Genomic DNA, 142,113 nt, shown 5'->3' on the forward strand with positions numbered 1-142,113 from the left:
ATTTATTCGTTCATCAGGCAGATGCTGACCCCATTCCTAGATCCCTGAGCCAACAGTGCTGGCCAGTGGGGCTGTGGAGATGACCGTTCCTGCCACCGAGGAGTTCGGTGTGGAAAGAGTGGTCAGGGGGGTTGTGGCCACAGGGGTATGGAAAGTAGGTGGAGCTGAGTCAGGGAGCAAGGGGTGGGGTGGCAATCCAAGAAGGCTTCCCAGAGGTGGCAACACTCAGATCGGATGGGCAGGAGTGTCCATAAGCCCAGGGCTGCCGACCTTTAAATGCTCCAAGCGCAAACCTGCCCCAGGACCTTTATGCATGCTCTGTCCTCTGCCTGATCTCAAATACACCCCCTCTCACTAACACACCACCCTATTTTTTTCCCTTCGGGACCTCACTGCCCCAATTTATGTTCACTTGTTTAGTATATGTTTCCCCTTGGATGACATGTGAGCTCCATGAAGGCGGGGACTTTGTCCTGTGCGGTACTCCTAGCACCTCACACAGTAGGGCATCAATTAGGGTGTAAAATGAATGAATTAATGGGTCTCCAGGAAGCAGGGGTGGTTAGAGCATTTCCCCAAAGAGGGACCAGGATGACAAACGTCCTCTGTGAAGGGTACAGAGAAGAGAGGACAGTGAGGGGGTCTCTCCTGGCCTCCTGGGGGCTGGTGATGGGAGGAGGCAGAAAGTCTGGGGAGGAAATGAGTAGAGGTTTCGGGAGAGCCCGGGGCCACAGGCTGTTATCTCCTTCCACTCAGGGTTTACCTTGTCAAGCCTGTGAACAAAGCAGGAATGTGAACAGATTTCATTTTTCCGATCTGAGGATCCGAGGGACTTGTTTGAAGTCCCACAGGTTGGAAGCAGCAACGCTGGGGAGACAACCCAGGTCTCCTGGCTCCCAGCCCCTGTCGCCTGCACCACCAGTTCATGGAGGGGGACACTCGGAAGCTCTCTATCAGTCGTGTCCTCCCTCCCTCTGTACACCCAGCCCCACCCAGCTGGCCCTGCAACCCCCACCTCTCAGCCCCCTGCGAAGGCCCAGCTCTCTTCCCACTGGGGCTGCATCCCCTGCGTCTCCTCGAAGACCCTGCCACCTTGCACAGTCCCCCAGCTGGCCACCCACAGCCAGGACCTTCCCAGCTACTTGATGTGCACCAGCCGCCAGACCTCTTTCCACCGCTCAGGTCTGATCCCCTCACTCTTCCTGCAGAAACTCCTCTGAGACACAGCAACGCATCCGTGGGATTTAATTAAACCCTGGGTTTGAAGTAATTTTATTTTCTTCTTTCTACGTCTCTTTATCTGCCAACCCTTCGACAATGAGCATTTGATAGGCAAGCAGTCGGAGAAAGACAACCCCAAATTTCTTTGAATCCTCCAATCTTTCCAAGATAATATCCAAACACCGCCCACAGTTCAGACAAGGTTCTGCCTATTTAACCACATCTCTGGCTACTTTCACTCTTTCCCCACGCTTTCCCCAAACCCTCTATAATCTCCAAAATACGCTTTATTCTTTAGCAACATGGAGACACTCAACTACTAATAGTCCTCTGGATGTTCTGTGCCTTTATGCGCCTCTGGATTTTCTAATACGCTGTTTTCATCTTCCTCTTGTCTACCCGGAGAACTCCTATGCATCCTTCAAAACTTCAGATGTCGCCGCCACTGTAAAGCCCTCCCTGGTCGCCACCTCCCACAACAGCGTGAACACCTTCGCACAGCTTTGTGTATGTGCCCAGTGGTCATCTGTGTGATTTCCCCACCGGCACAAGGACAGGGCCTGTTACATCCTGTTGCGTGGCTCGTGTTCTGGGGATGTACACAAAGCAGCACTGGAAGAGATCTTGCTTGTTGGTTGTCGTTGGTGCCTTTGGATAACGACGTTTATGTTGGTTTGCTCCCGAAGCAGAACCTGAAACAAATTGAGTTCAAGTTGTTGATTCAGGAGGCGGCCCCTGGCAGCCCTGGTGGTTGGGTGGGGAGGTTTGGCGGGAAAGAGGAGAAAATCAGAAGAGGGGGCGTTAAGGGGCGGTTCTAGCTGTGGGCAGCCGATGTTCAGCCTTCCTGGGGACCTCTGGGAGACAACGTAAACCGGGCCTCAGTTGTCTCATTGCTGGACAAGAAAGCTGGAGTGTTTAATCCTTAGGCCTGCTCCCAGGGTGCCTACCTGCCTGCATTTCCAGCCTGCCTGGAGGTGGGCCCAGCGCACTACCATCACCAACAAGGGCTCCCAGCAGAGGGACTGGCCGGAGGAAGCTGATGGGGCCCGGTCTTCACTGGCAGGAATAGTGGACGACAATGACGGGGGGTGTGGGCAGAACACAGGGATGGAGGAGGTGACCCCCACCCCAGGACACACATCAGGGGGCCAATCGCAGGTCCTCAGAGTCCCACCTCATCGCTTCAGAGACTCCAGGTGGGGGCCAGCAGTGAGGACGCCCAGCTGGGGTGGAGCTCAGAGGAAGGCACCCTTCTCCACTTCTGGTCCGAGAGCCGTGGGGCCATGTGGCTTCTCTCCATGCCCTGCACCCTGCCCCTCCAGGTGGCCTGAGGGGAAGCGGGTGGGCAGGCGGCTGGAGCATTAGCCGAGCTAATGTGATCCCTGGGGCGGCGTCACTTCCACTTACCATGGCACGTGGTGACACAGCCCATGGGCACAAGGCCATGGCTGGTGCTCTCTGTCCAGCTCTGGCCCTTTCTCTGCAGATGCCAAGGCCCCAGCACATAAAGAACAAGCTGAGGCACATTCGGAACCCGAGGGGCTGTGTCTGGAAGTGTCCTGAGGGTATCCCGGAGCCCGCACTGGCAGGGGCTCTATGGCCAGAGAGGAGGAGAGGTTTGCTTGTAATTTGTTTTCTTCCTTTCTCTCCTTTCTTTTTCTAGTTTTCATTTGTTTGTTTGTCTGTTTTTTGGATCAGGGGACAATAGGCCTCTGTATCCCTGTAGCTGACCTGCCCTGGGGGTCACCGATCATCGTTATAAATTATACCACATTTACAAACAGCACAAAAGTCTCCTCTGTAAAAGACCCCCATAAGCTGAAATTAGTCTCCTTGGGCCACATCCCACTAGAGCTCTCTGGCCTTCCAACTCACTCAGATGCCACCCTGCCCTTTGACCTCCTCCACTGAGCTCCTGCCCCAACTGACTGCCGTCCCCTGAGGTCCCCAGGCTGGGCTGGGCTTGTGTTGCATTTACTCCTTCATCCCTATCAGCCATGGAAGGACTTTGGGTTTAATTCTGAATGAGGCGGGGGCATTCAATAGGCATGAACTTGGTGCCAAAAGGTCAGACACTGGCCTTAAAAAGCTTCTGTCCATCATTGATGTTCACATTCACATCCGCTGCCTGGATCCGGCTACAGACTGGACACCTCTCCCTGGCTCATAGAAGGCACCTGGGGCTCATCAAGTCCCAAGTAGATTTCTTGACCTTCCCTTCTGATCTGCCCCCACGCCTCCTGCCCCTCCTCCTTCCTTCCAGGTAATGGCGTCCCCCCTCCAGCTCCTCAGGACAAAAACCTTGCAGTCGACCTGGATTCCTCTGTCTCACAAAAGGAGCAAAGGCGTCCCTTTGAGATCGAGTCAGTGCAGGCCCGGCCAAGCCCTGCGGGCCCCGTGAGGTGGAGGACCAGGCAGGGACTGGGGAGAATAGAACAGGGGTGGCGGGTGGGGTGGCAGGAAGGGCACTGGGCTGGGAGTCAGTACCCCAGGTCCAGACTCCTTTCCACTGCTTCCAGGCTTTGGGGCGAGGACCACGTCTGTCCGTGGGATGCGAGTGGACCACAGGAAGCAGAAAGGCAGGTGGAAGGTGTGTCCAGAGAGGAGCTGGCGGAGGAGAAAGGAGGCAAAGGGCCTCAGGCTGCTGGAAGGGAAGGCAGACACTCTCCCCTCTCTGTGTGGCCTCCAAATACATCCTGTGGCCTTCAGGGGGTCACGTGAGTTATGGTGACAGGGACTGACACCTGGTTCACATCCCTCTTTGGGAAAGAGGCTCGAGTATCTGAGCACAACCGGACCCCAGGAAGCTCCATGCCCCGGTGCACTCTGGGAGGGGACCAGGCATTCCTTAGAGAATTGGATGACACCTGGACCCTCCCAGAAATGTGTGCATACTCCCAGCACTTTTAAATTCCATGCAAAATTTACCATACAGAAGAAAGACTATATACAACATGTACAGTTTTCATACCATAAAGACATACAAGAACCCCTTCTCCAGAATAGGAGATACATCATTTCCAGTCCCTCCGAAGACCCATATGCCCTCCCTCAGCATGTCCCTTCACCCCTCCCCCACTGCACAGCAACCATTGTCGAGTTCAGTGGTCGTTCATCGTGTGGCTTCCTTTTACCGCCGCAGCACCCGTGACTGGGTTCCTAACAACAGATGGTTCGGTTTTGCCCTTTGAACTGTCTGCGAGAGGAATACACTGTTGGTGTTGTCCTGTGACTCCTTCGGCTCAGTGTAACATTTTGGGGGTCCGTCCACGATGATGGCGGGAGCTGTAGTTCAAGTCTCCTTGTGCGGCTGGTTTGCTGCCCAGCTCTCCCGTCTGCTCCACCTGCCTGCCTGGGCCTGAGCAGTCTCGCATTGTCTCCATGGACATTACTGTCTAGGCACAAACTTGGCTGTGAGAAGAGTACGTTCTGGGGTCGAAGGTACAGCCTGGCGACTATGATCGACAGTCCTGTACCGGACGTTCGGAAGCTGCTGAGTAGATCTTAACTGTCACCGCCCATGCACAGGGAGGTGACTATGTGAGGTGATAGACGGGTTAAACTCAATTATGGTCACCATATCACAATGTATATAGTCACAATGTATGCAGAATATGATGTATCAAATCATCACATTGTATGCCTTAAACATACACATTTTTATCAGTCAGTTATATCTCGCTAACGCTAGGAAAGCAAGTGAACATGGCTTTTGAATGTGTTTTCCTAGCTGATAGGGCAAGACACTGTAGCGCTCTTTCTTTGGAAATGTCTTGGTGATGTTCTTTCCTACACGTTTCAGAGTCAGCTCGCTGAGATCCATGAAAAAATCCCTCTGGGATGCCAACTGCAATTGCTTTGAATCTATAGATCAATTTGGGCAGAACTGACGTTTTTACAGTCTTCAGCCCTCCGCCCACCCGGGAACCCAGTACGTATCTCCATGAAGATATGTACTGGTCTCCTTAACTGTGCACAGCCTTTTAAATATAGTGTTAGGGGATTGCCAGAGTCTTGCCTGGAATCCACCCCAGAATCGCTCAAAAGGCCTGCCCGATAGTCCTTGAGCTCCCTTCTCTTCTTCCTCAAGAAACATTTCCCAGTGGCTTCGCCAGTGATGCGCATGAGCCCCAGGGACTCTTCCCAGTACCTTCCCACCCCCTTCCCACGATCTCTCTTTCCCGCTGGTACCTCTTCCCAGGAAACTGACTGTGGCCAGCTTTTTCTGCAGCCCTGGGAGGCAGACTGGGGTCGGGGCCAAACCCAAGGCCTTGGGTGCCACTTTGCTGGAATTTGAATTCTGCTCCCACCCCCGCCTAGCTGTGAAATCTCGGCCACGTGCTCCTGCTTGGTTTCCTCATCTGTAAAACGGGAGGGGCAATGACGCTAACAGTGCCTACGTCAGAGACTCGTTGTGGAGATTCAGTGAATAAACGCATGTGAACCTTCCAGGACAGCGCAGCACGTGTGCTGTTGCTTCTTGAGGTTTCCAGACATTGAATTTCCTTATGTCTGTGGAGGCAGGAACTTCTCCAGAGTTTTCACTGAGCGTTATCTGACTTCAAATTCCAAGCCCAGGTGAAACAACCGGTATTGGTTGGCATGACAATTACGCGTATCGCCTGAGGAGTTTAAACAACAACGAAAGGTGTTTTTGAAGCTTGACTTCACCATTTGCCCGCCAGGTGGCCTTCGGCTCCTAAGCCTCGGTGTTCCCACCTGTAAAATGGGTGTGATATACAAGTGTAGCTAATTGGTGGGGACCACTTTGGTAACAGTGGGAAGGGTCCCATTTATCAAGGCTCCGTGATGACAGTTAACGTTGCGTCCTCCAAGGTTGCTGCTTCTTCCTAGAGACCCTTTGCCTCCTCGCCTTTCCCACGCTAACACCGTTCTAGCACACTGTGCAAGTTCAGCTTCCTGGGCCCCACCGCAGAAATGTGGATTCCGCCACGAGAACCAGGAATCTGCGCATTTGTGGCAGGTTTGATTCCTGCTTAGAGAAAACAATCCCAGTGGCTTGACGTTGCCCAACTACAGCCTCAGGGGAGCACAGCCCGGGAGAGGGCTTCGTTTCCCCGACCCCAGCGCCTTCTTTTCTCCCTGGGCCGCTACTTCTTTCCTTTGCTGCACCGACCACCCTTAGCAAACACAGGGAAAAGAGCAGGGCCACTGGCGGCCCCGCAGTCCGTTCCCTGGGAGGCGTGAACGGGAGCCCCCTAGAGCACGGAAAGGGGAACAGCAGCTCGGTGCTCACTGTCCAGGGGCAAGTGCTAGAGGTACCAGGAGCAGCCACAGACCCCGCAGAGCAGGTGCCCCGGATGAGGAGGGGAGGGCGAGGGGGGCTGCACCCCCATCAGAGCGATCCTCGGGAGGCCTCAGGCCCGACCCATCCACAACAACGCTGGAAGATGCTGCGCGCCCCCGACCCGGGTCCCCAGGAACCCGAGTCTGATCAGCTGCTTCGTGATGGAAGTACAGGCAGTAGTCCACCGGCAGGGGACCTGCCTGAGGCGTGTCCGCGCCAAGCCTTCCTCCTTCCGCTCCTGTATTCTGGGCCCCCAAGATGCAAAGCTGAGTGTCTTAGGGCCCTGGCGGCGGCGGCGAGAAACTAGAGAGCAGGACGCAGGGCAGGGGTCTTCCGCCCTGTCAGTGGTAAGCACCATGACCCTCCCCTTCTCATTTCTTAGGCGACCTGACCCCTCGGCCTCCCCAAGGGGACTTGCAGGCAGAGTGGCACTCAGCTTTCATACGGACTGCTCTGGGCTTCATCTCCTGGTTCTGTCCCTTACCAGCTGTGTCGTCTTGGGCTGATGGGTGCCTCGATTTTTGCTTCTGTACAATGGGGCTCAGCATAGCTCCACCCCCTGGGGCCGCTGTAAGGCCCCAATGCGCCTGACTGTGAAGGGCTTTGGCGGTGCTTGGCATACACTACTAAACACGCCATAGACAGCAGATGTCCCCTTGGCAGTCCTTCCATCCATCCAGCATTTACTGGTTCCAGGAACCACGCTAAATGTCATGCCATTCAATACTCACTCTTGTTATCGCCATTTTTCAGACTGAAGAATTAACGCTGAACTGATTCAGTGTCTCTGAGGTCACATGGCTAGGGTGGGACAGAGGGTAGGATCTGAACCCAGACCTAGGCTGCTCCAGGGCATACACCCTTAACCACTGCTCTGCCCCAGTGGCTTGGTGGCTCCCCGTTTGGTCCCCGCCCTCTTCATCCTCGATTCCTCAGCTTTTCGCTGGCACTCTAGCTCCCCATTCCCAGCAAGGCCCCTCACTTTTGGGCGCTGGGATCCTGGAGGTCATGGCTGATGCATTTCTGAAACTCAGCATTGTCTGCTTCTAGCCACCGTCTGCTCTGGCCCTTTCTCCCCAGAGCTGGAGTCCTGCCCTTCTCCCAGGCTCTTCTCCTCCCAATCTACCCACCAGGCTTTCCAAATTATGCTAACAATTGCTGACAGGTTTGCTAGTAACAATCCCTCCCGCTTTTTTTGTCTCTCTGTCACACACCCCACTCTGCATAAGACCTCTCCCTACCCTCCAAGCCACCTGGAAGCCCAAACGGCCAGAGCATAGAGGGACCTCGCCTTCCTTTCCTGAAGTGGAGCCAGACAGCAGGTCCATGAGATGGCTGGTCATTGAAGACCACACAAGCCCTGATTTAAATGGCTTTGAGTCATATAGGGAGGAAGTAGGACCCCATTTCCATGTCCTCCCTGATTATTGGGGGAGCAAGTCTCGGTCTGGTCCAACCTGCCTGCGGTGCCTCTCCGTCGCTGGCTGATGCTGTTTCAACAGAGGGAAGCTGTGCTCGGGGGCAGAGTCTTCAGCCCACGGTCCAAGCACATTTGAATAACAGCATTTTCTTCTCCTTGCATCAATTTTTACACTTGCCGTCCATTTACGGCATGTGGGATTGGTTTTCAATGTACGGTAGTGACAGAAAGGCTTTTTCACGATTGATTACTTTTAACTTTCTGATTTAAACATTATGAAATATTGCAGACACATAGAAATATGGACAAATCACATTGCAAGCAACTGGCTGGCTTAAGACACAAAAACACTAGAAATACGTTTAATGTCCCTGGGTGCCTCTCCTCCGTTATATTTCTCGCCCTCGTACCTGCCCTGGCCGGGCACTGTCCTGTCGATTATTCCCAAACATGTACTTATGTTGTATTCCTAAAATTATCTTCTTTGTGTGTTGGTGGGTGCCTCTGAGGTGTAACACACACACACACACACACACACGTGTGCACTGACTCTTAGTGCACTTTTAGCCTAGTAAATACAATATAATCACCATCAAGACCATTCAGAAATGACCAGGCCCCCAGAAATCTCCCTCATAGCCCCTCCCAGTCAACTGCCCCCCACCCCCCACCACCCCGAAAGAAACCATTGCCTTGACCCCTGTGGCATAGACCCGTCTGGCCTGTCTGAACAATAGAAAGTATCATTTTGTGCCTATTTCAAAGTTTATACAAAGGGTATCGCTCGGCATGGATTGTTCTGCAAATGTTCCTGAGATTTTTCCATGTTGATACTGGGGCTTCCTTTCTAAAACAAATGTCTTTAACTAAGAAGCGTGCGCGGACTTAAAGGAAACCTCGAGAGCATACCAAGGCAAGAAGCGATTAGGAAACAGCGGCTCTACCTCACTGCCTTCCTTTGTCGCAGGTGTGAAACCGGAGGCCGGAGAGAAGAAGGCCACATCCCCAGGCCACTTTGCACGTGGGTGGCATGGTTGGGACCACAGCCGCAGCCCCAAATGCCTGAGGCCAGAGACTTGTCCCACTGTTCGTGTTGGCAAGAGAAGGGCCCTCCACCCCTGCTCAGAGCAACAGATGTCCGCGCTACTTCCTAGCCAGGGCGAGGCCCTAATCTGGCATCGCAGAAAGTAAACTGTTCTTGCGGAGTCGATTGTTTGAGAACGAAGCCTGGGATCGGGGCCGTGTGCTGCTGGGGGCATGAGACAGCTGTCCAGCCTTCAAAGTTATGACAAGCCTTCTACTTGGCAGCCCACCTCGGTGACCTATATTTTAATATGTGCTATTAGATTAGTGCTAATGAGACATCTTAGGGATAAAAGAATTATGCTTGCTGCCCAGGCTGTGTAAAAGTACAATCGAATTAAGGGCTGAAACCGTTTAGGACTCAGCTAGACAACCTGGCCCCCAGGCTGGGCCCGAATGGAGATATTAAGCTTTGGAAATTACCCAGGGAAAAAAAAAGTATAATTGATCTAAGGTAACTTCACTCGTCTAAATTAAATAATGTGATTGTTCCAGGCAGAAAAGATCGGGACGAGGAGCCGGACGGAAAAGGCTTGCTATCTGCAAACAAAGTTATAAGTTAAAGCCCCCGGGAGCTGACTTTCCCCAGCAAGCTGAGCCGCCCTGATGGCTTTGAGGCCGCTTGAACGTTGGCAGGAAATGGATGTCGTCTGGGCATCACAGAACCCGAGGTTGGGTAGGGACCCCCGGCCTCCGTTCCCTAGCCAACACCAGAGCTCCCCCAGTGTGGGGAGCCCCCTGAAGTAGGCTGTCGCATTCCTCCATGCTTGGTTAGAAGAGGTTTCTCGGCGGGTGGCCGTGTCTATCCGCAGGAGGGTGGCCCTCCGGAACACCGAGGGCAGCGCGATCCCACGTCCCTGGAACCAGCCTCCACCCCTCCCATGCCCACCATTTATCATCACACACTTGTGTGCCAAGAGCCACCCTCAGGCTGCTTCTCGAGTCAGGGTGTTGCAGGGAACTCCGGGGGTGAAGAAGAGACATGCCATCCCCTTCTCTGGCCTAAATGTTTGCCTGCCGCCAACGCTCTGACGGTGTCTAGATCTCCTGGGGACAATGACAGTGCTGGTGCCTCTCGTAAAGGGCCAGCAGCTGCCATCTGAGCCTCCCAGGGCTGCTCCCGGACCTGAGGCTCTCACCTCCTCCACCTGCATCATCAACCCACAGGCGGCTCCCCGACCTCACCTCCAGCTCCCATCTGCCCTACCCCTAGGTGACGTAGCGGCTGCATGGAAGGTGACACTTGGGGGCTCACCAACCCCCCCCCCGCCCCCAGTATTGCTGCTTCTGTTGTCTTAAAACCCATAGTTAACCATTTTGTTTTCATGGTTGCCGTCTTCCGGCTAAAAACCAGCAAGAATGTGTAGATACAAGAGGCTTCATCCCTCCATCCTTTTTGTTCTTATTTTCTTTCCTCCCTCCCTCCCTTCCTTCTTTCCTTCCTTCCTTCCTACAAGGATTCCCTAAGCGACTCTTATATGTCAGGAATAGTTCTATGAGCCAGGACTACAGTGGTAAACAAGACAGATGAAGTCCTTACCTAAACACAAGCAGGAGGAAAAGTCTAGACACGAATAAGCAAATAAAGAAGATATTGATGGGTGTGGACAAATGCTTGAAGTCACTACTGGGGTGTGGGTCAACTTAGAAAGTCCCCAAGGGCCCCTGGTTGGAAGCTGGCTGAGAGGTCTCCCAAGGTGAGGGGCAGCCACGCAGAGGGTGCGATGTTTGTGGTGGGGGAGTGAAGAAATGAGATGTGGTCTGATTGTCAGGCACCTTCCGACCACACTGAGGAGGACAGTGTCACTCCTGATGCCATGGGATAGTCTTGAGGGCCTTAGGGTTGTGTTTCAAGGGTCTGTCCAGTCAGGGTGCAGCGTGGAGGGCAGGGGTGGAGCAAGGACCTGGTCAGGAGGCTCTGGGGGCACCGGGGTGGCGGGGGGCGCGCTGAGAAGCGATGGAGACTTTCCTCCCAGCCTGGAAGAGAAGGGTTGGCAGGGAAGCAAGGGCTGGTTGTGACAATGACTCCGAAAGAGCCGTCTGGGACACTTTCTGAGTTCGGAACTGTATTAAGAAAACTTAAAGAGTACATGGACGCACTCTCTCGAGTCCCTTACACATACAAATGCCTCCTGCCTGGCGCAGCCCTGCCACTGCGGGCCCCCCCCCTCTGCCCTTGGACGTCAGACACACGGGACATGCTCCCAGGGCTGCTGGGCTCAGAGCACCCCCCAAGCTGACCATTCTCTGGATGGGTCTTCGCACAGGGCAGAACACGGATTTTGGTTGTTCTTAAGGACATGCCTGGATCTCACCCTGTGGACAAAAAGATGACCTTTGGTATGCAGGGCAGGAGAAATCTCCATTCCTTCAGCGCCAGTTCCAGACATGAAACTCCTGTCTTCAAGCCCAGAGAAGGTGAGTCTAAAGCAGAGCCCTGGCTTATTTGGCACGCGGACATTCCCTGCTAGCTCAAGGGAGAACTCTGACACCCCTCAGCCCGCCCCGTTTCACTCCGCGTGGGAACCTCCGCTCTTGAGGCCTCGGCTTTCCCTTCTGTGCAATGGGCAGACGGATTCCCGATGTTCACTTCTATTCTGAGATTCTCTGTCCTGACTCAGAGGGAGTGATGGGTGGTGGGCTTATTGGCGCTGGAACGGGGACTGCGGGAGACGGCTCTGAGCAAACCCTCCGCCTGTCTCATTGTGCCCTGGACTTGGGCTGCCAACTGCCCAGGCAAGGGGTCCAGTGGGAGGGGGAGGCCNGGATGGAGACTTTCCTCCCTGCCTGGAAGAGAAGGGTTGGCAGGGAAGCAAGGGCTGGTTGTGACAATGACTCCGAAAGAGCCGTCTGGGACACTTTCTGAGTTCGGAGCTGTATAAAGAAAACTTAAAGAGTACATGGACGCACTCTCTCGAGTCCCTTACACATACAAGTGCCTCCTGCCTGGCGCAGCCCTGCCACTGCGGGCCCCCCTCTCTCTGCCCTTGGACGTCAGACACACGGGACATGCTCCCAGGGCTGCTGGGCTCAGAACACCCCCCAAGCTGACCATTCTCTGGATGGGTCTGCGCACAGGGCAGAACACGGATTTTGGTTGTTCTTAAGGACATGCCTGGATCTCACCCTGTGGACAAAAAGATGACCTTTGGTATGCAGGGCAGGAGAAATCTCCATTCCTTCAGCGCCAGTTCCAGACATGAAACTACTGTCTTCAAGCCCAGAGAAGTTGAGTCTAAAGCAGAGCCCTGGCTTATTTGGCACGCGGACATTCCCTGCTAGCTCAAGGGAGAACTCTGACACCCCTCAGCCCGCCCCGTTTCACTCCGCGTGGGAACCTCCGCTCTTGAGGCCTCGGCTTTCCCTTCTGTGCAATGGGCAGACGGATTCCCGATGTTCACTTCTATTCTGAGATTCTCTGTCCTGACTCAGAGGGAGTGATGGGTGGTGGGCTTATTGGCGCTGGAACGGGGACTGCGGGAGACGGCTCTGAGCAAACCCTCCGCCTGTCTCATTGCGCCCTGGACTTGGGCTGCCAACTGCCCAGGCAAGGGGTCCAGTGGGAGGGGGAGGCCAGGGAAGACTCACATATCAGTGAGTCATCACATTTTCCCGACTTCTCCTGTTGTTTTGGTCACCTGGGGTCTTTGCAAAGCCTTCATTACCTTCCAATTATCTGGAAAGTTTTTTTCCCCTTTTTTCTCCTTTCCTCTTACCTTCAGACTTTGAAATTAGCTCAGTGACTCAGCCATTTGACTTTTTATTAATTCCAGGCTCCCGTGTCCTATCTGCCCATTCACCTTCCTGTTTCTCAGAAGCCTGGCTTGCACTTGAACTCTTCCAGGCAGCCACAAATTAAGCCACTGCCAAGGACTCCCTGCTACCTTCACCGCCGAAGTGCCAGGATTTGGGGGCTACCTTCCGCTCGTCATAGTTCCTGTGCTGAGAACTCTGAGTCTCATTTCATGAGTACAACGAGAATGCTGAAGTTTCTGCATATTTTCTAATAGAAAACGCACAAAAACAAGACTCCTAATAAAGCAGGCCAATAGGACATCGTGAGCTGTGGCTAATAAGGTAAATCACAAAATTTCTAGGGCAGAGGAGACTCCGTATTCATCCAAAGCAACCCTGCTCTCCACCCTGTCACCCCCAAACAGAATCCATCTACTGTATTTTTCGGACTGTAAGACACAGGTTCCCCCCTCAGCCCAAATTTGGGAGGAGTAATGATCGTTAATGCTGCTGTTAAGTTCTGTTTGCATTTACATTGATGAAACATTATGTTATTTGTGTTATTAAATATTTTACCACATTTTTTGCTTCAAAAATTTTTTTCTTATTTTCTCCTCTAAAACCTGGGTGCATCTTATGGTCCGAAAAACACAGTAATATGTGCTTGAATGCCCCCCATGATGGAGAGCTTACTTCTTTGAAAGACAACCGACTCCACAGGCAGGCCTCTCTGATGTCGGGGAAGCCCCCTTCCCTCCAGGTCCATCTGTCTTTCTACCCCTTGGAGCCAGACAAAAGAAGTTGCTCCCTCCTTCTGCGAAGCAACCCTGTGTCTCTCTGAGCCCAGGAGTAGCAAGACCAAGTAGCGTTGGTCTCCCGGCCAACGCTACCCCACTCTCATTGGCTCTTCTCTTCTCTGGGCCAAGTACCCAGCCCCACTGCTTTTAACTTGTCTTCAGGGACTGATTCCAAATCACTCCTGGAACTGCCTTTGGAACCCTACGGCTGCCAGGGGGTGAAAGCTAATTGCTTAAGAGGCCATCGGGACCCATTTCTCTCCCCTCCTTGGCCACTTTCTTAGGTTTCCTTGATCCGGTTTGTGTCGATCGCATCCTTGTGAAAAGTAAACGTCTGCGAGGCTCCACCACCCTCCCCCGCGAGAACTGCGTGTATTCCTTCGCACCAGGGACACGCCATAGCCCGTCTCGATCGCTCAGGGAGGTGCCACAAAGCAGCGGTGACATCGCTCAGCCTGATGTCGCGGTGGCCGATGGAAGGGGTTGCCTGTTCCAGAAGGTCACCGACCAACGCCTTGGGGACCAGCTCTGGGCCCCCGTGTTTTATCTGGCTCACCTGCTGCTTTGCAAACCGAGAAACGTCATGTAAAACTCTCTTAAAGCATTGGGAGGTCTCTCCAGCCCCTCCGAGTCTGGGAGAGCGCAGAGCTCTCCGGCGGACCCCAGACTCCTTACTCGCTCACCTTTCTGCCGACCTCTGTGACGCCGGACAGTTTGCAACCCCTGCCCCTGGCACTTCGACCTCCTTGGCTCCAGCATGATCCCCTGTTGTGGTGGCACTGGCTGGGGAAGCCTTATTGCCTCGCCCCTCCGCGAGCACCTCGGGCTTTCCACACACACCCACGTCCCCGGCCATGGCTGGCCCTGTGCCTGAACTCCTACCTGTGTGAGTGTTGCCAGGTGTTTCCCCCGCTCGCCAAGTGCCTTTGGCCTTCCTGCTGTTTGCGCACACTGTGGCTTGGCCACAGGCACCCTCCCCGCCTACCCCACCCCAGGTCTGCTAAACACACGTGCACCCTGCCATCGGCTTTAGCGGGTGTCCCTTTATCTGAGGCAGGTGGCCTGTAGACCTTCTCCCCGGGCACCCTCAGCATCCTCCAAAGGTGGGTTTGTTTTCGTAGTTTTCCCACCGGGGAAGCGAGAAAAGTGCACTCAGCGGAACTTACCACCGACTTAGTGACCTCGGAGCCAACGAGGTGGCGGGGACGTTGGTGGGGGGTGAGTGGGGGGACGAGGAGTAAGTATAGTCTGGTCAAGTCCTCACTACTGTTGCCCCTTAAAGGCCTTGAGAGTTTCAATGTGTGTTCAGTCCCTGACGTCCTTCACTATCATCCAAATGTGAGCCAGAGAGCAAATGACGGGAAGTGGGCCAGGCTGGATGAACCAGAGCAGGGTTCCGGTGGGACCTCCTCGGGGAGGGGTATTGGGTATGCCCGCGTGCACCTGGTATTCGGGGATGGTGAAGCCAGACCGGGTTGACCCAGCTCAGCACCCCCTGATTCCTGAAAATCCTGGCCCCAGTGGCCCCCACACGTGGCACATTGTCTCGGGGACCTGGCCCAGGATCAGGGGCCGCTGCGCTTTGGGGCCCAGGGTGACCTGGGAAACAGCCACTCCCAGGGCACCCAGACCAAACCCTGCGGGTTCTGTGGCATAACAGGCGATGCGTCCAATTTTACACGTGAGACCTGAGCCTGGGACTGCAGACTCACTCCGGTCCGTGAGCGGCGTGTCTGTGCTAGAGGAGGAGAGACGTAGGCCATCCACGTGTGGCCTCTACTGCTGGGGGCCAGGAGCCGTTTCTGGGAGCCGAGGCTGCAGCGGCCTCTTCTTTCTGGGCCCGACATCCTCTTCCCTCAGAAAAGGGGCACTTGGCCATTCTTCCTCTTACAGCTGGGAAGCAAGTCCCCACCCTCTGCTTTTGGGCTGAACTGGTGAAGAAGCCCAAACACAGATGCTCAAGGCTGAGCAGTGATCACAGGAATGGTGTCTCTCCACAAACCCCTGCCCTTAGGGACTGTTCCCCCCGCCCCGCCCCAAATATGGAAGAAAAAAAAAGGAGTCCTTGTCTCTTCCGCTTTTAGGGATTTGCTCACAACAAAATACAAGGTGAGAAGGCTTCCCCACCCAGCAGCCCCTTCCCCAACACACACAGAGGGGAAACAGCTCCCCTCCGCTGTCCCCGGTGTGCAGCAGGACCAGGACTCAGCTTGGAGCAGCGCCCCCGGCGTTACTGGAATGGAAGGGCCAGGTGCCAGGGGTGTGTGGGGACTTGCTGACATCTTGCCCAGGTCATGGGGGGCAACGAAGGGCGCAGCAGCCCTGGAGGAAGTGGCTGCTCCAATCGCCGCCCAGGGAGAGGAACAAGGTGGCTCTCACCTGGGCGGGGAAGCCCCTCCACTCCCCCATGTCTCCTGAGGGCGGCAGGAGAGTTGCAGGGCCTCCAGTCTGAGGGACAGAGGCCACCCTGCTGCCGTGTGGTGGCCACCAACCCCTGTGGTTGGACAGATGGTCAGTGAGTGTGAGGCTCGAGCACCTGTTTTGAGTGTTTGTTTTCTGCACTCAAACCCCCCTCAGGGCCCCTAGGCCTGTGTCTGGGCGTGAGCCCTGCAGAAGAACCAGGGAATCCCAGTCCCGACTCCTGGGCAAAGAGGCCTTGAGAGGAAGAAGCTGGGGTTCAGAGGGAAAGGCGACAGGTGACAGATTTGTTGGATGTGTAGGAAACACTGTGTCCCCCAGCCTTCTCACAGATGTGATTTTTACTAATTCCAGAAGATATAGTCTTACCCTGACATCCTGACTTACTTGTGAGCCCGTGATGAGAACTTGGACACAGGTGGTTTTCCTGGGGAGGTGACCCCGGGGACAGGAGTGAAGCAAAAGGGAGAGTGAGCCAGGGAACGGGGTGTCACCAGGGTCGTGCCTACATCTGCCAGTTCCGCCGAGAGGCCCCTGTGCGCAGTGCCTCCCAGCATCGCCCCCTGATGGACAGAAGGCCCCAGGCCCAAGCGGGTGAGGGGGGCTCCCTCCGAGGTCAGCAGCCTGCCTGCGTTGTTGTCAGTCTGTCCACATGCCAGGAGGCCGGAGTGAGAGCAGAAGGACGTGCTGCGCCCTCTTGAGGTCGTGCACGGCCTGCCAAGGTGAGTCTCAGCCCACCAAGAACGTTCCCTGGCAGCTGAGGCTGACATCAGAGGTGGGCCCCCTGATGGCCGAGCTGCCAGGTTCCAAAGGTGTCTCTCTAGAATTCAGCATAATACCCAGGAGGGCAGCTTGTGAATGGCCAGTCTTTCTCCGTCTCTCTCTCCCTCTCTCTGACACACACGTGTGGTCTGAACTGACTCAGAAAATCTCGGGGACCGTCTGTAGATAAAGAGACATCCCCATTTTGCAGATGAGAAGACTGAGTCCCAGGGAGGGCAAGGCATGTGACAATATGTCGTCAGTGGATGGAAGTAGGGACTGGAACCGGAGTACCCTGACCCTGGCGTTCTTTTCTCTGCGTAACGGACCTCCTCAGAGGAAGGTAAGCTGAGGCAAAAACGGGGGGAAGGGGGGCAGGATGGGAGAGTCTCGAGCATTAGGAGGGGTGCCTCTGGGTTCTTTCCAGTACTGCTCCCCTCTGCAGGTTCTTCGGCAAAGTGCAGAAATCCTCCCTCTGCGCCCCCTCCCAACCACCAAATGTGCACTGAAGCCCTGGCCCCTGCCCGGCTATCAAGCCCTCCAGGAATAAACAAGGCTTTTCCTTCCATCGCCAGAACACTGCGGCTCCCCTCCCCGAGCCAGGCGTCACCGCTGCCATGGTGCTGGGGCTGGGCGGCCCCGGCAGGAACACACCCATAAACGCACAGACAATGGCTGAGGAAATGTGTGTGGGCTGTGGATGTGGCTCAGGGGCTGCCATGGGAGGGATCAGAGCGAAGAGGGTCTCTGTTCACAGTCACCTCACCACTTGGACCCTCTGTGAGTCCTGAGCTCTGTCCCAAGGCCCGTGCGGTAGACCAGTGGGCGTGCTTACCCAGCGCTGCGGGGAACCGAAATCCGTACAGGGACTTGGGGGAAGACGTTTGGCAGTTTCTTACGAAACTGAACCCACAGCTTCTCAATGGCCTAGCAATTCAGCCTCTGGGCATTTGGTCGAGAGAAGTGAAGGCATGTCAACGGTGCCTCCTTACCTGGCAAAGGGAACAAAGGCTGCAGGTGGAACGGAGGCTGTTAATTAACTGCCCTTCGAATGAAGAGGTGAGGCCGGACTGCCCTGCGCACCCTTTTAAGTGGAAAAGGGAGGCAGAAAAGGTCAGAAGGATGTGCAATGTGAAAAAAAAATCCTGTTTTCGCTGGTTTTGATGTGGCTCAGTCTCTCTGGTGGGGATAAGGGGTCGGGAGCCCTAGACTGTTGACAACCTGGAGAAGCTGCCAAGGGTAAGAAAGCGGGTCCCCACCAAAGCCTATAGAAGGAGAAAATGCAGCCGAGCTGACTCCTTGACTAGAGTCCAGTGAGTCTCCCGGGGCCTCCGGGATAAACCGACACATTTGAATTGTTTAAGCCGCTACGTTTGTGGTAATCTGTTACAGATGCAACAAGAAATGAATGCAGAAGGAATTCAATTACACACAAAAATATTTTCTAATATTAAACCATCCTTACATTCCTGGGATAATAAAATCCATGTGATCATGAGTTTTTTAATGCATGGTTGGGTTAGATTTGACCATTGAATCTATATTTATAAATGAAGCAGAGTAATTACTGCTCATTCTCATATTTCCCTTACTTGATTTTGGTATCAAGGTTACTTTGCCCTGTGAAGAGTGTATGATCTTGGGATTATCTATTTCTTGAATGTTTAAAATTTACCTGTAACTCCATCTGGGGGGTTTTACAGGGGGGGTGGGGTGGATTTAAAATGACTAATTCAAATGGAGCTACTCAGGATTTCTCTTTCTTCTGAAATTAGACTTATCAATTCTTCTTTAAAATATTCATTTGATTTAAATTTTCAAATATATTTACAGAACATATTTCAGAGCCTTCTCTTGGGATTTTAAAATCCTTTCTCAATATATGATTGTGCCACTCTCAGATTCCCCAAATTGTCTTTCTCTTACCGTCTCTAGAGTATTTTTCCTAGAGGTGGAAAAACTGTCATACAAGGTCACCACCGGACAGAAAGGCGGACCACCCTCCTCCGTCCTCCATGCCCATCATTTGTCGTTTTGAGCACGTCATCACATAAATGAAATCGGACGGTAGGTCACGTTTGGGGGATCAGGTCTTTTCTCACTCAGCCTCTTTCTCTGGAGAGGCACACACGTGGGTGTCCGGGTTATTTTTTGTTCTTTATCCTGATGAGGAAAGTTGCTACCGGCCCTTGTGTGGATGAGGCTGTCGTGTCTCTGGGACACGTGCCCAGGAGGGTGACTGCTGGGTCCCTGGGTGCTGCGTGTTTCTTTTTGTGAGAAGCTGTCGAACTATTCCCGTGGTGGCTGTACCGCTTTCCGGTTGCGCCAGCAACGCGGGAGTGGTCTCGTTTCTCCGCGTGCTTGCCCTTCCAATAGGTGCCTCGTAGTATCTGTCTCACTGCGGGGTTTTGAGTTCACTGGGGTGCCGTTTGTTTGCAAAACCATACAGGTTTCAAGAGGACAATTCAACACAACACTATCTGCACGCTGCACCATGCGCCCATCGCTCAAATAAAGTCTCTTTCTATCCCTGTTTATCCCCCCTTTGACCTCTTCCCCCTCTCCCCCTGGCTATCACCATATTGTTGTCTATGCATTTTATGTGTATTGCTTAATCCCATCACCTTTTCTTTTTAAATATATTTCATTGATTATGCTATTGCAGTTGTCCCCTTTATTCCTCTCCACCCTTCACACTGCCTTCCACCCACATTCCCCCCTTTAGTTCACGTCCAAGGGTCATACTTATAAGTTCTGTGGCTTCTCCATTTCCCATACTATTCTTACCCTCCCCCTGTCTATTTTCTACCTACCATCTATGCTACTTATTCTCTGTACCTTTTCCTCCCCTCTCCCCTCCAACACCCCCGCTGATAACCCTCCAAGTGATCTCCATTTCTGTGGTTCTGTTCCTGTTCTAGTTGTTTGCTTAGTTTGTTATTGTTTTTGTTTTAGGTGTGGTTGCTAATAACTGAGTTCTTTGTCATTTTATTGTTCATATTTTTTATCTTCTTTTTCTTAGATAAGTCCCTTTAACATTTCATACATATAATAAGGGCTGGGTGATGATAAACTCCTTTAACTTGACCTTGTCTGGGAAGCACTTGATCTGCCCTTCCATTCTAAACAAAAGCTTTGCTGGATGGAGCAATCTTGGGTGTAGATCCTTGCCTTTAATGTCTTCGAATATTTCTTTCCAGTCCCTTCTTGCCTGCAAGGTTTCTTTCGAGAAATCAGCCGACAGTCTTAGGGGCACTCCTTTGTAGGTAACTGTATCCTTTTCTCTTGCTGCTTTTAAGATTCTCTCCTTATCTTTAATCTTGGGTAGTGTAATTATAATGTGCTTTGGTGTGTTCCTCCTTGGGCCCAACTTCTCTGGGACTCTCTGAGCTTCCTGGACTTCCTGGAAGTCTATTTCCTTTGCCAGACAGAGGAAGTTCTCCTTCATTATTTGTTCAATAAGTTTTCCATTTCTTGTTCTTTCTCTTCTCCTTCTGGTACCCCTATGATTTGGACATTGGAATACTTAAAAGTGTCCTGGAGGTTCCTAAGCCTCTCCTCATTTTTTTGAATTCTTGTTTCTTTATTCTTTTCAGGTCAAATGTTTCTTCCTTCTTGTCCACACCATTGATTGAGTCCTAGTTTCCTTCCCCATCACTGTTGGTTCCCTGTACATTTTCCTTTATTTCACTTTTCATAGCCTTCATTTTTTCATCTAATTTGCAACCAAATTCAGCCAATTCTGTGAGCATCCTAGTCACCAGTTTTTTGAACTGTGCATCTGATAGGTTGGCTATCTCTTCATTGCTTAGTTGTATTTTTTCTGGAGTTTTTTAAAATATATTTTATTGATTATACCATTACAGTTGTTCTATTTCCCCCCCTTCATTCCCCTCCACCCGCAAACTCCTTCCCCCACCATTCTCCCCACCTTACTTTATGACCACGTGTCTCAAGTTCTTTAGATTCTACATTTCCCCTACTATTCTTGCCCTCCCCCCTATCTATTTTCTATCTACTGTCTATGCTATTTTCTGTGCCTTCTGCCCCCTTCTCCTCCTCCCACTCCCCTGTTGCTAACCCTCCATGTGATCTTCATTTCTATGGTTCCACTCCTGATCTAGCTGTCCTCTTGGTTTGCTTTTGTTTTAGGTGTGGTTGTTAATAACTGTGAGTTTGCTGTCCTTTCACTGTTCATATTTTTTATCTTCTTTTTCTTAGATAAGTCCCTTTAGCATTTCATATAATAAGGGCTTGGTGATGATGAACTCCTTGAACTTGACCTTATCTGAGAAGCACTTTATCTGTCCTTCCATTCTAAATGAAAGTTTTGCTGGATAAAGCAATCTTGGCTGTAGGTCTTTGGATTTCATGACTTGGAATACTTCTTTCCAGCCCCTTCTTGCCTGTAAGGTCTCTTTTGAGAAATCCGCTGACAGTCTGATGGGTACTCCTTTGTAGGTGACTGTCCCCTTATCCCTTGCTGCTTCTAGGATTCTCTCCTTCATTTTAGTCTTGGCTAATGTAATTATGATGTGCCTTGGTGTGTTCCTTCTTGGGTCCAACTTCTTTGGGACTCTCTGAGCTTCCTGGATTTCCTGGAAGTCTATTTCCTTTGCCAGACTGGGGAAGTTCTCCTTTATTATTTGTTCAAATAAGTTTTCCACTCGTGGCTGTTTCTTTCCCCCTTCTGGTACCCCTATAATCCGGATGTTGGAACGTTTAAAGATGTCCTGGAGGTTCCTAAGCCTCTCCTCATTTTTTTGAATTCTCATTTCTTCATTCCTTTCTGGTGGGATGTTTTGTTCTTCCTTCTGGTCCATTCCATTGATTTGAGTCCCAGTTTCCTTTCCATCACTATTGGTTTCCTGGACATCTCTCTTCATTTCAATTAGTTTAGCCTTCATATGTTCCTCTAATTTGTGACTATAATCAACCAGTTCTGTGAGCATCCTGATGACCAGTATTTTGAACTGTGCATCTGAGAGGCTGGCAATCTCTTGGTCGCTTAGAGTTATGGGCTCTGGGGCTTTGAGTTCTTCTTGAACCATCTTTTGGCCTGTTCGTGCCTGTTACATATCAGGATCGGAGCCCTAGGTGTTCACTTTTTCTAGAGTTTTGATCTGTTCTTCCATTTGGGCCATTTTTTTTTGTCTTGACCTCCTGTTATGTAGTAAGGGGCAGAGCCTTAGGTATTCACCGGGGCCGGGGGGGGCAACCCAAGTCGCTGGGTTGTGAGGCTGTATGTGGGGCAGGGGTCCCAGAGGGAACAATGGCCCTTGCTGTGCTCTCTGCCAGTTTTCAGTCACTTCCCCCACTACCCATAAGCAAACTGGGCCCTTCTGGTGCTGGTTCCCAGGTGAGTGGGTTTGTGCACATTTGAGGATCCTGTGGGTCTCTTCAGTTAACTCTCCTGTGAGGCTGGGAGTTTCTCGTGCTAGCGCAACCCCCACAGGTGTTTTCAGTCAGAGGTTTGAGGCTTTATTTCCCTGCACTGGAGCCCTGGGTGGTGGGTTTGTCTCGCTCCCCTGTTGTTCCTCCTGGTTTATCCATGCGTGAATGTGGGACCCCCGGTGCGCCAGCCACCGCCTTGCTGTGAGTCCTCTCCGCCCAGCTGCCCATCTCCGCCCCTCCTACGGGTCTGGGTGAGTGTTTCTTCTTCAACTCCTTGGTTGTCAGACTTCCATACAGTTGGATTTTCTGTCAGTTCTGGTTGGGTTTTGTTTTTAAATTTGTTGTCGTCCTGCTTTTGGTTGTGCGAGGAGACGCAATGTATCTACCTACACCTCCATCCTGGCTGGAAGCCCCCATCACCTTTTCTTTTTCCCCAGCCTCCCAACCCCCTCCCCTCTGTCAGCTGTCAGTCTGTTCTCTGTACCTATGCTTCTGTTTCTATTTTGCTTGTTAAATTTTTCATTCATTAGATTCCACACATAAGCGGCATAGTATGGTATTTGTCTTTTTCTGGCTGGTTTATGTCCCTTAACATAATATTCTCCAGGTCCATCCATGCTGTCACAAAGGGTAAGATTTCCTTTTCCTTTTTAACGGCTGAGTAGTATGCCATTTGCATTTCCACAATGAGTTAAAATGTGGAACATCTTTTCACGCGCTTATTCACCATCTGTATATCCGCTGCAGTAAAAAGTCTGTTCACATCTTCTGACCATATTCTAATTGGATTGGTTTTACTTTTACCATTGGATTGGGGGAGTTTTTCATATATCCTGGGCACTGTGTTGTTAGGTATGTGATTGGCAAGCATGTTTTTCCAATGTGCGGCCTGCTTTCTCACCTGCGGAGTTCAAGACCCGTAGAAGACGCAGACAGACGGCAGCCCCGGTGCTGACATAGGGTCGAATGAAAGTGCAGTGAGGGGTCTCCTGTGCTGGGCGAAGAATGCGCCATTATTTGAAAGTAGATGATATTAAATGGAAGGTGTGTATCGCAAGCTCTAAAGCAACCATTGACGGTAAATAAATGAAGTGCAGCTAGCTACTAGGCCAAGAGAAAATATAAAATAACAAGAAATTGATTATTCCAACGAAGTCAGGAGAGGAGGAAACAGGATCAAAGCACAGATGGAAGAAACAGCAGACAAAAGGCAAGACAGCGGACCCCAGTCCACTCACATCAATAGCCACAGTAAATGGGAGGGGACGAAACGCTCCAGGGAAAACACATGAACCGTCAGAGAAGGTAAACATGCGAGACCCAAACGGGCCATAAAACACTCATGTGAGTGACGCATGTGGAATACAAAGACACAGATGGCTAAAGGAAAGAAGATGAAAAAGATAAACCATGCAAGCCAGCGCTGATCATGAGGAAGTTGGGTGGCGAGAGCGGTGACGTCACTAACAGGACAGGGAGTGTCGCCAGAACAAGAAAGGACTATTCCTAACGACGGAAGGGCCAGTTCACTGAGATGAAATAACAATCAAAAGTGATTAGGAACCTTATGGCAGAGCTTCAGACAGAATGACAGCCGATAAAAATCACAAGTGTAGCTGGAGATTTCAACATCCCTCTCTCAATAATTAACAGGCCCAGTAAACAAAAAATCGGCAAGGATAAAGAAGGATGCCGTCCTGTCCACTAACCTCATCTGACTGGTATCTATAGAGCACTACACCCAGCCATTGCAGAATGCATTCTTTTCAAGGAGACCTGGGACATTCACGGAGATCTACCATAGGCTGGGACAGAAAGTGAGTCTTAAAACATTTCAAGGAGTTGAACTTTTAAAAATGACCACAGGAAAATATTCCACCTCCGTCTAGGCCAAGACAGAAAAATGTCCTCATTGTCTTCCTTTTCCAAAAGTGGAATTTTTCTAGTGCATGCTTTTACTGAGGGTGGTCCTTCAAATGTGTGTGTTTTTCCTGCCAAGATCTCAGTTCCAAAGTCCCTTGTCTTAGGTCTCTCGCCACCACAAGATGCTAAGTGACTTTTGTTACTGAGACCGACCAATGTCTGAAGGTCAACCGTCACTTCTGTGCCTTCACGCTGTTCTGGTTCTCGGCTCCCTTTCCGGTTTTTGGCCTGTGCACACACACTCAGCCATGCTTTTCAAACAAGAATGTGATGCTCTGTTCAGCATTCTAGGGGTTTTGTGGCCAGGGGGTTCTCAGATTATCCGGTTTCCATGTTTCTGGAACCTGAAGCCTGTCATGTAATTCTTGAGTTATTATAGGGGTTCACGTTGCCTTGGCCTAGTCACAAGTGCCCACATATGCAGCCAGACCGCCTTGGGTTTGCACCCCAGCCTGCTACTCACCAGTGACCTGGCTCAGAGTAAGGGGGGAACCTCTATGATTCCTTGCGTTGGGAGTTTCAGGGATTGTACACTCGGGTTTCTGGTTTGTCGTCAAGATGATCTCTATTCTAACACAACGCAAGACACAGGAAATAAAAGGTGACGTTATCATTATTCATTCATTCTTCAAATATGGAGCATTTCTTATGTATCAGGCCCACCTAAGTGCTAGGGACAATGGACAATAAACTGATACACCAATAATTTCACAGAGGTTTAAATGCAGTAACAAAAAAGGTCACAGGGTTGAAATGTCTGTAGAGACAACGTGGGCTTTTAAAATTGGGCGATGGGGGGTTCGTACTGAACGACGTGCCCTTTGATTTAAAATCTGAAGGAAATGAAAAATTAAAACATCAGATATGGAGGTCGCACAACCCTCTGAAGATGGTAAGAGATCACCAAATTGTACCCTTGAAATGGGTGCACCACACAGTGCGCAAATCACATCTCCAGGAAGCTTTTATTTTAAGTCTGAATGAAGAAGGAAAAGCCAGGTGAAGATCTTAGGGAAAGACTATTCCAGAGGGAATAGCAGTACCAAGACCCTGAGGCTGGGAGGGGCCTTAGTCAGTTTCAGGGAAAGAAAGGCCGGGTGCTGGAGTTTCCTGAGGGAGATGAGGGGGCTGGGATCGAGGTCGCAGGCAGGGGTGGGGCCGCCAGGGGCCTTGCAGGATAATCGGGACTCCATCCAAACTGCAGTGGGCAGCCTTTGAAAACAGGAGCAGTGCTCTCCGGTTTATGCTGTGAAATGGGTGCTGTGCTTTCTGTACGGCAAGAGAAGTTATAGGAGGGCAAAAGCATAAGACGGGAAAGGTCAAGGCTGTGCTCTGTGATAGGTGGAAATTTGATGTCCAGAACCCCCATGTTGGAACATATGTGGCACATGCTAGACCTGTGAGTTCTATGGACCAAGTGGCCGCGTTGCTTTCTATAAATGATTAGAAGTGTGGCCCTTGGAATTGGACAAAATTAGGTTTCATTATAAGCTGTGCCACTTGAGTGACGTCAGGACAGTTTTAAACAATACCCGTGCTTGGGCGTGTAAATGAATTCAGGTCTGTAGAGCCCATAACATGACATCTGATACACGGTAAGCACAACAGGTTAGTAGCTCTTATTACTACTATTATTGTTCCTGATTGGACTAATTGGGAAGCCTGTTGCTTTTACAAAGGGGAAACTGTTTTTAAAGACGTAAGTTTACTTACCTTTAAGAAACATTGGCCATTAATCACTAAGAAGTAGAAATTACTAAACTGTATGTAATCTAAGATAATATCGATTTTTTCCAGTAATTAAATGAGTTTGACACAAATTTTAGGGATTATAAAATCGTCAGTGAGTTTTTCATTTTGGAATTTAGAAAGTATAAATAAGTCCCTTAGCAAGCTATTTGTAATTATGAACTCTTATGGAGTATTGAGTTGGGTATTTTTAATAGTCCCAAAATAAAAATGAAACTCCCATGTTCATTATTAGAATGATTACACATTTTACATTATAGCTCCCTGGAGGGAAAGTAGGTACACTTTTTAAAATTTACATTTACAGAGAACATTAATGACACTGGAAAATGTTATAGTGTAAGTGAAAGAATAGGATATAAACTATCATAAATATTGTTCTCTTGAGAGTGTAAGAATATCTAAAAAGAAGAGTAAAATGAAATATGTCAAAAATTAGTCATACTGCATTTGGGGTAGTGAAAATACACATGATTTTCTTTTTTGTCATTCTTTTCTCTGCTTTTCAGCTTCTCTAATACTGAAGTCTATAAAATATAGACAATTTTATAAGAGTGATAAGAAAATGGTAAGGCTAACGTGAGAAAAAAGTGTAACAAAATATAATGGAGACAATTGGTTAGAACTTGCTGGCCCTTCAATACACTTGAGAAGTTTGTTGGGAGAGAGTAATTACGTAGAAAGAAGAGGTAATCAAATGGGGCGAAAGAGCAGAAGTTCTTCAGGTTATTGTCCTTTTGGGGGAGTCTGGAAACCCCTCCCAGCTGGGTGGGGTTTACCAAACTGGGCGACGTGTGTATCAGAAATACACCGACAGCTGGGTGAGGGCCTCCACCTCCATCCTACCACAACATACCACTTATTTAATGCTCTGCTATAATAATTCCTCCCCAAATTAAGACGTTCATCCGAGTGAACCAAAAAGAAGAAAAGACTGCACACGTGTTTGCTTTCCTAGAGGATTGCTCACTGGCCTGTTTTATCCTCTGTAGTGAGGGCCGAGAAAAGGCAAACACACCGGGGCCTCTGTGGGAAGGGGCTCGCCTGTCCCGGGTCACTGGACACCGGCTCTCGGGGTGTCAATCAGCAGTAGTCAGGGAGGCACGGTGCTCCAGCGCTGGTCCCAAGGGGCGAGTTCCGGGCCTGGGGACCGGGTATCTGCACTGCGCGTGCCCCCCGCAGAGAGCAGACCGCAGGGCTTCTGAAGGGCAGGCGGCCTCTGCGAAACACCCATTGTGGGCACCTGTGCCAGCCGTCACGCTCAATGCCTGCAGAACCGTAAACGGGTGAAAACTGAAATACATTACAGGACGGAGGCCACTCGGGCTGTGGCCCTCAGGAAGTCCTTACCCCTCCGCGGGACTCTTCTGATGGTCCTTTTAAGGTTTATAGGTCTCAGGATCTAGTATTTCTCCTTTTGAAGAGCAACTTATTTTTTCCCCAATGATTATATAAAACCACAGTGCATGTAACTGATTTAATGAGATGCCGTTCCTTACTTTCCATCCTAGGAGGAGAAAAGCCCCTTTGAAAGATCTTGGTTAAGTGAAGGCCTGTCTGTAGTAACGCTGAGGTTCATGGCTTGTGTTGTCGGCACCCCCTCATCCCCCGCACCCCACTCCATCAAGTCAACTTAAAAAAAGATTTTTTATTTTTTAGAGAGGGGAAGGGAGGGAGAAAGAGAGAGAGAGAAACATCAATGTGTGGTTGCCTCTCACAAGGCCCCCACTGGAGACCTGGCCCACAACCCAGGCATGTGCCCTGCCTGGGAATCGAACCTGCGACCGTTTGGTTCACAGTCCGAGCTCAATCGACTGAGCTACACCGGCCAGGGCCAAAAGTCAACTTCTTTATACTAAACACTAACTATTGCTGCTTTGGCTAAAAGTTGAGTTTTCATTAGTGTAAAATCATGCCTGATAAAGCTTAAATGCAATAAAAAATGATTAATCCCACTCCTTAAACAGGCAAACAAATGCAAACCCCAACACCAAAAAGATGTATCGCATTTGAGGCGAAATGACAAAACCAGAATTTTTTAATGACCAAGATTGTACGTAGCAATTCTGTTTGTTCAGTAACACGACAAAATAGGAACATCACGTTGGCAGGAGTGGAATTCAAGAGCATAAAATATTATTTGAAGACAGGAGCCTAATAGAAAGCTTTTCATTTTCAATGCTACTCTGTCGTGGCTCATACAGTTTACTATATGGCTTTTCTGTCAAAAAAATAACCATGGTACCTGAGTATTAATACATTCAATAGCGGATGCCGGGAACTGTTGTAAACACGTGTTTTCCTAGTTAAGCAATTGTTTTCAGCTCATTCAATGCTTTGTGTAAATAGCTTTAAGACATATGAAAAAGCAAACAATTATCTATACTTTCATAAGGCTTTTAGTAAGCAATTATCCAAATACGTATTTACTCATTCATTACCTTGCAACACTAAGTGCTTAGCGTGGAGAACTAGTTTGAAGTCACTATTCCAAGCCCTCTCACGAGACTTACGACATTGAAAAATGGCCTTAAAAAGCTAGCTTGGGGGTGAATCGCCATTATATTCAGAAACACGACCAAAACAAAGAGTTTAAATCCAAAGACTAAACTCAGAATTTTTCTTATATTAAAAAAATTGGTCCTTTGTTCCAAATTTCAAACATAAATGACATTGACAACACACACACACACGTGTGACATCCCATAAAAAACGGAACCAGCAGGAAATGACCGATTGGCCTCAGGATGGTGCCATGGCCCGATTCCTGCCGGGGTCCCATGGGCGGATTGTTAGGATTTTGGATTCCCTGGCTTTGGTATCTTTTGTGTGTTCCCTGCAGATATTTCAGACAAGTTCTGAATTTTCATGTTATATCAGTGGAGCAGATCTGATCCATTTACTGGGCAAGAGCTACATTCTGAACTATCCAACTCAGATGAAACCAAACTCTGTGGCTGACAATTCATTTTCTCGTTAGACAATCAGCATCACCTTCAATAAGGCAAGCCCTCCTTAGCCTTTGGCCATAGCTGTTGTCTGTTAAAAAAAAAAGAGTTCTAAATGGGTAGATCATTCAGAAGGCCATGCGTTCCCTTGACGGGTGGTGGAGGAAATGTACAATAGGGGTGCACGCTGGAGAGAAGAGGGGTTTTTGAGTCTCATCTAATTAACGGAGCTCTCCTTTCCAATCCAACCATAGTCAGTGATCCAAGAAACTGATGTGGAAATGGAAAACAATGAATCTGTAAAGGTAAAGGAGTAAATTTCTGCAACATTCCTTAGACTCTTCATTCTTATTTCCAGCAGTGAAAGGAATTAGACAGAAAAAAATACTTCTTTTTCTCCCCCTTAGAAAACTCTTGAGCGTTTTGATGAATGCCCATCAGTACATGGGAGCATTTCATTCACTTGGATGTGCAAATTAAACTGGAAGATTCTATAAAAATATATTTATCACCAGTAAACCAATCAGTACAGCATCATATAATAGAAAAGAGGAATATTAAAATCCTTGATCCACACATGTGAATAAAAGCATCTTAATAAAAATCTACCATTTTTATAAAAAAGCTTTCCATTTTGTACATCATCATTACTCAATAAATCCCATTTACAATGTTATCGACAAATGCCTTCGCTCTGTCAAGTGAAAGCCACTCCGTGTTCCTTTCTGGGGACACCGGCTTTCAGTCATCTTTCTTGTCCGAGGGGCTCTCGTCATGGTTTTCCGGACTGACTTTGTTCGTGGCGATGGGGGGAGGTGGCTGGTCTTCCTCAGGTAATGAAAACACGTGGCTCGTCTGGAGGTCTAAGTACGTTGTAAATATCTTCGCGTATTCCGGATGCTTTAGGGCAAACCTTTTAAATTCCTCTGGAAGAAGGGATGAAACAAAATCCAGTGAATCTCCATCTGACACGATACAGATTAACATGTGACTTTAATAATATCATTATTGCAAAATCCTATTACTCAACCCTCGTAAATTTGTACAACTACTTGGGAAGACAGTTGTTCCATGATCTCGTCAAATTGAAAACATGCATGTTCTGTGATCCAGAAATTTTATGCCAAAGTGTCGAACCTAGAGAAATGGGTGCGTACTGTGTCTGGGGAGAATGCAGGAGACCGTCCACAGTAACATTATTCACGATTGGAAAAACAGGGAAACAGCTCTCAGGTGTGTCAACAGTAGAAATGGAAAAACACATTTGGACATATCGGTGGGACGTAATGCTATAGGTAACGAAAATGAAGGCACAGCTGTGTTGCCACAAGGCGGATGAATCTTAAAGCCACCACATTGTGTAAAAACACCCAGATCCACGTGAACACCTATTATATGAGTCTATGACACAAACTCCAAAAACCTAGGAAACCGAAAGGCAATTTAGAAAATGTGTCCTTCTCTGGTGAGATGCTAAAGTAAAGGAGGCGGAGACCCCTTTCCGAGTCAGCTCAGCAGCCCCTCCTTTAAGAGAGAAGAGGCTGCAGCTGGGAGGGGTGTCCAGACCCCCCCAAAAGCCCTGTTTCCTGACCCAGGAAGTAGTTACACAAGCGTTCACTTTATAAAACTTCATTATGCTCCGTGTTTATGTTCCGTTCCGTTTCCTGTATTTTTGTTATTTTGGGGAATTAAAGAAGTTTTAAACATTCCATCACCCTCGGGACTTTCCATATTATGGTCTAGAAAAGCTGGGCACTGACTTTCGATCCATAAAAAACAAGTAAGAGTGCATAGCACATAATAGCCACATCATAAGCCCTTTGAGTAGCTGACCTCTCTTTATCCCCAGTGTCGAGGCAGAGGTGTGGGAGGCCGAGTACGTTAACCCACATAGTTTGAACCACAAGCCTCCAAGAACCTGGAGTTTCTGAAACACGATGCTGCCCTTGATTCTGAAAATTTCTGTCTTCTGTCTGTACGGAGAAAAGTTCACGGAGCTCATACGGCCCAGGGAACCTGGCCTTTGAATCAGCTTGCTACGTGGATCTGTAATAACAGGATTTTTAATCCAATGTCCTATTTCTATCCATGTGTTTTTTTAAAACCCTCTGATGACCAGGAGCCTGCTTCACTGCAGGCAGCCTCATAACTCGCGATGACAAAACAGGTCTTTGGTGCAGAGTAAGTCACCGGGTTGGGCCCAGGTGGGACTTGGCGACTGCAACGTCATTTTGCACTCACGGTCCTCGCTACAGTTTCAGATCAGGTAAGCCGTGACTCGTTACTTCTCAACATCCCAGAGAAAGCCACATCCCCGTGAGTCTGTTTCAGTGACAGAGGCACAGAGAACCCAGGTGACGTCTACGATGAGGGAGTGTGAGGCTTGATCTGCTGAAACCAAGGGCTTTCATTGCAAGGCTTGTGGTCTGTTCAGAAGTCCCAGGTCTCTCTCCTCTTTGGGGACGCCAGTGGCATTAAACAGTAACTCATTCCTAGATGAAGCGCTGTGAACTAACTTTACGTGGAATTTGGGTGTTAATGTGGCTAATGGAAAACCAGGAATGAAAACAATTCAAATGATCACATTTCAACAATTTAAAAGGTCACATGTATGGTATATTTCAATACCTATTCTTTCATAAATAATATTTAAATGTCCCAAACATTTCTTGTAAAAGCAATCAAACAAGCAAGCAGTGGACTGGTATCTGACTGAAAAAAGGGGGACGTTCTGTGTATTTCTGGAAAGAAAAAGGTTGAACTCTCCCAAGCAACATAGGTTTCCCTAGAAATTTATTAAAATTGACAGGCAAAATTAGGACTACCTACAAATAATTTTTAGTATGAGCTTGCATTCAAATTGTTATTTCAAATAGTTTCTCAAAATTTGGTGGTTCAGAAAAATAGTCTTATTTATAAAAGCAAAATGGTCAGAGAATGTGTATACATGGGGTTTACGAATCAAAAGTTTTATCTCAGTATATACTTCCCCATTTCCTCCCTCCCTTCCTTCCTCCACTCTATCTTGTTTTCTTAAATGAACTCAGTAGAGTAAGTGCCCATGGCACTTAAATTACCTAAAAGAGAGTAAAGAGCAGCCAAAGTAACAGTAATTAAAAACAGAGAGCAGGAGAAGTATGTGATCTAATTTCCCCGTCCCATAAAAGTTAAGCTGAAACTCTTTGAACACCACAAGGAAAGCCCTTCAAGGGGACCCTTCTGCCAGTCCAAGGGAAGAGGCTGGGGAACATAAGCCGCCCTGACTCTGGGACCACACGAAAGCTCAGACAGGGAAACAGGTCGCGCCGGTCTCTCTGAGGCGGTGTGTTTCTCTCCCCGGCTGCACCGTGAAACACGTGGAAACCGAGGCACCACCCTCCTGCCCCAGGGGACGTGTTCTGCTGTGTGGTCTTGAAGTCATTGGGAAACAGGTCAGTCGCTGATGGATGAACCTGCCACTTGGCCATAAGGTCTTCTTCCCCTATAGTCACTCCCCAACAGGGGTACCATCGACATGACATGGGACAATGAGTGTGAAAGCTGACTTCTGCTGCTAACAGTAAACATCACAGATGGCTGGGCTGCTCCTGTTACGGTTGGTCCCTCAGCCCACATCTCTCTACAGGGGTCACCACCCAGCTGGGTGAACGTGCTCAGTGCTGCTTGGCCAGGCTGACAGCCAAAAGGACAAGCCCTCAAGGAGGGACAGCAGGTCTGAGAGATGCGAAAGGCACTAAGGCGCGGAGGCCAATGGGCCGGGCTCTGAAGCCGGACGGGCTTGGTTCTGGAATCCTGGTTCCAATATGTTCTAGCTAGATGACCTCAGGTCACTTACTGACATTCTTTGCACCTCAGTAAAATAAGAGTAATAAATAGTACTGATTAAGGCTTGCTGTAAAGAATAAAGGAGTTAACAGCCATCAAATGTTTAGAAGCATCCTTAGCAGGAGGTGAATCCTCGGGAATTAGCCACTACCATGATACCACCACAGCCATTTCACTATCGTCATCATCACCATTGCTATTTCCGTTGTTCACATAATTAGCAGAGGGCAACAACATTCTTATATGACAGCCAGCCCATGGTCTGGACACTCTCTCCTTGGCAAACTGGGCCAGGAGCCAAACTGCCCACTCACCGTAGGACACTGAGTCCCCCTGGGCTATTTCCTTGAAGAGACCGGAGACATTCAGGTCGGGCACTCCCAGGGAAGCCTGAAGAATAGTGGAAAACTCTTCCTCCGTTATGTAGCCGTCCTCGTCAACGTCAAAGAGCTGCAGGAAACGAAACAAAAGGTGAGACTTGGCCTCCTCGGAGCAGCCCTGACTAATCCTGGGCAACAAACCCTTTGATCACCGGAACATTCACGGCGCAGGGCCAGGGACAGTTGGCGAAGAAAGCAGGGTGTCCGCTGCCCTCACAGCCCTTCAGGGTTAGTGGTGGAAAGAGACAGAGTCAAAATAGGGGTACCACAGTGCAAGGGACAAAGGACACGGGAGTCCTGTGGAGGAGAAACGATGACTCCTACGGGGAGAGGTCAGGGAAGCGCAGGAAGTGGCCCGTGAGCTGCTCTCCGAACCTAAAGGGAGAGATCCCCGGAGCGCACAAGGACTGGCTGGTGGCTGCTCGGGGCTCAGGACAGGAGGCCGAGGGACAAGCAGGCATGAGACCATGATGGAAACAGAATGCCTCACTGGCCCTGTGGGAGTATTACGGCTGGGGAGCTGGTGTGATCACACGGGAACTGAGGGAGCTCTTCGTGGCGGAGCGTGGAGGAAGGGTTGGGGCAGAAGGTTAATAAATAAAAGTAGAGACAGGAAAAGCAGCTGAGGGTCTGGGGTGGAGAAGCAGAGGGGCGCAGGAAGAGAAGACTTCATAAGGAAGCAAAGACAGGACGTGTATCAGGTGGAGATCAGGGGTGACAGAGTGGAAGGATTTTTTAAGTTCAGCAGCAGAACAGAATAGCTGATGAATACGTAATATCTCATATTCAAAATCCTCTCCCGGGCATTAAAATTTTTTAATGCTAGAAGCACCTACTCTGTGCAAGCATTGGTCGAAAGTATTCAAGTCACCGTACATGCATGAACTCGAGTAGCCCTTACAACAGTCCCAGGTACGGTTGGTACCATTCTTCGCCCTGCCTTCCAGGTGAGAAAGCTGAGGCTCAGAAGTCAGGTAACTTTCCCAACGCCACGCCCCTTGTGAGCGGCATTGCTGGGACCGTACCCAGGCAGACTGTATCTAGAGGTCCTGCTGTTGAGGTACCTACTTATGACCAGACACATGATCGAAAACAAGAAAAAGCCCCAGACACTGGGTATGGTGTGGTAATCGTGAAATGAGCAACAAAGCACATAGAGCGTAGTGCTGTAACTGTCCATTAGGGTGGGAGAGAGAAACGTCACCTGCAGTGGCGGTTTGCTGCCCGCAGCTGAGAAAGCACCGACTTCTATTCCCCTCCACTCAGTGCCCACTGCGGCTGAGACAGCAGGAGAACAAAAAGGGGACGGGCATTTGTCCTCTCCAACTGCAGCCCCAGGGCTCCCTCTGGCCCAGAGGCTTGGATCCCGTCCTCTGCCCTCCCTCGAGCTCTGAACTCCCTCCAAAGGCCTTCCACCCTAACCAGCTCTCACCCCCTCCACTCAGTCTAAATTGTCACCACATTTGGTCTTGGGTGGCTCTCACTTCCATATTAAGTTCCCTTCATGCGTCCATAGGTCCCTATTGGGGACTTCTACTTCTTCTCCATCTGTCCTTTGTCACACTACCCAGACCGCTCCCTTCACTAAAACACCCGATTTCCCCTCAATTACTCATCATTCCTGACGGTCCTCCTGCTGCACAGCCTCCAGATCTAACAGAAATCCCAGGCTCTGGTGGAGAGTTTAACACCCAAGTTCCCTCTGGGGCGTGCAGCCTCCCCATGACACAGAACACCGTCAAACACTGAATCAAAACGTCCTGTCTTTCCCAAGCCATGGCCTAAGACCATCTGGGCCCGCCCTGCCATGGGAGTGAGGGACAGAGTGGCCCAGCTCCTTCTCACTGGAGGCCCCAGGGCGGGTGCAGAGTCACTCCCGGAGCCCGCCGCTTGCCCTCACAACTGGCTCCTTGGCCGGAGCCCATGCCCACAGCCATGGCCGCAGATCTCTGACCAGTATTCTACCTCCAGGGGCCTCCGTGAGGATGGAATGAGGTCAGAGATGGGGCATGAACTGTGACACGCTGCCCAATGAAAGAACATGAATGGATCGCACACACATACATGTATACACACATATATGCACACATATACATACATACACAAATGTAAAGTATGCCAAAATATTTTCAAACACATCCGAGAAGGTCCAAAAATAACCCATATAAAGCATGACCCTTGCCTTCCAGAAAGAAGAGCTAATTACAGTTTCAGGCCCTCCTTTCCTCGCTCTGTCCCCAAACCAAGGCCCAGGCTGGACAGACTCTCAGGGCATCTTTAAAAACAGTCATTACTGGGACTGAGGGCCGCAGTTCCGAGCCGGTCTTTCATCAGCCAACCCACAGTGCACATTTGCCCAGCTCAGCTCATCATTATGCACATATGATCCCCAAACCAACAGAAGTAGCTGGGTCAGAATGAGTTAGCCACGGGTCTAATTTTAGGTTTTATGATGAATAAGACTGTGAAAGCCAAAAGTTTTCGACTTGGAGGAAGTTCTGGGCCTTGTCTTCTCACCATCTGCTAACCATCGACCACGTGGGTGCTTCCCAGGCCTCGCAGTTAACTCGGTTTAAACCGGCCCGGCATCCAAAATTAAACTCGGGGACTCCTGGGCCAAGGCTAGAAGGTGCAGACATTCCTGTGGCTGTCCCTGCTGGTGCCTACGGTGTGAGAAAGGGCTCCAGGAAGAAGAGTCTGTCTAGATAATAGAGGGAAGAACTGGTTAGGGTGCTGGGGGCGGGGGGTCGTCTTCTCAGAGAAAAGCAGGAAGAAATCAGAGGAGGAGACGGAATGAGAAGGTCCTCCAGCTTCTCTCCGGGGGACGGAGCCCAGCACAGGCTGAATGAGCAGATCCACGGCCGCCGTGTGACAAGACGGGAGGGCGACGGGGGTTTTGTTTCACCCGAGAGCAGACCGTGCAAGATTAGGATCCGGAAGCGAGCACCCCATCCCAGTACTAATTAGAAGAAGCACCTGTCAACTCAGAAGAACCGGAAGCACACTTTGGGAGTGTATTCTCCACCCTCTTTTTGCACGTGTGAGAGATCCATGGAGTCGGGCTCCTCGTACGTAACCCAGCCCTCTATCCAGCTCTGCTGGGGCCTGGGGCCACGGTCTCATTCATCTGTCCCCCCGATACTGCAGTGAAAATAGATGGCATTTTCCTGTGGTATCCCACAGGGAAACATAGAGGGTGGGCACTGGGAGCATTTTGGATGGAATTCATCTGCAACCACCACCACAAAATAAACTCCGCCAGGAAAATACCTCCAAGACGACCTCAGACACACACAGCACAGATGGATGGACAGATCAGAACTTTTCCCGTGACGACTCAGGATGCCTAGTGGCAGGGGACATGTATTTACAAACCTCACCTCAGGGCTTGGAACTAGGGAGGCAGGAAAGAGAGAATTTTTTTTAAGGCGACTTATGAAATCACCTGCTCTTGGATCTCGGCACGGTGGCCTGGGCAGACGCCTTTGCCCTTAAACTGGTGCCTGTGTTTCCTTTCTTAGCAGCAACTGTCTTAACCTCATTACCCTCGAGCTCCTGTCACAGCAGATCTATAAACCCCCGAGGCGCTCCACGCGGGCCGACGGTACCTTAAATGCCACCTGGATGATCTCCTCCGTGTTGGCGGGGTTGCACAGGACGGCCAGGCCGATCACGTACTCCCGGAAGTCGATGCTGCCATCGTTGTTCTGAGAAGGGAGGGGAGACATGGATTAGCAGGGGCACGAGTGGAACTGCTGCTGACCCCAGCCCGCAGGGGTGACGTTTGGCGATGCCACGCAGCTCCACACTGTCGTGAGCTGAGCCTATCTGGAAAAACAGGCGGGACAGCAAGCAGGTGGCCCACCTACTCCCAGTTCAAAAGGAAGAAAATGGTATTTCTGTTTAGTGACAAATGCAAACATCTTGTCTCTGAGGCTCTCAGTGATAAGTGATTTAGAGGGGTCCTATGGTGCCCTGAGACCCTCTGGGAGGCAGGATCTAAGACTTACATCCCAGGTGGGGACGAAGTGTTCCCTCCACCATTGACAGTGGCCCTGCCATGGTGGCCGACACCAAGGAGTCACTAAGGGGTCACCAAGCAACCCTCTACCTGCAGGAAATGGGAGAGGACAAGGGCAAGTGGAGGCAGTAAGCTCAGGGGCGTTCCTTCTTCCTTCCAGACTTAATCTGCGATAAACCAGCAGCAAGGGGGCAAACCCGAGCAGCGTCAGTAGCCCCTTGGTGATTGACCCCAGGCTCCAGAAGATCCGGTGTGTCTCAGCCTTCAGAAGCTAAGCCTAACCAGGATGACACCAGGACCTGTACAGCCAGGAGGCATTCCATCATTCACGCAAGAGAAGGCATTGGCCATTCCAGCCCTGGCTGACTGAGCGCCCCTTTTGTTGCATGTGAACCACTCAACTAGACAGGAACTGTGAGGGGAGGGAGTGGCCAGAAGGAAGGGAGGAGAAAGGGGGAGAGGGACAAGGCAGAGGAAGTGGGAGGGACAGAAGGAAGAGATAAGAGCGAGAACTAGAAAGAAGGAAAGGGGCGGGGGACAAAGAAAAGAGAAGGGGAGATGGAGGGAAAGGATGGCAACAAGGAGGAGGAGGGAGGCAGCCAGAGAACCAACAACAGCATTATGACTACAATCCCAGGTGTCAGAAGCATTTGGGCAGCACCGTCGGGCAAGTGATGAGTTCCCAGATAAGCAGAGAACTGGTAGCAGCAAGCACGCTGGGGCAGGGCTCCAGAGATGAGCAGATGCTTGGCATCAGTGAGAGTGTGAGCCTCACCCAAGTCAGATTGGACCATGACTGCGCAGCGAGAGGAAGAGGCTGAGTCTTTGACGATGCTCTAGAGGCCCAGAGGGGTATTGCTATTCAAATACATTAAACTCTCAGTTCTCCAGAAGAGCCAGGGAAGAGGTATTCAGACTATTCCGAATATTCCTTAAGAGTACATTTCTACCCAGGTAGGTAACTGTATTACCCATTCTCCAGGAATTAAGTTGTTTTATCCACTTAGCATTACAAGTAAGCATTTGAAGTAAGTCCTTCTTAGAGCCTTTCAAGATCAATAGGTGCATCCAAAAATATTTCTGAGGCCGCCCTATGGATCAGTTATGCCATACTACTTGATAAGGTTTCTGACTGAGGTTGCTATATAAATTAACTTGTAAAATATAGGAACTATTACCCCCCAAATATTTAATTTTTTATTGCTTTTTCTTTTCTTTCTTTCTTCTTTTTTTTTTTTAAGAAAGCTAGGGAGAGTAGAGAGAGGAAGGGAGACATGGAAACACGATATGAGAGGGAAGCCCTGATTGGTTGCCTCCTGTTTGCTCCGGGTCCAGATCAGAGGCATCCAGAGTCAGGGAGAGGGAGGGTGCATTCGCCCGGGCTTAAACTGTGCCTTTAAACACCAACGGTTGGGTGAAAACTGAGACATTTAATTACTCACTCTACACCAAAGACTTGGTTACTTGGAAAAATCCAGAGTTTGGACCAAATGTTCTAGCATCCACTCTAGAGACTGAGGTTATTTGCCCAAGTGTTATCCAACATTAATTGGTAGCGAATGTGTTTATATAAATACGCAAAACCTTCTGTTCTCCAAAGAGAACAGAGAGGAGACCGCGGGGAACTTTGGGATGCTTTGCACGTGTGTACAGAGGAGCCATCACGAGAGTCGGGGGTCCCTTCACTTGAGGAATGAGACAGATACTTCCTACCGCCCGCAGTGTGACGTAATCACCTTGATGTTTATAAAATATTGACAATGAGGCGAAGGAGGAAGCGTGGCTTCTCTGCCCTTTCCGAAACCGTCACGTGGAAAGGTTAACTTATACCTCGATATTCTGAGACCTTGAAAGGCACCTCGGCAGCTTCCCCCGTTCCAGGCTGCATTCCCACACCTTTGCCGAGCGCATCAGTGGGCGTACGCTACGATGCAGCCCTGAAGGTAATGGGTGGTGGCTGGTAGCAGCCTCCTGCCCATCCCACCACGCCTGCTCTGAGCAGCAGGCCAGGCCGAGCTTGAGTCACAAACCCCATGGGCAAAGTGGAGCGGCCCGTGTGCTCGGCTCGGTGCAGAGTTATATGCACGTGGTTTCATAAATATTATGTGATGGAGACAACGGTGACCACAGGGGCCAATTCCACCTTCTTCCAATTTCACTGGGGATTTCCCACTGGCAGTGGAAGCCCATTCACAAACCAGCCACATCATTTCCACAGTGACGACTCTCCTCTACGTGAGTCAAAAGAGAAAGGAAGAATTTATCTTCCAACTCAGGAGGAGCCACCGAAGCAGCCTGGGAGAGAGGGGGAGCGGACCGGAAACCAGGCAAGCGGGAGGGGGGACCAGTTTGCTGTGGGCAGGTGAGCTGAGCAGCCACAGACGCGGCCTCTCTGTGCACCAGATTGGATGCTGGATTACTCTTGCCATCACCGCCTGAGTCAAAATGATAAGGCCAAACCGAGGGCCACACACCCAAGAAAAGCACGACTCCCCCAGCCTGGGGTATCGGTTTCTCGGCGGGCCCATTTCCCTTCTCTGGATGCTGGCAATACTGACTCTCCGCCTGGGCCTGTTTCGGGGAAGACATTTGGAAAACGCGGTGAGACAGCCTTACTTTAGAGCCATGGCTGGCACCCTGGGCTGCTCATTAGACCCACTGGGAAGCTTTGAAAAGACGCTGGGCCCCACCCCTAAAGATTCCGAGTTACCTGTTTGGAGTGGGACTCGGGCATCAGTATCCCTCAAGGGCCCCCACCAGTGAGTCTGAAGGACAGCCAGGGTGGAGAACACTGCAATACAGAGCCAGAGATGCTGGCATCTATTTCTCTATGTTGCTTTGTATGCCGCAGAACTGATGAGGATTTGTGGAAGTTCTTTTTTTTTTTTTCCTTCCATTGTTTACTTTTCCCCCTGCCTAGTTTTCAGAGAGGAACAACAACCACCAAAATATTCCTTGTTCCAAAGTAAACTAATGAACAAAATAGAAACAGAGGCGTGGATACATGGAACAGACCCACAGCCGTCGGCGGGGGTGGGGTAGGGGAGGGGGAGAATGGTTGAAAGAAGGTGAAGGGTGATTAGCCAAAGAATATATACAAATGACCCATGGACACACACAACAGCATGGGGGATGCCTGAAGGGAGGGGGGCTGGCGGGAGGTGGATGGGGTGGGGGAGGGTGGGGACAACTGACACAGCATAAACAATTAAAAAAACAACCCTTGTTCCAAGGCAAGACATGACATGACAAGGGCTGGCTGAAGGCTGGGCCTGCCTGTCTGTGTGTACGAAACGCGTGCCAGAGCGATCGTCTGGATCCTCACAACAGCCAGACATTCCCCAATGCCCTTGACCTTCTTTACAAACAGGGAAACAAAACAAAATCGCCACACGCTCTTTCTACACCTAAAGAACTCTAGAATTTTAGATACCTGTTCCACCATTAAAAAAAAAAATGCTACTCTTTTATAGAACAGCTTCATCCACATTCCTGTTCCTTGTTTCTCTTCAGTTAAATGGGATTCTGGGAAAGCATTTTTCATTTTTCTTTTGCATAATGGAAATATCAGCTGTGAAATTAGGAGGAAAAACAGGTTTTAAATTTGCCTCCTCACCTTGCTAAAGGAAAAAAAAAGCGCATCTCCTGCATGCTTTCTTGGTTTATTCCAACTTTTCCCCTCAAAATTTTACTCTTAACAACAAATACCCTGCTTCTTGGTATCCACCCACTAACTGAGCAATAACCTATTCAAACCCAGTCTCTTACGGCTCCACCCTGCACCCTCATCACACCTAGAAGTCCATAGCAACCCAGCATCTCAAACAGTGGCTACACACAGCACCCACAACATTTCTCATGGAAAATCTGTTTTAATTAAGCAGTAAAAACCGGGCACACGTCCAGACATCGGTGGGGATGTGTGAAGAGGGGGCCAGGAGTCGACAGCTGTGGAAGCCGGGGTATCAGCGGCAATTTGGGCAGCGAGGCGTGGCTGTCGGCCATCCTGGCCTCGGGGGCGGGGCTGGCTTTCTCGTGGCCCGCTCAGGAATACATGGTCAGCTGCAGCCACTCTTGGATGGACACCTGAATCAGCCCATCCGCGTCTCTGTCCAGGGATCTGAAGGCACGGAACATGGCGTCCAGGCGGACCAGGCAGCTGATGAAGTTGTTAAAATCCATGCTCCCATCCTCGTCGGTGTACTGGCGGAGGACCACTGGGTACAGCTGTTCGTGCAGCTGGAAGCCGGCCGCCTGCAGGGCCCCGCGCAGCTGGGAACTTCTCAGAGACCCGGCGTGGTCCTGGTCGTGCTGCTTGTACACACACTGCCACTTCTTCAGGTTGTTCCACAGGTACTTGAACTCCTCAAAGCCCAGCTTCCCGTTCGTGTCGTTGTCCATGACGGACACAATGCTCCGGCAGGTGTCCAGGCTGAAGCCGTCGGTCTTCAGGTCCTTGTGCTTGGAAAGGATTTTGTTGAGAATGTTCATGAGGTCGGTGGCACCCACCTCCATGTCCGGTCCCGCCAGCTGTGCAAACTGGTGCCGAAACCGCCTGACCTCCTCACTTTCCTGGGCCTCCACGTTGGCGAAATGCTGCTGGGTCGGAGGCGGTTCTGGGGTATACTTGGCCGCTGTAGCCTCGCTGATCAGATTCACAATTCCTCCAACTAGCCCTCCAATATTTCCTCCTCCTCCTCGCTGGCCACCTCCTCCTCCAAGAAGACCTCCGAGGGCTTCCCCGAGGCCTCGATCTGCTCCTTCCAAAAAAGCCTTTGCGAGAAACATGTTTTCAGCTTAACAAGCTTCCCGAGTCTTGGAAACAGATGAAGAGAGCTGAAATGGAGTCTGCGGAGCTCGCATGTGGAAGAACTGGCTTTTCTGTACCTGCTTCCACTGTGCCACGCCCCTCGGGGCGTGGGTGTGGTGCCTTACCTCCGAGTGAAGCTGCCTGAATTCCATGAGGTCCTAACACCTGCCATTTAGAAGGGCGGGGCTCAGTAAAATATCAAGCTCTTCCAATATGTATTCCTAATATATCTAATAACGATTCATAAGTTAGAGTACGTAGGACAAATGAGAAGCAATAACGTTTGTAAATGAACATGTTAACTACATGTTTCTGTATGCCACAGGTCTTAGAACTCTTTCTCGGCACCTGGAGGCTGACAGGCGGTTTCCTAACAGGAGGTACATGTTTCAAGGAAAGTGAGAAGTTCTTTTGTAAGCGTAGAGTTGAAGAATTCTTGGGCTATGGGAGCCTATTTACCTACTCCCCTTCTTTTAGCAAAGATTTCCAAAATCCAGTGTTCTTAAGAAAAATCGGGCCCTGATTGGTCTGGCTCCCAAAAGGTCACTGGTTTGATTCCCTGTCAGGGCACGGGCTTGGGTTGGGGGCCAGGTCCCCAGTGGGGGCACATGCAAGAGGCAACCATCGATGTTTCTCTCCCTCCCTTTCTCCTCCCTTTCCCGCTCTCTAAAAAGCAATAAATAAAGTCTTTTTCTTAAAAGAAAAACTTGGGAGAGGGTTTTTTTTTTAAATGCAGAGGTTCTGATTCTGTAGTCTGCTATGGGGTTTCTGAACTCCATTAGTGGACTATTCTCTGGTTGTGACATTTATATAGAAAGATGTAATCACAAACCACAGAGGTCTAGCTCCAACAGTTCCACACAGACCGCACACACCCATGTCAAGAAACAGAATATCATTTGCACCCCAGAAGCCTCTTCATGCCTCTTTCCTAAAGTTACTAACTCTCTTCTCTCAAGAGTCCCCACTCTCCTGGCATCTAACACCACTGGTTCGTTTTTGCACTTTAAATCAATGGAGTCATGCAGTATATAGCCTTGCTGAGGTCTTTAAAGTTTGTTTTCATTAAAAAATTGTAACAAACTACACGACAGAGAAGGTACCGTTCGAGCCATTTTTAAGTGCACAGTTCAGGGGCATTCAGGACACTCACATTGTCGTGTAACCATCACCACCGTCCATCCCCAGGAAATGTTTCACCCTGTGAAACTAAAATTCTACCCACTAAACGGTAGCCCCCATTCCTCCTGCCCGCAGGCCCAGGCGACCCCACTCCACTCCACCTCTAGGTACGTCCTGCAAGTGGAGCCACAGTTTGTCCTTTTGTGACTAGCTTGTGTCGCTTAGTGTAATGTCTTCAAGTTCCATCCATGTCGTAGCATGCATCCGCATTTATTTCCTCTTCAAAGCTAAATAACATTAGATTTCTTGTACGTAACACGTTTGGTTTATGCACTCATCCACTGGTGGATGCTTGGGTTGCTTCCACTTTCTGACTATTGTGAATAATGCTGTTATGAGCATGGATGTACAAATATTTCTTTAAGTTCCTGCTTTCTTTTGGATATATACCTAGAAGTACTATAGAACTGCTAGATCATATGGTAATTCTAGTAATTTTTTGATGAGCCATTACACTTTTTTCCATAGTGGTCATACTATTTTACATTCCCACCAACAGTGCCCATGAGTTCCAATTTCCCCACACCCTTGGCAACCCTTGTTATTTTTCTGTTGTTCTTTTTCTTTAACACAGCCATTCTAATTGGATGTGAAGTACTTTGAATTTCCCTAATGATTACTGATATTGAGAACATTTTCATACACTGGTTGGTCATTTGCATTTCTTCTTTGGAGAAATGTCTATTTAAGTTCTTTGCTATTTTTTAATTGGGTTTTTAAAAAATCATTGTTAAGTTGCAGGTCTTTGTATATTCTGGATATTAACCCCTCATCAGGTATATTATTTATAAATATTTAATTCCATAGGTTGCCTTTCCAATATGTTGATAGTATCTTTTAATATACAAAAATTTTTATTTGGATATAGTCTAATTTATCTAATTTTTATATTGTTGCTTGTGCTTTTTGGTGTCATATCTGAGAAATCTAATGTCACAAAGCTTTTCCCCTATGTTTTTGTCAAAGACAAAACAACAGTTTTAGCTCTTTTTAATAATAGTTTTAGCCCTTTTGTTTAGGTCTTTGATCCATTTTTAGTAAACTTTTAAAAGATTCTATTTATTTACTTTTAGAGAGAGGGAAAGGAGGGAGGGAAATATCAGTGTGTGGTTGTCTCTCACGTGCCCCCTAGTGGGGACCTGGCCTGCAACCCAGGCATGTGCCCTGACTGGGAATTGAACTGGCAACCCTTTGGTTCATAGGCTGGTGCTCAAGCCACTGAGCCACTCCAGCCAGGGCCAGTTTTAGTAAATTTTTATATAGCATAAGGCAAGGGTCCATGTCATTCTTTTACATGTGGTTATCCAGTTCTCCCAGCAGCATTTATTGAAAAAAACAACAACAACTATTCTTTACTCATTGAGTGGTCTTGGCACCCTTGTCTGAAATCATTGAGTGTATTTCTGTTCTATTCCATTGGCTTATATGGCTGCATCTGTGCCGTGCTACACTGTTTTGATTACTGTAGCTTTGTAGTAAGTTTTGAAATCAGGAAGTGTCAGACTCCCAACTTTTTTTTCTTGCACGATATTGTTTTGGCTATTCAGGGTCTCTTGAACTTCCACATGAATTTTAGGATGGATTTTTCTACTTCTAGGAAAAAAATGGGGGCATTTTTATAGGAATAGCATTGAACTCATAGATCATTTGGGGAGTGCTTACACCTTGACAGTACTGTCTACCAATCCATGAACACAGGATTAATTTCCATTTGTTTGTGTCTACAATCTCTTTCAGCAATGCTTTATAGTTATCAGTGTACAAGTCTTTCAATTCCTTAGTTTATTCCTAAGTATTTGTTCTTTTTAATGCTATTATATATACAGTTGTTTTCTTAATATTCTTTTCTGATTGTTTCTTGTCAGGGCATAGAAACACAACTAAGTTTTGTGTTGATTTTGTAACCTGCAGCTTTGCTGAATTAGTTTATTAGTTTGAACAGTTTGTGTGTGTGTATGTGTGTGTGATCTGCAGGATTTTTTTTAACATGTAAGATCATGCCATCTATGAGCAGAGTTAATTTTACTTCATCCTTTCTACCTTACATGCCTTTTATTTATTTTCATGCATACTTGTTCTGGCAAGCACTCCTAGTACTATGATGAATAAAATTAGTGATCTTAGACAAAAGGTTTCAGTCTTTTATCGTTGAGTATGCTGTTGGCTGTGGGCTCTTCGTGTGTGATCTTTCTTATGTTGTGGTACTTTCCTTCTGTTCGTAGTTTGTTGAGTGTTTTTATCCGAAAGGGTGTTAAATTTTGCCAAATGCTTTTTCTTCATCAATTGAGATGATGTTTTTTCCTCTTCATTCTGTTAACGTGGTATATTTATTACATTGACTGATTTTCATATGTTGAACCATCTTTGCATTCCAGGAATCAATCCCACTTTGTCATGATATAAAATCCTCTTACTGAATTCTGTTCACTAGTATTTTGTTCAGGATTTTTGCACCAATATGCATAAGAGATATTGGTCTACAGTTTCCTTTCCATGTGGCTATCATTTTCTGTCTTTGGTATCAGGATAATGTTGTCCTCATAGGATGAGTTATGAAGTATTTCCTCCTCTTCAATTTTTGGGAATAGCGCGAGGACTGTTGTTAATTTTTCTTTACATATTTGAGATAATTCACCAGGGAAAGTACCTGGTCCTGGGCTTTTCATTGTTGGAAGGTTTTGTTTTGTTTTTAAGATTTTAATAATTTATTTTTAGAGAAATGGAAAGGGAGGGAGACAAAGAGGGAGAGAAAAACCTATGTGTGAGAGAAACATCAATCAGTTGCCTCTTGCATGTGCCCTGACTGGGAATTGAACTGGCGACCTTTTGCTTTGTGGGATGATACCCAACCAACTGAGCTACATCAGTCAGGGTTTTTGTGTGTGTGTTTTTAAAATGGATTCATTTCTTTCTAGTTGTAGGCCTGTTCAGATGGTCTTTTTCTTCGTGATTCAGTCTTGGTATATTGTGTGTTCCTAGAAATTTGTCCATTTCATCTAGGTTATCCAATTTGTTGGCATATCATTGCTCATAGTACTCTCTTGCAATACTTTTCATTTCTGTGAAAGTGGTCCTCTTTTCTGTGAAAGACAAGGTCTTCTTTTTCATTTCTTCTCGTGTCTGGATTTTTTTCCCCTTCAAAATTACATCTGTGAGATTTGATTTTATAGTTTTAGTAAGTACATCCAGAAGTCAGTCTAGGCCAGGCAGACCAAGGTAACACTATGAGAAACCCTACTTTTGAGACCAAGTAGCCAGGGTGCGACCCTCAGAGGCCTCTGGAAGTTCCTTTGGTGAGCTCAGGGCAAGGTGGTCGGGACATAGTAACTAAACCGTTTGGTCACTTAGCATGTGGGGCCTCAATGTCAGATCCAGGTGCAGTATTTACCCTGCCTCTTTGGTAATGATTCAGTCTCCTTCATCACGCATCAGCGCCTGGGCTCAGTGGCTGGGCTGCAGCGCTGGGGACATCAGGAGCGCTGCGCCGAAGGGTCACATGCTCCCACAGGACACGTGTAACTGCGGTCTGCAGTCTGTTCACATCTCTACGGTTCATACCGAACCATTCCAGTTGTATATCATATTCTTTGGCTTCTAGGCGTCACACAGTTCCTCTGAAGGACGGATACAACAGGACTTGAGATAAGCAAAGAAAGACGGAGAGAAGCTACTCCTTGAAGGCCGTACGGCTGCTAACACATCCCACTGTATTTTCAAACCACCACGAGCACCCACGAGGCGGGCCAAGCATTCTGCGGCGGCAAAGGCGAGGGCAGCGTGTACCTACAGGACAGACCACGGGGAGGCCTCACGACAGACTGATGCCGAGTTCTCCAAGCAGACAAGGACTATGAAGGGACAGAACAGCGTGGCACTGGACTGGAGAGGGGTAACAGCCCATCTCATAGGTCACTGGGAGAACCACGGACAGCTCAAATGTGATGTCAAAACAAAACAAAACAAGACTAGCTATGAAGTGACTTCATGAACTGTACAATCCTAGACTTGAATGATGACTATTCTGGTATTAGGGGGAGAAGGGTAGTGAAGGGACACAGCTCTGTTTGGGACATGAGAGCGCTGTCTCCTTCTACCACACCCAGGGGTTTGTTTAAATTTCCCTATGACTGGTTTTATGGCAAAACGACCCCAATAACTGGCCTCTGGGGACACCAAAGGCCAAGTGTCTTCCTTAGTCACAAAGAAGCAGCGTCACAAAAGGAGCCTCTTCCTTTTAGGGGATCACAGGGGACCATCTGGCCTCTGACAGATTTAAACTCAGTCATATTAGCTTCTCTCAGAGGAAATTACGTGGGCTTTTTTTTTTAGGGTATTAGAAATTAACTGTCACCCACTGCCGTATAAAACATGTCCCTTTACACTCAGCTGAAGTGTTTTTCACTTTAAATCCACTTCCTCTCATTTATTTTCTGTGAAGATGGAGGGCATTTGGCTAACAGTTTCCCATAAGCCATCACAGAACAAAAGATTGTTATTAGATCAACAAGCCCTTTCTCCTCTGGACCCTTTAACTGCCAAGGGCTCTTTATTAGGACAGGAACAGCTACTTCGGTCACTGGGGACCTCTCTTGTCCAAATCTGGAGACAAAAGGTAGGGGAACGGGCCACATCAGACAGAAGATTGATCCTCAATTTCAGGGGCAAGAGTCACTGAACTTCAAAAGCACACAGTAACACATGGAGTGCCACTAGCAACGTTATTCAGAATCACCCGAGTGGAAGCAACCTCAATGTCTGCCGATGGGCGAGGGGACCAACAAAATGTGACACGGTGGAGGACGACTCGGCACTGAAAAGGAACGAGTGACATCCTTTACACGGGACGCTGACATGGATGGACCTCAAAAACATGACGTCAGGTGAAAGAAGTCAGACACGAGAGACCATAAACTGTACGACTGCATTTATGTGGAACGTCTAGAAAAGGCGAGTCTACAGAGATAGAAGGTCTCTCTCGGACAGTGGCTCTAGAATAACACAGGGGGACAACTTTACGGTGGTTGCCTAGGACGGAGGGTGTGGGTGGGTGGCAGGAATTAGAGGTTGAAGGCACAAAGAATCATACTGGGGTGATGACAACATTGCAAAGCCAATTGATGGTGATGGTCGCACGGCTTGGTAAATTTACTAAAATTGATCATTGCTTGGTGTGCTTAAAGGGGGTAAACGATATCACATGTAAAATATGCCTCAAGAAAGTTATTTCTAAAAAGCCGATGGGACAGTTTATTGTAAAAAGAATGCTGAACGAGGAGTTCTCGTGCAGGCCCTGCCATCGACTAGCTGTGTGGCCACTTCCTCCCCCGGCGGGAACCTTCTGCAAAATGAGGAAGACGGGCAAAGGGACACCAAAGTCCTTTTGGCTCTAAAATTCTGTGAGTCTAATTTTCATGTTCCATGAAACCGTGACAGCAGCGTCCTCCTCACCTGCCTTCCTTCAGCTTCCTGCTGGTGCCCAGGTCTTCGTACCCTACATGTGATTTCAAGTCAGTCTCTCTTTTTCTTGGGTCTGGTCCCACGGCATTTAACGACTTACTCTTCTCCCCACTTTGACATATGTGGTTTTCAGAAATATTTCTGAGCACAACCTATCAAGTACGAAGCACTGCCAAACGCAATTCAAGGTGGGGACACTGCGCCAGGCTCTGGCACAGCCTGGAAGGGACACGCAATCCCCACTCCGAGGGCAGCCTTTCTCCCAGGCGGGGTTGTCACCCAGCTGCATCAGAGTCTGGACCAGGCCGTCCTAGTTTATCAAGAAGAATGTCACATTGGATGGAACCCAACACCTTTCTAGAGTCCACACAGATAATATCTATCCCTATTTTCTTCACCATCATGGACTGTCACTCTGTCACAGGAGCAAATTAAACTGGTCTGACACCGTGTGCTCGTTACCAAGCCCTGCGCGTTACTTCCTTATGCTCTTGGAGGAAACCAGCAATGGCTCACTTGCTCCAGCCAGAAAGTTAAGGCTTTAAATGCTGCAGTCTCCTTTCCACTCCCTTTAAGCCTCTCCTAGGTATACCTGCGTGAGTGAGCCAGAAACAAAGCAGACGAGCCTCCTGCTTATGCGGGTATCTCCAGCACACCAACGCTCAGTGAGGGAAAATACTACAGTGGACTCAAGGCGGGAGCTAAGTCAACCTGAAAACTGAATAGGGAAACGGTCAGACAGATGGGACCACCAAACTTTTGGGACAACTTGTACCAAATAGACACATTCATCCATCCCACTCAGAAAGTTATAGCCTTTTCCTGTTTATTATATCACATACGTTATAGAGCAGATGTCGTAGAACAAATCCTGATCAGCTGAGACTGGACTCAAGATGAGCTCTTTTCACATGAGCTGTGGAATAAATACCATGTTCCATATCAAACCTGAACCGGAAACGTAAAGGATAGAAGACGTCGCTGTTGGTTGCAACGATTCACTGTAGTGATAAAGCAGCCACTACTTAGAGGAATGGGCATGGTGGGGTCTCAATAAAACTTTATTGACAAAAGAAGTGTCAAACTGGATGTGGTCCATCCGTTGTAATTAGCTGACCCCCGTTAAGCTGATGATAGCAAAGGTTGCTGGGAAGTTTTAAGGGCTGGACTGGAGGGTCGCTCGTTTGTAGGATACTCCATATCTAATTGAAGGAGGTTACTCTGAATCTTTTTTTCTGGACTACTCTGTCTACCTCTTGTTGATATTCTCCCACAGTTCTAACTAGTGGAATATTGCTCATCTTTATCGATGAGGGAAACTGATTTCTAAGTCCTAAGCTCCAGGGTAGCATGAGCTCACTCTCTCCTTCCACCAAATACCATTATGCCCATAAGAGGCCAGAGCTGAATACAATGTAGACGGTTCCTTTCTCCATTCTGCAAAAAACCTGAAAATGGTCATGAGTTTTCCCACTTCTGCTTTCTACCCGGCACCTCATTCTTCTGGCTTCACCACGTTCTTTGTTTAAATATTAGACAGGAAGAGTGTGAGTGTCCTTCAGCACTTTGACAATCCAGCATTTGTGGCTGCTGTAAACTTTCGTAGATCTTTTATTACCGTTTCACATTATGTGGAATGAATGCGCTTCTTTATCCCAAGTTCTTCCTGTCTGCCCTGTTCTTGGTCCTAGTTCAAGTGTTAAATCATGTGTGCCAATAATAACAAGCATCCTTGCTTGTTCCTTCCTGCTAGCGAAGGTAGAACGCTGCCCTACGCAGGTTTTCTGCTCAGGCTGAGGGGCAGGATGGGCCCGTACCAGGCTTACGTGATTGGAAATAAACAGGGAAACCGTTCTGAGGAGCAATAAGAAACTTTTCTACTCAATCGTACAAGTTGTTCTGAAAGTTTGGGACCCTGTGTCCTGCGACGTCAAAAAGATTTACTGCCTGGCTGTTTCACAGAAAACGTCTGCGGGAACCCCAAAATGTGGCTTTGTCACCAGGGAGGGTGGATACTGCTCTGCTGATACGTGTCGAATGGGACTTTCAGCTGGAGGCAGCATGTGATACAGTGCAGGAGAGACACACCTCGGCTGTTTGTATGCGGTTAGAAAGAGGCAGACTGTGACGCTAGCGACAAAGATGACGTGTGCACGGGGACACTTGAGGACTTGGTCTCCCAGGTAAATGAGACACTGTCAGCCAGATGCTGCGCGGCTTTCCCAGTGATGGTGACAAGGACAGAACAAGTCCTAATGCCACGATGACATCGCAGGACATTGTTGTCACAGTGAAGACGACTGTCTCCTAAGCTGAATGATGAACACTGGACATGCTGAGAAGCTGTGTTCTAAACTAGTGTCTCAGCCTTCAACTCCAATCATCTGGACATTTGACTAGCCCCAAATTATTCTCTGAACCCAGAGAGTCCAGTATGTTCATGAAACCAAAGAAGCTAAATGGAACCTAACGATGAAAAGGGTCTTTTTTTTTCTCACAGAGATGGGACCCCCCCCACAAAGGGAACCATATCCGGAGTCATGACTGAGCCCTGCTTTGGACCATGAATGCCACCTCTCTCTCGGACCCGACCTGTCATCAAATATCTGAGAATCCAGACGAACAGGATCAGAATATCAGAAGGAGCTAGAGAGACAGCACATTTTTTAGGACAAATTAAGACAAAAGAAAGCCATTTGCGGACTAGCCAAGAATGTACATGGGGAGGAGGAGTGAGAGAATGTGGGAAGATATTCAGGTCTGTCGTCCGTCCCCAAAGTAGCAACCACAACTACGGGAGATGTGGGGGGGGGAACTGAGAGAGGACAGGAAGAGGGAAAGGAGGTGCGGTAGGAAAGGAACCCGGGAGGGGCTCCTGGGAGCCGGTGCACAGATTGATGGCTGCGGAAGAGCGAGAGGAACAGCCGCCCTTTCTCTTTCCCACCCTTCCTCCCCGCCCCGCCCCCATTCCCTCATTAAGCATTGAGGTTAGCAAGATAAGCCACTGGGAGAGAAACAAACTATGAAGTTACTGAACTTCCTTGTCTTCCCGATGGAACATTCCCTAGCATGGAAGTGGCTTTGGGGACAGGGCGTGACAGCCAATTGCATAATTGAACTTCTCAAAACAAAGCAAATCTGCACAGGCACAGACATGCAGGTATGTGACAAACAGAAAAAGGAGAGAGAGAGAGAGAGAGAGAGAGACAAGAGGCAGAGACAGAGCGAGGCAAAAAGAAAGGCAGGGAAGGAGGAAAAGAAAAGACGGTCAAACGCATTAATCATGAACTCTCCGGACTATTTTGTCTGCCTTCCAGTAGGTTGGAGGTCGAAGGAGCAGTCTAATAAAGACCAGCTCGTGGTCTCTATGTAAAGAAGCCAAGTAACGCCGTATAGAGAAGGGGAGCCGGCTCACAGATCACTGATACGTGCCGACATGCGACGGAGCATGTCGTCGGCTCCCGAGGAGGCCCACCTGTCCCCTGTCTCCTAGAGGCGGCGGCAGCTTCGTGTTCAGAGCAAGTCAGTCTGTCTGACAGGGGTCGTTTTAATCCTTGGTTCCCACTCCCTTCCCCACTCCCAAATCTCCCCATACTTAGGGCTACAGGAACAACGGGGCTGGTGCCAGGTGTCAGGTGTCATCCGTCATCCAAAGACAGAACTGCCGTCACAGCAATCCTGTCACTACCAGTTATGACAGTTTGACACCTGAAAGAGAGGGGACCCTCTCTAGATACTATTTTTAATTTTGATGAAAAATCCTGGGGCCTCGAAGTCTAAACACCCTCCTCGGTTCCCAGCTGAGGTCACTTCCCCTTCCCCATCTCCTGTCCTAATTTGTATGTCCCTGTCATCTTCCTTCCTGTCACCAAGGCCACATTCATAGACACTTCACTGAAACGTACGTGCGTGGTTTCTAGAGCCCCACCATGGGAATCTCTCAGACTAGTTGTAGTATGAGTAGGAAGTTCCTGTTTTCCCAGCTTGTAGTTACAGCCAATAATTTTCTTCTCCTTCCCCCTCAATCTTCATTACACTTTAGGGCAGTGCTGCAGAAGTACAATTACAAAGGGTTGCGGAGCTCAGACATTTCAGGGGCGAGGAAAGATTGTTTGTATAATGTAAGCAAGCCCAGGACAGAGGCCTGGGTACTCCCTATAGAAAGAGGTTCTTCTTTTTTTTTAAAAAGATTTTTATTTATTTATTTTCAGAGAGAGGGGAAAGGAGGGAGGAAAAGGGAGAGAAGCATCCATTGGTTGCCTCTGGAATACCCCCAACTGGGGACCTGGCCCACAACCCAGGCATGTGCTCTAACTGGGAATCGAACCAGCGACATTTTGGTTCCGCAGGCTGGCACTCAAGCCACTGAGCCACACCAGCCAGGGAAGAAGAAGGTTCTTCATGGTACTAAAGAATAGTTCATGTGTGAGACCACGGAGTAAGCCATTAGGAATATTAGGGTGCTCTGGGGAGAAAAAGATAAAAAACTCTGTCCGGGCTTTGGTCATCAGGCTACAATTTCTTTGCAAAATATCTTTTTCCAGTGGTTCCTAGAGACCAGAAACTCCTAGCGCCGGAGAAGATGAAATGAACCCATTTGGTCTACCTGTCCTTCTGATTACGACTAGAAACCCTGGTCAGAATACAAAAAGCAGCTACTTCTGAACAACATAAATTTATACATTCTTACCAGTTACATAAACCTTCCCGATTCTATATCACAAACATGATTAGATGGTCAGAATATTTATCTCTGGCCTGATGTTTAAAATAAATAGACATTACCACAACTGTCACAAAACACACACGCACCCTCACATATTATCACTACTGTTCAGATAGAAAGTGGAATCACGCCATGAAACCACGGGCCCTGCCCGGCGGCTACCGGCACCGCCCCGATGGTGTTTGTGGGCTGCCACATCGGTCCCCGCTGTGCGGGGAGCGTGAACACGTGCGCACGTCGGAGATGAAAGGCAGACATACCCTGTCGAAGAGCGCAAAGAGCTGTCTCAGCACATCAGACACGGGCAACTTCAGGTACTCGGCAAATTCCTCAATTCCGATTCTCCCTCCTTTTGAGGAGCTCGCGATAGCTGCGTATTCATCCAGATGCTTGCGGACACTGTCCCAATTTAATCTAAGCGGAGAATGAGAAAGACGCCATCTTAGCCCTTTCCGGCCCACGTGACTTTTTTTCATAAACATCGTTTTATTCGCTTGTCTAAGGGCAGCAGTTCAAGTGTTGAGTTTAAAAAGGGGAATAAACTGTGCATTTTAAAGTACAAACTGTACAGGGATCCAGGCTTTTCATTTTTTTAAGGATATTAGTATAACTGTAATTTTTCCAAATGTCTGAGGGAAAGAAAAGTAACTGAGCAGAATATAGAATATAGTAAATGACTCATGAGAAGAATGTAAGAAAGCACATTTAAATCTAAACATCACTTACTAAGCAATAGTACTTATTGGGTTGTTACAAATACATTTTTTTGGCTGTCAAGGAGCTTTCAGGCTGGTAAATTCGTATTTCACAAAATGTTGAGATACAGAGAGTCATTGAACCACACACTCTTTCTCCAGTATTAGTTTAGAAAAGTCAGGGTGATAAATGCTGGAAAATACAGCTTACATCCCATTCTTTCTTTTTAAATTAACTTTATTGGGGTAGCATTGGTTAATAGGGTTATATAACTTTCAAGTGCAGACTCTATAATACATCACACATACATCACATTGTGTGCTCACCACCCGAAGGTTAGACACTTTCCGTCCCCGTATATTCGACCCATCACATCCTTCCTTTGTCTCATAACCAGGTGACGTAACCCATGCTTCTCCTGTATCCAATCTCAGCGCCTAGCTAACCTTTTCAAACTGTGAGCCTATCAATGCCTTTTCTTATCTTAAAAACAGATAGTATTTGTTCTGTTGGTTATCAAAACAGGATTTCTGAATACTGGACTTTCATACAGTAACTGGCGCTGCAGGTCCCTTCAAGGGCGGATGCCCGGTCTATGAAATCCCTCGGTCTGACAAATCCCTGGTAAGGATGAAACCAGAAGGAAACGTAGCAACAGAGGACTCGGGGGTTACACCTTTCGTACCAGACAGCTCAAAAGGAACATTCCAAATGGTTTAAACTAGATGGTGGAAACACAAAGGGGCGTTTTTGACCTTTTATAAAAAAAACCACGGGCCCAGAAGTTAAAAAGGTTGATCTTGAGTAGGCATTTAAGATTACTGCTCTCCAAGTCAATCCCTACTTCAAAAGAGGAGTCCCGACCCCCACAGCCCAGTGTCATCGAACGGTGCGGAACTTTTGGTACCAGGGTATTCGGATAAACTAGCTGCTCAGCCATTTCAGGGTTATGGAGGCAGAGCTCTGCTCACCCCCTCTTGTTGCCGCCTGCTCTCCTGTGACCAACTTGCACATTTTTGAACTCACTGCTCTTGACAAAACAAAACAAGGTGAACTACAGGGGAGACATATCCGCCACCCTGGCTTCCTTGAGAAACCCCACAGCGGGGCCTTAATGAAACCAGAGAAAATAAACATATAGGGATGAAGCTCTGTTTTGGACACCTTTCTGAAAGTCCAGGAATTTTAAAATCAACTTACTTCAACTTCCGGCTAATTTTGGTAAATTCCACCAGCCCGGCTTCCATAGGCAGCGTGAGCTGGCCCGCGGAGATCATCAGTCTGCAGTCTTCATACGTGTGCTCCGTCATCGGAATTCCCAGAGCCCTGAAGGCATTCAAAGGCAAAGTGACATTCAATTCTTTTAAACAGCTAATGATTTTTCAGGAGGCCTGAACGGGCCAACAAACAGCAGTAAGTGGAAGAGGAGTTCCAGCTTTTTAGGGGGAAACACCCGAATCCTTAAAATGATATTAAATGCCATTTACTAATAGTGTTCCAACTCTCTACCGATGACAATCACACGGAGACACTTACTGTGCCATCAGATTCCGGACTCTACTGGCAAAAACGACAGGGTCTCTCTTTTCTTCATCACTCGGCACTTGGACGGGCATGAACTGAAAGATAAATACACCGTTCGGTAACCATGGGCGGGACTTGGCCATCGAACGCCGAAGCCATTAACTGGTAAGTCACCTATCACCTGCTGTTCCTGCTCTTCCAGGGCACCAGCAGCCTGACGTAATGGAAGAAACTGAGAGCTGGGACTCAGGAAATCTGCCTCCAAGCCCTGGGTCTTCCCGTGTGTTAACCTTTAACAGCGTGTCCTTTGGCTTTTCTGAATGGTCCCCTGGACTCTACAAGGAGGGCTCTGATCCACTACCTCCCCGGCTGCTGTGAGGAGGAGATGAGGCAGCATCTTGGAATCTGGGAAGGCGGGAAGCTGTAGCTACTAAGATCTCAGGGTTGCGTTTTCTACCACGACCGCCCCTTCGCATGAGAATGTTAGCGATGACGATCATTTTGTCTTTTAGAGTTCATCTTCCCCATCCACTCCTCCATCAGCCATATTTTTGTCATTTGGTGGAACTTCATGTTTAGTCATTTCATCTGCTTTTTGGGTTTTTTTTTTAAAGTTAATATTGGCTTTCTAGCTTTTACATAATACCTCGCTTGGCTTTACCATCATTTAAATTTTACTTTTTTCCCTAGTTGACATCCTGTGATGCCTTGTTGGTACTCTCCTTGTTTTTCTTAATAGTTTTCTGATATTAACCAGGTTTTGGTGCCATTGTTAAGTCATGGCATATTTTTTGAGCACCTACTGTATACCAGGCAAGGTCAACAGGACCCTATTCATGTTCTAAAATCGAGAGAGAGAGATTTTTGTGGGACAGACCGACACAGCATGTGCTAAGTATCACTACCCTTTCCACCCCCAGTTACAGATGGGGCAGAAAGGGTTCACTAACTTAAAGACCTACAGCTCACATGACCAGGATTAGTACAAGGTCTCTCCAATACTAAAACCCTTGGTTTCCCCACTAAACCGTCTTCCCCGGAGTATGCAAGAGAGAGGAAACGATTCATTTGGCCAGGAGTGGGCAGGGAAAAGCAGCCCAAGAGGCTTTACGGAGAGCTGATGGTTGACCTTGGCTTCTTAAGGATACACATGATTTCTCCAACAGTTACTGCAGATGGAATTATACCTACGAACCAGGTCCCATGGTAGGTGCTCTATAAGCATTATTCCATTGCATCGTCCCTCCCAACTTCAGCCGCAAGGAACTGGGATTCACAAAGATCAAATGACTGGCTCAAGATTCCATGGATCACTTTCGCTCAATAAATATTGTTTAGGCGTCTACCATGTCCCAGGCCCTGCGCTAAGCCCTGAAGACATGACAGCGAAGTCCCTGCCCTCCAGAAGCTGTCCTTGTACTGGGATGGGAATTTATGACAATGAGTTAAGCCTGCCCATTAAGGACCTACTGTGTGCTGAGCAACCTATGAGAGGGTCTTCATAAGATGAACTCTCTTAACAATTCCTTGAAGCCCATTCTACCGTTTCCAGTGGCTACAGGAAAGTGGCTGGAAGGGGTTAAACAGTATACCTACAGCTACACACAAGTGTCAGGGCCATGATTTGAAAGAACGGAAAGATTTGTACAAATAGTACCTCTTTTGGACTCGCGTGGACCGGTTCTCAAACCCTGACAGCCGTGCTAAGACGCCGATGGGCAAGGGCGACTCAGGTGCAGCTGGAGTCAGGAGGCAGGAGCAGGGGAGAGACGTGGCCGGGGCCACGTTTTTGAGCAGCACCTTTGGTGGCAGGGAGTGGATATGCCGAAGAGGAAGAGGCTCGGAGCCGGGGGAACCTCACGTGATCCACCTGGAGGAGGTGGTGAGGCCACAGATGGAGGGCATGAGGATGCAGGGGGCAGTGCAGGGGCAAGTGCAGTGTCTGAGATAAAATGGACAGAAACCAGAGCACAATGTGCTATATGTTGTTTCCCTCTCCGCATTTATTCCAGTGACAGCCTCCTCTCCAAGGGGGCCGGGGCATGTTGCAGAAATGACACTTGGAGTCTTGGCCCGGCCGTGTGACCCCGGAGGTCACTCAGCCTGGGGGCCTCCGCTCCCTCTCCTGCTGAGTGAAAAGTGTGACTATGTGATCTCCGAAGCCCTTCCAACGGGAATCCTGTGTCTGGCCTTCTGTCCGGTATCCGGTGATTCTTTGAGATGGAAAATGAAACTGCGCCACCAGAGGTCCCCACAACACTTATCTATCTAGAGCACTAAACTCTGGCAAATAAGTATTTCTGAAAATTTCCTCCAGCCTGTCCCAGTACCATAAAATCCCTTATACTTGCTTAGTATGAAATCCAAGGAGGAAAACAGCACGTCAAAATCAATGTTCGTAAAATCTCTAACACAGAAGTATAATGAAGTTTCAAACGGGCCTATAATTCTTCGTGTTTTAGAAAGCCAAATGATCCTTCCTGTATCATACACTCGATTTCTAGCACGTGCTGAGCCCCTGAAAAACGAATTGCAGCTCCACTGTTGACCAAGTAATACAATGAGCTACGGGCTTTGTTCTTTGAGTGAAGGTAGTTTCCATACACTAAATGTGAGTGACTCTTGTATTGGCATGGCATCTTATTCTTGAGGAAAAGAGAAATCCACCGAGAGTAAAAGAAAAAAAATTCCGGACATGACGTGCATGGGCCTCAGGCCTCCTGTGAAGCAGTTCAAAGGGAAGTCTAAAAAACGGCACCTCTCCTTGGATAAGACCTTGCCATTTTCTTGGAAGCCTCAAGGCTCACAGCATGAACTTGCCCTTTATCTGGGAAGGAAGATGCACCAAAAAAGAGAGAAGTGTGACGGCCACTACCTATCTCTGTCCCCTAAGACACATGTACACACCCCAGTGACTTCAGGATCACGAGTTTTCCTTCCCACCCTCCCGGTCTCTCAGCCCCAGCAGCCACACAGGAGCCCATCGGACACCTTGATTTCACAGCCTCTGCCCCTGGTCAGACATCCTTCCTGAGTCTCTTTCAGTCATGGAAACGAACATGCGGCCCCAATCTGCTCCTCTGGCGAGTTCTTCGGCCAGAGTGTCCCCTGGTTACCTGTGGGTGTTCGCTTCTCCCCTCACCTGGTCCTGCCTGGGGGTGCCTCTCACTCCTCCCTCTTCACCTGACCCTCCTGGATGATCTGCCTGCCTATCGACACTCGTCCCCGGTGCCAATCACAAACCCTTGTTCACCTCTCCTGGTCCCACCACCCCACTCCGGTAGAGACCAGGGAGGGGTGCACGGGCAAAACCTTACTGGCTGAGGCGACTACAAATCCACGGGGACTTCTACCGCGTCCTCATAGCTGCTTGAAAAGCAGGCTGCTTTCCCAAGGCGACCATCCTGCCTCGAAATACAAAAGCAGCCCTAGGTTTGCCTTCTTTTTGTCGAAGATCTTCCTTTATCTGTGCAGGCAAGACACATCTTCTTCACACGGCGTCCATCTCCTCCCTGTCTGCATGGTGGGCGAGGAGCGGGTTACTTGGGTGGCATCTCTATGCTGCCGGGCAGCCCTTCACTGTCCCTTTCGGATCTGCTGCCACCATATGTGGCTGTTGCAACACCAGCCATGCTTCCCGGGTTGCGATTCCACTTTCAGTCTCGGTGGCATTTCACCTTCCCCTTCAGAGACACGGCGGTGAAGGAGATCGGGCTATGCCACCCCGCACTAGGCCATGTGGGTGTGTTAGTTATTTTGAGCTGAAGTCCCTTGAAAAGCAGCACATACGGGGGGCGGCTGTCTCTGACCCCCGACATCTGCCTGAAGACAGAGCCTCCATGAGGAGCTCGGTGCCGTAAACCGCCTCCCGAGCAGGTGCCTCAAACCGGGAGGCTGACTCTGACTCTCAGCAGTGGGGAGACCAGCGGCCGCCCCCACACCCGGACCAGCCTTACCCCACGGTCTCCTCCTGTCCCTTATCTAGTCTTAGCAGGACCTGTGTGTCTCTCCCCTAGAAGTCATTTATTCCCCACTCAGCGGCTGACAGCCTCCTGCCCCTTCATCTATGAAGACAGTACATGAGCTCTCAAACATCCCATCACTTTGTTTCAGGTATTCAGTTTTTAAACCCTGGGATGCCCTTGTGCATATATTAAAATTAATACTTGTGTATGCCTTTCCCCTGTCTGTCCACCTGTTGCCAGTTTATTTCATAGACTCAGTTATAGAACCCAGGTGGGGAGGGGGACGTCTTTCCGTCCCTACAGCAGCCCATGGGAACCTGAGTTTCCCGTTCCATCCCCCGGGACCGACTCCACAGCCCCGCTCCCTCCTCCCTTCACTGGCCTCCGGTCCTCCACCTGCTGTTTCTGCGCCGTCCTGCCCCAGGTGAGGAGCAGGCTGACGGACGGACGTGTTTCCCACACCAAGACCTCTGTTCCCAGAGCCTCCTCTGTTCCCAGAGCCTCCTCCCTCCTCCGGGCCTCAGATGGCACACGAGATAGAGCCAACTGCCTCAGCGCGTGATTCAATGCCGCCTGTCATCCAGTCTTTATATGACTAGTCAGTCCCCGAAGAACTGGTTTATTCACTGCTTCCTGACCACAGCAGGCACATTCCTTTCTCCCAAATAGATGATTATAAGGAGAGAGACTGCTGGGTGCTGATACTGCACCATCTTATCTTTTCCCAAGAAACAGAAGAGAACTTTAACAGGACAGCCTTGACACATGGGCAATGCTAGGCCTCCTTTAAGTTTTCACAAAGAGAAGGTGGAAAACAGGGGAGGTTCTTAGCAACAACACGGGCTGCTTCCTTTACCAAAGCACAGAAAAATCTACATGATAAGAGAAATAAAAGTTAATGCTTTATTGAACCTTAGCCATGTGCCAGCACGCAAATAACCTTATTAAATCCTAGCAACCCTGCAAAATAATGTGTCAGCCCCATTTCACCAGCAAGAATGTGGGCTCAGGGAGGTTGAGTCATTTGCTCCAGTCCGGTGGTTGAGGCAGCATTGAAGTGAAGACACCCCACTCTTCACACAACTTCACACAATGCTCCATTTCTCTACTGCTCCTACTCACCGACTCCAGAATTCTACCAAACTCTGGGAGAAATCAGCTTTTGTTGGAACAAGTACATTTGTGGTGTGTGTGTGTGTTTATATGATAACCTTCTCCAAAAGGCCCGCTGTAGATTCCAGACGACGGAGAGTGTGTGCCTTCGGTGTATCTGGATATCGAAATAAGCTATGTAAATGTATTCAAACCTCCTCTAAGTAATTAGCTCTTTGGAGATTTTTCTAAAGCGACATAAATAATGAAGGTTGGTCCTAACACTCATTATTAATTACTACCCTTTCCTGGATCAGACAACTTTTTTAATGAAGCAAACAAAAAAAATCCCTTTCTATGACTGAAGACAAGGAATCGATCGCCCATCATAAAGGACTGTAGACCTAATGTGAGCCACTAGATACTCACCATAAGCTCAGCAAAAAAGTTTTCCCAGGGCAGAATCTGCCTGGCTGCCCACCGACAAAACATTCTGACGTGTTCGCAATATAATGGGTGGCTTTAACGCACACACGCTCGGAAAACACAGCGAGGGACGGCTCCTAAAGGAGCACAGCGCAGTCAGTGGGAACGCCGGGCTTCCATTCCTAAACTGGCTGCTGCCACATAGCGCCAGGGAGTCTGACGTCGCCTGTGTCCCCTCTCGTGAGATAATCTAGCAGGCTCTTAGCTGATGTCCCACTTCGGGAGGTTTCCTACCAGCATGTGCCCCTAAGCCACGGCAGAGCGGGCTGACAGAGGTCACCACGGAGGACTCTGAGTACGCCCACTAGACCACATTCTCATTCAAAGAATGACTTTCAAGAGAACCATTCTGTAGACACCAGGGACAGCCCTCCTCAAGGAAGCCAGGAGACCAAATACCCAGGGTGTGAGGTTTGGAACTTACTGTAGTTTTAAGATCCAAGGGTCAAGAAAGTAACAAGCTTTTCAAAAACAAATCTCTGTGTCGGGGAAGGTGAAGGAGGAAAAGGGGAGGTGAGGACGTGTTCCTCAATACAACATTCTCCAGCTATTCAGCGATTTCTGTAATCAGCAGGTTTGACCATCGTCATTAAGGAGGGGAGCCTTGCAAAATGAATAAACAAAGGATTCAGCGTACTGAGATGACTGACTCAAGAGCCCAGGGTCTGCGAGGACACTTGAACAATGCACTCAGAGTTCATTTTAAGAGCCATAAAACTAATGCCATAGTCTTGAAAGACACTAAAAACATGCTAAAAGTAAGCCATAGGCCCTGGCCAGGTGGCTAAGTCAGTTGGAGCATCGTCCCGGTCACCACAAGGTTTGATTCCCAGTCAGGGCACATACCTGGGCTGCAAGTTTGATGCCCAGTGGGGCGCAGGTGGGAGGCAACGGATCGATGTTTCTCTCTCCCGCTGATGTTTCCCTCTTACATCAATGTTTCTCTCTCAAATCAATAACCATATCCTCGGGTGAGGGTTTAAAAAAATAATAGGTAGGATCTCCATCAATTTTAAAGAAAAAGGAAAGAGAGGAGGGTGCCTCTGAACAGCCAAGACAACCAAAACCGCCGCAGCTAAATGAACTGAGACTTCTAACTAGGCTAAGTGCCCTGGAGACACGGCCCAGCCCTCTACCGACCGGAGCCAGCGCGTGGTGGCTACGCTTAGTGCCCAAAGGGCTGCTGGGATACAGCTTTCCGTTACTTCTAAACAGTGGACAATAAAAACATTCAAAAGTCACCAGGTCGTTCGGAGCCCCCTGGGTGAAAGGTAGCACCATCAATCCAAAATACATACAATTAAAATAAGGATTCTACCTTTGAAGTCCACAAATCCGCATCTTCTTGTCTGGCACCACAGTTCAAATCCATGAAATAAATCCCTCCCAATTCAGGTGTTTTCAACTGGTCCAAAGCCATTTTGTTTGTGAAGTTGTTGAACAAAGGGCATATTCTTTCCTTTCTTTGCCAGAAAATACTATCCAACGGGTCTGAGAACCAGTTAGAGAAAGCAAATAGTGCAACTGGAGGAGAGCGCAGGAAGATGGGGGAGAGGGAGGAGGAGGAAAGAAGAAGAAAGAAAGAGAGAAAGAAAGCAAGCCATGGCACAGAGAGGAAATGGGGTAACAGGCCAGGCTGAAACAATGAGCTATGTGCAAACTCTGTTGTAACCCCTCCTGACCACAGACACATGTGCTCAGAAAAAAGTACAGTTCCACGTGTGTCTCCACATGCCCCCAGATCCTGTTTTAGTGGGAGGGGGGCAAACTTAGAGGAAACTCAGATATGTGGGTGTGTATATGTGGCCCTCTCCCCTCGCAGGCTGCCTGGGAGTCTCAGTAAAACCAGCTGGATTCTGAACGCAGTGGCCCATTCCATCTCATTCCTCGAGACTAAGAATAGTTCTGGAGACAATGTTGAGTCATACAGACGTGGTCAGGACTTCCAGAATGATCTCATCACTCCCCCACTCCCTGTCTGCCGCTGCAGCCCCAACCCAAAGACTATCCTGTGAATGAGGGGCTGGTGCCCAGGTGTGATTGCCCTGGGCTTCTGAACTCCGTGCCTCCCCTCCGCCCCCCGCAGCACCTCTGGGCTCTCACGGAACCTACTACTCTTCAAGGAGCCGCAGGGCTCTCAGCCTCCGAAGCTCCTCTTGACCTTGACAGAGGTCAGCCTTAGAAAGGAATAAAGGCACAGAAACGGTGATGCCAATCTGGCCAGCCTCGCTGGTTACACACATGCTGGACGTTCCCAGAGGTGAGAGGTGTTTCCTCTACAATTCTAAGGGCTGGACCCCATCGCCTGGCTGTAGGTACACGATTTGTAAACGGGGATTCTTTTAAACAGGGTGGGTTTAACTTCCAGCCTTTGCACACCTCTCCAGATGGGGGATTCAGAATAAAAGCAAAGGCCACATGTCCAGCTCCAAGGCTACGTTGTGAATGACTTACCTCGACTTCCACCTTTGTGAAGGGCTGGCAGAAGGTGAGCAGGCAAAGCTGAAGGCTGAAGAGGAAGAAGAAAAGGTCCCTTTCATAAGGTAATACGAGCATCATCTCATGTTACTTAGCAAACCTCTTCTCAACACACAGCACCCCCGGTCACACCTCGCACAGACTGTGGGTTCGTAAATGCCACACGGCAGTTCTATCACTTCCCGGGCTTGGACAACCCTTTTTGACATTCCGAAGCTCGGTGACCCCATGCAATGCCATATATGTGTCTGTGAGTCAGAGCCACAGCTCAGCAGATGAATCACCACACCTGACGTCTCCTGGACGACGCAGACTCAGAGACCGAAGCCCTTGAAGGGACGACCCCAGGCCACACATTCTAAGGGACCTAAATGCGCAGGATGACTCCTGCGTGGGATATTACATTACTAAACTCTGTTCCAATATTCACAAGACCAAGGCAGTTGGTCTTGGCCTTTCTTAAAAGCAGAAACTTTATCACAATTGTCTCAGTTACTAAGGAATGTTTTCCTTGTGGGGAAATGGTCTGAGGGGTTTTGAATTCCATTGTAAAGCTAGACTAGGGTTTTCGTGAAGGTGGTTATAATCAACCCTCTCCAAGATAGTTTTTGAAAGTTGTTCCAACCTGCATCTTTCTGGTATATATTTAGATTTGAGTTAGATTTCTATGGGGTATTAATTTAACCTCATTGAGACAGATGGCCCAGAAATCTGGCAGAGTGGGCTAAACTACATGTTTATGAAAACAACCAATCAATATTTATTAAGAAACTAAAATATGCCCTGACTGGTGTGGCTCAGTTCATTGGGCATCATCCCATAAGGTGAAGGGTCACTGGTTCAATTCCCGGTCAGGGCCCAGGCCTGGGTTGTGGGTTTGGTTCCCGGACGGGGTGCATGTGAGAGGTGACCATAGAAGTTTCTTTCCCTCTCTTTCTGCCTCCCTTCCCCTCTCTCTAAAAATAAATAGTAAAATCTTTTAAAAAAACCCTAAAATATGCCCTGGCTGGTGTAGCTCAATGGATTGAGCATGGGCCTGTGAAGTAAAGGGTCACCGGTTCGATTCCCAGTCAGGGCACATGCCTGGGTTGCAGGTCAGGTCCCCAGTAGGGGACACATGAGAGGCAACCACACATTGATGTTTCTCTCCCATTCTTTCTCCTTCCCTTCCCCTCTTTCTAAAAATAAATAAATATTTTTAAAGCCCTAAAATATGACTTAACTGTAAAAAATTACTTGAAGGGACTTAGGACAAAAATTTTAGAAAGTCAAACAAGGAATTTAATTAAAGAGGAAATTTAGGAAATAGATCTACCAGTTCCAAAATTAATTATACATTTTTAATACAAGTATCAGTTCTCAAACCTTCCATCTGCAAGGGAAAAAAAAATCGTTCACTATCCACTTCAAGCAAACAAAGTCAATTCATATTATCTGCCATAAAGTACATTATTCTTTAATTAAATTGAGTTTTGAAAGTTATCGATTTGAACAGACAACTCTGTTCTGAGTATTCTGAATGCTGTAAGAAAAGGTAAACAAAACCACACCTAAGATCTCCTTACACCTGTGCTGGTCACGCCACATGCAAAGCAAATATTCCTTAGACTGGCACAGCACACCTTTTCTACGGCACACCTTTTCCACGGCTGGCCCCTCTCCAAATTCGTTCCCCGAGGTCATTCGCCCTCTCCCTCAGGGTATCTGCTTTGGGATAGAATTTCTTTCTCAGAATCTGAGCCCGCAGCAGCCCTGGGAGCGCAGGCGGGTGAGGAAACTGACTGGCAGTAACAGGCACAGGGTTAACTCTACTGTGAAGCACCTTAGGAGGCCGAGGGGGGGAAGGCGGGTTCCCACAGGTGAGTGCAATGCGGCCTTTGGACAAAGCCAAGTTGTGCCTTTTAAAGAATATGTCTTGGTTCCTAAGTCCTAAGAAATCTTTAACGCCGACCATGCTTTTCCTCTTTTTTTTTTCTCTGAATTCCCTCTCCTATTTCCTGTCCCCCGTTTATCACACGGTTTCCAGGTTAGAAGGCCAGGTGGACTCAAGCCCTCGATTTTCTAACCCTGGTTCCCCTCCCGGGAAAACCTTCTTGCATTTGACCTTCGGATCTACCCGGGAAAAAGTCACGTTGGCTGAGCAGTGAGACCAGTGTCACCCTCTCCTCACGGAACTTGATTTGCAAAGGCCCCAAAGAGGGCACTTAGGATGACACGGAGGCCTTAGGAAACATAAACAATGCCCGCCCCCCATTTTTAGGCCCTTTTCCTAAAATGCTCTCACACTCATTGTCTCCCCTCATTTCCCCTCATGGGAAAGCTGGAAACAAGTCATTCAAAACCAGTAGGTGCCATGAAACAAATGAAGCCAAATGAATCAAAGAATAAACTGATTTCCTAAAGAGTGAACGCTAACATTATGCCTACATGGCCTTTATGATTTAGGTTCTTTATCGTCGGGGTCGTTCACTCAACTTCAAGGGCTGGAGCATAAGGCGACCATAAGCACCCCACAGGCTCATCCACATTAGCAGATGGAACTGGTGCGCCAGTTACCTGTTCCGACTTACATTTCCTATTGCAACGCAATTCGCACACCCAAAATGGACAGAGTATTTTTAAAAATCTGACTTTCGGAAGTTGTTTGGATTGTCTAAATTAAAGGTTGGTCTAAAGGAACCCACTGTATACTTTAAAGGCAAACGATTTCCTTTTAAATATTTCCAAGTGGTTGTCACTTGCCCGCCAATAATGGTTCCTGAATTCTATATATAACACATCAGAAGGCATTCTTGGGAAAGCCCCCGGGCAAAGTCCCCAAATTCACATGTTCTGCGTGGTTCCCACGGAAATGTACACAGGCTGCTGGAGAGAAAATGGGACTCCGCATGTCCTGTTCTATTTAAAGTCCTATTTCACTTTGGCTTGCTTATTAGTGAGACTGGATTCCTCTCCTCTCCGAAGGGCTTTTAGAAACTGCCGAGGCCTATATTTTTAACATCCAGACCAAAACTGAAAGCTTGGTTAGCGATTTTCTCAACTCACATTTCAGGTCCTGTGACTGAACTGCTCCGGCCTGCTTGAACCGGTATTTAGGGAAATAACAACGAGGAGGTCAGATAACGCTAAGTCTTCCATGAAGATGAAACTACAGAATTAAAACTAGATATGATGGGCACTAGGTCACTGGTGTGCTAGAATGTCTCTTAAAAGTTGGTGGATTAGGAGTTAAGACCCATCAGAACATGACAAGGGTAGGCTCCAGTACTTGGGAGATGCAGGGACTGATGGGCAATTCAGTGATGCTCTGTAAACAGACGTATCAGTTACGAGATCTAAGGATTTGACCAGAAATCTTTCACAGAACAAGTCTTTAAAAAAAAATCTTCTTCACTAGAATCAAATGTGTATAAATAATAGATACGAGCGACTTACAATGTATAGCCTTGCCAGGTCCAAGTCACGGTGTCCTAAAATAACAAAAGGTTTTAAACAGTTAGTTCAGAGAATACCACATGAAGCAAAAAACTGACTTTCCCGTGGGTGTGTGCGTACTTTCTGAATGAAACGCAGTATGTTGAAAAATAAGACAAGTTTGTTTGCATCCTTGGATTATATTCCTCCAACAGCAAAGACCTGTCTCCTTCCTGCAACTACACTTTCATGGAGCTAAGCTGCTCTGAATTTTTACAAACCTGCCGTGCACCCTTAGCTATTTTTCCCTGAATGTAAACATCTCTGGATAATGAATTGGCTTACAAAACCTGAAATACATCAGTTTTCCAAAAGAGAGAGAGTAATTTGGGAGAAAAGATTTAAGTAACGCGAAGTGAAGGAATTTGAGTAAGCGACACACGCACACCCACCGTCAGAAATACAATGAGTAAAACTGGTAGATGTTCATTTTAACTACAGGTCTCCAAGGTTGCGGGACTGACCAGGGAATAGAAAGTCGCCTTGATCAAGAATTCTTAATCTGCAATGACACAGGTCATTAATAACTACATCTCGCCTTTTTATGGATATTCCCTCATGAATAAAGTTTCTCGCAAAACCAAAACATCCTCCAAAAACCTGTGCTTGGCAGAAACAGCGACACAACCAATGTCTAGAGGACAGCTACGTGCTTACCTGGCACAGAGGGGACTATCTCCTGAGCCAGCTGGAGGACTTTTGGCTCTTTCCAAATATTGTCTTATTCAAGCGACTAGCCAAGAGTCACACAGCTACCTAGTAAGGACCGAGCCGGTAATGAAACACCACGCCTGTCCCAAATTTGCCCTGCCTCTTCAATCCTTGCCCACCAGCAATGACCAGGGAATCAGGAAACCTGTCTTTCCAGGCCTAAGAGCCTGCGAATCGGAGACTTCACCGTATCACAACAGAGCAGGGACAACAGAGCAGAAGTTAAGGGAAGTGTCCTCCTCCGGCTTGACGGCAAAAGCAGAGTGCAATATTGGCATTGACAAATACGGGCTCATCTTGCCAATGCCTGAAAGCCAGATATGGCAAGGGGACGGAGTCCTGCCATTGGCTTCCGCCGTTTATCTGCCCAGGCCTTTAGCCAAATAGTAAAAGGGGTCCTGGGGGCTGGGGGCTGTTTGCAGTGTTCGACTGTCTCCTGCAGTGTTTAGAAATTCGGTGCTTGCTTACCAGCTGGTTTGGGTATCTGAGGAGAATCGGCTGCACGGGGACTCCTGGGATGAAGGCTCCTGTAATCACGACAGACATTTCAGAGCACATTCTCCGTGCGAGCACAGTTTTTACAATAGAGAAAAGCATGTAATAAAAAATGACACACCTACGATGAATGCTTTAAGAGTACACACTTAAAAAGTTAGTTGCTAAATGTTGATAAACCCCAGTGTTTACCAAAGTGAGAGATTTTGAAAATTCAGAATTAGGAAAGCAGCCCTGGCTGGTGTAGCTCAGTGGATTGAGTGCGGGCCTGCGAACCACAAGATCGCGGTTCAATTCCCAGTCAGGGCACATGCCTGGGTTGCAGGCCAGTTCCCAGCAGGGAATGCATGAGAGGCAACCATACATTGATATTTCTCTCCTTCTCTCCTTCCCTTCCCCTCTAAAGATAAATAAACAAAATCTTTAAAAGTAAAAAAAAAAGAATTAGATAAGCAAAATACAAAATGTTGTGCCCCAACTCAGTTAAAATATTCACTCATTTACATCTCCATTTGTTTCCGTTTTCCGAATACCTATTATTCAAAGGGAATTTTTTTCAAGGTAATGACAAAGAGAAAACAAGAAAATCTGGACGAAACCAAGGGCTTGAAGAAAGAACGACCAGTTACGGGAAGTGAGTTCTAACTTTGGCTTTGAGTGTTCTTAGCAGCTGGTACAGAAACAATTTAAAGTATAACCAACTGTGCCATAAAGTTACACAGTACTGGGAAACGCACGACTTGACAACCTTTAAAAAAGGAAGTGAACCTTGGAAGGCATTGTCGCGATCAAGGACACAGGGTTCCCACTCAATGTCTGTGATAGAAGCCTTGGAGAAAAACACCCGCCAGGGCTTCTGCTCACACACACACACTCACTCACACACTCTCCAGAGGAGACGGGGCCATGACCCCGAAAGAGAAAGGAAGGAAGTGGGCTCTGCGGCTTCACAACATTAAAAAACTTTTTCTCGGAAGAGAAGAAACACTCAGCAAATCAACGAGTTACTTTGTGTGTTACTATCAACTCATTCGAGAAATCTTTCCCCACTGCTTTGTCAGAATACATAATTTAATTGATCTCACCTGGTTTAAAAGTAATCAAACAGGAGCGATTAGTACAAGTGCCTTCTGGGAAAACTAGTATCTTGGGAGAAAAGGAATAGATTTAATATTTCAGTCTAATGAATAGACCAGCTCACTATTCATTTTCTTATCACTTACCCAACGAAGCTGAACTCAAGGGCTAACCCTTGATTCCAGCGGAAGCTACAATCAGACGATGGGCTTTTGGTTTTCTGCTAAAAGAAGCATAGCCTGGCCATTAAGATAATTAGGAAACAGGTGAAAGCTTTGACTAGAGTATCCACTTAGCAAATGTTTCTTGATGATACTTGGGATCTGCACAGACTTAGAAGAAGATGTGGACCTAAGTCACGGTCAAGTGTACCTTTAGGCCATATTACATTCTTTCCGCTGATGCTGTACATCCTTAACGAAGCCATTTCCTGCCTCCCCGTTTCAGTCCTCCCGTTAAATGATACTCACTCCCAACAGCACGCGTGGAGGGAAGGCGGCTTACACTCTGTGGCGTGCTCACTTGAATTAGTTGACATAGGAAACACAATGTAGTATCTTTTTGAGGAAGTATTTCTAGCTCTTAACGTACTTCCTCCTGTCTTCCATGTGAAGACGGGGCAGTCGTCCACTTCCCCTTAGCTGAATAAAACAGCTCGATTCTCTGAAGTGTTTAGAATTCAGCCATGAGTAAACTCCCAAGTACACTACACAACACACAACAGAAAATGCCTGCTCCTCCCCCAGCAGTGGGTAGTATGTATTTTATAGTAATCAGAGAGGGAAACAGCCTTAGGTTTAACTGCCACCACACAAGGTTATTTGTAAAATTAAAATTAGGCATAGGTGCTGTTCTAAGACCTCCAGTTTAAAAAAAACACATCGGTTTCCTATGATACTGGGATCTGATATCAAACACGAGTCATTCAGTGGCCATTCTACAGCCACGCTGTTAACAATGAATCACAAAGTCTCAGAGTGGGAGTGGGCATTAAGTCATCCAGCATTTCTGAGGCTGGGGTTCTTTCTACGACATCCCCTTCAAGGGCTGGCTCAGCCAGTGCTTAAGGATTCCGGGGCAGGATTCCCCATCGAACGATTCTACCTCTGGACAGAAAGTTCCTTGAGCACATGAGCTGAAATCTGCCTACGTGGCAACTTCTACCTACCAGACCTAGATACAGTTTTCGAATCCAAAGCGAAAATGGAAGCTTTATGCCCAATGCCATTTCTTCCTAGTCACTTTTTAAACCCTTCCGCACACGCCTTGGCTTCTACAGCCTCCTGGCTGGTCACAGACTCTGGGCACTCCCCGCTACACATCCTCACGGATGGCCAGGTCACTGCAGGGCCCTTAGCTCTGCCAGCCATCGCTGGCTTTCCCCCGGGTGAAGGCAGAGATGTACTTCTCAGTATCACCCATGGGGCTTTCTTCATCCCATCAATGTTGCCCCTCCCTCACCTTCAAGAGGCACTTGTCCCAGGGGACAGGGGTGCTGAGACGGTCAAGTTTGAAATGGTCTACAGGGGACTCTGATAGGCCCTCTGGAACTGAAAAGCACTATGGCAATATACTTCAGATAAGGGTAAAGACCTTAATTACATTTTTAGTAAACCCGTCCTAGGGCTGAATACGACTGAGCAATGGCATCTCATCTTTTTCAAGGTAAATTAACTGGAGAGGCAGGGAGTTACTTTTTAGAACCCAGAGTAAAAACTGGTTCAAAGAGTTTGGAGGATTAAACAAGAAGGATACTTTTTAGTCCGTGGGGCATCTCACGGGGAAGAGGACTTCTTAAGGCTCACTCACTTCCTCCGCTTTTACTGCATCAAGATGCCTAGCATGGGCGTCCCCAAGGTACCGCTGTCTGTGGGTCCAAACGAGCGTGTTTACAAATACACCATAAATAGACTCTCAGTGGGTCTCCGTCCACATCTGTTGTGTTTTACCTGGGGCCATTCCCCTCCTGAGGTGGCTCGCCTGATTATTTCATTTATTGTGTTTTTCCTCGAATCCGGGTCCACACGGGACACCAACACCGGCTGCAGCGCCCGTAAGAGTCCTTTAAAACAAAACAAATCCACAGTCGAGTCTTTTTTTGGGGGGGGGGGCTAAAGCTACCAAAATAGTAACACTGACTCAATCATGAAACAAATTTTGTGGAAATTAAAATGACTGCAAATGAAAAGTAAAAATAAAAATAAACAACTTTAAAAATATCCTTTAATTCAATGTTTATTAGAACGTAGTTTCTGGTGTCTAAAAGAGTGGTGGATATTTATCCCTGAAAAAACAGTTCATTGATTTAACAGAAATTAGCAGCAGGAATATGAAAAAAAAAAAAGGAAATGCAATTTACTCCCGAAAGACCTTCCTCAACTGACACGAAAACTTGGCAACGTGCTACAAGGTCATCTGATTTTACTTCAGGGACACCCTGAAAACTGACTCTGTGACCTCATGGCACACAGGAGTCAGCAGCTTTATTACTCATTTTGGTAGCATTGTCAGCAGAACGGTTTTCTAAATACATAACTCCCCGGCACGTGCAAAAGAAAACTCAGTTTACCAAAAGCCACTGCTACGCAATTTGTCAGGAAAACGCCTTATTACATAAAGCAGGAGTTACATGCAGCAAGCGTCTTCCCGAGCTGAACGACAGAGCTCCGAGAGTCACTGTGATTTCCGCAGAGCACCAAGGCGACATTGGGCCACCTTCACTCTCTCTCTCTCTCTCTCTCATATCATCTGACGCTTGCATAGGCCTTGAAACAACAGGGGAAAGTTACTGGGAGACGAAAGCCCCAGGGATCACCACGCATCCAGTGGGAAAAGCACTTCGTTTGCTCTGTTATTTTTTTATGGCAGGAAGCACTTATTATTCCACGCCCTAATTTTCAAAGAGTTCTATGTTGGTCCCTCCAGTTATATGTTGGAGATTTGGGGGGAATGAAGAAAAGAGTGTGGAGACAAAACATAGTGTGCGCATCAGCCTACTGCCTTGAAGAGAAATTCATGAAACAGCACGCACGGTGTTTCCACAGATTTTTTGCTTCAATTCTCTCTCCCTGCCCCTCTCTAAAAAAACATCAGGCGTACTTGGTATTTGAAAAACTGGTCTTTCATATGTACGAACAGAAAGAGATGATGGTACAGTGATAAAAATAAGATTTTAAAAGATATACATGGGTGCATATATAGGGAAGCCTAATCTTTTTTTTTTCATCACGTCATCTTTCCGACATAGTACCTCCTTAAACGAAAGTATGGATGTTTGAAATTTTTCATCATTTTAAAGTTCCTTAAATGTGCACCAATAAACTAAACACGACGTTTTAGGTGTGAGGCGTGCGCACGAGACGTTTTATCTGCGTTACCTTCCAAGTACTTACTGCCAATCAGAGGGACTTGCACGTTCTCACTCCGGGAAACCATGGACGGCAGCCCCGCTACGACACAGGCGACCCCGTCGAAGAAGGTCGAATGGGGGGCCACCACAAAGATGGGGGCTTCCACAGGACTGGCGATCTTCCCTTTCACAGTCACCGAAAACCCCATCGAAAAGAACAGGGCACGACCCAGAAACTTCAAAACTGGGTGAGCGATTTCCCTTCGAAGACACAGACAGAAAAGGCAGGGTTAGCTTTGCTCACGGCGGCCGACACTGGGCTTTACTTGAAAACACCACGCGAAAACCAGAACGTATCAGAGCACTCCATTTGAAAATATGTGCTGAGAAGAACGGTTCACACTTCCACGGGGCACTCACGAGCTGCCAGGCACTATTCTAAGTACGCTGCATATACTAATTTCTTTAATCCTTAGCCCAATTTTATAAAATACGTATTATTTATTATTGCTCCCATTTTACAGGTGGGAGAACTGAGGCACGGGGAGGTAATTTGACCAAGGACACGTGGCTCCATTCTTCTGGGACCCTCAAGTGAAAAGAATGAATTTTCGACACACGTCCCTTTGAGAAGTCCCCATCGGTACTGCCCTTCAAAGCATCCACCTTGGGGACCTGCATTTGTGTCAGGAAGATGCTCCCCTCTCCCCAAACACTTTCAGAATTCTCTGCTGAAGCTGTCCTCAGAGTGATTTTAAGAATGATCTTTCACAACTCAACCTTCTAAGACGTCATCAAAAATCTTAAGAAAATCCACTCTCTCACTTCCCTGGAACAGAAGTGCTCTTGAAACAATTCCAGAAATTGAATTGCTTCCTTTTCCAACATCATCTGTCACTAAAGATTAATTCATTCATCCCGCTGTGTCAGGAACTGTGCTGGACACGCAAGACGAGTAAGGCCCAGTCTCTGTCCTCGACAAGCTCAAATGAGTAGGGACATAGACATGTATTCCTGGAAATGCAAAGGCAGGCTACACATCTCAAGATGCGAATGAGCACATCTCAGGATGCAAATGAGCACATCTCAGGATGAAAATGAGAATGCAGCTTTTCATGAAACACAAAAAGTACTGTGCATATTCTGTACTCAGACAACAGATGAGAGCTTTAAAAAAAATGGACTTCCTATCTAGTTTTCTCAACCATCTTGGGATATTACGGTGAGGGACTATTAAGCAACAAGCTACTGAGGAAGTTAGTCTGGCTTTTATTTCACAGCGAGGAGAAGTGAGACGCAGGAAGACCAAGTACCAATTCAGGAGAGCACCGAGAAATGACTGTGTCTCTACCGCTTCTTGTCCTTTCGTTTTGAGTTAAGCTCTCTATAAGCTCACCCTTTCGTGATTTCTGATTTACAGAGATGTAGCTTCTGACAACTATGATCCAAAGTATCTCATATCCAAAGTCGTGACACACTTCTACTTAAAATGTTTTTTTAAAAACTGGCTAAAAGTCTGGGGCTGCCTAGTAACTCCCATGTTACCTGTTTGAGGGGAGATAGAGCTATGGGCTTAATTAACAAAAGTAGAACTTTCTTTTCCAACACATACTTGACCTGTTTTCTGGATAGTTAGGCTACTCTTTCCATCATCACAGGTTCCCATAAGCCGTGAGCATAGCAACCAAGGAAATGATTGAGAGGGACCAGTGAGTGACGAAACGTACAATATGTTTTCAGTGACTACAACCGCGGGTTCTGAAACAAAGGGGTGTGATTCACAAGGATGGACGGGAGACTTACCGCTCCCAAGGCACTGCCAGCCATGGAGCTGGTTCCGGTTCCAGCCAACCCTGTGTTCACACTGATGTCTGTTCACCGGAACATGACTTGAACGGCAAATTGCGCAGTTCTTAAAAAGTCTCTACAACGACGTTCCTCAGAATTTGTGGAGGACACATTCTCATTTGTGGTTTAGATGAAAGGAACAGACCTCTGCACGCCGCAAAGAAAAATGTGCACACCACCCGCCCCTCGAGAGTTTAACAGTGCCCTGAACCCATCGATGGGTTTCCGTGACATCCAAGGAGGGCACACAAGCAGCCTTCACTTTCAGGACATAGTAGGCATGACAAGTGGGTTCTGCCTGGTGGGAATGAACTTCAACTAGCAACTGTAATTCATCACCCGTCCATTCTCTAATGCCATGCCAATGACACAATGCTTGCAAAGCAGCTCAGGGGGCCTCAGTGCTAATGTTTCATAAAGCGAGGCTCTACTGATGAATAGTTAAGTTGTTGTTAATAATAATAACTAAAGCAGTGAATAAATATACTGTGACTGATCCACTCAATTATATCAGTCAAAGTATGTAGTTAGGAGAGAGGAAAAAAAACTGAGAAAAAGAAAAAAAGCCAGTTATTTTTCAGCTTTAGTGCTTTAGCTATACTAGCTGGGTCTTTGAAAACCAGGGACCTATCACTTTTTGGCAATAACTCAGAAAACAAAATATTTTAATATTAGGCCCTGGCTGGTGTAGCTCAGTGTATTGAGCGTGGACCTGTGAACCAAAGGATCGCAGTTCGGTTCCCAGTCAGGGCACATGCCTGGGTTGCAGGCCAGTTCCCAGCAGGGGACGCATGAAGAGGCAACCATACATCAATATTTCTCTCCCTCTCTCCTTCCCTTCCCCTCTAAAGATAAATAAATAAAATCTTAAGAAAATATTTTAATATTAGGAAGTGGCAACTTCAACAGAAGACTATCTGTTCTTGGGCAGTAATTTGTACATATGATAAAGTAAGAACAGTGTCATCCGAGAAACAAAAGTCACTAAAATTGAGTAGATAGCCGTTAGATGACTCTACTGATGACTAAACTATGATAAACTCTTCTTTATCTTGATTTACCTAGTGTTCCAACATAACTATTTCTTACCTCTTCCAACCAGTGACTGGATGGGTCGGCTTTTCAGGACGGCCCACTGTTGAAAGTGCAGCGAACAGCCATGCCAGTAATAAAACTAATGCAAGGAATAAGCCACGGATGGGGAGCAGGAGAATTCCAAGGAAGAAAATCTGAAAGTCCAAGTTGGTAAAAATAAGTGGCCGGATCAGTATAAAAGGTCACTAGCAATGTATACGAATTTCAGCCATGGCCAACATCTGGTGTGGATAGCCTTTTAAAAATATCAATTTGATTAAGACATCGTTTACATAAAAGAAATGCACCTATTGTAAGTGTAGGGATTATGAGTTTTCCTAATGTATATTGCTACACAAACACTATGATGATCAACCTACGGAACATTCCCGTCACCCCCAAAAGGCCCCCGTGCCTCTCAGCAGCCCAGACGCCCTCCCCCCCACCACTCTTGGCCACCACGGAGCCAGACGTTCTTTCCCCATCCTTTTGCCTGATCTAGACCGTCCTACAAGCGAAACCACAGAGGATGCACTTTTATGCACTTTCACTTCATATTCTTGAGATTCAACTGTGCTGACCTGTGCATGAGTAGCGTAGTCTTTTTCATTGTAGCGGATGATTCCATTACACGATAAAAATACACGAGCATCCTAATTCAGTTACCCCTTCGTCTGTTCACAGGCAGTTGGCTATTATGACTATAGCTCCCAAGAACATTAATGTTCAAGTCTCTGTGTGAACACATGTTTTCATTTCCTTGAGAGTGAAATTATTGGGCCAGGGTATGCTTAAGCTTGTAAGATACTGCCCAGCTGATCTCCAAGGTTGTGGTTGTACCATTTTACATCTCCACTGTAAGTATGGAGACGAAGTATGAAAGCGCTTATCGCTGTACATTCTCACCCATATTTGATGTGGTCAGCTTTTGCAGCCATTCAAGCAGGTGAGAAATGCTATCTCATTGAGGTCTTAACTCAAATGCTTCCTTGATACACAATGATGCTGAGCACATTTTGCAGGTGTTTCTTGGTTATTCCTTTGACTTCTTATTTTAAGTGTTTTTTCAAATGTGTGGCCCATTTCATTGGGTTGTTAGTCTTAGTATACCAACTTGTAGGACTTCTTCATATGTTATATATAAAAGGTCTTTGTCCTCCTGGCTGGTGTAGCCCAGTGGATTGAGTGCGGGCCTGTGAACCAGAGGATTGCAGTTTGGTTCCTAGTCAGGGCACATGCCTGGGTTGCAGGCCAGTTCCCAGCAGGGGATCCACGAGAGGCAACCATACATTGATATTTCTCTCCCTCTCTCCTTCCCTTCCCCTCTAAAGATAAATAAATAAAATCTTAAAAAATAAAAAATGAAAATAAATAAAAGGCCTTTGTCAACATACGTATTGAAAATATTTTCTCCCATTCCATGGCTTGCCTTTTCAATTTCTTTTTAAAAAAATATACTTTATTGATTATGCTATTACAGTTGTCCCATTTCTCCCCCTTTATTCCCCTCATCCCTGCATACCCCCTCCCACCCACATTCCTTCCCTTTAGTTCATGTCCATGGGTCGTATATATAAATTCTTTGGCTTCTCCATTTCCCATACTATTCTTAACCTCCCCCTGTCTATTTTCTACCTACCATTTATGCTACTTATTCTCTGTACCTTCCCCTCTCTCTCCCCCTCCCCACTGATAACCCTCCATGTGATCTCCATTTCTGTGATTCTGTTCCTATTCTAGTTGTTTGCTTAATTTGCTTTTGTTTTTGTTTTAGGTTCGGTTGTTAATAGCTGTGAGTTTGCTGTCGTTTTACTGTTCATATTTTAATCTTCTTTTTCTTAGATAAGACCCTTTAACATTTCATACATATAATAAGGGCTGAGTGATGGGCTGATGATGAACCCCTTCAACTTGACCTTATCTGAGAAGCAGTTTATCTGCTCTTCCATTCTAAATGATAGCTTCACTGGATAAAGTAGTCTTGCATGTAGGTCCTTGCCTTTAATGTCTTCAAATACTTCTTTCCAGTCCCTTCTTGCCTGCAAGGTTTCTTTCGAAAAATCAGCTGACAGTCTTATGGGCAACCCTTTGTAGGTAACTGTCTCCTTTTCTCTTGCTGCTTTTAAGATTCTCTCCTTATCTTTAATCGTGGGTAGTATAATTATGATGTGCCTTGATGTGTTTCTCCTTGGGTCCAACTTCTTTGGGACTCTGTAAGCTTCCTAGACTTCCTGGAAGTCTATTTCTTTTGCCGTATTGGGGAAGTTCTCTTTCATTATGTTTTCAAGTAAGTTTTCAATTTCTTGCTCTTCCTCTTCTCCTTCTGGCACCCCTATGATTCGGATGTTGGAACATTTAAAGGTGTCCTGGAGGTTCCTAAGCCTCTCCTCACTTTTTTGAATTCGTGTTTCTTCATTCTGTTCTGGTTGAATGTTTCTTTCTTCCTTCTGCTCCAAACCCTTGATCTGAGTCCTGGTTTCCTTCCTGTCACTGTTGGTTCCCTGTAGATTTTTCTTTATTTCACATAATGCAACCTTCATTGCTGCCTGGGTCTTTTTTATACTGTGGAAGTAACCAGTGAGTTCCTGGAGCATCCTGATAACCAATATTTTGAACTGTGTTTCCGATAGGTTGGCTATCTCTTCATCACTTAGTTGCATTTTTTCTGGAGCTTTGAACTGTTCTTTCATTTGGGTCATTTTTTTATTTTTTGTCTCGGTGCACCTTTTACGTATAAGGGGTGGAGCCTTAGGTGTTCACCAGGGCGGGGCACAACCCACGTCACTAGGTTTTGATGTCGCTGTGTGGGGGACGGCCAGAGAGGATCAGTGAGGCTTGCTCCGCTCTCTGCCAGTTTTCAGTCACTTCCCCTGCTACCCACAAGCAAATTGGGCCCTTCTGGTGCTGATTCCTGGGTGGGTGGGCTTGTGTATGTTCTAGAACCCTATGGGTCTCTCCAACAAACTCTCCTGTGAGGCTGGAAGTTTCTCCTGCTGCCCCCTCGCAACCCCTGCAGGTGTTTTCAGTCAGAGGTTTGAGGCTTTGTTTCCGGTGCTGGAGCCCTAGGTTGTGCGGTCTGTTTCTCTCCTCAGTTGTTCCTCCCAGTTTATCTGCATATGAATGTAGGACCTCCTGGTCTGCAAGCTACCACCTCACCTGGTATACCAGCCACCACCTTGCCCGGAGTCCTCTCCGCCCGGCTGCCTGTCTCCGCCCCTCCTTCTGGTCTGAGTAAGTGTTTCTACTTTAATTCCTTGGTTGTTAGACTTACATACAGTTCAATTTACTGTCAGGTCTGGTTGTTTTTGGTTTTAAAATTTATTGTTGTCCTGCTTTTGGTTGTGCGAGGAAGCACAGTGTGTCTATGTTCGCCACCATCTTGGCCAGAAGTCTCAATTTGTTAATGGTAGCTTTTGATGAGAAAAATTGTAATTCTGCTGAAAACGAATTCTTTTATTTTATTTTTATTCTTTTCTGTGTCCTTTCTAAGAAATCTTTAGACTTCAAGGTTATGAAGGTATTTTCTTTTTTCTTCTTTTTCTAGAAGCTGTGTGGTTTTAGCTTTCATGTTTTAGCCTATGTCCATCTAAAATGATTTTTCTGCATTCAGTGTGCGGTAGGAATCAAGGTTCATTTTTATCCATAGATTTACCTAGTGTTCCAACACCATTTGTTAAAAAGACTTCACATTCCCCAGTGAGTTTTCTTGGCAAGTTTGTCAAAAAGCAATTGAACATGTACGTGTGGGTTTTCTATTCTGTTCCATTGATCTATCTATTCATCTATCCTGGTCGGTTTCCCACTCTCTTCATTGCTATAGCTTTGTGGCAACTAAGTCTTAAAATCAGGAGTCTCCAACTTCTTCAAACTGTTCTTGGGCCAGTCTAGATCCTTTGCATTTCCACATACATTTCAGAATGAGTTTGTCAGTTTCCACACAAACAAAAAAACGTGTTGAAATTTTTATCGGGATTGATCGGGGCCCTTCACTAGACTGAGAGAGGTCCCTTTTATTCCTATTTTACTGAGAATCTTCTCAAACATCAGTAGTTGCTGAACTTTGTCAAGCAAGTTAACAAAATTTCTGCTTCTATTGAAATGATCATATGGTTTTTTCCCCATATGTTCCGCTAATATGATGAACTGCATTGAAATATACATTTTTTGTAGGTTAAACCAACCTTGCATTCCTGGAATAAACCAAAGTTAGAAGGATATATTTCCTTTTCCACATATTGCTGTATTTCACCTGCTGATATTTTGTTGAGAATTCTTACATCTATGATCATGAAGGAAATTGGTCTATAATTTTCTCTTCTTAAGACATCTTTTTCAGACTTTGAAACAACGCCAGCCACATGTTTTTATCTATTGTATCTTCATTTTCTTTTATCTCGAAGTACTTCCTAGCTCCTCTTACGATTTCTCCTTTGAGCCACTGATTATTTAGAAACGTGTAACATAATCTCCACACATTTGTGAATTTCTCAAGTTTTCTTGTTATGGATTTCTAATTTCTAATTCCAACCCATTGTGGTTACAAAACAATGTCTTATTATAATCCTTTTATACTCAGACTTGTTTTACGACCTATTATAATTGTCTATCTTGGAAAACGTTCCATAGGTACTTAAGAAAAACGTGTTTTCTGCTGTTGTTGGGCAGAGTATATATGTATGTACTTATTTATGTATGTATGTATGTATGTTAGGTATGGATGATTACAGTGTTGTTCAGGTCTTCTGCTTCCTTGCTGACATTCCGTTTCACTTCTCTACCATTACTGCAAGTGGGGAATTGAAGTCCCTAACTTCGTTTGCTGGATTGTTTATTTTTCCCTTCAATCTATCAGTGTGGCTTTGTGCATTTAGGGTTCTGTTGTTAGATGCATATATGGCTATAATTGCTATATCTTCTTGATGCGTCAACCCTTTCTCATTAAAAAACATTCTTTTATTTCTAGTTTTCTGCCTTCAAGTCTATCTAATATATATTTTTTAATTTATTTATTTGCCTTTAGAGGGGAAGGGGAGAGGGAGAGAAACATCAATGTATGGTTGCCTCTGGTGTGTCCCCTCCTGGGAGTTGGCCTGCAGGGAACCGGCCTGCAACCCAGGAATATGCCCTGACTGGGAATTGAACTGCGATCCTCTGGTTCGCAGGCCTGTGCTCAATCCACTGAGCTACACCAGCCAGGGCTCAAGTCTATCTAATATTAATGTAGTTCCTCCAGTTATCCATTGGCTACTGTTTCCACAGTATATCTTTTTTGTCCTTTTACTTTCAACCTCTTTGGGTCTTTGTATTGAAAGTGTCTTTTTGAACAGCGTATAGTTATAAGCTTTTTCTTGTAAGCTTTTTGGTTAACTTAGTGTTTGCCCCAATCGTTCTTTACTGCCTCAGGCTGCTGTGCTATTAAGCAATGGCTCTGATCGTTTCTGACAAACACCCCCAGAGAAAAGACTGCAGTGGGTCGGCTCCAAAGCAGGTCAAATACAGACAGTCTGGCAAGAAATGACCAAGAAATAATCTTTAATGTAAGAAATAACCATGGCATAGACCCCGAAGGTACAGTTGAGATGAGGTTATAGCATATTCATGTGATATGTACTAACTTTCAAAATGAGCAGCTAAGATAAATTATAACTGAGTGAGTTGTCAAATACCGGGCAACTTTACATTTTTTTTCTGTGCCACTTCCAGGTTGGCAACAAGCAATAATACTTAATAGTAAGCCATTTTTTAGTAACTCTGACAAATTAGGAGGCTTCTCCATCATATTTCTGGTTGGTAGTGTGTCGTCTCTGTAGGAGACATTCTTTGAGCACTCACTCTATCAGGGTTATCCTCGTCTCTGGATTGTCTTCATTGCACTCACTAGAACATGAAATTAACATGTTTTTTGTACTTGTTGGTTTTTCTCAGTGAAATGTAAGCTTTAGAGAGGCAGCATCCTTATTTCTCCTGTTCACTGCTGTATCTCCAGAGAACTACATCGTGCCTCGCATGCTGTAGACATTCAACGAATATCTTTGTACCATAAATGATCCCACTGTTACTACTAAACACTTATTTTCATGCTATAGTCTACTGAGGAAATGAGAGCTGGGCTACTTTTCTCCAAGCCACTAAGTAACAGGCCCTTAAATAGCCAAAAAGAGGAAGGACAAAGCTCAGCCCTGTTACGAGATGCAAAAGTGATAACAGTCTTTGAGACATTGATCATCATTCAAGATTAAATTTGAATTCAAGTTAAATTGAGTCTGAATCAATCTATTAAGTTATACCTAAAGTATATGCATCTTTTAAACTGGAAAATATAGCCAACATTATTTTTCAATTATGTCTATTTAATCTTCCCTATACCTACACCATTCAAGCCATTAAAACTTATTTAGTATCTCTGGTTTACATGAATTTCTAATTTTTAAAAAATACCCAGACTGTATTCCATTCCATTCAATACACGTAGTAAATTTTAAGTACTATGTTAAAAATATAGACAACAAAGAGCATAAGAAAACTATCAATATTAAGATCAGCAAACAGGCCCTGGCTAGTGTGGCTCAGTGCATTGGGCATGGTCCCGCAAACTGAAAGATCACGGGTACAGTTTCTGGTCAGAGCACACGCCAGGTTGCAGGTTTGGTTCTGGTCCAGGCGTGTGCAAGAGGCAACGGACCCATGCCTCTCTCTCAGGTCCATGTTTCTCTCCCTCCCTTCTCCCCTCTCTAAAATAAATTTTAAGAAAAAATAATTTTGAAAACGATCAGTCAACAATGCCAGATTCTTTCACACATTACCTCACTTAATTTTTAACCCTCCTTTGATGTACTGCTATTCCCATTTAATAGATGAGAAAAGTGGAGTTTGGAGTCATTAAGTGACACAGTCACACAATGAATAGACAGCGGGGCCTGAGATGTTTTCTGATGGAGACAAGGATCTTTCCATTCTGACATTAGCTCTTGTAGAGTCTCTTTGAAGAGCACCCTAAATGGAACAGGCCACGTTATTAAAAGAAAAAGTTAATAATTGACTCTAGGTACAATATAAATTCTTTGATCCTCTTTCAAAAATACAAGGCCAAATATATGGACATACTTTCCTTTAAGTATGAATAATTTGGCTAAAATTAATCTTGAATGATATAGTCAATGTACTCAGAAGTATTTCTAAAATTTAAGATACAAAGGGGACATCTACCTATTTACAGACTTGAAGACCTAAGCTTTACACATTTTGTTTCTTTGCAAAGAGCTATTGCTACATTATCTTCCTCTTCCTCTCTCACACCCTTCTTCCAGCAGACACCCGTCTAGCATTGCCGTCACCACCACCCACACTGCACAGACCAGCACACAACCTGCACCCACTGCAGAGGGCCACAGCCTCAGTGCACACACGTAGGTTGTGCAAAAATGACACTATTTCAAATCCCAAGTACAGAAACTTGTGATCTGGACAAGAAACCATCAAAAACCACTTTTTTTTTTCCCTACAGACCACACCGGACATAGTCTATCTTGTTCTTTGATCGCTAACTTCTCCAAAGAGGAAGTCCAAAGAGTGAGCGGGACTGCTAATGGTAAAAGCAGTGCTTAACAAGAAAAAGGAAAGGAAACTTCCTTTTCGAATGCAGCCATTGAACAGTGGGAGAGCCAGGGCTACCTCTCGTTCTTGAATCTACAAGCGTTTGGTTGAAGACTGATTTAAGACCAAAAACCTCTTAAAATACCTTACGCTCAACCCCATTGTCCCTTTTCCTAGATTCTGATGTCATCCCCTTGACGCTCCTGCCCAGCTAGATCATCCCAGGGCCTCCTCACTCGTTCTAACTCCAGACCTGGGGTGGGGGTGGGGGTGGCAGGGGGCGGGGGCGGGGAGAAGAAAGAAAATGAAAAGAAAGAAGAAAAAGGGACTTACACCCTCTCTCCTGTCGTAGGCTGGCCCCCTGCTACATTCTCACGAACTCAATTTTTCATTTCCCCTTCTCAGCATGCAACGGATGTCTCCTTTCAGACCCACATGCGCCTGCACCTTCTCTTCTCACACACCCCTCAGACCACCCTCCAAGGGCCCTCCGTCCCCGGACCCACGTGGCTGCCCCTTGCAGACTCATGGCCCCTGCACAAGCCCTCCTCTCTCTTTCTTTCTTTGCTTTCCAGACTCGCGCCTCCCCACCCCCCCAGGTGCTTCCCGTGTCACACCTAGGGCACCCTCAGACCGTCTCACCTTTCTCCCCCCCACCCCGGACCTGCCTCCTCCCTCTGACCCACGCCCATCACCTGGATNACCTCTTAAAATACCTTACGCTCAACCCCATTGTCCCTTTTCCTAGATTCTGATGTCATCCCCTTGACGCTCCTGCCCAGCTAGATCATCCCAGGGCCTCCTCACTCGTTCTAACTCCAGACCTGGGGTGGGGGTGGGGGTGGCAGGGGGCGGGGGCGGGGAGAAGAAAGAAAATGAAAAGAAAGAAGAAAAAGGGACTTACACCCTCTCTCCTGTCGTAGGCTGGCCCCCTGCTACATTCTCACGAACTCAATTTTTCATTTCCCCTTCTCAACATGCAACGGATGTCTCCTTTCAGACCCACATGTGCCTGCACCTTCTCTTCTCACACACCCCTCAGACCACCCTCCAAGGGTCCTCCGTCCCCGGACCCACGTGGCTGCCCCTTGCAGACTCATGGCCCCTGCACAAGCCCTCCTCTCTCTTTCTTTCTTTGCTTTCCAGACTCGCGCCTCCCCACCCCCCCAGGTGCTTCCCGTGTCACACCTAGGGCACCCTCAGACCGTCTCACCTTTCTCCCCCCCACCCCGGACCTGCCTCCTCCCTCTGACCCACGCCCATCACCTGGATCTTCCCTCTCTGACGCACGCCCCTCGCCTGGGCGCACCTCCTTTCTCTGACCCACGCCCATCACCTGGATCTTCCCTCTCTGGAGCACGCCCCCTCTCCTGGATGCACCTCCTTTCTCTGACCCACGCCCCTCACCTGGTTGCACCTCCTCTCTCTGACCCACGCCCCTCACCTGGATCTTTCTCTGCTTTCTGACCCACACCCCTCACCTGGATGCGTCTCGCCGCGCTCAACCGTGTCTGCTGCACGAAGGGGTTGGGCACGGGTGGCGGGAAGAAGGACGCTTGGCGGGGCACCATCGGTGGCCGCGGCCCCGCGATCCTGACGCCGGCGCCTGGCACCGTGGCCGCCACGGCCGCCGCCTCAGCGCACCGGTTCATGGCCGAGCCAGGCCTCTGACCCGACAGAAGAGACTCACGCGGACGCTGGGACCAGTCGAAGTCAAGGTTAAGTCCCAGCCGCACAGGAGTGCGAGCGCGGCTGAGCCTCTGCGCAGGCGCTTAAGTGACTGCACACCCTCGGGTCTCGCCCCGCCCCTCTGGTTCTGGTCGCCCCGCCCCTCTGCTTCTGAGCACGCCCAGGCATTGGCCCCACCTCCTGAGCGTTAGCCCCACCCTCTTAGGTATCTGGCTGTTCCCTCGGTGATAGCGCTCTGCCGTCTTGAAAGTGAATGCTTCTCCTTAGGACCAACGCACGCCAGTGACTGTTCAGGCAAAGTTCTCTGCTTCAGGGTCAGGCAGACCTGAACTTCCAATCGGTTTTACTGACTCTGTGATGTTGTCCAAATCACCATCTCCATGACCCTGCTGCCTCCTTCTGTAAAAGGAGAATCAACAGAACTTGAGATGGACAGAACCTAAATCCAGCTATGGGAGGGGAAACCTGGGATTGTACCATTGAGTTAATATACCCGAGCTGGGCTTTATTTCTGGAATACATTTTACTTTTGTTTACACCTGTCTGGGCTGGATGTTTCTCAGTTAGAACTGAGAGTCTTAGCTAAGAGGGAACTTTGATAGAGGGGTGGAATCTGCTTCACTGAAAACATGGCTGACACGGGGAATATTGAGCTACTGTTATTAGAAGGTAAAGACAAGTATTGACCTCTGCACTAGGTGAGAAACCTGGTCCCTCAAAGGGAAACGACTTAGCCTGTGGCCCAATTCCACCCTGAGAAAGGAAGTTCAAGGCCCTGCCTGAACCTAAATGGGTGGTCGTGGGGAGGGAAGGGCTTGCCCAGAACGTGAGACCCGCTGGTCAAGCCTTGGGTGGCTGAGAGTGAGAGGGAGGTGCTGAATCACTTATCCTCCCTGACCGATGGCTCACAGCGCACTGCAGAGGTGATGAGAACCTGAGTCTGGACTCAGGCACAGCTGCTCCTGGAAACTTACCCACCAGAGACCTGAGAATCTGCCCTACCAGATTAGGCATGTGGTCTTCGGCTACTCGCTTAACCTCTCTGAGCCTGTATTCTCATCCAGGAATGGTAAAAGATAAATTTCTTTCACCAGAGTTGTAGTAACAATTAAAGAAAAGAATGCATTGTGTTGTGGTCACATTTCTGGCATTGTTGTGGAGCAGGTGACCCTCCTGTGGAACGGAGAACAGCCACAATATAGGCTTCCCGGGCCTCAGGGGTCTTCATGTAGGGGCTGGCAGACCCTCGTGCCTCTCTAGCCTGACACCTGCACAGAAGGCTGTCTCTCCAGGCCCCTCAAGGATCTGAGCCATTGGGGGGCCACAGCAGGACAGAAGATGACTCCACACCCACCAATGTCACCTCCAGAGTCCTGTCCATTCCTCACCCCCTTCCCCACCAGCCCCACCATGAGAGGTCTGAAGCAATAGGCCATCCGTGCCAGAAGGGGCATCTGAAACACTCAGGCCTTAAATTACTTGTTTGGATCAGCTCGAGAATTTCTACAGAGGAAGAGATTAGGGCGAGCGCTCTGGGGAGAGGGAGGAGTAAGAAGCTTACCTGTTAAGAAAAGCTGTGTTTGGAAAGCAAGCCTACATCCCCTGCTGCCCCATGGCGCCCCCCCTCCCCCCCACTCCAGCTATGTTTTTACTTAGGGTGGCTTTTAGGGAAGGGGGAAGGTAATGCTGCTGATGAAGATTCTGGGCTGAGTGCCAAAGCTCCTCCTCTAGTTCATCTTTGACCTTGACTTAGGTCGTTACCAAATAGCTATGGTGCCCTGAGCAAACCACTTTTCTCTGGGCCTGTTTCCTCAGCAATAAAAATCGGGCTGATTTTTGCCACTCCCTCTTTCGGTTGCTGTAAAGGTTTAGTGAGACAAAGCACGTACAGGGCCTGGCCCTCTGCTCATGGCAGGAAATGCTGTTCATCAGCGCTAGAACTGGGGTTATCATTAATGAAGAAACTGAGACTCCAACAGGAAGGGGACCTTGAACAAGACCCTAGAATTACAGTCACAGAATCACACACTGCTGCTTGAGGGCACTGTCCATGGGACAGAGGGACTCCAGCTCACACTGCACACTCTTTGAGGATCTCTGAAATGTCCCCAATGTCCTTCCAGAAGCAGAGGGTTGGACTTTATAGTTTCCTCTTCTAGGCTCTGTAAAACCAGAGGCAAACACTGCCACTCAGTTGGTGTCTTTATTCATAGCTGTTGAAATTTCCCATGGGGAATGGTTGAAGGGCAGGGAGGGGAGGGCTGAGCAAGAAGCCATGGGCAGTGTTCCTCCATCCAGTGGAGGAAATGACAGGCTAGGCTTGAACTAAATGGAGTGAACAGGGGAACCACAGCGAGGTGGGCTGAGATGTGTTGTGCAGTGACTTCAGATGGCCTGAGTCCTTCTGTCAGGAGATGCAATTTGAAAGTGGAGAAAAAAAAAGATCAAAAGAAAAGAACCAAGTGTGTACAAAGCAAATCGCTGATGTAGGGAAGGTCCTGAGGCAGCCAGCAGTATGAGAAGCTGGGTGTCCAGGTGGCCTCCTGGCCTTGCCTCTCCCCCACTGCCCCAGGCCAGGCCAGGCTGTTGGGCCACCAGTGCCCTCTTGAGACAGTCTCTGTTGGCTCCAAGGGTGCTGTGAGGCGGTTGTGGAGGGAGAAGAGCCTGAAGTGTGGCAGCACCAGGGCAGCCCGGGGTGGGGCTGCATTGAGGATATCAAAGCATCTCTTTGGGGTGGCTCTGGAGGGCTGGTGGGATCCAGAGGAGCGAGGGGCACCTGGGATGAGTACAGTCAGCACCTTTCCTTGGGCACAGGGCACAGCCACTCTCTGGAATCTTAAATCACCAGGCAGCAGGAGAATGCAGATTAACCACAGAGCTGAAGGTTGCCAGGCCCTCCTGGGTCCTTCCCCGGCACTCAGGGCCTGAAGTGCAGACAGGGGTGGAGACACAGGGCCTGCGGGAGTGGCAGCCAGCTCAGCAGCCCAGCCAGTCGGATTTGATGCTTCCGAACTTCACGTTCTTCAGACTTTGGTTCTCCAACTTCAAGTAATACATGCCCTTGAAGAAGTAGCTGTGGCCTGGGATAGGAAAGGAGAGAGGCTGTGACTACCCTTGGACATTCTGGTTTGTGGAAGGCTCCTGGTGCTTTGGAAGCCTGTGGCCACAGGGAAAAAGCTTTTAAACCCGAGAGGACCCCTCTGGGGCTGGAGAAAGGGATGTGGCTGCGAAAGTAAGGTCTCTGAGCCCGTCTTCATCCTGAAGATGGGGATAAAGATACCACCCTCCTAGGGCTTGCGGTGAGGAGGAAATTAGATAAAATGTGATTGTTAATATAATAACAGTCCTCTGCTGAGCACCATCCCCAAACTGAGCGCTTTCCGTGTACCAGAGGCAACAGACCAGGAGGCTGCTCATCCTCTTGGCCCACAGATGGGGGTTTTGTGGCTCACGCACGTTTTTTTGTTCTGTTTGATTTTGAATTGTGAGTAAGTATGGCCATACCACCCTGAATGTGCCCGATCTCATCTGAGTAAGTTGCCACTGTGTAAACATCTGGAAATTTCACAAGAAAATACAGAGGTTTTTTTCCTTCCTTTCAAAAGAGACTATCCAGCAACACTGGACCCCGTTCATGCAGGGCTGTAATCCTCAGAAGCAGAAAAACAACTGTCCCGGGTAAAGAAGCCAGGTGCTCTCTGGTTTGCCACAGACCCCACCACTCCCCACTGTGTGCCTTGCCTACTTCACTCATTTGTGCTACTGGCCCGGCCCCTCTGGGCTCTGGAACTTGGGACTCCTGTCATACATAATCTCATTTACTTCCTTTAAAACCCTGGCACGTGGTAGGTGCTCACTAGTTGCTTATTCCTGAAGATAATCCTTCACCTGGCACCTGACGGCACACTGCATTTTACTGGACACATAAGACCATGAGCTACTCACTGGAGGTCAGGGCGATGTGCGTAGCCAGCACATGACAGGGGCTCAAAAACTAAAAAAAAATCTTTGCGGAATTAAAATTGCCTCTAAAAAGCCAAACTGGACTTTTTCCAGGGCCTGGAGAGCTCACAGAAGTCTCTGGAGAAATATGGTTTTCAAACTCCAAATCCTACCCTTTGATGATACTGCTTGTATAATTCAGCAAGGGACCAGGGGCAAAAGCGGGTTGAATGGGGATCTTTGCCACATCAGCAAGAGGGCATGCCAAAGTCTGTCCTGTCTCAAGTGGAGCCACCCTTCTGCTAAGGGGAGGCGGTGACAAGGTGCCCCGTGGAACCCAAGAGGGCCTGGATCGAGCCCCAGAATGAATCCAGGGCACATGTTCCTGCTCCCCATCCCGCAGGCCTCCGCCCGCCCCTTCCCTGGCTCCGGGCCCTGCAGCTGCGAGGGGCCTTTCTGGGTCTCACTGCCTGGAGCCTGCTGAGCGAGCAGAGGTCAGGGGTCTGGATGCCTTCCCAGCGCCGGGCTGAAGGGGCTGGTTTGTTTCCCCAGGCACCACAGCCTCCCTGCACAATGAGGGAGTGTGTGCTTGTAGGATCCGGGTCCTGGGTGGGGGCGGGGAGTCCCAGAAAGCGGCCAGAGGCCCGGGCAGCTCACCATCACCCTGCAGGTCCACCACGGCGTCCAGATTATCAGGGACAGCATTCCAGGCGTCCTCGATGAGCTTGGGGAAGCCGGGGTCCATTTTCTTCTTCACCTCATTGTATCTGCAAGGAAACGGACGTGGTGAACGGGTGGGGCCTCCCTCAAAAAAACCCGCCCCCCACCTCCCCGGGGAAGCCCCTGGATGGCAGGGCCCCGCTGAGGGCTCCCGGGTAGGCCTGGGAAACTGGACCTAACCCTGTAGGGAAGCTGCCTGCTGGAAAGGAGGACACATTGTCAGGTCTGGGTCTGAATGCCAACTCCACCACCCACTAATTACGTGCCCTGCACAGTCCCGTAAAGACAAGCTCGTGATTACCATTAACATTGAAGGGGCGTAGTCAACACTTTTCATTTACTTTCTCGGCCACCCCGACATGACAACCCTATCGCATGATTATTACTGTAACACCCGTGTCACGGACCAGGGGCTTACCGAGGGCCCCAGGCCTCTCAGTGGTGGTCCAGCCCACGCCTCTCTGTTTCCAGGGCTGCAAGTTACTCTCTGAGCCTGCACTTTACCAGCTGGAAGATGGGGTTCTATTGAATTTAATTGTATCCATTAACATGTATACAGAGTAAAATGACACACGCAAAGGATCTGGTACTTGGCAGACTGTTTGGGAACTAATTCCAGTACAAACTGCGGTTCCTGCTGCCATGTGCCGAGAGCAGGGCCAGGAGTCCAGGGACGGGTCCCGCCCTGCCACTCTCGCTCTGGGTGGCCTGGCCAAATGGCTGCTTCGTCGTCTGTCAAGTGGAAATGACAGTGCCCGTCCTGGGAGATGATCTTGGCCGGGACGGCAGGTTACAATGCAAGGTAGTACCTGAGTCCAAGCCCTGTCCAGTCACAGGGTGGACCTCCTGTCACCTCAGCTGTCCTGGCTGCGTGGTCACCCTGGGCCCTGCCTCTAATCTGGGTTAAACCCTTGAGTATTTAGTTGGTATATTCTTCTCCCCTGCTAACAATACCTCTGTCTTTTTCATTTTTGGAGAACTTTTTAAATGCTGGGGTCATTTTGCATCCTTCCCTTCTCCCTTTTCCTTCACCCCTTTGTCATTCTGTAAATATTTAATGAGCTCCCACTATGTGCCTGTGGATGGCGCACACTTGTAAACGAGACAGCGTGTTGTTTGTGTGGCGCTAATTTTCTAGGCAGATCTGTGTTTGAGTGCCACCCTGCTGACAGCCAAGCATTCCTCCACAGGGCCTCCTCGCTGACTCTTCTTCCCCATGGCCAGGCAGACCCCCTCCTCCCCACACTCCAGCCACAGCTTCCCCTCGGAGCTCCCTTCCAGGGGCCCTGCACCCTGAGAGCTGCCAGCAAAGCTTCCTTTCATCCCAGCTCCATCGTAAGACTTCTTGAAAAACCTAACATGCTCCCTCGTGACCTGGGGTACCAAAACCAAGTGTCCCAGCTCAAACCCCTCCAGCACTCCTCCTGCATCACCGCCACTGACCCCTCAACCTACAGTCTCTAAAGTGACGAGGGCTCAGAGCCAGGTTGCCTTTTCCTCACCCTCATGTCTCACTCTCTATCCGCAGAAGTTAGGGTGGGCAGGAGTCAACCCCATTTTACAGGCGAGGCAACTGAGGCTCAGAGAACTGCACTAATCTGCTTCCACGTTCTCCTCCTCTGGGAAGAACATGAAATCATGGCACCAGAAGATGCTCTTAAGGGGCTCATCTCTCTTCCCTTTCCTCTGGGTCCCCACAGTCTCCCCACAGTGTCCCCAGTCGATGGCACACTGCTTTGGAAGGTTTCTCTGTGACCCTCCGCACTTCCCCTCTGCAGCAGGCGTTAGGAACACAGACGTCTGGGTCCCAGCCTCTCCACGGAGCAGCCTTCAGGCACAGCAGCCTCAATCCCCACACCTGGAAGCTGGGACCATCACTAGTATCTGCCTCTCCTTGTGAGTAGCACAGGGAAAATGTGCAGCCAGGCTCGTCACGAGAACCATTATCCTCTTATTCAAATGTGTTTATGCCTCTTCTGTAAGCTCCACAAGGCAGGAGGGACTATTTCCTAACCACTGTCTTTCAGCACCTAGCTCAGTGCCTGGCACATTGGAGATACTGAATAGATGTTTGAGGGCTTCGCAGAAGCTTCCGGAAGCAGGGGCTGAGCACTCCCTGGCATAAAGGAGGGAATGCCCAGGCTAGAGGCAGCTCCTTGTCCTCTGTCCCTGGAGAAGGTCTCTCTCCCCTTCTCCTGCCAGGGGGTCTCTGAGACCCTGCAGATGTTGTACCAGGGCCAGTATCTCAAGCTCATTCACTGGCTCTTCTGAGAGACAGAGATGTCTCTCCTGGAAACCCTGCCCAGAACCTCTGATAGGCCCTACAGCTCTGCCTCTTACAAGGACCGACTTTGGAGGGTGGGCTTGCTGCAGACAAGGACTGGGAGGCACTGTCACCACCTCGGCTGTAGGTGTGCAGGCGTGCATGGGTGTGCACACACGTGTGCCCACATGGACACGTCTGTTCCTCTATGCTCACATACAGAAAGTTGGAGTATGCTTAGAAAAGTCCTGCCAACACTGCCACTTGAAGACACAGGGTTCTGTGATTCAAAGGTTTATGTCTGTGAATCTGTGCCTCTCACTGCCCACACTCTGAGATCCGGAGATTCGGAGCACTGCCTACCACACCAAGACACCGTTCTCAGGAGGCTTGTGTGCCTGGGAATGTTCTGGAGCCCATGGGCAGAAAGCCCACTCTGTGGTTTCATGGCTGACTGTATTCTTTCTTGAGGCTTGAGATATCAATCAGCTGAAGTTGCTAAGTATCTCAGCAATCTGTCTGGAATTCCACCCAGATAGGGGGGCAGCCTGGGACAGAAGCAGCTTCTGAATGCCCGGCAGCTGGGGGTGGGGCTGGTGGGAGGGGAAAGTGGGAGGAACGAGGGCCCTGTGGTGGCGGGTGGGCGGGGGCAGGACTGTTTCATGGAAGACAGACCCAGGCCCTCCCCTTGGCCAAGGATGACAGATGCACCAACCGCCCCTCCCCACTGACCAGAGGGCCCTTGGACTGCCGTGGAGGGTCACAGGGTGAAAGGACAGGAAAGGCGGTTACAGTCCTGGCTCTGAGGCCAGCAGTGCACGTTGGACCACGGTCTCCTTCTCTGGGGAAGTGGACAACTTTTAATCCAACAGAGGCCCCTTCTCGCTGACCATTCCTAGATATTGACCCTTCACCCTCAGCCCTGACCATGGCCTCTCAGAAGTGAATCCTTCTCTTGAGATGACTTGGAGCCGAGCACTGCCTGCTTCCCAGCTGGCCCCTGCCAGCCTGTGCCCCCAGCCCTGGGGCCTGAGACACCCACACCAGAGAGTGTCTCCTGCCTCCTCCGAGCCCCGATTCAAATGCAGGCTCCTGAGGGAAGCTGGCGCACCCCTCTCCGTCTGCATCCTATTTGCCCTCCCCCATCCCTGCCTCTACCACCCCCATTTCCTGGGACCCTACTATTTTTTAGGCCCAGTATAGCAGAGTGAAGAATAAAGAGTATATCCTCTGGGAGCCAGAATTCCGGGGTCCAAATCCCAAACTGCCACTGCCTGGCCGTGTGACTTGAAGCTACAGGCTTTGAACTTCACCGAACCCAGATGTCCTCATCTACAAAATAATACCGATCACGCCGATCTCATGAAACCCCTGGAATAGTGCCTGGGACATAATGTCAGCAAGGGCAGCTATTGTCTCTGTTTAATTACCCCCTTCTTCAGTGAGTCACCCCAAATTGTGAAACTCTGGACCAGTCAGACCTGGGCCTGATGAAGACTTCTGAGAAGGGGCAGGAGGTTCTAACCAGAATTGTTACCAATAACGTGCCCAGGGTTGGGTCACCTTTGATGACTTGTCACAGGCGCTGAGGTCCTGGATGGTTAGAGATCAGGGAGGGGCATTCCTGGCCCACCAGCCTCTGAACTTGACCTAGGAGGTGTGAAGCCACAGAGTGTCTTCTCCATGCCCACGCAGGCGGCCCTGCTGCTGCCCTCCTTACCTCCAGAATTTGTTTCCAGCAAAGATGTATGTCTTCTTGTTCTTGCTCCAGTTAAAGGCGGCATCTACTCGTTCGACATCGGGGGGCAGCCCCAGGCTGGTCAGTGGCTTGGGGTAGCCTGGCTCCAGGGTGCTGGCCGAGTAAACCCAGTATTCATTCCCTGGGGTGAAGCAAAGGGTGGGTCAGGGATTTGTGCTGTGATACCCCACCAGCCTGTCCCTCCTGTCATCTGCCTGCCAGTAACCTGGCTGTTCTCAGCAGGGACACATTTCTTGCCCAGTTCTGGATTCAAAGCCCAGATCAGGGCTCATGAGGATGGTCTGACAGTTGGTTACAGAAGGTAACCAAGGAGGTGCATGGGGGGTGGGTCCAGCCCTCACTCCCCTCACCAAGCCATGCACTCTAAATGCTGTGCCCTCCACAAAGAGGCACCTCGGCCACAGCCCACGATCACTCCAGGATACAGGAGATGGGGAGCCACCTTGGAGAACACGTACTCACTATGTGGGCTGAGTCATCCGTTCCTCCAAAAGCCGTCCCTGTGGCCCCAGGCCAGTAGAGGGACCCTGCTGGTCCTCCCTCCCCTATCACAGCACTTACTGACCCCCCCATAACAGCCTGAGTTCCTGTCTCCCCACTAGTCTGCGGGCTCCGTGAGGGCAGGTGCCCAAATCAATGCTGGATAAGCAGGGGTCCCCCAGTGTCAGCCCTGTGACCCTTTCTTGGTGATTTTTTTGCCATTTCAAGAGGCTCCTTATACAGTTATTTCCTTGATATTTTACTTTCAAGAAATTCACTTTGAAATCTTTAGAAGTACATTAATTTAAAAACTCAAAAATGAGAGCAACTTGCTCTTTTAATTCTAACTGAAGTTGCTGCTTGCCCAAGGCCCTAGCTGGTGTTAGAGACGCCAGCCCTAAACTGCGATTTTCCTTCTAGAGAGGAATCAAAAGGATCGAAAAAGAATTACGAGGTAATGAATGTTCCCGCCGTGGGCTAATGGTTTTTGATGCTGGTGTCTGAGCCAACCGCCCAGACGAACCCCACGCTTTTGGAAACGATGTCCGAAAGAACGGGTCCATAAAGCAGCGGGGGCACCCACAGGTGCCAGGGACCGTGGGGCAGAAGGCCTGGCAGGACCCGTCCCTCCCACAGACCTGCAAAGAACACAGCCTTCTCCTCCTGCGGGGCCTCGTACACAGCGTCGATCTTTTCTGGAAGCTCAGGCCAGAATGTGGCCACCAGCAGGGGCCCCATGGGCTTGCTGCCTGGCGTCACCGTCCGCCAAATGAACCTGAGCGGGAAGAAGGGGACACAGGGAGACCACACACCTTCAGTCACCGTGCAGCTGTGACCACCCGTGCCTCCCCCATGCCCATTCGGAAACATCCAGCAGTGAGGCCTTGGAAGGGAAGCGAGACCAAAGGAAGGTGGGAAAAGGACTGGGGGATGGACAGAGTCCCCTCTGCCAGATGCCAGGGCTGAGAAGCAACCTCTTTGTTCTTCCTTCTTGCTCCCTCCTCCAGGAAGCCTTCCCTAACTACCTCTGTCCACATATTCCCCCTCCTCTGAGCCTCTTACAAATCAACACTGAGCACCTAAAATAGTTCGATTTTTTTTTAAATGTCTTAGCTCTCCCACTAGATTCGAAGCCAACTGAAGCAGAAGCTGATGAAAGCATTTCTGGAGTTGCAATGGATCTGCACGCTTCAACAAGAGCATGAGCTGTCGTTTACTGAGGGCCTACTAAGTGCCAGCCCTCCAGGTGCCTTGTAAAACGGACTCCTCACAGCATTACAACATGTATTCTTGGCTGTGCACCCAGCCTCTATTATCCATGCACCTCCCTATCGTCCTTCTGCACGGGACTCCCACATTTATGATCCATCCCGCCCCGAAGGTGGACTCAACCCCGTTCTGATGAGATTAAGCGGGTGGTTCTCAAAGTGTGATCCCCAGAGCACACCATCCAGGAATTCACTGGACATATGAATTATTGAGCCCCACCCAAGACCACCGGGTCACACTCGCTGGGCTGGGGGTCCAGCTCTCTGTGTTTTCACGAGCCTTCCCGATGATTCGAACGCAGGCCAGAGTTTGAGAACCACTGGTTCTTTCGCCTGCCCTGGCAACCGTCCGTGATTCAGCAGTTGTTACATGACTTGTGTTCACATACTGAGATCGAACGGCTAGACTTACATTTTGTATATGGAGACCTCTCTTTCTCTCTCTGTCTTTCTCATGTTCTCTCGCTGGCTGTGGAAGCCCGCAGCCCCAACCACCACTGGCAGCCACCTTGTAACCATGAGGAACCCAGCCTTCTGATGAAGCTGGCGCAGAGGATGGCAGTAGACAAAGTTATCGCGGAGTCACTGACCCTTCTCTCTCTGCCTGGAGGCAGCCTAACCCTGGATTTCATACCACATTAGAGCAATTTCTCTCTGGTTTAAGCTGGTCCAGGACGGCATCGTGATCCTTATTCGGAAGATGAAGCTCAGAGAGGTTACGGGGATTTAAGTCCCGATCTGACTCCAAAGCCTGAGCTGAATCATCCTGCCACGTTGCCTTTCTTGTCCCCGCCCTCCCAAGGCCTAGCACCAATCAGTGCTCAACTATCTAGCGCTTAATTCACCGGGCCCATTAAACATTCACCCACATCCTTTTGAAAGTGCAGCATGTCAGGCTAAGGATGGCTCGACCTCGGACCTGAGCTCTGACCCTGCCGAGGGGCCACACAGCTCTTATCAGCACATAGGGCCAGGGCTTCCCTTGCAGGAGGTCTCAAGGCTAGGACGCTGCTGGGGAGCTGGCTCCCCAGATTCACCTCCTCCCCATCCCTGTAATAGGGGTCGAGGGACAGCATAGACACCTGCTGCTCCCCACTGGCCTGGGCATTCGAGGCCTGACGGTGCCCGACTTCTCATTGCACTGTGTGTCTCATCTCTCTCTGCCTTCTTGGTGTCTCCCGGCTGGCACCCACTCCTCCCAGGACTGGGTCCAGCGCCTGGAGCAGAGGGGCCCTTCACCAAAGAACACGGGGCAGCTCCCAGCCTCACCAGACTCCACAGCAGCCAGGAACCTTCGCTGCTCCATGGCTGTGCCCTTGCAGCTCCCCCCATCTCAAACACCCTCCCAACCTGTCACCCCATCACGGCCCATCTGAATCCGTCCCTCCTGAAAGGCCCCTTCACGTGCTGTCTCATCGCTAAAGCCTCCAGGACTTGAACGGGTCCACAGAGCATTTTGCTGATGCCTCTTCAGCCTCACGTCTTTCATTCTGCCACCTACTACTGTCCCTTCTCTCTGCCTCTGTGTCCCAGGCCTGGCTGGTGATGCTCCGACTTTAACGTGCAGAATCATGGGGGGGATTTGCTGAAATCGAAGTCCCGGGGCAGTGCCCCCGGCAGATACAGTTGGAGGGCCTGGGGCGGGTGGAGCAGAAACGCGCACTTCCAACACTCACACCCTAGGGGGTCCCGGGGCAGGAGGCCCTGGACCTCTCTCTGAGAAAACTGATCTAGGCTTGAAGTGGACCCTCTTCCCCCAGCAAACCATGCCCTGTCCCAGCGCCTAAAGCCTAGCCAAGTATTTGGTAATTATTTCTAGGTAATAATAGCTAGTATATGATGGAACACGCCGTGCCAGGCATTGTTCTAAGTGCTAGGCTCATCTAATCCTTCCAAGAGCCCTATGAGCCAGGTAGGAAAATCGGTCCCACTTTATAGATGGCGAGACTGAGGAACAAAGAAGGTACACAATTAATCTGCCTGTGACAAAGCCCCCAGGAAGCAGTAGGTCCAGGGTCCTAACCCGGCAATCTGGCTCCACAGCCTGTTCTGCCAACTACCACAAGCCATGAACGGGTAAATGGACAGATGGAGGGACGGAGGAGAAGGATGATGCGTGGATAATGGATAAGAGATGGACAGATGATGGATGGATGGATGCACGAATGGACACATACCTATCTGCTCAGATGGATAACAGACGGGTCCTTTAATGCAGGCTAACACTGCCTATTGTTACCCAGGAGGGTCAGGGCAGTTGGGTGTGTCCCAGGTCTTGGCCAGTTGAGTGGGGCCCTCTACAGCACAGTGCCTCCTTTCTCTACCCTGTGGTGACTTGCTCCCTGTACCCAGAACAGTTTGGCCACACGAGGTCAAGGCCATTCTGGGAGAAGGCCTGTGGCAGCCTGGATTACTGTTTCCAATCCTTCCCTCCATCCCTTTTTTAGAAACAGAGGCCTGTCTGCTGCCACGTGACGATGTAGTGCCACCCCCAAGAGTAGGTGTTGGGCATGGCCACGTGACTGGCTCCCTCGGTGGACATTCTCAGGCACGACTCGAGGGGAGGCTTTCACTGTGTTCGTGCCGTCTGACGGGGCCTCGGTGCTTCCACCTCCTGCCACGAACAGCCACTAATCCCAGGAGACGGCAGAGCACAGCGCCCCACACGGCAGCAGACCCCCTGATCAGCAAAAGCAAAGGAGAGGCCTGTGGCGATTAACGCCACTGAGACCTGGAGGTGGTTGGGCAAACACCAGAACTGTCCACACAGGCCACTCTCCAAAGGGTCCAGCAGGGCCGCTGCGCAGGGGCTGGGGGTACAGGAATGAGCAGCACCCACTCACCGGTCCTTGAAGAAGAAGATCTCCCCTCGGATCTGAGAGACGCCGTCAAAGATTACGTCTTGTACGCAGATCTCGGGAGTGACAGGTCCCAGCGTTGGGGTGGGGCCGGTGCCAGTGTCGATGTCACCGTCAGGGGATGGCCCTGAAGGGGGACACCTGACCTCAGACTCTCCCCAGATCCTGGGGTGCCCCCCACCAGGCTAAGGCCCCAGGGCTGTCCGCCCGTTCTGCTGAGGATCAGAAGGCAGAGCACTCTGGCCTGAGTGTGAGCCCAGGTAGGGGAGGGACACGAAGCCTGGACGTGGCAGGAGGGGAGCGGAGAGAAACCAGAGACCCACGGCCCTTTACACTGTGTGATGCTCTCCACTGATGTCACCCGAATCAGTCCCCACGTGGTCCCTGGGAGGTAGACATCACTGTCACTCCCATTTCACAGGTGAGGAAACTGAGTCCAGAGCAGTGAAGGCCAGCTCTGTCTCTTGCATCCTTCCAAGTCCGCTGTTTCCCCCACCTCTCAGCTCAAGCCCTGCTTTTCCTAAACAACAGACTGACTTTTTAAACTCCAGCCTCACGGCAAGCACTAACAATAAAGAAGTAATTGGTCTCTGGTCCTAGTTGGATTGTTCCTGCTACACAATAAAATAAAAGAACCACTATGAAAACTAAAAGCCCACACCCGCGTATCATCAAGGTCAAGGAGCATGCTGGGAAACTCTACCCTGCACATAGCAAATTCACCTGGATTCTGACCTCCCTGGGCTGCCGCCACCTGCTGACCTTGGTCCAGGAAGGGAAACATTTCTCGGGTCTCAGTGTACTCGCCCGGAGATGGACATCCCTGTGCTGTCTGCCAGGGACCCTGGGACAGTCCCTCCCCCACCTGTGCTGGAGAGCCGGGAGGCGTGGGAACACTGAGGTTATCTGGGAAGGGAAGGGACTGTCCCAGGGTCCCCTCGGGACGCTCTGGCTCCTCCAGACCAGGTCAACACTCATGCCTCCTGCTCGTTTCCTTGGGTAGCTAGGGCCTTGCTGGTCCACCCTGGACCTCTGTCCTGGGCCCCTCAGCGAGGACCCCCAAGCCCTGCCCCGAGGCTCACCGTAGAGGTCTTGGATGCCCTTGATGTCATCCTGGGACAGGCGGAAGTTCTTGGTGTAGGTGTAAATCGGCGCCATCAGGGCCCCAGGGTCCTGGGAGTGCTCTAGACCCATTGCGTGGCCAAACTCGTGGGCTGCCACCAGGAACAGGCTGTACCCTGAGGACCACAGGGAGAAAGGAGGGAGACAGACGAGAGAGGAGTCAGGCCCCGGCCTCAGAGATGGAGACATCCGAGGATATCCCATGGGGGGACAGAGGGCCCTGGAAGTGGCCTGCATTGTTTTTCCTGCTCCTGAGAATTCTGGGATGAACAGACTATGCCTATGACCTTCCAGGCGAGGTCAGCCAAAGCCCCTGTCCCTTTCCCGGGCAGGCCGCACCTATGCTATAAAGAAAGAGAGGCATCCGTCAACCCTCCACCTGAGTCCCATTGGTTCAACAGCATGCGTCCCGGCTCTTGCTGTTTCTCCAGGACGACGAGGGGACTTGATCCGCAGAGTCTCTGAACAGGTCACAGAGTGGGGACAGGCTGGCCTGAGGGTCCACCATTCCTGCCCCAGGGGCAGCAGTGGAAGCCACTTCCAGTGGCTACCAGGCCTGGCCACCGACAGCGGGCAAACCCCTTGTCACCCCTGTTGTGGGTTGAATTACATCCCTCACAAAAGATACGTTCAAGTCCTAACCCTGAGTCCTTGAGAAGGTGACCTTATCGGGAAACAGATCTGTGCAGATAAATTAAAATGTAAAGGCATACAGGAGGAGGGTGGCCCCTCAATCCAAAGGGGCCAGTGTCCTTATATGAAAAGATACAAAGGCGGAACCGAGGGGAAAGGCCCTGGAACAATGGAGGGATGCGGAGCAACCCCCATTCACAACTCGGCCCACCTGACACCCAGAGTTTAGACTTGGAGCCTCCAAAAGTGGACAAGAGGCCATTTCTGTGGTTCCAGCCCACCCAGTTTGGGGAGCTATGTTAGGAGACAAGCGCACAGCCCGGGTGCCCTGTGCCAGTCTGCGCCCCGGACCATTCTGGCAGATGGCACATCCCGCCTTTAGGCAGAAGCTGGGGCGCAGCGGGTGACATCAGGGTACCTGCTAGCATGGCACTGGGGGTGAGTAAGAGAACCCCCTTCGGCCAGCCTCCGTCGGTTGGCCTCTCCACGTCCCATCTCATCGTGAGTCAAAGGGTAGGGAAGTCACGTGAAGAGGGGTGGACCCCTGTCTGGCCGGCCCTGGACCGGCCCTCTCACCTGGCCATCGGTGAGTCCAATGACCCTGAGCCCTACAGGCCCAAGTGGGCCCTGCTCACTGCTCTGACCACACACAGCATGGTGGCGGCCTGTCTCCTGCTCACTCTCTCTCGCCCAGCCTGGAGTCTGCTCCCGCGGCCGTGTCCTGAGCACTCCCCCCATTCACACCTCGACAAAGGATGGTGCCACGTGGACGGGGACAGGGGGTGGTTCTGGGGCTCTCGGCACTACGTGGAAGGTGGAGTGGGAGGCAGGGTGAGCACCTCCTGTTCTCCCCTCTTCTGCCCACCCAGCTCCTCGGAGGCAGCTGTCCGAGCCCAGCATTGTGACATTTTGAGTAGTCTTGGTAAACTCAGGTACCGAGGTGGATGGGGTCTTAAACTGAAAGCCAGGCCTCTGCCTGGGTGGGCGTGGTTAAGCTGGATGCTGCATCCACTGAGAGTGGGCGGTGCTTCTATTGTGGGCGGGTCTAGAGCAGGGAGGGTCTCGACCCTGGACAGGCAGTGTCTCTGCCAGGGTAAGGGGAAGGCACGGTCCACGCCTGAGGTGGGCGGGGGCTCAGGGTGATTTCCAGCCCTGATGGGGGTGGTGTCCGGTGTCTCGGCCCGACAACCGGGGTTTGTACCTTGGTCGGGGCAGAAGCCCCATTCACGGTCCTCGTCGAAGTTGGACGTGGTGGAGCACCACAGCTTCCCGTCGCCGCGGCCCGCGGTGGTGCACTGCTCATACTTCTTGCCCAGGAACTTGAAGGGGAAGACGCAGGGGGCACCTTTCGAGTTCCCACCAACAGTGGACATGGCTGCAGAGTTGGGGACACAGGTCAGGGGCCATGAGGCATCTGAACCCGCCACCACCACCAGGAACAACAGCATGGTGTGCACATTAACACACTTGGTGAGCAGCAGCTGCATCCAGTGTTTTACACACACGTCTCACCCGCTGCCCCCCTGCCCCCCCAAAACACCCCTGTGCAAGCAGAACCCTGTATTACCCCATTTCACAGATGGGGAAACAGCAGCTCAGAGAGATTAAGTACCTTGCCTGAGCAGACACTGCTGGAAGGGCCTGCATCTAACCCCAGAGTTTTCATTAGGTTCCCATGGATGGGGACAGAGAGGCCAGAGGCACAGGGTCTGGGCAGAGGTCACAGAACCCACACACTCCCCTGGGCTGTCAGCAGCCTCACAGAGGGTCCTACAGAAGCTCTGTCTGTTCACCTGCAGGAAGCAGGGAAACACCTGCTGCAGAAAGGGAAGGAGGGAGAGAGGGAGGGAGGGAGAGAGGGAGGAAGAAGGGCAGACTGGAGTTCTTACTGACAAAGAAAGGCAAGCAAGAGATTTCAAAGTCCTGCAAGGAAAAGATTTCAAGGTCACACAGAGGGAAAAAGAGACAATTGTCAGGGAGGCTGAGAGCGCACAGGCCCTTCAGGAAGGGTTCTGGGTGGGCCTGGTACCAGGCCTCACCAACTGGGCTGAACTCAAGGACTGTTTGTCCCCAACGTCCATTCTGGCGTCGGCACCCCAGCCCTCCAGCTATTAAGTGTTCTGACCAGCTCCCAGTCTGGGAAAGGGAGGCTGGGGGCTCCCGAGGGTCCTCTGGAGAAGGCGGGAGGGACGGGGACACCCACCGGTCTCGGGGCAGAAGCCGTACTTCTTGTCGCGGTCGTAGTCCTCCGTGGTGCCACACCAGCGGTAGTCATCGCTGCGGCCCTCGGTGGTGCAGCTGTTGTAGGACTTGCCCTGGAAGCGGAACGGGAACTTGCAGGGCTGTCCGTTGGCGTTGCCACCCAGGGTGAACAGGGCTGGGGTGAGGAGAGGAGAGAAGAGGCAGTGCGAACGTGAGACCACCCACCACACCAGTGAGGTTACAGCTCTGTTAAAATACCCTGACCGGTGGGGCTCAGCGGGTTGGGTGTTGTCCCACATGGGGAAAGGTCGCCGGTTTGATCCCAAGTCAGGACACGCACCTCGGTTGTGGGTTTGGCCCCAGGTGGGGTGTGTCCGAGAGGCAACTCATTGATGTGTCTCACCCTCTCTTTCTGCCTCTCTTCCCCTCTCTCTAAAAATAAAATATTTTTTAAAAGTATTAACTATCNACCCAGGGTGAACAGGGCTGGGGTGAGGAGAGGAGAGAAGAGACGGCGCGAACGTGAGACCACCCACCACACCAGTGAGGTTACAGCTCTGTTAAAATACCCTGACCGGTGGGGCTCAGCGGGTTGGGTGTTGTCCCACAAGGGGAAAGGTCGCTGGTTTGATCCCAAGTCAGGACACGCACCTCGCTTGTGGGTTTGGCCCCAGGTGGGGTGTGTCCGAGAGGCAACTCATTGATGTGTCTCACCCTCTCTTTCTGCCTCTCTTCCCCTCTCTCTAAAAATAAAATATTTTTTAAAAGTATTAACTATCATGGCCCTGGGTAGTGTAGTTACGTGGATTGAGTGCTGGCCTGAGAACCCAAAGGTTACTGGTTCCCAGTCAGGGCACATGCCTGGGCTGTAGGCCAGGTGCCCAGTAGGGGGCGTGGGAGAGGCAACTGACTGATGTCTCATACATCAATGTTTTTCTCCCTCTCTTCCTCTCTCTCTAAAAATAAATAAATAAATAAAACCTTTGAAAAAGAGTATTAAATATCATTGGTGCTGGTTGGTAAGTTGCTGCTTCTCCGAGTTCCTGGGAAGCAGCCCTGGCTTCCTGGCCCACCCCGTCCTTCCCCTGGGACCCGCTGGGACCCCACCCACAGTGAAATGCTGCTCGCCTAGCACACAGCAGGGAGCCCCCGAGGACCCTGCCTCAGCCCCAGGGTCACTGTCCACAGTGCCCACACCGTGTGGATTGCTCGACATGTCATCACAGCCAGCAGGATTGAGTCTGTCCGTGGGATACAGATAGGGAAACTGAGGCTCCGGGAAACCTGGTTGCAGAACTGCTCACAGTCACATACATGGAAGAACTGGGCAAGGCGTGTAACTGAAAACTACAAAACACACTAATCTCAATGTCTCTCCTGCTCACTTTGTTTCTCTCTCTCTCTCTCTCTCTCTCTCTCACACACACACACACACACACATAAACACACACACACACACACAGAACTTCACCTCCTTTCAACCCTGGGTGCTTTTCTGGATGGCTCTGCTGTGGTCCCTGTAGGAGGGGGGAGGGAGGGGGATGGGGATGAGGGGGGGCGGCTTTGGGAACCTTCCATTACCACCCCAGTGGGCCTCCCCGAGACAGGGGTCCTGACCGGAGAGTTTGGGGAGACAGTGGGATTCCGAGTCCACATGTATCTGTCTGGGGTTCTTCCCTCGCTCCCCATGCCCTCCTCCACCCCACGGCTACAAAATGGTGTGTCTCTGGAATTGCCAACGAGCAAAACCGCAAGCGAGTAACAAGGACCATCTGTGCACAACAGCGCCAGAGGTGACCTCACCAGCCCCCGTTAACTCCACCACGACCAGAATGAAGCCCAGGCCCTTGCCCCCGCCTTGCAGGACTCAGGCCCCTTATTCTCATGGGCCCCCTCTTCCCAATTGAGAGACCTTCCCCTGCCCCACCAGCAACAGTGGGACCAAGGGACTAAGGCAACACCGAGGCCACATGCCTTGGCGGCCTCTGAGCGCGGACGGGCAGAGTTAACCTCCACGCCTCTGGCCTCCCATGACCTGCATTCCTACCACCCAGGAAGCCCTTATCTCCTTTCAGACCTGGCCCCCAAAGAGAATGAAGAGAAACAGACACTTGACTCAGCAGTCGGGAGGGGCGGAGCAGGCAGAACCCCTGCCCCGAGACCCAGACACGTGCGCCGTGCGTACTTGCATCTGGATGCAGACCGAGGACATGGCCAGTGTCCAATGCGGGGGGAAAAACCCTCCCCAGACTCACGAGGCACAGCTGTTTCTCCTTCTAGCGTCTGCGCCCGTCACAAGGGCTGACACCCGGGAGGGCGCCCGCACCTGACTCCCTGTTGGGACATGGAGGGTTGCATGGAGTACTTCTATTTAAAATTTCTGATTTATTAGCGCCTTGAATTCTTACTTAATAGGAAGCGTCGCCTGAGCTCCAGTACTGAAAGCTTAAACAGAATCCTTCGGTCGAGATGGCTGGTGGCCAGTGATGGCCTGCGGTGAGGTCAGAGACTCACAAACATGCAAACTGACAGCCAAAAGGACAAAGGCACACGGAGACCAAAGACTCTACAAAATGGGGGAGAAAGACGTGCAGGTATTGAGAAAACCACTTGGGCTGAGTCCCATCTTTCTGACTTCGCATCTCCGGAATCACCAGGTCCCATGACTTCACTGAGTATGAAGCTATACATCCTATCTTTCTCTGATTTCTGATTATGAGGTGTGTCGACAATATTTTTTGAAGAAGTGGGGTATGTATGTCGATACCCTTACCCCTTAGGAATTTCCCCCGTCTACATGGCTTCCAAATCTGAGAATTTTGTTTTGAGCACTGACAGACACACACACACAAATCCCAAGTCAACACACACAGAGACGCAGACACAAGCAGTAGACAAGACAGCGAGAGGCAGGTGAAACAGCCCCTGTGCCCAGACGCGCGCGCGCGTGCACACACACATACACACACACACACTAGCAAAGCTGACATCAGAACCAACNCTCCCTGTTGGGACATGGAGGGTTGCATGGAGTACTTCTATTTAAAATTTCTGATTTATTAGCGCCTTGAATTCTTACTTAATAGGAAGCGTCGCCTGAGCTCCAGTACTGAAAGCTTAAACAGAATCCTTCGGTCGAGATGGCTGGTGGCCAGTGATGGCCTGCGGTGAGGTCACAAACATGCAAACTGACAGCCAAAAGGACAAAGGCACATGGAGACCAAAGACTCTACGGAATGGGGGAGAAAGACGTGCAGGTATTGAGAAAACCACTTGGGCTGAGTCCCATCTTTCTGACTTTGCATCTCCGGAATCACCAGGTCCCATGACTTCACTGAGTATGAAGCTATACATCCTATCTTTCTCTGATTTCTGATTATGAGGTGTGTCGACAATATTTTTTAAATAAATGGGGTATGTATGTCGATACCCTTACCCCTTAAGAATTTCCCCTGTCTACATGGCTTCCAAATCTGAGAATTTTGTTTTCAGCACTGACAGACACACACACACAAATCCCAAGTCAACACACACAGAGACGCAGACACAAGCAGTAGACAAGACAGCGAGAGAGGCAGGTGGAACAGCCCCTGTGCCCAGACGCGCGCGCGCGTACACACACACACACACACACACACACTAGCAAAGCTGACATCAGAACCAACAGTAATGGCTGAACTTCCAGGGGCCGGTGTCTCCAAGCCTGGGGGTCTGAGTCTCGTCCCCTAGCCCCACTGCTAGGCTTCTGATCCTCTCCTCATGCCCGTGAGCTCCCAGTCCTGGTCACAGAGTACAGAATGGTTCTGGAGAGGTCCACTGGGCATAATATTCATCGTTCTAAGTTCATTCTCACGGATGCTGGAAAAAAGATAATTAGCTCCTCCAACCTGTGATTTCACACAGAACTGATTTCATGGAAGCACGAAGCTGACTAATTATGCAGGAGAGAGGAACAATGGGGTTTGAAGGAAGCTGGGGGGAAGCTGGTTGACTGGTGGTGCCAGGCAGGGAGTGACAGGGACAGCTGGGAGCCCGGGAAGCTCGGGGCCAGTCGGACTCACCTTCGTGGGGGCAGAAGCCGTACTTGCCGTCCTTGTCGAAGTCGTAGGTCGTGGAACACCACAGAAAGCCGTCGCTGCGGCCCGTGTCAGTGCAGCTGGTGTGCTCCTTGCCGTTGAACAGGAAGGGGAACTTACAGAACTCCCCGTCGGCGTTCCCGAACTTCACACGGACCACTGAGGGGGGACAGAGGGTGGGGGGAACCTCTCCAGGCCCTTCTCTAGAGACCAGAACTCTGCAGGATTCCCCGCCCCCACCAAGCTCTCTCCCCCATCCGAGCAGAGCCAGGTGCCCAAGGCTGCCAGGGAAGGCTCAGTCCTTGTTGCTGGGTTACCGGGAGACTGGCAGAGGACTGCTGAGGATGCGTGGGCGGTAGAAGGTCATTTTCTTACCTTGTCCTTCTCCCAGGGTCCACAGTTCATCATCGTCAAAGTGGGAGTCTCCTCCAACGCCAGGCCCCGGGGCAAAGGCATGAGCCAGGAGCCCGTCCTTGCCGTCGAAGGGGTACCCATCGCCATGCTCTGGAACACACTGGGTCTTAGCTTTCAGCTGCCCGTGCTGGGCCCTGCCACCCAGCCACACCCCCACCCATAGCTAGGGTCCTTTAGCCCACTTGGCATCTGTCCCCTTTCTGTTGGGGTTACCCAAGACAGGGACACAGCAAGTCAGCAGAGTTGCTGACTTGCCTGTTAGCATCCTAAGGTCAACACGGCTGCCTCAAGTCTCTCACCGATACTCACAACACTAAACCCAATGCCCACGTGGCCACCCAGCTCCGTGCCACCCACCCACACAGCCCCGTTCTTTCTTAGGCTGTGCTGTTCACCCACATCACCATACTGCTCACAATGTCTACACTGCCTACCTGTGTGTCTCCGCTACTGCCTGTGTTCACACCACGCGCCCACGTGGCGCCATTGCCCCCCCTTCTTTTCCACCTACTCTCCTATCTACACTGCCCCACTCCCAGGGCTGGAGCCCCTCGGTGTCTGCCAGTGTGTCCCAAAGAGCTCTCCGCACTGTTCAACTCCGTGACAGCTAGCCCCACACGGCTACTGAGCACTTGAATGGGGCCAATGTGACCGTGACCCTGAATTTTCATTTTATTTCATTGCAACCTATTTAAACGTAAGCAGCCCTGTGTTTCTAGGAGCAACCACGCTGGACGGCGCAGGAAGGATGCCTGCTCTCGGGTGTACGTGGCATTGGCCCTCCCATCCACATCACTCTCCGGTGTCTGGCTCCATCTATACCCGCCACTTTGGTGTACGCAGCTTCTACTCTCCTGTCTCGGCTGCCCTCAGAAGCCCCTGCGCCTCTCGGGTGGGCAGACGGCGCCCCCATCTCTGCACGGAACACCAGCCGGGCCCGGTCCTGCCTACCCCAGCGGCCGAAGTTGATCATGATGTCGGCCTCTCCGTCGTGGATGCGAGAGAACTGTAGGGGGGTCACGTTACTCCAGACTTGGAAGGCGCGGGCGAAGGCATCGTCCACCGTCTCGGAGTCGAGATCAGGCGTGTAGCCAATGATCCTGGAGGTGGGAGAAATGCACGTGAGTGTGTATGTGTGTGCAAAGGAAGGAGTACACATATGCATGTGAGTGCACGTGCAAATGTGTGTGTACAACTGTGAGTGCACAAGTATGTTCAAGGGTGGTGACTGCGCACAGGTATGCAAGTACACGTGTGCATAAACATGTGAGTGTGTGCACAAAGTGTGTACACATGGGTGCGTATGCATGCACACAGCTCACTGGGAGCACAGCCTGTCCGTAAGCCTTGAGGTCTGTGCAGCGCGAAGCCAGCCAGTGCCTTCAGGCCTTGTCTCAGGGCTCTCCTCCCTCCCTTCCCGCTGTGGGGACACACAGGGGCATAGGGGACACTGGGCAGAGAGCTTATCCTGGGAAGCCAGCAGCAGAACAGAGCTCTCAGCCCGCTCAACAGCCAATGGCAACAACTCATAGTACCTATAAAGCCAATTAGCAGCCAATCGTCCGGTTCCGCCCACCTGCCCCAGGGGCCCCACCCAGTAATAACAGTGACCAGCCTTTGTCCCACTGCTCCTCTGTGCTGGACACTGGGAAAGCCCTTTATGTACCTGATCTAGCTTAGTTCCCAACCAACCTATGCGGAAGGTTTTGCTTCAGTCCCATTTTGTAGCCTGGAAAGCCCAGGCTCCGGGAATCAACAAAGAAGCAGCCCGATGTCTCACAGCCAGAAGTGTGAGGTTCAAGACCAGGTTTGTCAGACGCCAGTTCCTAAGAACTTTGCCTGCAAACTCCTAAAGACGCCAAGCCCTCAGAAGTCACCTCCCGGGTCCCCAGAGTGGGAAGAGGCCCAGGGAGACGCTGTGCCCCGCAGCCTGGAGGCCCCGCTGCCCCGGCCCTGCCTCGGCACCTGTACGTGATCTGGTTCTTGTCCCACTTGGGCTTGCGGGGGAAGAAGTTGTAGTTGGCCACGTCGGGGTTGCCGCAGCGCGGCTTCCGCATGGTCATGATGGTGCGCTTGTCGAGGACCCCCGTCTCAGGGAGCCCGAAGAACTTCTGCATCTTCTTCAGCGTGTCCTTCAGCACAAACAGGTTGCACTTATCCTTAGGGCAGCCGTAGTAGGTGTTCAGGTATTTCTGGAGGAAGTGAGCAGCAGAGGCGAGCAGCCACGTTAGCAAGGCAGAGTCCCGATCAAACTCAGCTGCAGGAACCAGCCCCTGCCCAGCCCCACAGCCCAGACGGGACACAACACAGGGGCTCCTGGGCACTGGGGAGTCTTGGGTTCCCAAGCCAACTCTGACACCCGCCAGCTGAGTGACATCGTAACTGTAGAGCGCATCGCTACCGTGCGCTTACTACGTCCCCAGGACCAAAGTCAGCGTGCAACACGAATGCTCACTGTAACTCTAGAATGTAGTTATTGTTACTATCCCTGTCACCCAGGGGAGAAACTAAAGCACAGAGAGGTTAAGAAACATGCCTAAGATCACACAGCTCACGAACAGGAGAGCTGGACTTGGCCCCAAGCAATCTTGCCCCAGAGCCAGGCTTGTGCAGCTGTAGATCACTGCCCGTCTTTACCTCCATCCGCCCTTCAAGCCACCTAACTGCTGATGACATAGGACTGTTCTCACTTTTCCTGTATGGAGATTTGGGGGCTGTGCACACGTGCTCCCGCAGTAGGCAGACCTGGGCTCGGACCCTGGACGCGTCATTTCCAAAAAGAAAATGGCCCTGGACTTCGTGGGCTGAGCAGACGTTCCGCCCCAACCGGAACCAAAACCAAACAAGCCTGTGCAAAAGGGTCAGGGACTGGCCAGCTCATTTGTGTGTCCAACAAACGCTTTGGGACCTCCCACGTTCCACGCCCTGTGAAATGACCCGGTGAACAGGACAGACGGAGGCACCTGGGGCTCTAGGGTTCAGACCCCAGCATGGGAAGGCTCGCAGATCACGTTCAAGGTGAAATGCGCTGAGTGCTGTGTTGGCATGGTGAAAGGAGGCAGGAGCCTGATGGGGGCGGGGGGGGGGCCTCACCCTGTTTGGAGGGATCGTCAGGGAAGGAGAGATACAGGGGATGACGATGGTGATGCGGACGACTAGCACTTACTGAGTGCTTACCACGAGCCACTTCAAAATGACCTAGGTAGGGACCACCATCACTCTGTGTCCAGAAGCAGCAGCTGAACCCGAGAGGCTAAGTGCCTCAGCCAGCCGGGTAGTGCACCGAGATTTGAAGCCAGGCAGTCAAAGCCCTGCGCCTGCTTCTCAAGCCTCCCGGGCATCCCTCTGGGCTCCCCCGAATCCCATACCCCGTTCAGAAGCTGCCAGGCCCAGGTAGCCCTGCCAAGGCTCCAAGCTGCAAGGCTCCACCCTCACCCGCAACCAACAGCCACATCAGGAGGCCAGCCAGCTTCAGACCCTTGAGAAACAATAGTAGCCCCCCCCCCCCAGCAAAAATGTCAGGTCTCCCAACCCATTTATTCAGAGGGACAAAGGCTTAGATGCTCGGATGGGGTTGGGGGGGGTCACACCTTAACAAGGGATTGCCAAGGTGACCAAGAGGCATGGTAGCCCTGTCTTGGTGTCTTGGGCAAATAGGAAATTAGGCTGAAGGAGAGTAAGATTTCAGGGGCAGAGGGCAAATCCACAAATCGGAAGATTTCACGTGGGCCAGAAGGACCATCTTGAGGGGGTCCCTCAGCTAGAGGCGCTGACAGGGTAAAGGATAATGCCCTTCTGCTGCCCCCAGCCCACCTGTACAGCGCTGCACCCCAAGAGCCCCCCCCCCCCGCCCCCCACCCCCCCCCCCCCCCACCCCGCCCCCGCCGCCCCCACCCCCCCCCCCCCCCCNCCCCCCCCCCCCGAGAGCCAGGCAGCGCGCTCCTAGACCCACATCAGAGCCGCAGCTGGAGGCTCGCCAGGAGGGAGGGCTGCTGGCCACTCTCCCACCCGCCCCCACCCCACGCGCCGGGCCTCCCACGCCTGCCCCTTCCTCTGCCCCACTGGCCACCTCTCTCCCAGCCTCCCGTCCCTTTGCAGAAGTTCTAGGAAACTTTCCGGAATCCGATCCTTCTGGCCACCTTACCCACTGGGCCAGACGAAAAAGATGCGCTCTCGGCTCCACGCTTGCCCCAAATATTTGCCCCAAGTTCCCCTCAAATGGTTTCTTCAAGGACCCTCTCTTGATGTGTTCCCAAAGTTCCCAGATGTTTGCCAAGTCCCGCTTGGCTTGAAGCGCCCAAACTAACGTGTTCGAGAGTTTATCCAAATTGGGTGCCACGGGAGCCCCTTCCCTCTTTGTAAGCCGTAGAGGTTTACAAAGATCCCCACCGCTTGCAAAAGGGACCCCCTGAGGCCTTTTGCCAAGGGCCTACCAAGATGTTTGCCAAGAGCCTTGTTAGCAGACGCCCCCGCGCCCCCAGATGTGTTCAAAAGTTGTTTACAAAGCCTCCCCCTTGCCAAATCTTTCAGATTCTAGACAGAGTCCCTGTTATTTAGAGAGGCCCTTTCCAGCTGTTTGCCNCCCCCCCCCCCCCCCCCCGCTCCCCGCCCCCGACTCTGCTCGTTTCTCCCCGGCTCGTTTCTCCCACCCCTGCTGGGTCCGTAAAGTTTCCAAGTTGTTTATCAAAAGCCTTCTCCAATCACAAAGCATCCCCCACCGTTTCCAAAACAGATCCCGTCTCCAGCTGGCCAAAGACGTCTCGCTAAGCTGGTTACGGAAGCCCCTCCCCCACGTTAAGTGTCCCCCATCCCCAGCCCCAACCCCGGGTCGAGGGGAGGTGTGGCGAGAAGACCACCAACCTCTGCCTACCGGGTTGGTCTAAACTTGGGTCGTGGAAGCCCGCGGAGCAACTCACCAAAGCCACCTCTTTGTCTGATTTGGGGGCGACATCACCAGGGAACTTGATGATGGGCGATGGCGGGGCGGCGGCGCGGCCCAACAGGCAGCCCAGGACGCACAGCACCCGCAGGGGGCCGGCGAGCGCACCCCAGGCGCCTGGCGCCTCAGTCATTGCGCTCCCGGCGCGTCGCCCCGGGGGTCGCTGGCTCTGTGCTTGTGGCCGCGTCGCCGCCTGGCTGGCTCCGAGGGACCGCTCGACTCGGTGGCCTCGGTTTTGCCTGGCTCAGCGGCTCATGTTCCGAACCCCGCGCCCCGCCCGCGCCGCCCCCGCCTGCGCTCGCTGGTCCTGGAGTCCCTTTGTATCTTTAAAGCCCCAGATGCCCGGCCTCCCGGCAGCGCCTGAGGAAGTCTGGATGCAGCGGAAACAAGGGAGGGCAGCCGCCAGATGTGGCCGGCTGGGCTGGGAAGGCGCTGGCAGTGCAGGGAGTAGGGGGTGGGGGCGGGGCGGGGGTGGGGCGGCGCACTCCGGTCCGCCCCTCTCGCCCCCAGGCTCTTTTCCTTTCTCCGCCTCTTTTCTCCGCCGCCTCCAGCTCCGGGCCTCTGCGACCTCTCTTCCCCTACCCCTACCCCCCAATCCGGACACAAAGCCTAAGGACCCCCGAGGGGAAACATCTGGCGCGACCACTGTGGACTCGTGATGTCTTGAGGTTGGAGAGCAGCGGTGTTTGGCGGGACGCCCAGGGGCAGGGCCGCCTGCTCTCCCAGAGACCTGGGCCAGAGATGTGGAGGAAGGGTCAGAAACAGAGCCGCTCCTAGGTCGTTGGAGCCAGAGATCGTAGATGTTGTAGGTGGAGACGGAGAGATGAGACAGGGTCGGAAAGGAAAGAGAGAGAGGGAAACGTAAAGCGGAAGGTCAGTCCTTCCTTCCTTCTCTCTTTCCTTTTTTCCCCCTTTTGCAAATATTTAAGCGTTTACTGGGCCCCAGGCATCGTGCTGAGTGCTAGACACGCACTTGGAGACACAGAATTCCTGGTCAGGGTCCCTGAGGAATGTCCCCTTGCTCTCAAGGGCAGAGAATTGATTAGGTGCTAGGCTGTGATGGGGAACTCTGGTGGGCTCTGGGAACCCCTCGCCTCTGCCTCGAAACTAGCGCAGATGGGCAGGGAAGGCTTCCTGGAGGAAGTGACTTCTGAGCCGAGACCTGAGGAACGACAAGACGGAGGAGAGTTGAGTGGAGGTGGGTGAGGTGGGAGGGATGTTTCAGGTGGGGTTCTAGGGCAATAAATACAAAGGTCTGGAGAAGAGAGACAGCGAGATGTGTGGTGGAGGACCCTCTACCTGAGGAAGGGGGGGCAGGGGGGTGAGCTAGGCTTGGGCGTCAGCAGGGACCCATGTGAGGAGCCAAGTTATAGGCCAAGGGGGTGAGCCACAATCTGCCTTTGAGGGCCTTGGGAGTCATAGTGACGAGTCTGGTCTTTATCTGCAGAACAGGAAAGCCTCTGGGCTTGGATCTTCGTGGGTTTAAGACAAGTCCCAGCTTGTCTGGCAGGCACGGGCTGCTGGGTGGCCGGGGCCAGAGGTCAGGCTGCAAGGAGCCCCTTGGGAGGGACTTTGCCCTGCAGGAAGGAGCTGAGCCCATCAGCCTGACCCCGGGGTGAAGCACCTCTTTTGGGGAGGGTGCGTCTGAGGTCAGTGGGGAAAGGGGGTTGCCTCCTGGCCAGGCCCCAGTTGGCTTCTGTCCATGGCCTGTGGAGAGTCAGAGAGCCAAGCTGGAGAGGCCAGAGCTGGGAGTGAAAACGGAAAAAGTTGTCTCACTAAAGCAAGGCTTGCAAACTCGTGGCCTGTGGGTTGAATCCACCCTGCAGCGCATTTTGAAACTTGGGAAACTTCATGTAAAAATCTGACTTTCTTGGGGGTTTTTTTGTTGGTTTTTTTTTTAGAAATTCCCATATAGCCAACAATTTGGTGGAGCTAAATAGCAGCAGCACCTTTTAGATGAGGCAAGTACTTTGGTTTGCCACAGACCCCACTGTTCCCTATTGCCTTGCATGTGACGCACTCAGCTCAGTTTTGCTCATTTACATCACTTGCCTCTGTGGATGAAAAAGGGGCCACACATTAAACCTGACAAGTGTAAGAGCTGCCAGACTGCCCTAATAACCTACTCAGAGACCAACAGGAAATACATAGGATGGTCTGAACGTAAAACTTCCTAACTAAAAATGGTTCATGCTGGGTAGTCCCATCCTAGGCCTGTATGTTCCTTGATGAAGGTCAGTCTTGACCATAAGTGAGCCTGTCTGTTGTCTTTTTGCATCTAAGATCACATACCTGTGACATCTTTTCCAGACTCCCGAGGGCACCCGCAGGTCACCATAGCTGGGAACCACAGAACCCATCATTGTTCTTTCTCCCTGAACGCCGTCTCCATGTGCTGTGACTGTTAATTATTAACCATCCTGTCCCCACCGATGTCAGAGAGTTATTTGTCTCTCCCTTACATTCTGTATCCATTCCAGAGTTTTCTGCCTTGGCTTTCTCCCCCCTCCTTAATCTCCCACCCTTGGAGGTCATGTCACCCTCCTGCCATCTATCTGCTCCTTTGATTCCAGGGCATAAAATAAGCTGCGAAACTGCCCTTCTCTGAAGCATTTTCTCAGTCCTTTGAGATTTGCTTCCAGGGAATTGTCATCCATGTGGCTCAAATACTCTCTTAGGAGATGTTTCCCCTTAGGCTGGATCTTCTAACCTCAAGGTTTAGTTGGCACGGTCAGGAGGATTCCAAAGAGGACCACCCCGTGGACTGGGGGATGGTGCTGGGTGCGAACAGAAGCCCATTGTGCCTTGGCCACTCCCCAGATTGTGCCAGCTGAACCTGGGTGAGTTTTTCTTGGAATTCCAGACATCCTTGCTTGAAGGTAGGAGGCCCGGACTTTAGTTAAGCTGTTCTTAAAAAAAAAAAAAAAATCCCCCAGGTGGCACTAAAGATTAAGGGTTGAGATAACTCAGGGATGGGGGCAGGGAACGGGTGGCTAGGTTTCTAATTTTGGCTATTCAATGGGACCTACTTGCCGTGGGTAGTTTGCTGGGTAAAGGAGAGTCTGAAGCCATCTGGCTCCGAAAATAAGGGCCATCTACTTTGTGCAGGTGGGATTGCAGGGATTCTTAGGTGGCTCAGAATGTTGGGGTGTTGGAGAGTGTCCCTCCACATGGGCTGGGCCCCACAGGGAGTTTCAACACAATCTAATTGCTGTGGGGACACGTACATCAAGGCTGGCCGCCCTGTGCTCCGAGTCCTCACATCGTGTTAGACAGCCCAGGAGAGAAACCGAGACACACACACCCCAGAGGGTTGGCGCGACTGAGACGTGACAGCCCCACGGAGCCCAGCGTGTAAGCAGCACACTCCCACCCACTGCACCCCGTCCCCAGGACTGTGTTCAGACTGCGGATTTCAGAAGGAAACTAAAATTGACATGGGACAGTCGTGACTGCAAGGCCCCAAAGCCCCGGTCCCTGGTCCCCACAAGACCCCTGGAGGTAAATAATTCGCAGGGAGCCTGTGCTTGCAAGCAACGCAGGAGAGTAAGGAGGGAGGGCGATTCCTTGGCCGGTGGAACGGGGAAACTGAGACAGAGAGCCGAACACACTGGCTGAGCAATTTGCAGCCGGTGCAGGTGGTCCCCTGGGCAGAAGGCCCAAGGGCCTGGCGGAGGGGGGGGAGGGCAAAGCTGGGAGGCCGAGGACCTCACGCCCAGGGTCACTTCTCCTGCCCTGGCCTTTCCTCCCTGGAGATGGTGTCTAGGCCTCAGTCGTGTTTCAGCTCCAGGCCCAGAAAAGCAGCGAAACCAGACAAGTGATGCCCCATCGACCTTGCGACCAGCCGCACTGATGGATGGCCTCCTGCCCTGGTGCCAGCCAATGGCGGGACGCAGCCTGTGGGAGGGCACGCCTGGAAAGCTGGTGGGCGTTCTACTGAGAGCCTCCTCTGGGACCGCCCCTAAGATCTCCACCCTTAAAAGTTTTTAGGGTGTGGGACCCACACCTTTCCCTCCCCCACCTTCCATAGCCCTGCACCTCCTAAACTGCAGGGGACCCCATAAGCCTTATAACTGGGGCGGCCGTGGGCAGCAACAGTTTGTCCCGGGCCGACCCCTTGAACCTGTCCCCAAGGCCCCTTTCCTCTGACTTCTGGGGACGTAATGCAGGCCTGCCCAGGCTCAGAGCATTTCCAGAGAGTCAGGGCAGCCCCGCCTAGGCCCTCCTGTTGCTTCTTCCGTGGTATGCCCATCCTTGATTTATGGAACCGGCTTTAATAAATGCACCCTCATAGTCACCTGGACTCACATTGTGACATCGTTCCTGCCCGAAGTCAAGAACGCACACACCACCAGCCGGCCCTGGGCAGGTCCCCAAGGGGCCAGGTGCACCGTCCGGTGACACAGGCCCTTACAGAAACGGGAATATGTAACTAGAAGCGGTAACGTAAGATGCCCTCAATGGAGCTCTTTTGACGCCTAATTTTTATTCGTTTAATGAATTAATTTTGGGGGCATGTACCACAGGGTACAAAAAAAGCCAGCTTCTAGAGTCAAACGAAGTTAACGGGATGCTTATCACAACTGGCGAATAGCGGCGTCTGGAACGGCACAGAGAGTCCCTTCTTTCCGGGACGTGAGTGAGAAAGGTTTAGAGACTGTTTCCGTGGCATGTCGATGCCAACACCTCATTTGCCCCACTCCCCCAGCAGCCTGCTGGGCCCCTCGCTTCTCCTCTGGACGCACGCTCCTTCCCCCTCCCCCACCTGCCCCGCCACCTCTCAGAATAGAAAACCAGACCAGGGTAGACTGAGAAGAAAATTAAAAAAAAAAAAAAAATCCCAGCAGCTCCGTCCGGAGAATAGCCCATGGCAGGCAGAGAGGAGGCAGTGGTCACATAACATTCGTTGGACTAGAACAGCATTAAGCAATCTTAACGCTTTCCCCGCCCCCTTCAGGACGCTGATGGGTTCGCAAAGGAATTTGTCTTCACCGTGAGAGTCCTAGCCATTCTGACCTGTTCCAGTCGCTATACCCATGGGTTTCTGAGAGCAGAGCAACAGAATGGGTGATAAGGATCTCTGGGAACCCCCTGGAGAGGTTAAAGCTTGTTAAAACAAGAGAGATAGGTCAGGGAAAATGCAGGGAATGAGCCTGCCAGCCTTCCCCTGCCACCCCTGAGGGCTTCCCCCCGCCCCGCCCAGGAAATGGACTAGACTAAGATAGCAAGGTAAGGCTGGTGAACCAGCGGTTGATTTCTGTAAGCATTTCCAAAAAAACCAAAAAGTTCAGTCAGCACTCAGGTCTGTGCCCAGACTGGTTTAAGGGTCATCAAAACAACCCCTTTTGAAATTCAGCGCTTTTGGAAGGACTAGAGGAAGCACTTAGTGACTCAGATTGAAGGACCTGAGTGGAACTGGCCAACCGCGCACACGAATGAACAGGCAGTTCGGGCCCCTCCACAGTCTCAAACTAGTCAAAGGGGAGGAAAAACTGCCAACTTCAAACTGACAGCTCCAGCAATTAGGCAATCAGAGGACCTCCAAGGTCTCTCGGACAAGGGAGAGAGGAGTGTGTTCCCACTTTACAAAGTCGGGTCAGCCTAAGAAAGATGGGGAAAACGGAAATGGGATTTATAAAAAAGAAAAAAAAAATGGGAGCAAGCCTGGGAGTGCTCTGAGGACTGGGCGAGGGCTTTTCCCCTCCTCCTCACCAGTACTTTTGGAGAAATTAAAAGGACCATCAGAGGGGAAGTTCCTAAGGCCCCTGTGGTTACCAGGGCAATTCTCTCCATCCTTACCCCTCCCCAGATAGGTGGCGTTTTCCCTCCAAGTAACTAGATGGATGACGAACCCGACTGAACCAACAGGGGAAAGAATCCTGTCGAAGGAAACTCCTCCAGAACAAGCCCGTTGGAAGACGGACTGAATGTTCGCCACGGGACGTTCCAGCGGAACCCGGGGCCCTTCCCAGCGCAGCCAAGGCCAAGACCAAGCCAGCCACTCCTAATCAAATAACGGTCCACACTCCTTTGCCTCTACCTGATCGTCGCCGGTGTCTTGTAAGACCTGACGTGATCCCTGAAATGAAGCCCGTAGCTCGAGGATACCCCAGGGGCAGGCTTGTCATTCCATGTCAGGGTCCTGTAGTTTGTTCTCCTTTTGTTCCAACACAGAAACCCAGTGGGAAAGGTTGGGGAACTGCTGAGCATCTCAGAGCTATAAATAAAATAGTTACTCCCAGGCATCTTCCAGTTTCAGATTCACCCTATTATCACATATTCCTGTGGTGTGCAATATTTTTTTAAAGATTTTATTTACTTATCTTTAGAGGAAAAGGGGAGGAGAAAAGGAGAGAAATATCAATATATGGTTGCCTCTCATGAGTCCCCTGCTGGGAACTGGCCTGCAACCCAGGCATGTGCCCTGACTGGGAATCGAACCATGATCCTCTGGTTCGCAGGCCCGCGCTCAATCCACTGAGCTACGCCAGCCAGGGCGCGTGCAATGTTTTTTAGTGATAAATTTCTGTAGTGTCTTCTCCAGAATTCCTGTTTTTCAAAAAAGAGCAGGGTGGGGGGCAGTGGATACACATTTGCTTTGACCTGGGAGGATCAGCTGACCTTGGACAGTAACGCCCAGGGACGTGCAAAGAATCCCACCTCTTTCTTTCAGATGCTCAAGGCTGATGGCGCTGGGACTAGCTGGCTTCCAAGAGGACACAGGGTAACAGTTGCAACGGCTAGCCATGAAGGAGGTCTCAAAGGGCAGGCTTGGATTCTGTAGACCCTGAGTAGAATATACCTGGGTTGTCTCACTCCTGAAGACGAATTGCCCATAACCCCTGAAAGACTCGGAGGAATAACACCCTCTCCACTTCTAAACCCCAACAAACAAAATGGAGCTTAGGGTGCCCCTTGGTTGACTGGATACAGGCCTAGGTGGATTCCAAATTTTTCACAAATGGCCCAGTGCCTACATGCCCTATATTTGTTTTCTTTTTTTTTTGTACTGAATTTATTGGGGAGACATTGGTTCACAAGACCATACAAGTTTCAAGGGTACTTATCTTCCTATAATCAGACCGGATCCAGTTCTGTGGAACCCCGGGAGGAAAACAAGCAGAAGTACCCAAAGTTCCCATTCTGGGGCACATTACTGTATAAACCTTCTTCCTTTTCATACATGAAAGTGAAAGAAATACTGTAGCAGTTTTAACTCCCAGCCAGAGAGCTCGCTGCAGAAGCCTCAGCACAGGAGCGTCAGCAGCCAGACTCAGTAGCCCCGAGGGCTGGCTCCCGGCACCGGGACTAGCTCTGCTCCGGCGGCCACGGTAGGTGAACAGACTGAAAAGAGGGTTATGTACGAGAGCCTCTTCCTCACGTTCCTGGGTCTTGGCATTGCCCCCAACCTCTCTTCGCACGCGACACTCCCATCAGCTGATGGGCTTCTAAGGCAGCACGTCCTCCTTTACGTGGATGACCCGTGACAGTCTGAACCCAGCAACACTGCGACCTCTTCTGCAGGACGGACACCCCCTGCGAGACCGTGCACTGCTTACTGACCACCTTTGTGTTCCCGGGGATGGGTCACAGGAAATCCCTGTGGCCGGGCTGACTCGATTTGGTGACAGATGGGTCCTATCTGAAAGATGAACAGGGATGTTCCCGAACTGGGTAGGCAATAACTTCCACGGTGGACACAGTTGAAGGATCTCGTTTACATGAATGGACTAAGATCTGCCCAACGAGCCAAACCGATTGCCTCTAACGTGGGCTTGTCAATCAGCCAGAGATGGAGCCAGTATTTATTTTACGCCAGTCGCCACACCTTTAGGGTCTGTCTCAGGGCTTCAGAATGTCATCGAAGCAGCAAGGCTTCTTAACTTCCTCAGGACGGCCCAGAAAGGATGGGGAAGAGGCTGCTGAATTTTTAGAAGCCAAAAGCAATTAGTGATCATCAAGATTCCAGAACATTCTGAAGCTGCCTCTGTGGAAGCCAAAGGAAATCATTTAGCTGACACTGCAGCTAGCCAGGCAGTCTTAACAAACAGCCAGACTATCCAGACTCAAGAATGCTTCTTGCTTCCTAGTAATAAAGTAATAAAAGACTCTTTTATGTTTTGAACAGACAGCTACAGAAGTAGAAAAGAGAATACGGCAACAAAAGGGGGGTGAACTTTGACCTGGACAAACCACAGTTTGGACCCACTCAGGACCCAGTCTTACCTGGAGGGGCTCAGTCACCCACTCCCCACCATGCGCTGATACATGAGCTAATGCGTCGGGTCCTGGAAAGATGATCCCAGGGCGTGAACGACATTACCGAAAACCTCCTCCTACGGGATCTCATAAAGTGGACAGCAGATGTTCCCTCTGTCCCAAATACAGCCCTGGAAAATCAATCCGTGGCTCCCACGGACATTGGCAACTTCCTCTAGGCCATGCGAGGTCTGGTCATTGAATTTGAGCCACACGCCACCATCTCGGGGATGCAAATGTGTGTGTGTTTTCTCTCGGGGGCGAGGCATTCCCTTGTTGGAGGGCAACAGCCTTAACAGGAGGTCAGTTATTATCGGGGGGAAAAAATTCCTGGGGGGACATTCCCTCTAAGTTACACCGTGGCGGAGGGACTCATATACGGGGCAGACGACACCGTCCATCCGTAGCACCTGGCTTATTCTACAGAATTCATTGTGCGTATCAGCCCAGGCCGTGGGCTGGGGCCACGTATAAACAGTACAGTGAAACCTCAACCAGGAAAATTTCCCAATGTTTTTCATCTGCCTTGGACAAAAGCTCTCTCTATAACGCTGCTCTACCTGAGCTCTGCTTATTTGGAAAAATGCAGCCTTTCTCCTTATGAAAGACTCATCTGTCGCCCTGTGCGCCTCAGTGAAGGGACATAGGAACCGAACATCTAAAAGGAGATATTCTGAGTGATTATCAAGGAGTTTCGAGCCCCTGGAAAGAAACAGATAAATTAGTAACTGATGGATTTCACAGTGTGGTCCCGGGAGATGGAGGCTTGCTTAAAGGCCCTAACTTCCAGCCGGGGATTTTTGTCCACCGGCAAAGACATCAGTAACAGCCTCCCCAGCCCGCCTGGGAGGGACCTTATTCGGTATGACGGACTGACTATGCGCAGTTAAACTTAAAGGTGTCAATGCAAGAATTCACATCTCAAAAAAAAAAAAAAAAAAGCAGGGTGACTAAGTACAAACGAACATCTTCCCATCTCTGACGCTGGCTCTGCCCATGGGGACTTCAAAGACCCTTTGAGGACCAGAAGCTGCCAACGCCAGAAGCAGCTCCCTGTCCCAAGACGCCGAGGAGGCCCGTATACCTGCAGACCGGTGTTGAACCCAAAGAAACGGTTTGTCTGGTTGCCTTTACCTGTCTAACTATCGTATCAGTACTAGATAGGGAAGTATTACCTTTCATAGTGGTTACACTCATTCTTTGGGCTTTTCTCAAAATCCATTCTTGTGTAGCCCAACTGTGAATGACGGCCGGATGTGTGTACCTTCTGGGTCACTGGTACCATTCTTTCGTGGTTTCTCTTTCGGGATGTAGGAGCGACGTTCTCACGGAAGGAAGGAAGGGGGTGTGGGATGGGCGTCTGAGAGAAGGCGAGAGAAAGAGGCTTGTCCTAAGAAGCGGGTTACTTCCGAATGAGTAAAGAGAAACAAACTACGGGCGGGGAAGCCGTAGGTGAATGGCCGAGGGATGTGGACCAAGGAATTTGGTGTATTGATGCTGGACCCCGCTGAGGAGAAGGGGCTTGCCCCCAGCCCCACGGGAACTACCAACTCCGTTCGTTCATATGGGAGCCGCCGTGGCCGTAACAGTGGGGCCCAGGAGATTTGCTCATGAAACTCTCCCCGCCCCCCTGGCCTCTGGCANGCCGGGGGATTTTTGTCCACTGGCAAGGACATCAGTAACAGCCTCCCCAGCCCGCCTGGGAGGGACCTTATTCGGTATGACGGACTGACTATGCGCAGTTAAACTTAAAGGTGTCAATGTAAGAATTCACATCTCAAAAAAAAAAAAAAAATAGCAGGGTGACTAAGTACAAACAAACATCTTCCCATCTCTGACGCTGGCTCTGCCCATGGGGACTTCAAAGACCCTTTGAGGACCAGAAGCTGCCAACGCCAGAAGCAGCTCCCTGTCCCAAGACACCGAGGAGGCCCGTATACCTGCAGACGGGTGTTGAACCCAAAGAAACGGTTTGTCTGGTTGCCTTTACCTGTCTAACTATCGTATCGGTACTAGATAGAGAAGTATTACCTTTCATAGTGGTTACACTCATTCTTTGGGCTTTTCTCAAAATCCATTCTTGTGTAGCCCAACTGTGAATGACGGCCGGATGTGTGTACCTTCTGGGTCACTGGTACCATTCTTTCGTGGTTTCTCTTTCGGGATGTAGGAGCGACGTTCTCACGGAAGGAAGGAAGGGGGTGTGGGATGGGCGTCTGAGAGAAGGCGAGAGAAAGAGGCTTGTCCTAAGAAGCGGGTTACTTCCGAATGAGTAAAGAGAAACAAACTACGGGCGGGGAAGCCGTAGGTGAATGGCCGAGGGATGTGGACCAAGGAATTTGGTGTATTGATGCTGGACCCCGCTGAGGAGAAGGGGCTTGCCCCCAGCCCCACGGGAACTACCAACTCCGTTCGTTCATATGGGAGCCGCCGTGGCCGTAACAGTGGGGCCCAGGAGATTTGCTCATGAAACTCTCCCCGCCCCCCTGGCCTCTGGCAGGTAATCGGTGGTGGTTCTGAATCACACCGTTGTGGGCTCACGGCCTTGGCCCCGACTAAACCTTAAAGTGGCAGTTTCCAAGGACACATCTATCAGGAGGGAGATCAATAACCAACGGCACTCCAGTGCTTCTGGTGGGAAGTAGACGGGCCATGTTCAAATAATCAGAACAATAATGATAACAAGGCCAGTCAATGGGAACGCATCCCGTGGTCGGAGGCGAAGACCGGAGGGGTATATGACATAGCCAGAGACAGTAAATGTCGTGCTAGACGTAAAATACGGAAGCGGGAGGCAGACAGGACTTGGACCCTGGTGGCCTGTAGGTTGCAGAGGATCTACAGTGTTTTTATTTCGTAACAAGGGCTCGTAAGACCTGACTCCCTTCCATTTTCCTGCCTTTCCCTCTTGAGAGAGATTTGGCCTTGACTTCTGTCCAAGGTTATGGTGTCGCCACGTCCCCAGGGGCCCATCATTCAGCGAGACACCGTGACTTCCTGACACCAGCCGCTGACCCCAGAAGGAACCTCCCTCGCACTGTGGGCTTTGTCATTCAGCCCAAACACTGGTCATGCGTCTTTGGATGGACTTACGTCCAAAACGGGGGTGGGGGGGTGAGGACTGGGGACGAAAACAGGGCCATGCGGGCAACCTGGCTAGCTCCAGGGATGCCATGAGACCAAAGCAACCCCATAGGATGGTCTGAAATGAAAATCTTCCAACGAAAAGCTGGGTCCCGGCGAAGAGTCACTAGACCCGTATCTTGTCTCAACAAAGGTCAATTTCTTTTTCTTAGGTGAGCCTGCCTGTTGTCCTTTCGCCTCTGAGATGACGAACCTTTGAGGTGCCAGAGTAACGTGTCCTTTCCAGGCCCCTTGGGACCCCACCAGCGCAGCACAAAACCGTGGAACTCCTCATTGTGACCTTTCTCCCACCCCTGGAAACCGTCTCTGTGCTGGACACGCTCATTGTCAGCCACCCTGTCCCCACCGATGTCAAAGGGGCCGCGTCTCTCTGTTTCGTTTTTTATTCAGCCCCAGAGGCTTCTCCTTGGCTTTCTCCCCCCTCCTTAACCTACCACCCGTGGAGTTCATGTCACCCTCCTACCACACGCTCCTTTGATTCCAGGGTATAAAATAAGCCGCAACACGCCGTGCTTTGGAGCATTTTCTCAGCTCATCGAGATTTTGCCTCCTGGCGGTTGTCTTTAGTTTGGCTGAGATAACTTTTCTGAGACTCTCTTTTTTTTAGGCTGCATGTCCTTTCGGTGATACCCCGTTTGAAATGTGACATTTTCTCAAAGGTCTTTGTAAGACCGGGGGCGCCTAAACAATCAATTAATGAATTAAACAAAAGTTAGTTCATTTATGATTAATTAATTCTGGGACTTCTGCTGCGGGTCTGTGGGAAGCGGCCTACGCTCTCGGCTGCGGGTGAAATGGGTACAGGGTGAGAGCTGGGGGTCACCTCAAGGACAGAGGCTTCCTGAGAGGAAGCGACACCAATGACAGCTGGACTGGTGACCCTGGGCTCCCATCGGAGCCCAGTTCCTGGATCCAGCTGTACCTGCAGCCTGAGAATCCTGAGCCACCTACTTCTTGAGCTAATGTGTCCCCTCTGCCTACCTTGGTGTTTTCGGTGTTTCTAATTTTCCGGTGGCAGTCGACACACAATGTTGTGTTCGTTTCAGGTGCATAACCTCGTGGTTAGACATTTATAGAACTCACAAAGCGATGCCCCAGTGAGTCTGGGGCCCATCTGACACAATTATTATGATGTGATCGACTGTACGCCCTGTGCTGTGCTTGACATCCCGGTGGCTCTTGTATAACCGGAAATTCGTACCCCTGGATTCTTTTAATTTGGTTTGTTTCTTTGTTTTGCTTAGGTCTGTTTGCACTGATTGAGTTTCTGTCGCCAGCACCTGGAGGCCCTGACCAATCCGGTGGAAGATGTAGCTGAGAAACCAGGACCGGCCAGGCCCACTGTCGGGGTCACAGTCCGCCTCCTCTGCCTCTTGGTCACAGGGGCATCTGAAAAGCACTCCTGGGGGTGCGGGGGGGGGGCGCAAACAGGCGCCAGCACCTCAGCCCTGCAAGGGTGCAGGCAGGACATTCTCTGAGACCAGGGAGTCCCAGCAACCTTGGGCTTCTTCCTGGACTCCTGCCCCAGGCCCCGGCTTGTGGATTCCAGACTCCAAGGCTGAGGGGGCCTGGCTGTTGTCTGCTTGAGACCCCTCCCTGATGTCAGCCCACTCTTGGAATCAACCCTGCTTCCTTGCCACTGGTGGCAGACCCTTCGTGAGCCTCTGTGGCCTTCCCACAGGGACCAGGAGTGCTGGAGGGGCTCCCATGGCCCCCCCGGATGAGGGTAATCAAGGAACGCTTATGACCGAGGGGTTACCTCCAAAGGCTGTGGCCCAGGGGCCACCAGAACCAACCAGGGGTACAGGGCCTGGGCCCAAAGCTGCAGGGCTGTGACCATCGTGGGTCCAGAGGGTTGGCAGGAGAGGGCAGTGGCAGGAACCCCAAAAGAGAGAGAATTGCACAGAGCAGGTGTCTGAAATGAAGCCCCCAGCCTGAGAGACCTCCCAGACAGGGGTCTGGGAGTCAAAGCCCTGGCCTTGATTTCTTCTGCCCCTCTGACTCTTTTATTGGGTGATACCACCCCGGGGAGGGAGGCAGGCAGGGAGGGGGTGGAGCCCCAAGGTGTTCCAAGGAGGCAGGGGGCAGCGTTGGCATCCCCATTTCACAGGTGAGGAAATCGGGGCCCAGAGGAGCGGACGTGCTCAAGGTCATGCCCCCAGCAGCAGCAGCAGCAGCAGCAGCAGCGGGGTACCCCTTGGGGCTCTCTGACGCCGGAGGCCTTGTCCCCAAGCACCACACCACATGGCCACCGTGGAGACATGGGGAAACTGAGGCACCGAAGGAAGGATTTGCCCAGGAAAGAAAACCAGCAGATCCCCAGGGGCTCACTTTGAACCAAGAGTTGTGGCAGTCTGCTCCACCCGGTCCTCCCAGTGAGCCTGTGACGGGGCCATGAAGGTGAGGAACAGCGAGCTCAGAGAGGTTAAAGAGCTTGACCAAGGACACACAGCGTGGAACTGCAGTGTCGCAGCCTGCGTTGGTTCTCTCTCCTGCAGCAGCTGCTGCCTGCTCAGCTGTGGGGTCTCTTGTCAGCCAGACCCCCAGCACCACTGTCCCCACTGCCTCCCAGCACCCCCGCAGCCAGACATCGCCGCGCCCCGCCACCAGCCTCGGCTCATTGGTTTCCCCTTTGCTCGGGGGTGTTCTTCCCCCACCCCCACCTTCGGCCAATACCCTACTTCTAAACTTGCTCAGAACTCACGCCCAAGGAGCCCTGCTCAATGCAACCACATTAGTAACAGGGTGCAGCCAGGGGTGGGGGCCCAAATAGGGATTGCGATGGGGTCCAGAACTTGGTGTGCAGGAAATATTAGAAATATATACATATAGGATGTCTTCACCCCCCACCAGTCTGAGCTGGGGGAAGGGACACATGGAGCAGGGCCATCGAGAGATGTTCTGCACAGCAACAGCTTTGCAGATAACCTCTAGAGCCGTCATTTAACAGATCTATAACCTTTCACTGGTTTCATGGATACGTTAAATGGCTGCGCCCATGCTTTGAGCCAGGGGGATGGGAGTGACTTCAACCCATGAGGTAACTGGGAGGCCACTCCTCCTGATTATAGCACCTGTGTGAGAGCATGGAGGTTGGAGCTGATTGGCTCCACACCACGGGGCCACACCTGCCCGGACTTACTATGCAGCCCAGTAAAGCTGGAAAAATCTGGGAGTGCTGGCAGCTGTGGCCAGTTGTGGGCGGAGTCAGAACTGGTGCTGCAGAGGGAGACTGGCGCTGGGATTTAAACCAGGCACGGCAGCCATGCCGAGTCTTTTTGGGACCAGGCGGCTTGGGCAGAGAAGAACCACGGACTTCTACTTCTCTTTCTGAGATAAGGTACCCCGGACTGGGCAGAGGGGGAAGGAAGGACTGTGCGTTTGTGGGTATTCTAAAGGACTTTGGGATCTCAAGGAAGACATCAAGTCATTACTCTTAAGTTTGTATAACTCTTTAAATAGATAATCCCTTCCCTTTTCACCAATTTCTGGCATTGAGAGACCTGGCGGTGGGCAAGGAGAACTTAGTATAGGGTGGGGGGCCCCAGGAGCACAAGGGCGGGTCCATTTGGTAATAGTATATCGTTCACCACCTCCCACCAGGTCTGTTCTGTAACACGTTCAAGTGCTGACTGTGGCCTACTGACCCTGAGCCCTGGTGACTTAACCATGGAGCTCATTCCCTGTATTTGTCCAATAGTCATGATGATCACCCCTCAGGGCTGGGGCGAGAATCTGTTAGCGTTTATTAAACAACAGCACTTGGTGTGCAAGTAGTAGGCGCTCCGTAATTAATTGGTCGCTGTCTTTATAATAATGGTGGTCTCTGCGGGCCTCACGAAACAGGTCTGTGTGTGCAGGTGTTTATCTGTTGAAGTGGACACAAGCCTTGGCTGAGCACCTACTGAAAGCCGAGCCTTTACACGGGGGGCAAGGGCCAAGACCACTGGCAGATGGGGCTCTGATGGGGACCGGGGTTTGGGTATCCATCACCCTGAAATAGAACTGGGCCTCCCCTGGCCTCAGGGCTCCTTCCTGGGACTAGGAGGGAAGCACCTTCCTTCCCTCAGCGGGGAAGGATGTGTATACCTTTCAGAACACATTCTGTAAGGCGGGGTTATCCCGGGCCCCAGTTTTCAACAGGCGAGAGGCTCCCTCTGCAGATAGGCTGCGCCATCTGGTGGCCACTCTTGGGAAGCAGCCTCAGGGCTCACGGGCACCCGGGTCAGGCCATTCTTAGGCTCATTGCTCCCTCTAGTGGCTTCCATGCGCAATTACAATCAGTTCCAACCTCGGAATCCCCTGAGTTCTTTACATTCCTGGGCTCTGCTTCAGAGCTACCGAATCAGTTTGGAGAGGGTGGGGCTATACGCTCAGAAGCTTGGTTTCGGACAAGACTCCCAGGCCATTCTTAATGCTGGGAAAGTTTGAGAAGGGTCACTTGAAAGGGATTTCTAGGCATGGGTTCGTGCCTGTTCAGTAATAAAATCGTCACCCACTTCACACGTGGGAGGAGACTGAAGCCTGCCACACAGCCAGCCAGCAGGCGCCTTGCCTCCTGGCTCCGCCAATCGCAGCTGAGGACACGGAGGTCTAGCATAACAATGACGGACTTCAGTTGCGGTGGGTTGTGGCGCCATCGGCCAGTCCCAAGCACTTTACAAGCATTCATTCATTCCTCTGCCCTGCAAGCCGGCCCCCGAGAATGGTCCGACGATGACTCCTTCACGCATGGGGAAACTGAGGCACAGTTAGTGAGCGTCGACCCAGGCAACCTGCTCTGAGGCCACCAGCGCCTGAGAGCTGGCTTCTGCACCCTCGATGGCCTCTCGCTCCCCTCTCTGGACATCCGTGGCCACACCCCTCTCCCCCCATCTGTGTTTCTTCCTATTTGTTTATTTACCTGGAAAATGTTTATTCAGCCCGTGCTGGGCACTGACTACCCAAAGCAGGGATAAGCAGTCCTTGGTTTCCTGGGCTCGCAGGCTGCGGCTGTAATAGGGGTGGGAGGCAGTAAACAAGACAGGAATAAAGAAAGATGAAGTCGGGGGCTGTCTCGGGGCCAATCGTGCTGGTTGGCCGAGCTGAGGAGTTGGGTTTAGTCCTGAGGATGATGGGACCCCAGTGGACTCCCCTGACAGGGCCCTGCTGAGGTCCCATGGGTGATGGTGTGGAGGTGGCTTCTTAGCTGTAGGGATGACCTTTACCCCACCAGCCCCATCCAGAATGTCTCCCTTCTCCCACCCAGGCCAGGCCCCCACTCTGCAACTAGCAAGTGACTGCCCTGCAGGCATCCAGGCAAAGGACAGGAAGCCAGTGGCTTTGAGCTTGAGATGATTTGTCTGTTTCCTCGGTGCCTTTGAGAGGTCTCTGCGTGGCTAAGCTACAGGTACCTGCCTCTAAGACTTGACCCACCACACACTTCAACAAGAGTCAAGAGAGACAGGAGACAGGGACAATGAGAACATCCTGCCCTTGAACTCTGAAGCATCAGGAACCAGTCGTACTGCCAAACAGCCAGCTGGTGACCCCAATCCTTCTAGGCAGCAACACGCTCTGGCTATTGTTTTTCTAAGAAGCTGGTCAATCCCCTTTGCTGCAAGTACCGATGGCCTTTCCCTCCACTGAGGTCTCTGTGCACTCGGCCTGCCTCCCACCCATTGCTGCTCCACAGACCAGCCTCCCTCCACCCCCTCCCCGTACCCCGTTCCCTGTCAATAGGAAAATAGACGCCACTTGACATAGTCCACTGCCTGCCCAGCCACAGCGCCAAGACCACAGACTCTCGTTACAGGCTGGTGTCTCTTGGAAGCCCCACTGTGTGTCCCCAACAGTCTCCAACTCTGGGACTTCCTCCATGTCCTGTGTCCCCTCCCATCAAACTCCCATCCAATTTGCCTTCCCGCCTCGGTGACTGGCACTGAGCAGTCACCGTGGCAGGCACCATCCCTCCTTCCCTGGTTGCAAGGTCATCAGAATAAGGGCCTCCTCATCTAGAATCCAAGAGGCGCTTCTGGTGGAAATGTAGACCTGCGGGTAGGGGGGGCATTTCAGGGGTTTCCAAAGCACACCTGGTGGGGGCGCCGCCCCAGCCCCCTGCGTCCTTCCCTGCCTCTGCCTTGCTGACTGTGGACACCGCCTCTGGCCCCACCTCATGTCACTGCGGACTTGCTGGCCGCCCACCCCGCTTTGTCCCCCAGTGAGCCCGGGACTTCCACGTGGGCAAGAGAGGGGCGGCCGTGGTGAGCACGTGGGCTTTGGAACCTGCATTCAAGTCTTGGCTCCGCTGCTCGCAAACCCGGTTACCCTGGTCAGGTTGCTTCACAATCTCTCCAAGCCTCGGTGTCTCCAACCGTGTAATAAATCCGTAACATATCGAGCTCGGGGGCTTGTCCTGGGAGGCGAGGGAAAGAACACGTAGTACGTACTTAGTACGGTGCCTGGAATGTAGTAGGTGCCCAGTAAACAGTCCACCTCTATTTCTCAACGACGATATTTCTGTGCTTCCATCCCTGTCACCTTGTCACTCACTGTGCAAGGATGGGACAAGGGATGCAACACCGGCCAGCAAAGTACACGGAATTATCACCATCCAGGGACCAGAAGACAAAGATTAGTCGCCTGTCTGTCTCACAAACAAATTAATAGAATGGCAGCTTTTGGTGCAAAATATGATTCTTGTTGAAAGGATTAGCCGTACTTAATCCAGCTACAATATACTGTGATCGAGAGTGGGTTTCTTCTTTTTTTAAAGCAAAGCTGCAATAATCATACATTTACAACGAATAAATTGGGTCCTTTAATTCCTCAGCAATAAGCCCTTGAAATATAATCCGTCATTTCAGACTTACAGAACATGACTTTTCATAATTATAATTCTCTAGCACACATTACTGCTTATAATTAAATTCACTTTTGAGAAATCCAAAGCGTATTTTTTGTGGATTATCTGTTCGTCCGATGTCATAACAGTAAAGTGAATGTATAATCCGTCGAATAAATTTGGTTCATTCTTATATAAAAACACACACTCTCTTATTGATCAAAAGCTGGGGAGATGGATAAGATGAACTAAATAGACACGATTTCTCAGCAATGGGCTTAACAAAGACAGGGTGAACCTGAGCGTGTCTCTCCTGTCCCTGATTCTCCAAAAGGGCAGCTAGCCCCATGGAAGAGTTTTTGTAATAAGGGGAAAAGCACCCATGTTAACTTACGGGCAGATTGTTTGCTGGAGAAGATGCAGAGCCATAAATTCTGAAAAGGCCCTGGGCTGGATGAGTGGAAAAAGGGTTCTAGACAGCTTCCAAACCAGTGAGTATGGGTAGGAGACATACATAGAGAACCTACGACCTGAGACAGTAGGCAAACATAAGCAGATGAAGTGAGTGGGAACCCAGAACTCAGAGAAACAGGCGCAGAGAGAGAGCAGGTGTTCCGAAGAACGGCCTGGAAACTCCGTTGCACTTTGGCAACTGGAGGCCTAAATGCACTCACGTTTCATGACTCAGCCCAAGGTCAAGGCCGGAGGCACCATGAACAGCCTGTTCCCCCCACGCGCACTGAGAGAAGTAACTGCTTCTTCAAAGAGGGGGTTTCGAGAATGACGGGGGATTCCTCCTGCCACATCAGCAAAACATCCCCCCCCCAGAGGATTCCTCCACGTGAAGCCCAGGACTTCCCTGCCAAACATGACAACTTTTTTCTTAAAGGACAGCTTGAACGAGAGTCCAATGTGTCACGTGAACCTGGCCCCCTTTGACAGAGGTGCGAGATGAAGGGCAGCCCTTGAACTTGGGTCGGCGAGTGTGAGTAGGCCTGGGCGATCTGCTGCTGAAGTGGCCTCTTGGGGCCAGAGGAAGGGAAGAGGAGATGAGGACACACGGGTGTGAGTGCGTGTGTGTGAGCGTGTGAAGACAGTGGTCGGTTCTTCTGCACATGTTGGTATTCATGGCATCAGGTGGGGGATAGTTTAGGGCTGACATCTTCCCAGCGTCCTCACATCAGCAATAAGGAAGACCGCCAGCAGAAAGCGGGGCCTGCCTCACTCACGTTTCTAGAAGACTCCAGGACGCCTCCCACCCACCACGCACAAGGACAGGGAGGAGGGCCCCCTCTCAGCAACAGTCCTTTGGGCTGTTCACCAGGAGGTCGCTTCTCCCCGAGGGGACCATGGATGGATGCTCCTCTCCTACGTTCTCCTCTGGCTAACGTACAATCCAGCCATCTCAGCGATTACAGAGGCATTTCCCGGTTACGGTCCAGGCAGAGGGCACGGGGAGGGCCTCACGGGAGACTCAGGCAGGTGAGCTGGGGGACACCGGCTCAGCAAACCCTGGTGAGGTCAGTGCCAAGGTTGGTTTTGCGGGTCAAGTTAACCTCACAACTCACAGCAAAATAAATTCCAGATGCGTTACATTCGATACCACACGAAAGAAGTGGAAGAAGGTAGGAGGAAACTTGAAAATAATCTCAGAATGGGCAGGAGTTTTCAAAATACGGCGGAAACACCAGAAGCCATAAGAGGAAATGTTGATCAACTTGCCTACAAAGAAATATTTTTAAGCTTGTCTAACAATAAACAAAAAGTGAAAAAATCTAAAAATGAAAAAATATCAGCAGTCTCTATTGTACAAAGTTGGATTTCCTGAATATGTAAAGAGTTCCAATAAATCAATAACAGAAATCAAATCACTAGACAAATTACAAGTGTTCAAAAATTATGAACAGGCTGTTCAAGACAGATGAAATACTGTTTCTCATTAATCAGAGGGGCAAATATCACCAAGTCGGACAATACATTGTTTTGGGAGGGTCTGGGGGAGTAAGGAGTCTCATTGGGGAAGTAGTCTCACTGATATGTGTTTTGTTTTCGCTGGGGGGACTTGTGAGACAGCCCTTCTCTTTAAGGGGAGAAACTCAGTGTGGGGTGATGGAGGTGAGGCAGACTCTTCACACGTAATTTTCTTTTCATTTTTTTTTTTTACCACATGCACTGAATTACCTGCTGCGAAGATCGAGAGCCCGACCCACACCTGTACTCAGGTATTGCTGCCTGGATGCTCGAACTGTTTGTCCTTCAGCCGTTGCCAATATATAGGCTCTCGCTCAATCGCCAACAGTTGGGAACCATTCACACTTTACTTAACAAGTACATTTCTCCCTCCTCCCCTCTCCTCTGTCCCCCAAACCCCTCGCACCCCCAGGCGTGAGAGAACGGGACAGCAGGGACTCAGTAAACGCTGGACGAGTGGCTGCACGGGACTGAACCGGAAAGCGGACCAGGAAGACCCACTTTCTCCCCACGTCCACCATGACACGTGCTGAACTCTCCTTCTTCCTAATTTCAAACAGAGGGAACTCGTGTGGAATCGATGACAGGCCACCGGGCCGTAGGACAGCAGGGGGAGATGATCAGGGACAGCTGTGCCTCTGTGGACGGACACGTTACTTAACCCCTTTGAGCCTCTGTGTCCTGGTCAGTAAAATGGAGATACCAACACCAACCTCCCAAGAAATCGATGAATGCGAATTGAGCTGAACCGAGTTCCTATCAGTTTACGAAAGGGAAACCCCTTGGTGACAACTGAGGCCAGTTAGGATGGAGACAGGAAAGAGGGTCAGCGTGGTGGCCCTAGGCAGGGTGCTGGGGAAAGCACAGAGAACAGTTGGAGTTGGGCAGGGAATTTGATGTGGAGACCAGTTTGACCCGAGGCTTAAAGACGCGTGGCCCAGGGAGCTGCTGTCATGTCAAGTTAACCCAAGACACAGGGCGCGTGCGGGCCTCTCTGAGCGTCTGTGACTTGCTAGGACTTTCAATCCTCCCGTGTATTCGTCTCTCTCGCTTTCGCTGCATCTCCAGCAGCACAGGGGTGGACGACAGGTGTGTTGTATGCGTACACACCTGTATTTTGGAGAAAAACGTCTGAGCGAGGGCTCCGGCTCCATCCCAATCCCCACTCTTCGGTCCCTGGAAAGTCTTAAGTAGATGTTTCTTTTCGGGGGAGATGGGTTAGATTTTTTTCATTTGTAAATGGAGACAATTTTTTTGTCCTGATTTCACTCCTGGAGTTGTTTTCGTTGTCGTTTTTTAAGAGTCAAAGGAGGTGGTGGAGGAGAAAGCGGGTTGCGTGTAGGAAAGAGGTATGAGCACCTAATTACGAGGGTTTTCCTGCCTTTTGCTGAATGCAGGCTTTGCTTCGGGCTCCAAATGCCAGCTCCCGTCCTTCTGCTCTGCCCGCCGTTCCTACTCCTCTGCTCTTGGCCATTGGGACTCAGGGTCAAAACGTAAGTCTGGCCAGCGCGGGGGTGGGTGAGGCTAAGTAAGAGTTCTGGAAATAACAACAGAGGTGACCTGAGTTTGGTGCTGACGCCGTGCGGGTCTCAGGGATGAACATAAACCTGCTGAGGGAGAGTCCTGACCCTCCTTCACATTGCGTGCGTGTGTGTGTGTGTGTGGGTGTGTGCGTGCGCCGGGGGGTGTGCACATGCCCAGTTAAGTGCAGGCCCTCCTCCTCTGCGCCCTTCAGCACTCTCCCTCCCAGCAGCCCTGGGGGAGGGTTCTTCTTCTGTCCCTTTCAGATGAGGAGACAGAGGATCCAGCATACTCCCTGTCTTGCCCAAGGCCACACCCTCAGGCAGTGCGGGGCCCAGACTTGACCATGTTCATCTGTGGTGACTGGCGTGGGAGCCCCGGCGTTCTGAAAGGAGGAGGCTGGAGGGGCGCAGCAAGGGCTCGAGTCAGGAAGGTCAAAAATGGTGCCCCGTCCCCCTGGAGCCCCGGGTAGTGTTAAGATTCAGCTGCAGGGGACCTGGTGCAGCAGAAGCCCAGATAAAGGAGATGGATTCCAGGCCAGAGGAAAAAAAAATAAAACGGAGAGGCACCACTTAAAATGCCCTGTGAAGTAGAGCGCCTGGGACCCCAGGCGCGCACAGCCGCAGGGGAGGGCCCGCCTTCTCCCCGCAGTTTTGGGTGAGCCCAGATGCGTTTTGTTTTCCTCGGAGGAATCGGTGATTAAGCGATCAGAAACCAAACTGCACACTCGGCCGCTGGCCTCCCCTCCTGCCTCCTCCCTTGCGTCCCCTGCTTATGAGGTGCTGGCTTTATCTCGGAAGCTTTGGTTTAAATGTCCAGCACATCTTATTAATGAAAGTAATAAGCTGTTGTTTATACGTGTCATGATGGGGAATATGACTATTTAATATAAATCTGACATTTAAATTCCACTTAGTTCTGAGATGCGAATGATATTCAAGCCGTAACTCGGGACCCTGGAGTAAAAATTCCCTTGGCCTGCATCTTAAAGCATCGAAGTTTTCAAAGTAATCAGGTTCCCCCCTTTTTTTCCAGAGGAACCAAATTGCGAAGACATCTGTTCCGTTATTAATTTCACATAAATCTTAAGCTCCTCAAGGCCAGAAATGAGGCTTCATTCACGTCGAATTAATGAAACATGACTGTAAGTCCCTCGCATGGAAACGCTCTCACACGATTCCAAGCTGCATCTAAGCACTGAGTAATCTCCCAGGCTGCCAGGGGACGGCCACGTGCCACCCGCCCTCCCCTCCCCCCGCCGCCCGAAAACAATATCCGAAATATCACAACACTAACTATATCCTGCCAGATTAATAGCAGATGAACATTTCTGGGAAATGAATCAGACCTTCTCAGTAAAGGATACAAATGTCCCCAGCTAAAGCAGATTGCAAAATGTAAGAGCCCTTCAGATAAAGTTTAATAACTATGCTCCCAGCAGCCCAAGGGTACACCGTGAAAGAAGGGGCTGACTCACGAGGACATTTTTGGGGAGACCTGGTTCAAGTCCATTTGGTGTAGGTTTGAGACAAGAAACCTTGACTGGTCAAAGCAAGCTGCGTGTGTTGGGTGGTGTGAGAGAATGTGTGTGTTGATGTGTTTGTGAATGTGTGTGTTGTGAGTTTGTATGAGTGTGTGTGTCAGTATGTAGGAACATGGGGGGTTGCACTGTGAGACTATATGATTTTTTTTGTGTGTGTACATGTGTTCAGTGTGTATATGGGTGAATGTATATAGAATGTGCCCACATGAGTTGGTATGCATACGCTTGTGTGTAGAAGGTGCCTGAGAGACTGTGTACACAAGGTGAGCTGTGTGAGTGTGCAGGTGTGTACACAGACACACACATAGAAAGAAGCTCCTTAAGACAGACAGGAACCAGTCAGTTGGGGATTGATCTTCAACAGCAGCTCCATGCAATCTCGTGCCCATCTGAGCTGTTCTTGGGGGAAATTTGCTTCTGGGGGTTTGAGGGGGGGGGCATGATTTTTTTTGGTCAAATAGCTGAAATTGCCAGGAGAGGAATTGTCTGGAGGGGGACGTGGAAGGGGGAGCCTGAGATCTCTTCCACAAACTTCCAAGTGTTATTTTTGGTTTTCTGCTGAGCTGGGACCCCAAAAGAATCTGCATATGATATTTACATCTCAAATCTTCAGAGCCTCATTAGCTTTGATATTTATTTATTTATTTATTTGCAAAAAGGAATTTAAATCAAACGGAGAAGCACAGAAGCAAAAGCTTTGAATGCAACACAAAAATTAATTAAAACAGGCATCTGGCGGGGAGAGTGGAATACAGTACAATTTGGAGAAAAGACAATGAAAGCAATGAGACTCTAATGGGAAAAGCCTACCTTGTTTATGATCATCCATTGGTAATTAATAAACCACAAGTATTGATATTGGAAGAAAATGCCAGGATCTTAACTCCGGGGGTTTTTTTTTCTACAGGTTTCCTCATTCATTTCCTTAGACTCTCAGGTCTTCCAAACCAAACCCATCAAATTATTTGAGGTCTTATTTGCCATGTTTCTGGGAAGTCAGTCTAGTCCACAGCTGTCACTGGCTGTCCCCAGAGTAACATGTGGATGGACCAGAGTAAGCAACGGCAGATAGGACCTAACTGAACACAAGGGCCCTTGCGCTCCCGTGGTCAGCGTTGACGCAGGGGGGCGGGGCCACCTCGTACCTGTGAACCGATAGGGTTCCAGCTACATTTTTGCTCCAGGGTATTGAAGCCGTGTTTTACCATCCGTGCTTTGTGGATCTGAGAAAAACATCTCCGTCCATCCAGGTGAGGAACCCTTGGCCAAGGCTGTGAGAAAGACTTTCAGCTTTGTTCGGGGTACGATGGCCTGGAGCGGTCTGGCTTTCTTAAAGGAGTGCCTTTGAATGCCGCAATTCATTAGCATTTATGCGTTTTGTTCTTGCCTGCTATGCAACCGTACAAAGGTACCACAAGCCTGTCTCAAAGTTTCAATGGTGGCCACCTGCATCTTTGTCAAGTACCAGGTCTCCTTTCAGCTTCTTTTAGAATCTCCTTTCCTCCAGCCCTCTGGCCCTGAGCCTCCATTATCTCAAGATGGCCCTGGAGCCTTTCTACCTGAAAGAGAGTGGGCTTTCAGAAATACCCTGATAAGCCTTTCCGTTTTAAAAGAGGGCTAAAATGCTAACGGTGAAATTTCAGGCTTTGTGGCGGTTGAATGAAAGGCATATTTCTGAGCAGAAAAAAAACAACAACTTTCCAGCGATTCCTCAAACCAATTTTCTTCCAAAGCACAGAGATGGCCTTGTTTAGATAAGTTGGTGAAGTAAGCCAGATCTCAGCTTTCCTCTGTGTAAAGTGGAAGGAACTGAACTAAAACTGGAATGATTGTCAAGATTTCCTTAAGCTGGTATAGTTAGTGATTGCCACACGCACATGCAATGTATATGTACATCTACTCAGAAGAATGAACTTTACTGTGTACAAAGAAAACAAAGGCTCTTCCTTGTAAGTGGTATACAGACGCATTCATTCATTCCATGCATTCATTCATTGCCTGTATGCATCATCTCTCACGTACTTCTTCTACGTCATTGCATGAAACCCTTCCAACCACCTTCAGAGGTGGATGTTGCCCGTCAACAGCAGCGAGAGTCAATTTATTGAACTATTAATGAACCATAATTACCTGCCGATCAGAAAGGGCTCTCAGCACATCGCTGGATGCTGCTGCCCGTGACTGGCATTCGTGGAAAGAGGAAGACCATTTGGGGGTGGGGGTGTGTAGAGGAGGAGCCAGGGTGGCTGGAAAGATGGAGAGGGCCTCGGGGGGGCTATTTACAAACTGGCCTGGGAAGTGCCTTATTTTTAAACAACCAGTAAGTGTTGTTCCACTGGATATGGCTGACCATCACCCCGATTCAGTCTCCCCATTCTGCGGAGAACAAAGGTGAGGCTCTTAGAGGCTGCGTAACCTTCTCAAGGTCAACCTGCTAGGAAGTGACAGGCCCAAAGTCTTAAAGACTCTAAAGTTCACATTTTCAACCGCTGTGCTAACTGTAGAGACGTCTCTGAGCTGACCTCCACGTGACCTGACTGGCTCAGGGTTTCTTTACTAGGAGCCCGAGGAGAGGTTCCGAAATCCCGTTTGAGCGGGGGGTCGGAGCTGCCAGATTTAGAAAGTAAAAAAACTACAGGATGCTCAGATCCGAGTTTCAGGTAAACAACAAGGATGCTTTTGTGTATGTTTAGCATATTGCATCAGACATACTTATACTGAAAAATTATTCATGATTTATCTGAAACTTGGATTGAACTGGACATCGGGTATTTTACCTGGCAGCTCTCAGTCGGGGGTGTGAAGACATTTCAATCGGCAGAAACACTTGCTTTCCAAGGAGCTCCATTCTCCAAAGCTCGTGGGCCTTGATGGCAGGAAGAATACTTCCAAGCTCACCCCCTGCCCCGCCCCCCATACTTTTTTCAGTTCTGACATCATGAACTGCCAGGGCGGAGGTCATCTGAGTCAGAGCCCCGCCTCTTCCTGTCCTCCCTCCGCACACGGAGGCAGAACCCACCACATGGTGGCTTGGCTTTGAAACCAGGGAACACGGCCCACGAGGCATGTCCTCATCTCAGAAGCACATGGAAACTATTCCCATCCTGAAGGCCTCCCTGGTTAGCTTGCTGCATGTCTCATGGTTTTTCAGCTGCAATTATAATTTTTGTAGCACCCCCCACCCTAGCCCAGATGGTATTTATTAGAACACATTGCTTTGGGGGGAAAAAAAAAGCAACCCTGTATCTTAATTAAAGGTTGGTGATCCAAAGCCTGTTTGCAGAGGAGAAAAATTAACTACTGGGTCTCCTCTGTCCAAGAGAACACTCCTGTCTACGCGCGTGGAGGGTCTCCCATGTTCCAGGCTACCCCCCACCCCCACCGTCATCCGAGTGCTTTGTCGTACAGACGCTAGAAATGAGTCACAAGGAACACGTTTCAGAGCAAAAATGGGCTTGTCTTTCCTTTTAGTCGCTGCCTTTCACAGGCTGCTGAACAACCACAGTACCTGGGGAAGGGGGGGTGGTTAGTAAAGGTGGTTTGGGGTCTAGAAACTCACCCGCTGTCCATGCTAATGGGTCAGTTTCTGGGGCCAGGTGGAAGCTGGGAGAACCTGGCCTTGGCCCCACCTGGAAGCCAAGACTGAAGTTAGCTGTGGGACACCAAAGACGCACTTCTCTGGGGTGGGGTTCCTTAACTTGGGGCCCACGGAGCAGAAGGGGCCTGAGAGACCCGTGGGGGAGAATTCAGAAGGCCTCTGAGCTTGGGTGAGAAAATTATACACACACACACACACACACACACACACATACATCAATATATATATATATATATATATACAGGCATAAACACACACACTTTTTTGGTACTGATTTCTAACCAAACTTTAGCATTTCTTTTGATTCTGAATTCTGAGCAATAAACTACAACCGTATCCATACTATATACCTCTGACTTTTGTGCCTTTGTCATCAATAAAAATCACAGGTATTTCATATTATATTATCATGGCTTTTGGATATCTTAAAATATTTGACTCATTACTACCTTGAAATGGTAACTGTTAGATCCAACTCTATCTTATTATGCAAAGGTTAATACGAGCCTATGAATTACTGTATCTTTTAAGATGATTTGGGCAACTGTCATGTAATGGAAGCTGTTTTCTTTGTAATCTTACTCTTTTTATGTTGTGCCTATAAAAACTTTGTTCCATAGTAAGCGTTGAAGACAGTGTGCTCCGTGGAGTAAAAGCCCATCACCAAAGGACAGACACGGCATGATTCTGATTCTAGGAGGGTCTATAAATTAAATCTCCATGAGACAGAGTAACAAGAGAATAATAACTAAATTTAAGCATGTGCGTACATACGGGAACCATCCGAGGTTCAGAGACAGAGAGAAAAATGAGATATATAGGGCATTCTGAGCTACGCGTGAGGCGAGGGGCTTTGGGGCTGCAGAGGGGGGGGGGGAGGGTGACCCACGGGATGATACGAAGAGCAGATGTGCAGTAATTAGAAGTTTTGCCTGCCTATAGATAGGCCGTAAAATGTTATTTCTGGTGATAACTCTTCTTTGGGCAAGGCCCCAAATTTGAATTCTTTAAGGAAGAGGTAAAATTTCTCATGAGCCCACAGGGTCTCTTACGGCCTTCCGCTCAAAATAATCCTCACGCCAAAGTAATCCATCTTGGGGGAGGCTGCTCTGATCTCCTCGGAGACACACCAGCGGCAAATGGAGACGTTGTCCATGTCGTCAGGAGGGCCCAAAGGGAGTCACTAAGAGCGCAATGTGCTCGCTGGCGTGGGAGGCAGTGTTATTCGATGTCCGGTCGGAGCAGCACCTAAAATCGGTTTAGATGTCATCTGCAATCTCCGTTAGCCTCCAAATACCGTTGTCTCAGTTCATCCTTGCGACCGAGCTGTGCTTTTAGTACTAGTCCGGATTAGGACTTGTGCTCTCTGGGACTGCCCCACGTTCCGGGTACCGAGAAGCGGCTCCATCCGCCCCGAGGAGGCCTAGTCAGCAGGGGCACCCTGCCGTCTTTGACCCCTAGTCGGACTTCTCACCCTCCGGGTGCGCGGACCACGGTGGTGTTCTGTTCTGTGGCCACAGCTGCCCAGGAACACAATGCTTTGCAGAGCTTCCAAGGCCAGATGTTTGTTCAGGCACGAACGCCCCTGGCGGAAATCCCGCGGGTGGGAAGCACCCCTGGCCGGCAGCCCCACATCGTGGGACAGCAGCAGGCACGCAGCCCGCAACCCTGACCATGCTTAGTCACCAACAATGACATTGATGCAGAGCAGAAGAATCGACGGGAGGGGAAGGAAATAAACGCAAAGGATGCAGGGGAGGGGAGGAGCCTCGGGGGCTGCATCTGGAAACCAGGGACTTTAAAACTGACCTCACAGAATGCGTTGGGAGGATCTGAGTGCTTGGTAGGTGCTTCCTACTCCCTCTTCTCCCCTCTTCTCCCCTCTTCCTTCTCCCCTCTTCTCTCCTTTCCCCATCTCTCTCTCACACACACAAACACAGACATATGTGTGCATTAAAGTGAAAATAGGGAGTTTGTGGCCAAGGTCTGCACTGACATGAAAATAAATGGGACCGGTGGGACAAGAAAGGCAGAGGCAGGTGGAGCCCCTGGGGTGCGAAGGCAACCTCAGCAGAGGCCAGAGGATCCCTCCGGGGATCCCTCCGGGGGTATCATGTGATGCCTACCAGGAAGTCCCTCTGGCCAAGGGGCTGTGATTCTACCATCAGAGCCTCAGGCCCTGAATTACGTGTGGCCCTCTCCTCTGCAGGTTCTCCAACAAATGCAAGAGCTGACTTATAGCCCGGGCTGGTGTGACTCAGTTGCTTGGAGCGTACTCCCATAACGGAAAGGTTGCAGGTTCGATTCCAGGCCAGGGCATATACCGAGGTTGTGGGTTCTGTCCCCAGTCAGGGTGCGTACTGCAGGCCACCACTCAATGCTTCTCTCTCCGCTTGATATTTCTCCCCTCCCTCCTTCTCTCTCTAAAAGCAATGAAAGGATGATCTAAAAAGAAAAATTTTTTAAAAAGAGCTGACACATCAAGCGATCATGGCCCAGGGATTTTCTTTCGACAGGGACCCCTGGTGGGGGAGACCCCACCGATGTCCCTCCCGTGGGCGGAGGGCTTCTGGGGCCTCCCACATGCCTAGAAGGTGGAGGAGGGGGGCTGCTGAAGCCCTGGATAAAAGGACCTTATGGAGACTGTTCCCGGGGCGCGGGACTGTGCGTCAGCCCTCCGCTCTGGCTCCTTATCTTCTGTGGGCGGAAAGGCCAGGCCGATGGGCAGGCCAGATTACTCCCCCGACGGGCTGGCAAACCACTTCCTCCCGCTGCCTTGAGCTCAGCACATCTGGCGACCCAGTGGGGTTTTTCTTCAGGCTTCGGGGCAAACACGAGCACAGCAGTGTGTGGGTGTGTGCACTGGGCAAATACAGGGCAAAGGGAGAGCCAGGGAGTGGACGTTCCAACCTGCCCCAGGACCTGAATAAGCTCGTCCTCCCCCCCGTTTCCTGAATTGCGAAATATTGGATGGAAGCGAGGGAAGTCTAGCTGAGGCCTAAGAACTCTTCTTGTTCTTAAAGTAAATGGATAAATGATGATGATGACGATGATAGGGACATTGCCACGTAAAAACGTACACAAGGAATGCAGCGAGAAATACACATGAATATTATTGTCTGCTGAAGCCTCATCTCTGTATAGCTAAATACCTACATATTTAAAAAATTCCAACTTAATGACAGAATCTCAATGATCTGCCAAAGAGATGGAATTATGTAGCTTTAGGCCCGTATCAGAAAGCTGTCCGGAAAGTATCCATCCACGTACTATGAAAAATTAGAGACATTTGTTGAAGAAGATACAAGATACAAGAGACTTTGTGTATAGGACAATGACTCCTCAGTCCCCCTCAACGTAGGCACCTTGGGACCTCACACAGTTCTCTCAATTGCCATCAACTATGTTTTCCTGAATCTTATCAATGGTCTGCAATTGCTTCCCTTTCAAAGGTGATTTTAGTTTTGGGAAACACTAGATGTTGCAGGGTGCCAAATCTGGGCTGTAGGGGGGGCCTAGTCACCTGGGTGATTTGATGTTTTACAAAAAAATTCTGCAGGAGGTGAGGTGCACGAGCTGGTGCGTTGTCATGACGAAGCTGCCAGTCATCAGTCGCCCACAGCTGCAGCCTCTGAATCACCTGAATAGTTTCCACGGAGGAATGTTCAAGCTTAACACAACATTTGGTGCAGATTCATTGCTATGCTCCCCCAGTCATTTTGAATGTGACGGCCACACAGTACACGTGCTCACTCAATGGCATCTACGGCCCCCACTGACTAGTACAGTGAAGGTGTCATGGTTCACACATGCACATTCCAGTCCACTCTCCTTGGCTGCCAGGTTACATTGATGTTGTGGCAAGTGG

General features: G+C 50.1%; 3 protein-coding genes and 1 long non-coding RNA gene across 5 annotated transcripts; all 4 read right to left on the minus strand.

The window, feature by feature from the left end:
• Window positions 1-10,190: 10,190 nt before the first annotated feature.
• LOC119001202 (uncharacterized) lies at window positions 10,191-27,406 on the minus strand. The gene is made up of 3 exons (XR_005069504.1): window positions 27,105-27,406; window positions 24,525-24,531; window positions 10,191-10,203 (listed from the first exon to the last, which is right to left on the minus strand). It is a non-coding gene; the product is annotated as an uncharacterized LOC119001202 (long non-coding RNA).
• Window positions 27,407-27,833: 427 nt separating this feature from the next.
• On the minus strand, window positions 27,834-84,815 carry LPCAT2 (lysophosphatidylcholine acyltransferase 2). 2 transcript variants are annotated; one of them, XM_037066294.1, is made up of 14 exons: window positions 84,503-84,808; window positions 75,444-75,583; window positions 72,550-72,767; window positions 71,107-71,219; window positions 69,166-69,226; window positions 68,054-68,112; window positions 66,836-66,870; window positions 63,377-63,431; window positions 55,392-55,474; window positions 55,056-55,181; window positions 53,420-53,573; window positions 36,572-36,670; window positions 32,898-33,033; window positions 27,834-29,684 (listed from the first exon to the last, which is right to left on the minus strand). In XM_037066294.1, exons 1-14 carry the CDS (start codon window positions 84,671-84,673, stop codon window positions 29,500-29,502), a joined length of 1,635 nt encoding a protein of 544 aa, XP_036922189.1. In that variant the 5' UTR covers window positions 84,674-84,808; the 3' UTR covers window positions 27,834-29,499. The 2 variants fall into 2 exon arrangements, with proteins under 2 accessions (XP_036922189.1, XP_036922190.1); XM_037066295.1 differs by lacking the exons at window positions 27,834-29,684; window positions 32,898-33,033; window positions 36,572-36,670 and adding an exon at window positions 41,759-41,959 and having other exon boundaries at window positions 84,503-84,815.
• Window positions 40,854-41,795, minus strand: CAPNS2 (calpain small subunit 2). The gene has a single exon (XM_037066296.1). The coding sequence runs from the start codon at window positions 41,770-41,772 to the stop codon at window positions 41,029-41,031; it is 744 nt and encodes a 247-aa protein (XP_036922191.1). The 5' UTR covers window positions 41,773-41,795; the 3' UTR covers window positions 40,854-41,028.
• Window positions 84,816-86,894: 2,079 nt separating the features above from the next.
• Window positions 86,895-111,823, minus strand: MMP2 (matrix metallopeptidase 2). Its single transcript, XM_037066297.1, has 13 exons — window positions 111,364-111,823; window positions 108,413-108,639; window positions 107,399-107,547; window positions 106,409-106,537; window positions 106,019-106,192; window positions 101,959-102,132; window positions 100,957-101,130; window positions 99,083-99,238; window positions 97,986-98,127; window positions 94,513-94,649; window positions 93,356-93,515; window positions 89,310-89,419; window positions 86,895-87,790 (listed from the first exon to the last, which is right to left on the minus strand). The coding sequence occupies exons 1-13, from the start codon at window positions 111,517-111,519 to the stop codon at window positions 87,687-87,689; spliced, it is 1,992 nt and encodes a 663-aa protein (XP_036922192.1). The 5' UTR covers window positions 111,520-111,823; the 3' UTR covers window positions 86,895-87,686.
• Window positions 111,824-142,113: the final 30,290 nt, after the last annotated feature.

This window comes from Sturnira hondurensis, unplaced genomic scaffold, assembly GCF_014824575.4.
Source record: "Sturnira hondurensis isolate 20B ecotype Veracruz unplaced genomic scaffold, ASM1482457v3 Scaffold0016617, whole genome shotgun sequence".
Lineage (NCBI taxonomy): Eukaryota > Metazoa > Chordata > Mammalia > Chiroptera > Phyllostomidae > Sturnira > Sturnira hondurensis.

Excerpts from the sequence above, each read along its gene's own strand:
- CAPNS2 (XM_037066296.1), bottom strand. The coding sequence starts at position 41,772 with ATGTTTCTCGCAAAGGCTTTTTTGGAAGGAGCAGATCGAGGCCTCGGG.
- LPCAT2 (XM_037066294.1), bottom strand. The coding sequence starts at position 84,673 with ATGAACCGGTGCGCTGAGGCGGCGGCCGTGGCGGCCACGGTGCCAGGC. Across the intron at positions 69,227-71,106 it reads CAGGAGGGGAATGGCCCCAG|ATACTAGTTTTCCCAGAAGG; the intron begins GTAAAACACAAC and ends TTTTCTCCCAAG. Across the intron at positions 63,432-66,835 it reads ACCTGGCAAGGCTATACATT|CCTTCAGCTTTGCCTGCTCA; the intron begins GTAAGTCGCTCG and ends CTTCCTCTTCAG.
- MMP2 (XM_037066297.1), bottom strand. The coding sequence starts at position 111,519 with ATGACTGAGGCGCCAGGCGCCTGGGGTGCGCTCGCCGGCCCCCTGCGG. Across the intron at positions 107,548-108,412 it reads AAGAACCAGATCACGTACAG|GATCATTGGCTACACGCCTG; the intron begins GTGCCGAGGCAG and ends TCCCACCTCCAG. Across the intron at positions 101,131-101,958 it reads CGGCTTCTGCCCCGAGACCG|CCATGTCCACTGTTGGTGGG; the intron begins GTGGGTGTCCCC and ends CCAACTCTGCAG.